General features: G+C 43.5%; 2 protein-coding genes across 2 annotated transcripts; both read right to left on the reverse strand.

Moving 5' to 3' along the window:
* Nucleotides 1-51,191: 51,191 nt before the first annotated feature.
* Nucleotides 51,192-90,974, reverse strand: LOC138096918 (zinc finger protein 665-like). The gene is made up of 7 exons (XM_068993156.1): nt 90,918-90,974; nt 86,126-86,252; nt 77,679-79,877; nt 76,965-77,175; nt 63,494-63,593; nt 52,358-52,420; nt 51,192-51,245 (listed from the first exon to the last, which is right to left on the reverse strand). Exons 1-7 carry the CDS (start codon nt 90,972-90,974, stop codon nt 51,192-51,194), a joined length of 2,811 nt encoding a protein of 936 aa, XP_068849257.1.
* A 22,279-nt stretch (nt 90,975-113,253) lies between these two features.
* On the reverse strand, nt 113,254-121,455 carry LOC138096919 (zinc finger protein 665-like). The gene is given in 3 exon segments (XM_068993157.1): nt 113,254-115,427; nt 120,975-121,101; nt 121,432-121,455. Coding segments are annotated over 3 exon segments (2,325 nt in total).
* Between the last annotated feature and the right edge of the window lie 16,916 nt (nt 121,456-138,371).

Below are 138,371 nucleotides of genomic sequence, written 5' to 3' on the forward strand. Positions count from 1 at the left end.
AGTGGATTTTATTCACATAAGGCAAGGAGAAGTCAACATATAAAAATCAATTAATATGACACACTACATTAACAGATTAAAGGGAAAAAAACCAGGATCATCTAGATGCAGAAAAAAATCAGTTATCTTCCTTCCCACATGACAAAGTTTCATAGGTAAAAATCATAAACATTACAAAAGAAACATGCTATATCAAAAGTGATTCTTTAATAACCACACGAAGGATCACTAAACCAATTAACTCATTATCAAAACTGCCATGGCAATCTTTGTAGAAGTAGGATAAAACATGGTGAAAGTCACATAACTATTGAAAGAGCAAACAGCAAAACTCTTGAAGAAAGATGGAGGTCTTTCTATTTCAAAACCTATTACAAGGTAATCAAGGTGATGTGCTACTGGTATAAAAACAGACAAATAAACCAACTGAACAGAACACAATACTCAGAAATAATTCTTTGTGTATATGTAAGGTATATTCACAAGGATGTAAAGATACACAAAAGGGCAAGGACAGTCTCAATAACCATGATGCTAAGAAAATAGATACCCGACAGCAAAAGAGTGAAGCTGGAATCTTGCTTGCATTCAAGGTTAAAACATCTCTGTGTCAAAGCATTCAATCCACAGAGTGAAAGGACAACCTCTGAAGAATGGAGGTGATGAAACTTACCACCTGCCAGAGACTTAGATTCATTTCACAGTTTAAATCTGATGATAAACTAAAAAACCCTGTATCATTGATGCCTATTTCTGAACTTTCCATTCTATTAACAATAAGGATTTAAAGAGGTTGACCCACATCTTTAGTTTGAACTGCCTTAAAAAAGTCAGAACAAACTGCCCCTAATTGATCTGATTCCCAGATTTTACCAGGTATTGTACATATTAATACCTGACTTCCACGTGCAGTTTCCTTACCCTGGTTGACAGAGAGCAGACAGCGCATCCAGATGGGCCCTAAGCAATCCCTGCTGCCCAACAGCACTGAGACCCTGTCTCCAACCCATAGGTGAGAAGCCCTGCCCGGGACGGTGCCCAGGGGAGCCTCCTCACAAGGGCCAGGTCACCGGGTCATGGCGAGACAGGATCCAAGTGGAGACGACAGGCCCTGAGGGAAGGCCCCAGGTGAGTGTGCGTGTACAAGAGCCAGACAGGATACTCCAGAGTCAGACACGATTAGCAAGTCCAGAGAAGGGCATTTCAGGAAGGACAGACTAAATATGACCTTACCTGACAAAGAGCCATGCCTCACTCCTTTTCTTTCCTCTTCCTCAACTTCAGGGCTTCCTCAGGCAACACAAGTCTTCAGAGGTCTATCATGAAAGTTGAAAACATGCTGTTTAATGCTTAGAGTCAACACATCCCCTTCCTGAGCCCCAACCACCCACATGGGAAGCCCTCACTGTGTGGAACAGACAGTTCCCTGTGGCCACTGTCTCAGGAGGGACTCAGGACAGTCAATTCTGGCACAAAGACCAACATGTGACTTTCCCACACTTTCCCTCAGATCACACTCCCTTCCTGGTGAGGCCTCATGCACACAGCAGCAGGGGCCACCTCCACTGACCCCACGATCCCCTTCAGGTCACACAGCAGGCCCTTGTCCAGCCCCAGTCAGAGCAGAGCACCCCCTCCTCAGCCCAGATCTCTGCCCTCAGGACTGGGAGGACTCAGAGTCCTGATGCTCAGTGAGGGATCCACACTGGAATCAATTGGGACACCTTAAACATTCTCGAGCCGTGGACCAACACAAACTACCTGAAGGGGAATCTCTGGTCAGAGGGTATAAAACATGGGTATGCAAAACGCCTCATCAATGAAACATGAAGCCTGGATTGAGCACCATTCAGAGAAGAAAAGCTCCTGCCAACTCTCTTTCTTTCCCAGCCTTCCTAAGGTGTAACTAACAAAAATGGTATAAACGTACTGTGTACAAAGTAATCATGTGATAGATTCATACACTGAACAATTGTTATAGTCGAATAAGTTACACTTCCACCTATGAGTACACTTTTTTATTTCTCTCTGGGTGAATTTCAAGTATATAGAAACACTACAGGCAGCATGCAGTACCTCAGATCCCCAGAACTTACTTATTTTACAATTGAAAATCTCTGCTCTTTGATCAACAGTGCCTCATTTCCCCTCCACCCAGCTCCTGGTAACAGCCTTATTACTCTATGGTTCTATGAGTTTGACAAGTCTAGTTTCCACATAGTGTCTGTCCTCCTTTGTGAGGCTTATTTAACTTGGCATAATGTTCTCTAGGTTCATTCATTTTGGCATAAATGCAGGATTCTTGATTTTTATATTTATAGATAGAGAAAAAATACTTCATGAATATACAGTATATAATAAATATTTCTATACCACACTTTTGTTACCTATTCTTTTGTCAAGAGACATCTGGTCTGTGTCTATGCCTTGGCTACTGCAAATCCAGTCACACTCATGGGACTGTGGACACTGCCCTGAAAAACTAATCGCTTATTATTTGGATATCTGTCAGAAATGAGTTTGACAGACTGTAGGCCTATTCTATGTTAATTTGTTAAGGAACTTCCATTTTGTTTTCCAACATAGCAGTACCATTTACATTACCACCAACAGTGCACTTAAGATTCTGTGTTTTCTGTACTGTGCCTGTGTGTGTGCTTATTTTGGGAGGGAGAGGGGTGGATAACACAGAACCTAGCACTGGCCAGGCAGCAAGAGAGTTGCAGCTGCATCTTCTAGAGGACAAGCCTCCGGGTAGCAGATCACTGTGCATCGCTGCCCTCTGATTCTCTGAGCCATCTTCCCCTACGTCACAGGACTTTATGACTCTTCTCAGGTTGGGCCCAGAGATCCCTACCGAGCAGGACCACCTTATAACAAGCATTCTGTGATTTTAACCTTAGTGCTTGTAATTTCCCAGCGCGCCTCAAACAAACTTACAAACGTTCATGGTGTCCACAGAGCCCATAGTGAGCCTCTAACCCTCTTACACAAACACAAAGCATTCCAAGCCCTGATAGCTCACGCATGAGGCAAAATACGAAAGAGGACACCCAAGGATCCACAGACACAAGACACCATATTTTCATTTACAGAGAGTGATCCAGGTCCAACATCGAAATCTCCAAAGACTATGAAAAAGAGGGATAATTCCAATGATGCACATGGACCAGTGAGACCTCAGCATCTTCCAAGGAAACACTCTAGATTCTCTTGGTATCTTCCCAAATGCACATGAACCTTTCTGCACCGGCAACTCCAAGTACACAATGATACCAAAGTAGATGCAAAAAATGACCTGAGATTTTCCCTGTTACTCTATGGTGCCTGCCTGCTACAAGAGCCAACAAAAGCCAGGGCGTGGAGTGGATGCTGGGGGCACCTGCTAGAACCAGCCCCTCAAGCCCAAGGCTCCCATCCTCCTGCATCCACAGCTGCCTGTGGGCTCAGCCCAGGCCACATTTCTAACAGTGGAAAAGACTTCTCTTGGCTGAATTCCATGTCCTTCATTGCTGTTCACGTGTGGTCACGAGTTGTCAAATCAAACCTGTGCAGCCAAGTGTCAGCCTCAGCACTGCTGTCCTGGGGAACATGAGCTAAGGCACTGGAACCTCAAACCATTCCATGCGGGCTCTCCAACAAACCTGCTTCCAGGTTCTCCAGCCTGAACTGAGACATTCTCTTCCAACAGATCCACACACCCCTTGTCCCTGCAACTACACTTGGGATGGGCGCACGCTCCATTCACTACGCCCACTTTGATGGCCCCAAGTACTGCCACAAGCCTCCTGCAGACCCCACCAGGCTCTCTCCGCTTTCCCCATTTGTCTACCTCTCCTCCCTGCATGACTGGACTAAGCAAGACTAAAGCACACAGGGGTTTCTTGGCAAAGAGGATCACAAGAGGAGTGCCCACGAGCTACCACCAAAAGGACACCGCACATTCAGTATGAAAATCAAGAGACTGGCCCTCCTAGGAAAGTCTGCCACCACCTGGGGACATTATGGAGTCCAGGTACAAAGGCATTTGAGATGAGGAAGTCTCAAAGCAAGGGTCTCCAGGTCTCACTATCTCCTGTTTTGCCCACCCACACCTACTTGGAAGATATTCTAGCTCTTGAGGGGTGCGGGGGGCAGCGTCTCCTTCCTACCCCATTAGGTTTGGGATTTCTGCTCATCCTCAGCGCAATGAAATCACAATCACTGACACTGAGCACATGAACTCGTAGATGGCAAAGCTACTGTCCACGATGGTGACTGGTCCCTGGATGGACAGAGCTTAGATCTAGGGGCTGCAGTGGACTAAACCCAGCAGACTAAACATGGGGACATCTCAGCCCACTGCTTGAGGACACCAGTTCTGTAGGGCTCTTCAGGACTTCGTTTATTTCGTGGCTCTTCTTTTGAGTAATTAAGTAGTCACATGGGGTAAAGATCAATTACAGCTGAAATGTCCAGAACATGGGAAACATCTTCATCACCTGCCCTGTTCTCTTGGTCTTCCCTGAGGATTATTTCAGCCCAACCCATAGTCCGGTCATCTAAAGACATTTCCAGTAACAGGTACTGCAGCCACGCTGGGAAGAAGAGGAACACTATGAGCCCTAAAAAGAGGGGAACCAGGAAGGACTCAAAATAACCCATGAACAAGAGCATTAATTTCTGCTGATGGCAACTGATACACAGACAATCAACCTGGGTAACAGGAGAGAGACTGTTAGGAGGGCATGGGGAGACCTCTCTGAGCCTAGACTTGAAGGGTGACAAAGGGCCTCAGCCAGGGTGACTTGAAGGTGAGAAACAAAACTAAGATGTCAGACAGAAATGGTTTTGGTATTTGGAAACAGAGAAAAGGTAAATGAGACCAGGACAGGCTGAACCATGAGCAAAGGGTCAACTCCCAGGATGAGGCTGGAGACACTGACAGGCCCTGAGCTTGACAGAGGGCTGTGGAGCCACAGCGAGGAGTCAAGCTTTTGCCCCCGGAAAAGATGAAAGCCAGTGGATGTCTGAACGTCAGGACGTAAAAGAAATCTCCCTTCAGATTTAGCCTTATTCATAGAAGTCATCTAATTCTGAGCCTGTGATCCTGCCTCCATCCTACAGTTTTCCTTTTCATTTTTCATTGAGGGAGGACTGGGATCTATTTAAAATTCTCATTACCACCAGACACTCCCTCCAAACCAGAACTGCCACACACAGACACACAGCCAATTTGGCTAATCATTTCAGGGGTCAGCGTTGCTCACGCTCAGAGTTTCCGGTCTAGTCTCTCATCTCCATGTTACAAGTGGGCTCCCTCAGGCCCAGAGAGAAGCCATTTATGAGAAGGTCTGAGCTGAGTGAAGAGAACTGGGTATAACTGAATAATGAAATGAGAGGCTGAAGGGCAAGGGGGCCAAGTTTGTCCTTATTGCCCATCCCATTTAAGACTAGGAACATCTGCCATGTATCTGAGCAAAAGTAACTTTTCTTTCAAGATTGGGTCAAACTGATACCAAGCAGGTAATTCTTTATTATAAGATTGCAGTAAAATATTTTAAAAATAACAGAATTGCAAATATATATCCACTGGTACAAAAAACATTGTAAGGGGTCAGCTTAGAAATAGGATCTGACCAATCTTGTTCATCATGAATAGAGAGACTCTGTTGGAAGGTTTCAGGTCAGTCCAGCTCATCCTTCCTCATTTGCACAGAAAAGTCACAAAGGGACCTGAGGGAGCATCTTCATATCACCTCACAGCTCACTTTTTTCACTGATCATAGAAAATGGAGAAAACAGACCATTAGACTAACCAGTTAAACTAGGTGTGTTTTTTTTTTCCCTTTTTTTTGAAAGGAAAGAATGAAGCATTTTATTTTGTTGCTTTTATCATGTTAAATGTTCTTTTATTTTCCCATTTCTCAAAGAAATGCCTTTAATTTCACAAGATCTAATGTCATACCTTCGTTATTCTCTGGTAAAGAGCTGAGACCAGAAATATCCATTTGTGTGTGCACACATAAACAAATACACACAATTCATGTCTTTGGAAAAACCACAGCTGAAAATATGTCTGTTTTATTATACGATGTCCCATACATAAAACCCTCCAAGATGTATTTCTCTTTGAATTCAGAGAAAGAGAGGAGAGGTGATCTTTGCTTATTAACTTTTATTTTTTCAGTTTCCTCATTTTTAATTTTTAATTATTTTAATTGGAGGATAATACTTTATAATATTGTGATGGCTTTTGCCATACATCAACATGAATTGGACATGTGTCTCCCCCATCCTGAACCCCCTTCCACCTTCCTCCTCACCAGATCTCTCTGGGTTGTTCCAGAGCTCTGGCTTTGGGTGCCCTGCTTCGTGCATCGAACTTGCACTGATCATTCTATTTTACATATGGTAATATGCATGTTTCAATGCTATTCTCTCAAACCATCCCACCCTCGCCTTCTCCCACTGAGTCCAAAAGTCTGTTCTTTACATCTGTGTCTCCCTTTGTTGCCCTGCATGTAGGATCACTGGTACCATCTTTCTAAATTCCATATATACGCATTAATATACAGTATTTGTCTTTCTCTTTCTTACTTATTTCACTCTGTATAATACGCTCTAGGTTCATCTACCTCATTAGAACTGGTAAACGAAGTGACATTTTTGCTAAGTATGGCACAAAATAGTCCAAGATGATTTACTACTCACCAAAGAAAATTTCAAATGTACGAGATGAAGGGAAGAAAGCACTCAGGCAAGGAATGAATCTGAAAGAAATATGAAAAAAAAATTGTGAATTATTTTTCATCTAAAAATCTGGTGTCAAAGTTTAAAGGAACACTGAGAATAATCATATTTAGAAAAGGATGGTAAGAGTAGAATACTCGAAACTTAAAAAGCTTATTTCTGAAGTTAAAAATGATTACAGAAACGGAATGAATTAAGACCTACTCCAAGCCACAAAAAGCACCATACATAAAGAAAGGAGAAAGTGTGAATCCAGTATAAAAAAAGTGTTCCTTTAAAAATGCTACCCAATAGTGATACAGTGCATGAGAATCTGCCTGATAATGCAGGGGACATGGGTTCTATCCCTCCTTCAGGAAGATCCCACAAGTACAAGCAACTAAGCCTGTGCACAACTACTGAGCCTGTGCTTTAGAACCTGGGAGCCACAATCCCTGAGCGCACAGCACAGCCCAGCAAAAAAAATTCATTAAAAAAAAAAAAAGCTACCACAGAGTGACACCCTACAGTCAGTCATTTCTTGCCCCAGGTCTCTTCTTCCCTGACCTCTATCTCATGATAGGACAAGGGAAGGGGGTCTCTCACAACTCAGTGAATCAAGCCACTGCCCCAGGCTCAACAGGGTTTGCAAATGAAAGTCATCTTCTGCCACAACTAATAAATAAAGACACAAGCCTTATAGACAGGAGTTTTGAAATTCTCATCCTCCTCTGTATAACTAAAAAAATTATCTGTATCCAGATAACTGGCCACACCTGGATCGAGCTTACCCCTCTGTTCCCCTAGCTCCCTATTTCATCTGGGTCTGGTGTCTCTTTTTCTCCCCCTCTGCTCTCCTGCTGCTCCTGTCCTATTTCCTCCCTCACACGTGTCCTGTCTCAGGCGGCTGCAATTCGTTCCCCCTCGAAATGCTCTCTCTCCAACCTTCCTGAGTCTTTCAAAAATCCATACCTAAGTCTGCCTCTTTCTTCCCCCATTTCGGCTCCCTCTCTGCGCTCCAGATTACTCCCCTCGTCTCGCTGTGACTTACCTTCCTCCCCACTCTCTGGCAGGCCATGTGGCTATGCTTCCTTCCAGCTCTTTCTTCCTCTGCTCCTTACCTTTCTCTGCCAGCACCATAAAACCGGCCACCTCAGATTGAGACTTGAACCCTTGTGGCGGGACTCCAACCGAGTGAAAACACAACTCGGGACTCTAACCCAAGAGGCCTGGACTCAAACCCGGCCAAAACCCTGTTAGGGACTCTCCACCTCTGACGTCCCTCATCGCCCTTCGTCTCCCCGCTCCCATCACTGAGACAGAGCAGTTCTCCCTATGCTGTTTTCCAGTCCCTGGAGATCTGGCTTTCTGATTTATTAATACTTCTCTATTTTACTCACTTGGCTATTTTCAAGGCTTAACCTCTTTGACTTGACTATCCCTTTGCAAATCCCTCAGCCATTCTCAGTTTTCCCATTGGTTCTCCCTGATGCTTTTCTCCTCAGCTTCAGTTATTTCTCTCCGTCCTTCTGACTCTGCTTCTCCTGATCCTCCTGCCTCCTGAATTTACTGAGTGGGCGACAGAACGAGACGCCCTCGGACCGGAAGATCACCTTTTCCGACCGAGTTGAACTGGGCATGGGACACACATGGCTGGCCCAGGTCACCTGCCCTGAGGGGTGAGGGGACGGGCTGACAGGAAAGGAGGCTGCTGCGAGGCAGAAGGACCGGCCTTAGGAGACGCGAGGACAGAGGGCTGGGAGGGAGGGGGCTCAGGAGCGGGGCGGCCTCTCCGGAATCCCAGGACCGGGGAGAGGGCGCGCGGCCTATCTGGGCTCTGCCTCCAGCGGTCGAGAAGGCGACGCGGCGGGGCGCGACTCCAACTCGCGAGAGAGAGCTTTACTTGGCGAGGCCAGAGATAAAAAAGGGTTTTAAGCAGGACAATGTCGCCAGAGGCGGTGTCTACGCGCACCGAGGACCGAAACCGCCTCAGAAACACTTAAAACCCAAACGAAAAGATAACTGGGCCGCAAAGGCAGCGGCAGCGGCAGCGTTTATTCGGGGCCGAGCACCGGGTGCCAGGGTTTTCAGGTCGCTGGCAATTCCCACACCATGAGGACGAGTGAGCGGGGGCGGAGGTGGGGACTGGAGGGGTGGCGAGCTCTGCAAACTTACTCTAGAAGGACGCTTAGGCGCCGCTCGGGGACCTCGGCTCCGCGCTCTCCGACTTCCGGCTCTGTGGGGAAGGGCTCTTGGTTTTAGAGCCGCGGCTTCCGACCAGGGGCGGGGCGAGCACCCGCTGTGCGCAGAGTTCGTGGGAGGGGCGGGGCGCGAAGGGGGCGGGGCCTGTTACCTTGACAGCATTAAGTTACCGTCTGTAACACTGCTCAGGTAAAAGCTTCGTTATGTTGGAAGCCAAGATACTTCCTCTTAAGACTAAAAGGGTTTATTCTCAATAAAAAGCTGTTTTTCACAGCATGGTGTGCTTAGATCTGCCAGTGAGGCTGAAGCAATTCAGGGATCTGGGAACTTGGGCAGTTTTAAGAAACAAGAAAGGGACGAGTCTCTATATTACAAACACAAAACTCTACCTGGGTAGAAATGTGCTATTCCTACTGACACCCTGCAAAACAGCAAACTCAAAATAGTGCTCAGTTCAACAAACTCAGGGTCAGTACCTGGGTGTCTGAGATGGAGGACTTAAGGGATGTGATCATTTGGGTCACTAACCACAGCCTTAAAAAGAGCAAGACGCTTTAAATGATTATAAACTGTGTTATTGTTTCTCCTATCCAACGTGTTTTCATTATTTCCCTTTCTAAACCTTATATGCAGAGTACATCATGAGAAACGCTGGGCTGGAAGAAACACAAGCTGTAATCAAGATTGCTGGGAGAAATATCAATAACCTCAGATATGCAGATGACACTACCCTTATGGCAGAAAGTGAAGAGGAACTAAAAAGCCTCTTGATGAAAGTGAAAGAGGAAACCAAAAAAGTTGGTTTAATGTTCAACATTCAGAAAACGAAGATCATGGCATCCAGTCCCATCACTTCATGGGAAATAGATGGGGAAACAGTGGAAACACTATCAGACTTTATTTTTGGGGCTCCAAAATCACTGCAGATGGTGACTGCAACCATGAAATTAAAAGATGCTTACTCCTTGGAAGAAAAGTTATGACCAACCTAGATAGCATATTAAAAAGCAGAGACATTACTTTGCCAACAAAGGTCCATCTAGTCAAGGCTATGGTTTTTCCTGTGGTCATGTATGGATGTGAGAGTTGGACTGTGAAGAAGGCAGAGCACCGAAGAATTGATGCTTTTGAACTGTGGTCTTGGAGAAGACTCTTGAGAGTCCCTTGGACTGCAAGATCAAACCAGTCAATCCTAAGGGAGATCAATCCTGAATATTCACTGGAAGGGTTGATGTTGAAGCTGAAGCGCCAATACTTTGGTCACGTGATATGAAGAGCCAACTCATTAGAAGAGCCCCTGATGCTGGGAAAGATTGAAAGCAGGAGAAGAAGGGAAAGACAAAGAATGAGATGGCTGAATGGCATCATCCACTCAATGGACATGAGTTTCAACAAGCTCTGGGAGATGGTGAAGGACAGGGAAGGCTGGCATGCTGCTGTCCATAGGGTTGCAAAGAGTCGGACATGACTGTCCAAATGAACAACAACAACAACGTTCTCTCAAATGTGTGTAAAAAAGTCTGAAAAATAGTCTTCTGAAGATTTGGGATTTATGGATGAGCACCATACCCCCATCAAATCATGGAATCTAATCAACATTTTCAGAACCTTCAAAAATGGCAGATTACATGTTATTTTCCAAAACACATGTCAAAATATATCAGTCTTAGCAATATCTTCTTAGATGCCCTTCTAGTAGCCAACTCCCACACTTAGGTTTGTTTCAGAGCAGGCTGTTTGATTCGAAATCTCACAGGCATTCTCTTCCTTATTCAGTTCAGTTCACTCACTCAGACGTGTCTGACTCTTTGCGACCCCATGAATCACAGCACGCCAGGCCTCCCTGTCCATCACCAACTCCCGGAGTTCACTCAAACTCATGTCCATCGAGTTGGTGATGCCATCCAACCATCTCATCCTCTGTCGTCCAAACTGAGCTATCAGGGAAGCCCAAATGAAATATTAACTTCTGCATTAAAAAAAAAAAAAATGAAAGAATGCCATTTGCAGCTACATGAATGGAATTAAGAGATTATCATACTAAGTGAATAAGCCAGACAAAGCCAAATTATCACTTATATGTGAAATTTTAAAAGAGATCTAATTGAACTTACATACGAAACAGAAACAGACCCAGAAACACAGAAAACAAACACAGAAGTGACCAAAGCGGAAGGTAGGAGGGATAAATCAGGATTTGGGATTAATACAGACACACTCCTAGGTATAAAACCGATACCCAACAAGGAGCTACTGCACAGTACAGGGAACTATACTTCATAGTTTGCAACAGCCTATAAGGGAAAAGGATGTGTCAAAGAATAGAGATAAATAAAACGGAATCACTTTGCTGCATACCCAAAATTAACTGAACACTGTAAATCAACAACTTCAATAAAAAATTTCTAAGTAATAATACCTACAAATTACATATCATAAAATAAACAGGTAGATTTGTAGAAACATACTATCTAATCCTTAATCATAAAGCCAATGAAAATGTGAACCAAATTATAACTAGAAATATTCAAGCAGTAATTAAAATCCTCAAACTAAGAAAAACCTAGGGTCAGATGCCATCTGTGAAATTATACTAAACCTTTACAAAAGAAGCACCTCTAATCCTGCCAAAAATATTACAAAGAGTTGAAGATGCAACACTGACAAACTCACTGAATGGAGCCAACATGATTCTGAAATCAACCCAAAAAAGATAAAAGAACAAAAAAAGTAAAATCCAATACTCCTTGATGAATATTGATGTAAAATCCTTAACAAAACACCAGCAAACCAACTTCAGCACCACATTAAAAAGATCTGAATTCATGACCAAGTGAATTTTATTCATATAAAGCAAAGAGGACTCAACAAACAAAAATCAATTTATACATCACATTAACAGAATAAAGGGAAAAAACAACAAATGACCACCTCAATTGACACAGAAAAAAAGCATCTTACAAAATTCAACAACCTTTAAATATATATACACAAACTAGAAAAAATAAGGTATCTCAAAGTAAAATATAACCTGTATGAAAAGAGCACAGCTAACATTGTTCTCAATGCTGAAAGACTGAAAACTTTTCCTCTGAGATCAGGAAGAAGGCAAGGACGTGCACTCTGCACCACTGTTCAACAAAGGACTGAAACCCCTAACCAGAGCAATTAGACAAGAAAAAGAAATCAAAGCTTCCCAAAGTGAAAACTTAGGAAGTTACCTTCTCTCTTAGAGGACAAGGTCTTTTATGTATAAACTGTAAAGACTCCACACAAACACAAAAAAAACCCTGCCACATCAAATAACAATTTCAGCACACTGGCAGGATACAAAAGTCAACATGCAAATCAGCTGCATTTCTATACACAATGAACAATGTCAAAAGAAAATCACATAACAATTTTATTTACTATTATATTAAAAATGGCTGAAATATTTAGGAATAATTCACCAAGGAGGTGAAACATATACACTGAAAACTACTTAACCATTTCTAAAAGAAATCCACAATAAACAAATAAATCTAGTAGTCATGGACGGAAATCTCAGCACTAAGTTACCCAAAGTGTTCCACAGATTTAATGAATTCATTATGAAAATTACAATAGAAGTGTTTGCAGAAATATAAAAAAACTTGCCAGAAGTCATAGAGAATCTCAAGGGACCACACACTGCAAAAATACTCTTCAGTAAGTAGAAAGATGTTGAGGTCCTTTAATGGATGGGAACCTGGTGGTCTGGAGACTACCGATAAGAAAGTAAAGGAGAGAGAAAGAGGCTGATATTCCTTGGTTTATGCAGAAAGCCAACAAAGTCCCCGACACGGGGCTTGTTCTGTTCACGGAGGCCTCAGGCACCCTCTCGATGGGCTGAATGCACAGCACACCTCTCTTATTGGAACACAGAATTCCTGACAGATCCAAAACAGCACACAGGAAGCCTCCTGTTAACAGGAAGAAGAAAAATGAAGGCCACCCTTTTTTAAATTTCAAGCCATATCACAATATAATCCAGATGGTATAGTGCTGGCATAAACACAGATTTATACACCAAGGGAACAGAAAAGAACGCTCAGAAATAACTATTTGCATATATTTAAAATCTAATGACAAGGATGCTAAGAAAACCCAGTGGAAAAAAGACAGTTGCCATAACAAAAGGTGAATCTATGGGTAAAACAATGAAGAGGAAACCTCACCTGCATCAAAAGTAAAAACATCTCTGTGCCAAACCACAAAATTAACACAGTGAAAAGACAAAATCTGAAAAATGATGGCAATGAAAGTGAATTTCCAACTCTCAGATTTAGATTCATGCCACAGTTTCAAACAGATGATGGAATAGCACACTCTCTATGACTGATACCTGATTCTGAACTCTCCATCCCATTTCCAATCAAGATTTTGAAGTCAGTGCCTCACTCACTTAGCTTCAACTACCTTAGAACAAATTTCCCGTTTTAGGTCTACTTCCAGATTTTACCAGGTACTATACATGTTAATCAGAGAAGGCAATGGCACCCTACTCCAGTACTTTTGCCTGGAAAATCCCATGTACGGAGGAGCCTCGCAGGCTGCAGTCCATGGGGTCGCTAAGAGTCGGACAGGACTGAGCAACTTCACTTTCACTTTTCACTTTCATGCATTGGAGAAGGAAATGGCAACCCACTCCAGTGTTCTTGCCTGGAGAATCCCAGGGACGGGGGAGCTTGGTGGGCTGCCATCTATGGGGTCGCACAGAGTCGGACACGACTGAAGCGACTTAGCAGCAGCAGCAGTGCATGTTAATACCTGCCTTCCACGCACAGCTTCTTAATCCTAATTGACAGAGAGCAGACTGCACATCCAGAAGGACCCGAGGCAATCCCTGCTGCCCAACAGCACTGAGACCTCTTCTCAAACCTGTGGGTGTAAAGCCCTGCCCAGGATGGTGCCCTCCACACAAGGTCCAGGCCACTGGGTCATGGGAAGACGGGATCTAAGTGGAGACGACAGGCCCTGAGGGAAGTTCCCTGGTGATGTGCACGTACAGGTGTCAGGAAGGATACTTCAGAGTCAGAGATGATTAGTAAGTCCAAAGAAGGGATTTCAGGAAGGACAGACTGAGAATCAACTGAGAATACGATTTTACCTGAGAAAGAGCCATTCCTTTTTTCTTTTTTCCTCCTCTTCCCAGCTTCTTCCTCAGACAATATAAGTTTTTAGAAGTTGATCTGGCAAGTGGAAAACAGGCTGCTTAAGGCTTAGAATCAATATTCCCCCTTCGTCTGCCACAACCAGAAAAACAGGAAGACCTCAGTATGTGGAACCGTCCTTTGGTGTCCACTGCCTCAGGTGCGATGCTGTTTCTGCCCTCCTATTTCTTCCCTCACACCTGTCCTGCCCCCCTCGGCAACTTGTTTCTCCTCTTGCTGCTCTTCTCCCCACCCCCACCCTTCTAATTGTCCTAAACATCTCTACATCTGTCTCTTTCTATCTCCAACTCTGCTCCCTCTCTGCCTTCTAGTCACACCCCTTCTCTCCCTGTTACACGTCCACTCTGGGGCACTCCAGGTGTCTAGGCTTACTTCCTTCTCTTCTCTTCTAGTCAACACCTATCCCTGTTTCTCTCCTAGGATCACCCCTGTCAGCTCTCCTACCACAGACGCGCGGCCCCTGACTCCTTGTCTCCAACTCCTGGAGATCCCACGCCTTTGTCCATTTCTCTTTCACCCACCCGCTACTTTAAGGGAGGGCTAAATCTATTTCATTTTACCATCCCTTTGCAAGTGCCTCAGCCATCCTGGGCCACTCCGTCGGTCCTCTCATTGTTTTCCACTTCTGACTTTGCCTTTCACTCTCAGTCACTGCTTCTTCTGATCCCCCTCGCCCACGTATCTACAGAAATGATGAGTAAATGAAACGCTCACCTATCAAAACAGCACATTTTCCAACGAGACGGACTCGTGACGGAAAAACACTGAGTGTCACACGTCCAGCCCAGGGGTGAGAAAAAGGGACTGACCGGGAAGGGAGGCCTGCGGGGCAAAACGATCGGCCTGAGGAGACGCGAGGGCAAAGAGGGTGGGAGCGAGGGGGTCTCGGGGGCCGGCCGGTCTCTCCAGAATCGCCAGACCGGGGAGAGGACGCGGCTTCTCCGGGAGTGGGGCTGTCGACGCGACCTCCAGGGGTCGACAGGGCGAGGCAGAACCAGCGGAACCCTGAAGATGGGAGTGGCGAGGGCGGGTTGGACGGCTAAGCGCGCAGGACCCCTTTACGCTAAGAGAAAAAAACTCAAGGGCCGCCCGGCGACCTTCTCTCGCGGCCTTCCGCTTCCGCAGGAAACTGCGCACGCGCGGATCACGAGGCGGAGCTTCCGGGTCGGGGGTTAGGCGGATCGCTGCAGGCAAGGGGCGGGGCGAGGAGCGTCCAAGTGTGCAGAGCGAGAGCAAGGCGGGGCAAGGGGCAGGGAGGTGCTTAACAGTCCTATGAAAGTGAAGTAGCTCAGTCGTGTCCGACTCTTTGCGACCACACGGACTGTGGCCTATCAGGCTCCTCCCTCCATGGGATTCTCCAGGCAAGAATACTGGAGTGGGTTGCCACTTCCTTCTCCAGGGGATCTTCCCGACCCAGGGATCGAACCCTTGTCTCCCTCATTGCAGGCAGACGCTTTAACCTCTGAGCCACCAGGGAAACCCCGTAACAATCCTGTGATGTCCCATAAATTACAGACTGTTTTTTTTAATCTGTTGCCTTTAACATCTAAATAGATAGCATATTCTTCTATAATTACAATATGGAAATGTCTATGAACAAAATAAACTTTTTGTCATATGTTGAGGAAAGAACGGTGGTAGTAGTGAAAGTCGCTCAGTCGTGTCCGACTCTGCGACCCCATGGTCTATACAGTCCATGGAATTCTCCAGGCCACAATACTGGAGTGAGTAGTCTTTCCCTTCTGCGTGAGATCTTCCCAAGCCAGGGATCTAAGCCAGGTCTCCCGCATTGCAGGCGGATTCTTTACCAGCTGAGCCACAAGGGAAGCCCCTGTTAGTAAGATTCATCCAGTGTTTTAGCAACAACATCTAAGCAGTCAGTGTTTAGGGACAGATTTAAACATCTGCAATCTGTGCATACCTTTGATTTCTTCTTTTAGTGCCTGTTGGCTACTAGACAGTTCTCTTCTCCTTAAATTCTTCCCATTTAATTTGAATTTTATACATTCCCCCACAGCCTTCTGGAAATTTTGAGGATTTGGGTCACTTTGCACTCCCCCTCGGGATGCGAGGAAAACATGCACTGGGCACAGTGGAGAGGAGGAAGCTGGCGGGTTCCGCGGACCAGAGGCGCTGCTGCAGCGGGGCTCCACGCCTCCGTGCCGGCAGAGGTGGCGGGCTTCCCAGGTCGCTGTGTCACTCCGTTACACTTTTAAGGCAAAAGCTTATAACTTTGTAGGCCAGTTATGTTGGAAACTAGGATATTTCCTCCTAACAAGTAGAAAAGTTTCAACAAAGATTTTATTTTCCTTTTTAAAATTTTTTGAAATGACGAAAGTCTGACAACACATTCACATCAGGCTTTGAAAATAGTTACAGACAATTCCACTGTATATTACAATTTTTTCAGTAGACAAATTAAGATTTTTACTAGGATCTCAATATTAAACTCTCAAAAATTAATAGAATGGACAGGAAAGTAGGTTATAGTAGACCTGAAAAAAATTGTGAACCAATTCAACCTAATTAAGACTTATACAATTTTCACACAAGAGCAGGATACAAATTTTATTCAAGTTCCCATAGTCTATTAACCAGGAGACACTGGAACATGACGTAAAACAAGGTGCAAAAGTTTCATGGCCTAAATAAGGAGTATTGAAATCATATAGGGCCTGCTCTCTTATTGCTGTGAAACTATGTGAGAAATCAATACCATAAGGTATTTGAAAATAACCCACATATTTTCAAGTGCAATAAATAAATAAATGTTTTTGTCAGCAGGTTCTTGCCTGTCCTGCTCCTGGCAATTCAGGGATTGGGAACCTGGGTCTCCAAAGAGTTCCTGAAGGGCCGTAATTGGATGCAGAAAGTTTCCTCCCATTAGAATAATTTAAGCATCTTAAGAAAACAAGAGATTTTTCTGGATTTCTCTCTGTACTGTAAACTAAAATAAGAAATACAAAACTATCCCTGGGGAAAACGTGCCATTTTACAGTGACATCCTGTATCACAACTTTTCCTCTTTGTTCCTCATTCAGCTAGAAGGTCAAACTCCACATGGCTCAGTTCCAGAGACACAAGGCCAAAACCCACAGTCTGAGACTGGAGGACTAAGGTATGTGATAACTAACGTCAGTACCTTTTTTTTTTTTTTTAAACTGACAAATTTTACTAACCATTGATTTAAAAACAGCAATTTTCGTTGATCAGTTGCTAAGCTGAATCTGACTCTTTGCAACTCCATGAACTGCAGCACACCAGGCTTCCTTGTCCTTCACTATCTCCCAGGGTTTTCTCAAACTTGTGTTCATTGAGTGGGTAATGCCATCCAACAATCTCATCCTCTGTCGTCCTCTTCTCCTGCCTGCAGTCTTTCCCAGCGTCAGGGTCTTTTCCATTGAGTCCGCTCTTTCTATCATGTGGCCAAAAAGAGCAATACATCTTTAAAAATTGATGAAAACCGCCTTTTCCTTTAGTACACATTCTAAGATTCTACTGCTCTCCACACAACAGGCCAATAATTGAGAGAAAAGTTATTGGGGCAGGAATAACGACTTTATTCAGAAAGTCAGAAAACCGAAAATATGGTGGACTTGTACCCCCAAAACCATCTTATCCGAGTTATAACTCAGTCCCCTTTTTTATACTTCCTGACATGCATGCAGGTTTCTCAAAAGGCAGGTCACTAGTCTGGTATTCCCATCTCTTTCAGAATTTTCCACAGTTTATTGTGACCCACATAGTCAAAGGCTTTGGCATAGTTAATAAAGCAGATATAGATGTTTTTCTGGAACGCTCTTGCTTTTTTGATGATCCAGTGGATGTTGGCAATTTGGTCTCTGGTTCCTCTGCCTTTTCTAAAACCAGCTTAAACATCTGGAAGTTCACAGTTCACGTATTGCTGAAGCCTGACTTGGAGAATTTTGAGCATTACATTACTAGCGTGTGAGATGAGGGCAATTGTGTGGTAGTTGGAGCATTCTTTGACATTGCTTTTCTTTGGGATTGGAATGAAAACTGACCTTTTCCAGTCCTGTGGCCACTGCTGAGTTTTCCAAATTTGCTGGCATATTGAGTACAGCAGTTTCACAGCATCATCTTTCAGGATTTGCAGAGGAATGGAAGGCCATAAAAGGTCATTGTATAGGGTCACTCCTCAACCCCTCCCCCCCACACACACAATATCAGTAATCTTATTACTGTTTAAATCATTCATGTGCTGAGGTAGAACAAATTTAAGGCAACATAATATATTTAAGATATAATTTCAACTGTTAAAAAGTACAAAGCTTATTTACGAGATGATGTTTTGTAATAAAACCATGGAGTTGCATATCCATACACACATGCATGGACATTTAAATACACAATAGACTGAAATGAAGAGTTGCCTCTTGACACATTTTTAAATCATTTTCTCATTATCACTTTTAGTCATATGTATTTCAGCATTGAAAATGAATCAACTGTACTTAAGTTTCTCAATTTACATTTTTTTAAAGCTTGTTTATTTATTTAGGTTGTGCTGGTCTTTGTTACTTTGTCTGGCTTATTCTAGTTGCACTGAGGGGGAGATACTCTGTAGTTGTGGTGAGTGGGCTTCTCACTGCAATGGCATCTTTTGTTACAGAGAACAGGTTGTAGGTGAACTGCAGGCACAAGGCTTCTGTAGTTGCAACACACGGGGTCTGCAGTTTTGGCTCACAGGCTCTCGAGCATGGGCTCAGTAGTTGTGCTGGATGGGCTTAGTTACTCCCGGGCATGCGGAATCTTCTCAGACAAGGGAGATCAAACCCATATCCCCTGCATTGGCAGGCACATTGTTATCCACTGTAACAACAAGGAAGTCTCAACTCTAATACTATATTAGTTTAAAAAAACAAAAAGTAGTATACGTATAAAAGACATGTATAGAATACTTCAAGTCCAATCTCTATAAAATACCTATATTCAAAAATAATATGAGGGCATCTCTCCTGGTGCAATGGTAAAGAATCAACCTGCAAATGCAGAAGACATAGGTTCTGCTCCAGGATAAGGCCACGTGCGTCGAGGCAACTAAGACCAAGTGACACAACTACTGAGCCTGTGCTGTTACGCCCAACAGCCCAAACTACTAGGCCCACGTCCTGAAACTACTGAAGCCCAAGCATCATACAGCCCACGCTCTGCAACAAGATACGAGAATCCCATGCACCACAACTAGAGAACAGCCCCCACTGCTGGCAATTAGAGAAAAGACCAAGCAGCAACAAAGACACAGAACACACAAATAAATAATTTTTCTAAAAAAATAATGATTTTATCCTTAGTTAATTTTAGTGTGTCAGTTCAGTTCAGTTCAGTCGCTCAGTCATATCCTACTCTTTGCGACCCCATGATTGCAGCACATCAGGCTTCCCTGTCCATCACCAACACCCAGAATTCACCTAAACTCTTGTCCATTGAGTAGGTGATGCCATCCAGCCATCTCATCCTCTGTTGTCCCCTTCTCCTCCTGCCCCCAATCCCTCCCAGCATCAGAGTCTTTTCCAATGAGTCAACTCTTCGCCTGAGGTGGCCAAAGGATTGGAGTTTCAGCTTTAGCATCAGTGCTTGCAAAGAACACTAAGGGCTGATCTCCTTCAGAATGGACTGGTTGGATCTCCTTGCAGTCCAAAGGACCCTCAAGAGTCTTCTCCAACACCACAGTTCAAAAGCATCAATTCCTTGGCGCTCAGCCTTCTTCACAGTCCAACTCTCACATCCATACATGACCACAGGAAAAACCATAGCCTTGACTAGACGGACCTTAGTTGGCAAAGTAATGTCTATGCTTTCGAATATACTATCTACGTTGGTCATAACTTTTCTTCCAAGGAGTAAGCGTCTTTTATTTCATGGCTGCAGTCACCATCTGCAGTGATTTTGGAGCCCGAAAAAATAAAGTCTGACACTGTTTCTACTGTTTCCCCATCTATTTCCCATGAAGTGATGGGACCGGATGCCATCATCTTCGTTTTCTGAATGTTGAGCTTTAAGCCAACTTTTGCGCTCTCCTCTTTCACTTTCATCAAGAGGCTTTTTAGCTCCTCTTCACTTTCTGCCATAAGGGTGGTGTCATCTGCATATCTGAGGTTATTGATATTTCTCCCGGCAATCTTGATTCCAGCTTGTGTTTCTTCCAGTCCAGCGTTTCTCATGATATACTCTACATAGAAGTTAAATAAGCAGAGTGACAATATACAGCCTTGACGTACTCCTTTTCCTATTTGGAACCAGTCTGTTGTTCCATGTCCAGTTCTACCTGTTGCTTCCTGACCTGCATACAGATTTCTCAAGAGGCAGGTCAGGTGGTCTGGTATTCCCATCTCTTTCAGAATTTTCCACAGTTTCTTGTGATCCACACAGTCAAAGGCTTTGGCATAGTCAATAAAGCAGAAATAGATGTGTTTCTGGAACTCTCTTGCTTTTTCCATGATCCAGCGGATGTTGGCAATTTGATCTCTGGTTCCTCTGCCTTTTCTAAAACCAGCTTGAATGTCAGGGAGTACACGGTTCACATATTGCTGAAGCCTGGCTTGGAGAATTTTGAGCATGACTTTACTAGCAAGTGAAATGAGTGCAATTGTGTGGTAGTTTGAGCATTCTTTGGCATTGCCTTTCTTTGGGATTGGAATGAAACTGACCTTTACCAGTCCTGTGGCCACTGCTGAGTTTTCCAAATTTGTTGGCATATTGAGTGAAGCACTTTCACAGCATCATCTTTCAGGATTTGAAATATCCCAACTGGAATTCCATCACCTCCACTAGCTTTGTTCATAGTGATGGTTTCTAAGGCCCACTTGACTTCACATTCCAAGATGTCTGGCTCTAGATGAGTGATCACATCATCATGATTATCTGGGTCATGAAGATCTTTTTTGTACAGTTCTTCTGTGTATTCTTGCCACCTCTTCTTAATATCTTCTGCTTCTGTTAGGTCCAGACCATTTCTGTCCTTTATGGAGCCCATCTTTGCATGAAATGTTCCCTTGGTATCTCTAATTTTCTTGAAGAGATCTCTAGTCTTTCCCATTCTGTTCTTTTCCTCTATTTCTTTGCATTGATCACTGAAGAAGGCTTTCTTATCTCTTCTTGCTATTCTTTGGAACTCTGCATTCAGATGCTTATATCTTTGCTTTTCTCCTTTGCTTTTCACCTCTCTTCTTTTCACAGCTATTTGTAAGGCCTCCCCAGACAGCCATTTTGCTTTTTTGCATTTCTTTTCCATGGGGATGGTCTTGATCCCTGTCTCCTGTACAATGTCACGAACCTCGATCCATAGTTCATCAGGCACTCTATCTATCAGATCTAGACCCTTAAATCTATTTCTCACTTCCACTGTATAATCATAAGAGATATGATTGAAGTCATACCTGAATGGTCTATTGGTTTTCCCTACTTTCTTAAATTTGAGTCTGAATTTGGTAATTAGGAGTTCCTGATCTGAGCCACAGTCAGCTCCTGGTCTTGGTTTTGTTGACACCATAGAGCTTCTCCATCTTTGGCTGCAAAGAATATAATGAATCTGATTTCAGTGTTGACCATCTGGTGATGTCCATGTGTAGAGTGACCACTGGAAAAACCATAGCCTTGGCTAGACGGACCTTTGTTGGACTAGATCGACCTTTGTTGGACCATTAAAGGCAAAGTAATCTCTCTGCCTTTTAATATGCTATCTAGGTGGGTCATAAATTTCCTTCCAAGGAGTAAGTGTCATTTAATTTCATAGCTGCCATCACCATCTGCAGTGATTTTGGAGCCCCCCAAAATAAAATCTGACACTGTTTCCACTGTTTCCCCATCTATTTCCCATGAAGTGATGGGACCAGATTCCATGATCTTCGTTTTCTGAATGTTGAGCTTTAAGCCGACTTTTTCACTCTCCTCTTTCACTTTCATCACAAGGCTTTTTAGTTCCTCTTCACTTTCTGCCATAAGGGTGGTGTCATCTGCATATCTGAGGTTATTGATATTTCTCCCGGCAATCTTGATTCCAGCTTGTAATTCTTCCAGCCCAGAGTTTCTCATGATGTACTCTGCATATAAATTAAATAAGCAGGGTGACAATATACAGCCTTGACACACTTCTTTTCCAATTTGGGACCAGTTTGTTGTTCCATGTCCAGTTCTAACTGTTGCTTCCTGACCTGAATACAGATTTCTCAAGAGGCAGGTTAGGTGGTCTGGTATTCCCATCTCTTTCAGAATTTTCCACAGTTTTTTGTGATCCACACAGTCAAAGGCTTTGGCATAGTCATTAAAGCAGAAATAGATGTGTTTCAGGAACTCTCTTGCTTTTTCCATGAACCAGTGGATGTTGGCAATTTGATCTCTGGTTCCTCTGCCTTTTCTAAAACAAGCTTGAACATCTGGAAGTTCACAGTTCACGTATTGCTGAAGACTGGCTTGGAGAATTTTGAGCATGACTTTACTAGCATATGAGATGCGTGCAATTGTGTGGTAGTTTGAGCATTCTTTGGCAGTGCCTTTCTTTGAGATTGGAATGAAACTGACCTTTACCAGTCCTGTGGCCACTGCTGAGTTTTCCAAATTTGTTGGCGTATTGAGTGCAGCACGTTCACAGCATCATCTTCCAGGATTTGAAATAGCTCCACTGGAATTCCATCACCTCCACTAGCTTTGTTTGTAGTGATGCTTTCTAAGGCCCACTTGACTTCATATTCCAGGATGTCTGGGCTCTAGGTGAGTGATCACATCATCATGATTATTTTTGTCATGAAGATCTTTTTTGTACAGTTCTTCCGTGTATTCTTGCCATCTCTTCTTAATATCTTCTGCTTCTGTTAGGTCCATACTATTTCTGTCCTTTATCGAGCCCATCCTTGCATGAAATGTTCCCTTGGTGTCTCTAATTTTCTTGAAGAAATCTCTAGTCTTTCCCATTCTGTTCTTTTCCTCTATTTCTTTGCATTGATCCCTGAGAAAGGCTTTCTTATCTCTTCTTGCTATTCTTTGGAACTCTGCATTCAGATGCTTATATCTTTCCTTTTCTCCTTTGCTTTTCGCCTCTCTTCTTTTCACAGCTAGTTGTAAGGCCTCCCCAAACAGCCATTTTGCTTTTTTGCATTTCTTTACCATGGGGATGGTCTTGATCCTTGTCTCCTGTACAATGTTATGAACCTCCATCCATAGTTCATCAGGCACTCTATCTATCAGATCTAGACCCTTAAATCTATTTCTCATTTCTACTGTATCATCATAAGGGGTTTGATTTAGGTCATACCTGAATCGACTAGTGGTTTTCCCTACTTTCTACAATTTAAGTCTGAATTTGAGCCACAGTCAGCTCCTGGTCTTGTTTTTGCTGACTTAGAGAGCTTCTCCTTCTTTGGCTGCAAAGAATATAATCAATCTGATTTTGGTGTTGACCATCTGGTGATGTCCATGTGTAGAGTCTTCTCTTGTGTTGTTGGAAGAGGGTGTTTGCTGTGACCAGTGCGTTCTTTTGGCAAAACTATATTAGCCTTTGTCTTACTTCATTACATATTCCAAGGCCAAATTTGCCTGTTACTCCAGGTGTTTCTTGATTTCCTACTTTAGCATTCCAGTCCCCTATAATGAAAAGGACATCTTTTTTGGGTTTAGTTCTAAAAGGTCTTGTAGGTCTTGATAGAACTGTTCAACTTCAGCTTCTTCAGCATTACTGGTTGGGCATTAACTTGGATTACTGTGATAGTGAATGGTTTGCCTTGGAAACAAACAGAGATCATTCTGTCATTTTTGAGACTGCATCCAAGTACTGAGTTTCGGACTCTTTTGTTGACCATGATAGCTACTCCATTACTGAATCTTAAATTCAGACTGTTTTCTAAAAGCCTTGACACATACATTACATCAACATAGCTTCTATGTTTTATAGTATCAATTTTCTCATGAAGCTAAATGGAAACACCTGACAAAAACCTAAATACGATGATTACATTTGTTAGGTCTCTTTCGTATGGATCACCTGATGTCTTTTTAGGCCTGAATGCTACCTGATGCATTTGCCCCACTCATTACATTTGCTTTCTCTGCATTATGAATTCCCTGATGATGTGACTAATGAGACTTGTATTGAAGCACTGGTCACATATTTACATCCTTTCTTTCATGTACTGGTTACCTTATGGTCCCCTTAAGATTTACTGCTCTCTAAATATATGGCTTCTTTCCAGTATGATTTTTTTTCACGATTTGTAAGGTTTGAATGCCTTCTAAGACACTTGTCACAATCACTACATGGGTAAGATCTCAGAATTCATTACATGATGGTCAGTTAGTTCTGAACTCAGAATCCAAAGCTTTGCCACTCCCACCGTTATTTGTGCAGTTTTCCTACAGTTTGACTTTTCTGAAGGTCAAAAGGATGATATACTTTACTGCATTTATTACATCTGTAAGGTTTCACTCCAGTATGGATTCACTGATTATCTGCAAAATGATTCCTGTGACTGAAGGCTTTGATATTTAAATTACATTTATGTGGTTTTGCCTAATGTGCAATGAAAGCTTTGCCACACTAATTATATTTGTATGATTTCTCTCTAGTATGAGTTCTCTGATGAATTAGAAGGCCAGAAATCTGACTAAAGGCTTTGTCACACATGTTACATTTGAAAGGTTTCTCTCCAGTATTATTTCTCTGATGACTTCCAAGGTTTGCATTCTGAGTAAAGCACCAGCCACAAATATCACATTTATATCGTTTCTCTCCAGTATGAATTCTCTGATGAACTGTAAGGTGCGCATTTTGACTAAAGGCTTTGCCACATACATCACATTTATATGGTTTCTCTCCAGCATGAATTCTCCAATGAACCATAAGATAAAACCTGTAACAGAAGTCTTTGCCACATAAATTACATTTATACCATTTCTTTTCTATATGAACTGCTTGATGCTTGTTTGGAGCTGAACGTGCATTGAAATCTTGGTCACACTCATTACATTTGTAAGTTTTCTCTCTAGTATGAATCCTCTGAAGAATTCCAAGGCTGGCATTTTGAGTAAAGCACTGGCCACACACATCACATTTATACGGTTTCTCTCCAGCATGAATTCTCCGATGAACTAGAAGGCTTGCAGTCTGATTACAGGCCTTGCGACATATGTCACATTTATATGGTTTCTCTCCAGTATGAATTCTCTGATGAATTGCAAGCTTGGCATTTGGACTAAAGGCCTTGCAACATACATCACAGTTATAGGGTTTCTTTTCAGCATGAACTCTCTGATGAATTCCAAGGTGTGAATATTGATTAAAGCATTAAAGATGGAAAGAAAAATACTTCACAAATTCATTTAATCTCTGCCTCCTTCTGATGCATAAGGAATAGTACAATTTGAAAATATCTATTACTTTTAAATAATTAATAAACAAAGACCATAGGGGTAGAAAATAGGAAATTGGATATTTCAAAAGGTTGAAATCAGCTTTATAAATACTTAAGCTCAGGAAAACTCCTTGTGTATCATGTAGTGGGCAGATCACCTGAAGAAAGGACAAGTTTAAATTCCTAATGCCCATCATGAAGCTTTTCCTGTCTGAGTCAACAGGGCTTTGACCTCAGTCATGGAAAATGGGCTACTAAGAGGCATAGAGAGAAAATGCAGAGACACACCCCCAGGGCAGATCCCAAACTTCAGAGGCAAGTTATCCTTACCCACAGAGCACATTTCTGAGGGTCTCCAACATCACATCCATGTACAAGGCCCTCTGAACTGGGTTCAGGCATTCCCATTCCTCAGGAGAGAATTTGATGGCCACATCCTTGAAGGTCAACGGTCCCTGAAATGAAAATACATTTCACCAATAGGCCCTGAGCAGTTTTTATTTTCACATTAAAGGAGAAGAGGAAAAAGAGGTAAGGATCATTTCAGTAGAAATAATATTCTGATAAATCCATGGAAAGCTATTTGGAGCAAATTCTTGGTCTCTAATTTCCTACATTAAATATTGTTTCTGAAATAAATAATGAATCAAAATTAGTAAAGTTGGGACTTCCCTGGTGGTCCAGTGGTTAAGACCCTGCATTTCCAGTGCAGGGGTTTTAGGTTCAATTCCTCCTCAGGAACCAATATCCTGCAAGATGCAACTTGCAACCAAGAAGAAAAGAAAAAAAATATCATTAAACTTGATTTCATGGTTTAAATAGAATGGAAAGAATTACAAAAAAAGAAAAAAAAAGGAAACTGAAAAAGAAGAAAAAAGATAAAACAGACAATGATATGAAATACCATCTAGTCCTGAGATCTCTTTCTGAACTTTCCATTCCATTCCCAAACACTAAGAAATTGAAGGAGGTCCTCATATAGTTTTAAATATACTATAAAAAGTCAGAACTGATTTCCCGTTTAGTTGCTTTTCCAGATTTTTCAGGTACTGGGTATGTTAATAACTGACTTCCAGATACAGTTTCTTTACCCTGGTTGACAGAGTGCAGACAGTTCATCCAGATGGGCCCTCAGAAATCCCTGCTGCCCAACAGCACTGAGACCACAGCCCCAACCCATGGGTGTGAAGTCATGCCTAGGACGGTGCCCAGGGGAGCCTCCTCACAAGGTGCAGGTCATCTTTTGAGCTTTTCCCTCATGTATCATGAGTGTTTAGAGGTCTGTCATGCAAGTTGAAAAAATGTTGCTTAATGCTTACAATTAACACATTCCCTTCCTGTGCCGCAGCCACACACACAGGGAAGACCTCACTGTGTGGAACAGACAGTCCTCTACTGCCCACTATCACAGGAGGGACTCAGGACAGTAAACACCCACACTGAAAAAAACGAGTTTGCACATACTTTCTTCAACCATACTTCCTTCCAGATGAGGGCACACACACACAGCAGCACTGGGGACCTCAGCTGACCCAATAATTCCCTTGAGGTCATAGACCAGGCCTTATTACATCCTCATGCAGAGTGGAGCACCTCAGCCTTCAGGAGTGAAGGACTCAAAAGTCCTGATCTCGAGGCTAGATGCACTGGGGCCCCTTAAAAAAAAAAAAATCACTGGGAATCAGCCCCACCCAGACTTTCTGAAGGGAAATCTCTAATCAGGGTGCAAAGGTATTTGCCAAATGCCTCACTGCCATAATTTACAGCATGGATGAGCACCACTCAAGAAATCAAGCCCTGCATACTCCCCACTTTTCCAGTTTTATTGAGGTTGAATTGACTAATGAAAAGGGTATGTGTACATATAACCCACACAATGTGATGATACGACATATGCACACTGTGAAATATTTATCACAATCCAGTAATCAAAATGGGCTTATGTGGTCGCTAAGTAGCAATTTGCCTGCCAGTGCAGGAGTTTCGGGTTCAATCCCTCCTCAAAAACATCTCCTAGAGAAGGAAATGGCAACCATACCATTATTCTTGCCTGGTAAAACCCATGGACAGAGGAGCCGGGCGGGCCACAGTCCACTGGGTTACAAAAGAGTTGCACATGACTTAGCAACTCAAAACACACATCAACTCCCAATTCCCATGTTTGTGTGTGTGTGTGTGTGTGTGTGTGTGTGTGTGTGGTGAGAACACAAGATTTCCTCTCTCGGCAAATTTCAAGCTGTAGTAACAAAGTAGGATTAACTATAGTCAGCAATCTGCACAGAGCTCCCCAGAACATACTCATTTTATGTCTGAAAGTTTCTATCTTTGGACAAAGATCTCCCATATATCTTCACCATGTCCCATTTCCAGATAACCATCATCCTACTGTCTGGTATGACTAAGTGTCACTTCTTCATATTCCACATGTAGGCTAGGACATACGTGTTTTTCTCTGTCTTAATTCACTTAGAATAATGTTCTCTACATTCATCCAAGTTCTCTTTAAGTGACAAAATTCTACATTTTTATGGCTGAGTAATATGTCCATATATATATGTGTGTGTGTGTGTTTGTACATAACCTACCTGGAAACTTGGGGTCTTTAATTAATAGAAATTATAAACAGACCAGAGGACAAGTTCAGGCAAGGCTTTACGGGGGCTCCTGCTGCAGTTTTCCAACAGGTGGGAGTGGGAGGTAGGCGGGTCCCATAAATGGGGTGAGGGTAGGGGGAGATTGGTGGGTTGGGCAGGACGGAAGCTGAGGTGATCTGCCCCTCCACTCCACACCCTTTGGGGCTGTTGTGGGCAGAGATCATGGGCACACCCCTGCTTTTGCTTCTGGAACCTCAGAAATAGCAGCTGGTCTGTGGCCTTTCAATTTCTTATCGGTCAGAATTGCCCTGACTGCGCATGTGCGTGATTATAGTTTCTTTGGTCCCTTCCAGTGTCTTTGTGTTCTGTTGCCCAAGGAGACATTTGTCCAGGAGCAAGCCCTGCAGTAAAGGGCCTCAGGTCCCAGTCTGTCTCATGTGCTGTGTGCTCAGACACTTCAGTCGTGTCCTACTTTTTGTGACGCTATGGACCTTAGCCCACCAGGGTCCTCTGTCCATGGGATTCTCCAGGCAAGAATACTGGAGCGGATTGGCATGCCCTCCCTCAGGGCATCTTCCCAACCCAGGGGTCAAACCTTTGTCTCTTATGTATCCTGTAGGCGCAGGTGGTTCTTTACCAATAGTACTACCTGGGAAGCCTGTCACACACACGTTTTTATAATTGACTTATTTGTCAACAAACATTTAGGTTATTTCTACAACAAATGATTGTTGTGGATAAAGAAATATTGGTTATACAAATGCAGGTAACTCGTTCAAATCACTGACTTTTCACAGGACATTCTGGTGCTCACAGGAATTCCGGTTAAGAATCTGCATTGCAACAAAGAGAACTCGTGTTCAATCCTTCATAAAAGCAGGGCACACCCCTGCTTTTGCTTCTGGAGCCTCAGAAATAGCATGAGGACTTAAGATCCCACAGGAGACGGAGCAACAAAGCCCAGGCACTGCAAAGACAGAGGCTGCATACTCCAGAGCCCCCATGCCACGATGAAACGTCCTGTGTGATGCAATGAAGATCCCATGATCCACAACTAAGACCCACTGCAGTCAAATAAATAGATATTCTTTAAAGTATACTGATTCTGCTTCCTTTGGATACATAATCAGAAGTTGTGAGACTGAGGTCCTATGCATGTTCTATTTGTAACATTTGAGGAACCTCCATACTGCTTCCCATGTACTATTTACATTCCCACCAACCATTCACAAGAGTTCCTGTTTATCTGTATTGTGCAGGTATGTGGCACGTGCACGTGATTTGGAAAGACATGGAGAGAACCCCACTGCCCTGGCAGCAAGAAATAACAGCTGCATCATCTCCAGAATAAGCCTTTGTACTCCAGATTGCTATGGAGCTGATGGTCCTCAGAGTCTATGAATAATCCTTCCCTGTGCCCGTGAGTTAAGTTGCTTCAGTCATGTCTGACTGTTTGGGACCCTATGGACTGTAGTCCACCAGACTCCTCTGCCCATGGAGTAGGTTGCCATGCCCTCCTCCCGACTCAGGGATCAAACCCGTGTCTCTTACTCCTGAACCACCAGGAGTAGAAATTCCCTGGTGGTGCAGTGGTAAATAATCTACCTGCCAATGCACAGGACCCGGGTTTGATCCCTGGTCTGAGAGGATACCATGTGCGTCAGAGCAACTAAGCCTGTGCTACACAAGTACTGAGCCTGTGCTCTAAAGCATGTGCTCTGCAACAAGAGTAGCTACAGCAGTGAGAAGCCTGCACACAAGTAACTAGAAAGTCGCTTCTGCTTGCTGCAACTAGAGAAAGCCCACGTACAGCAAAAAAAAAAAAAAACAAAACAAAAAACAAAAAAAATGCTCAGCACAGCCCAAAAAAACAAAAAAGCATTGAGTCCTCTGTACTGACCCCAAAAAGCATCAAAATGCCAGTCTCCAGCCACACCCCAGCCAAGTTTATGTGGAGAATTCATGGCCCGATTGCTGCAAAAAGAGAAAGAAGCCAGCACAATGAAGACTTCGCATAGCCAAAAATGAAAGATTAAAGAGAGAAAAAAACTTTTAATGAGAAATTCATTCTTCTTTATAAAAGTTTCTGTTCCATGCTTATGATGACAAAACTTCAAATACATATATGAGAAAAAAACTTGTTTACATCATAATATATAATACTTCAAACTATACTTCAGTGTAATGGAATGTCAAATTACTATATGATCACTTGATGGTAATTAGGCAATTTAATTCTTGTTGAAAAATTGTAATATATTTTCCTCTCATTTCTTTGTTGTCTGTTTCTGAAAGATCTGTCAGTTGTGGACAACAAAGCATATTGTAAAATGTAAAGTCTTGAAAAGACACTAGAATTTATTTTCACCAAAATTATCAGCTTGGCACTATTTCTAAATATTTCTATGTGTATTATCTGACTGAACTCAAGTCCTAAAGGAACTGTCTTTCTTTACATTCACAGGGCACCTACTATGTTGTCTGTCATTGTCTACGTGCATTTTAATGTTACAAAAGTCTCAAAATAACCCACTGACTTCTGTATTTGTTAGTGTAAGGCAGGAAAGAAATGTAAATTAAACATTAAATCTGGGTCATAACATGTGGATAGAAAAACTAACGATAAGGAAAAAGTATTTAAAAAAACAAAAGAAATAGGACGGCAGGATTTAAGAGATTAGCACTGAAACATATATATTAGCATAGGTAAAAGAGCCAGTGGGAGTTTGATGTATGAGCGAGTGCTCTGGGCTGATCTGGAGGAATACGGTGGTGAGAGAGGGGGGTTCAGGAGGGAGGGGACATATGTATGCCTATGGTCTATTCATGTTGATGTATAGCAATAACCATCACAGTATTCTAAAAAAAAAAAAAGGTCAAAAATTTCATATATTTTACTGCATTGTCTACACGTGTAAGTTTTCACTGCAATATGGATTCTCAGATGATCTGCAACATCATTCCTTGTGACTGAAGGGTTTGCCACATTAATTTCTCTTCTGTATGAACTGCCTAATGGGCAGTTAATGCTGACTATGCACTAGAAACTCTGCCACATTCATTTCACTTGTATCTTTTCTATGCAGTATGAATTCTCTGAATTATAAGGCCTGAACACTGACTAAAGGCTTTGTCACACTCACGATATTTGCACTAAAATGTTTCTCACAACTGTCACATCTCTAATGCTTCTCTCTAGTATGAATTCTCCAATGGTTTCTAAGTTCGTCATTTCATGTAAAGCACCAGCCATACACATCATATTTATATGGTTTCTCTCCTGTCTGAACTGCCTGATGATGAGTTATGGATGACTCTGCCTAAATGGTTTGTCACAATTTTTATATTTGTAAGGTTCTCTCCAGTATGAACTCTCTGATGAACTGCAAGGTTTGCAATCACACTGAAAGCCCTGCCACATATACCTCATTTATATGGTTTCTCTCCACTATGAACTCTCTGATGAACAGCAAGGCTTGACCTTACACTGAAAGCCTTGCCACATATACCACAATTATATGGTTTCTCTCCAGTAATGAACTCTCCGATGAACAACAAGGCTTCCAGTACGACTAAACACCTTGCCACACACATCACATTTATAAGGTTTCTCTCCAGTATGAATTCTCCGATGAAGTCCAAGTTTTGCAGTCTGATTCAAGGCCTTGCCACATACATCACATTTATATAGTTTCTCTCCAGTATGAATTCTCCGATGAACTTCAAGGCTTGAAGTTTCACTAAAGCCTTTGCCACATACATAACATTTATATGATTTCTCTCCAGTATGAATTCTCCAATGAAATGCAAGGTTTGCAGTTTGACTAAAGGCTCTGCTACATATATCACATTTATATGTTTTCTCTCCCATATGGAATCTCAGATGAACTGCAAGCTTTGCAGCTGCATTAAAGCCCTTGCCACATAAATCACATTTATATTGCTTCTCTCAAATGAACCGCAAGGTGTAAAGTTACTCTGAAAGTCTTGCCACACGGATCACATTTATATGGTTTCACTCCAGTATGAAGACTCTGATGAACAGTAAGTTTTGCAGTATGACTAAACACCTTGTCACATATATTGCATTTGTATGGCTTCTCTCCAGTATGAATTCTCCGATGAAGTGCAAGTCTTGTAGTTTGATTAAAGGCCGTGCCACATACATCACACTTCTATGGTTTCTTTCCAGCATGAACCCTCTGATGAACTGCAAGTCTTGTACTTCTATTAAAGGCCTTGCCACATACATCACATTTATGTGGTTTCTCTCCAGTATGAACTCCCTGATGAACAGCAAGGCTTGAACTTACACTGAAAGCCTTGCCACATATACCAGAATTATATGGTTTCTCTCCAGTATGAACTCTCTGATGAACTGCAAGGCTTCTAGTTATACTAAAGGCCTTGCCACATACATCACATTTATGTGGTCTAAACACCTTGCCACACACATCACATTTATATCATTTCTCTCCAGTATGAATTTTCCGATGAACTGCAAGGCTTGAAGTTTCACCAAAGCCTTGCCACATACATCACATTTACATGGTTTCTCTCCAGTATGAATTTTCTCATGAATTGCAAGGTTTGCAGTTTGAATGAAAGTCTTGCCACATACATCACATTTATATGTTTTCTTTCCAGTATGAAGTCTCTGATGAACTGCATGGCTTGCATTTTGACTAAAAGCTTTTCCAGAAACATCACATTTAGATGGTTTCACTCCAGTATGAGTACTCTGATGATTTTCAAGGTGTGTACTTTGTTTAAAGCAGTGACCACACGCATCACATTTATATCGTTTCTCTCCGGTGTGAATATTCTGATGAACTGCAAGGTTTCCAATTTGAATAAAAGCCTTGTCACCTACATCACATTTATGTGGTTTCTCTCCAGTATGAATTCTCCAGTGAATGGCAAGTTTGGTAGTTTGATCAAAAGCCTTGCTACACACGTCACATTTATATGGATTTCCTCCTGTATGGATTCTTTGATGTCCAGTGAGTTCTGAGTCCTGAAGAAAGGTTATGTCACATTCATTACATTTGTAAGGTCTTTTGTTTTTTGTTTCATGGTCTGGAAACAGTTCTGAAGGATGCATAACAGCATTCTCATCTTTATGACAAAAGCCTTTGCAGACATTATGAGTTCTCTGAGACGATAAACCTGAGGCGCTGACGTTTGTCACAACTTGACTACATTCAAAAATTATCCCTTCAGATTGTACCCTCTGCAATTCATCCTGAAAGGTGGATCCGGGCCTTTCAAAAGGTCTATTTCCTGCATCACTTCTACTATGATGATCTCTTCCATCAGTGAGGTTTTGTTATGGGATGTAGACATTTCCTTGTCATTTCTTTCATCATCTGTCCACAGACAATCAAAGTCATGTATGCTTTCCTGGATCTTCCTGAGGCGAAAATCTTTGATTCAAGGCTTTCAGCTCTTCCAAACATCACTCTTTGAAAAATTTCCCCTTTACTACTGTTTGCTTTTGCCTGTAATTTCTTCATCATATCTATATGAGACATATCTACAAGACATAAAGAACCACAGGTATTTTATTAGTTACAACTCATAAATAAATTTCCTGTTGAACACATGATATTATACCAAAAGTTATATGCATCCTGAACAGAATTATGAATCTTCACAATGATGATCTTCAAACTATAGAAAAATAAATGAATAGAACCCTTTAAAAAACGGTGAAGTAATTCAAATTAATTTTAGCATAGTATAGTTTCAAACACAATCAGAAAACATTCATTTTATGCAAACTCATGTCAGTTCTCAAAGAAAACATATTTTCCCACCATGACCTCAAAGATCACCCTACTTTGTACTAAACACACTGCTGTCTCATAATTGAGGAGAAACTAATGGTATATTGTACACACTTTATGTACACTTATACATATTTACATGGTAAAGAACATACAGGACTAGAGAGGTGACTCAGTGACAAGCTGCCTGCCAATGCAGAAGACACGGCACAGGGGGATACAATCCCTGGGTCGGAAAGATCCCCTGGAAGAAGAAATCTCAACCCAGTGCACTATTCTTGCCTGAGAAAAATTCCGTGGATAGGAAAGCTTGGTGGCCTACAGTCCATGAGATGAGATCACAAAGAGTAAGACAGAACTGAGCAAACAAGCGTCAGACAGGCAATACATTGGAATGGTAAACAATGCAAAAGAAGCATTCTAACGAATAATGTAAAAAATAAATGGCAGTTAGTAACTGTTCAACAAATACTGCCTTGAGAAAATAAAAAATTCCGCAAACTATATATATATATATTTTCCTGGAGCATATGGTTTATGAGATCATAGTTCCGTGACCATGGATTAAATCCAGGCTCACTGCAGTGAAACTACTGAATCCTATCCACTGGACTGTCAGGGAATTCCCTAAATAATTTTAAAAATAAAAAAAATAAACACTTTTCCAAATACCTCTTAGAAATCTATCAGTAGATAGACATATAGGCATTTTATGACATTAACAAGTAGTTCATGTCAGTTATATTGTGTAATACAAAAATACCATCATTTTTAAAAAACAAAAAGTAAGTGAAACATTCTCTACTTACACAATAATCTTTCAATATATCAACTCTCTATGTACATAGTAACCTAAACTTACCCAGTTCATTGGCTCCAAGATATATATAAAGGAACAAGCTTTGGGGCTTCCCTTGTGGCTCAGAGGTGAAGAATCCACCTGCTAGTGCAGGGCACACAGGTTTGATCCCTGATCCAGGAAATTCCCACATGCCTGACAACAACTAAGCCTGTAGGCCACAAGTGATGATTATGTGCTCTAGAGCTGGGGAGTCACAACTACTGTGCAAACACACAGAGACCACACATTGCAACAAGAGAATCCACTAGAATGAGAAGATCATGCACTGCAATTAGAGGGTAGCCCTTGCTCCCTGCAAGTCGAGAAAAGCCCCTGAAGCAACAAAGACCCAGTGCAGCCAAAAACAAACAAATTTAAAATAAATTTTTAACTTACTGTTATGCAGATAAAATAATGTGATTGGAAAACTTAGTTAACTAGAGGCAGAGAAAACTCTCTTGGGAATGAAATGTAAAATAACAACATACAATATGCAATGTAGACAAAGAGACATGTGACAATAAGCATGACAGGAAGTAAATATATCTCTTAAGCAAAAGTAACCTTTGAGGCAAATTCCCTGTGGTCCAGTAGTTAGGACTATGTGCTTCCACTGTAGAGGGCACAGATTCCATCCATGAATGGGGAACTAAGAACCAGACTGCCATGTGTCACAGCAAAAAAAAAAAAAAAAAAAAAGTAACTTCTGATTCTTTCTATAAAACACACAACAGTCAATGCACCTAATAGCACTAATTACCACAGGAGGGGGACAAGGGGAAGTAAATACCTTCGAAATACCTCATCACATGCTACCCAAAGTCAAGCAACAAAATTGACAGGAGTCAAATGACAGATTGTTGCAGAACATATAAAGACCTTGCCTTCTGGAGCCTCTTTTCTTGGAGTCCACTTTCCATGAGATCTCTCTCTTTTTTAAAAAACATCACTTTGTTCATTTAGAAACAGCCGTGTATAAGTCAGAAGTACTTTCCATTTTCCTTAATAAAATGTAATTTTGAGGTAGCAGTTGGATGGGCTGCAGGTTGGACATCTACAATCAGCTACCCTCCTCTTTGCATGCCCTGAGATAAGAGATAGTTCCTCTCTGGTTGAGGAATTTACAGTCAACAAAAACAGGGTAAACAGCCAGTTTGTCTCTTAATTCAAGGGAACAATCATGGCAAGGACAAAGAAAGGAAAAAACTCTGTCTGATGAAGGAGACAGTACATAAGTGCAGAAGGGCGCCTTGGAGTTAAAAGTCAGAGGATCAGTCCAGGCCATAATGAGTTTTGCTCCTCTGAGAAGCCTTTACTTCAAGATCCCCGTGTGCTCCCAAGGGGAGTGTCCTGAGACAAATTAACCAGGGGGGACAAAGCAAGGTGATTGGCCCATATTTCTCATACCTTTCTTACTAAAAACACACGTCTTACTTTCCTTAAGCAACCATGAGCTGTCCATTATATTAGCATTTTGTAGGCTGGTGAGCATTTTGTAGACTAGTGATAATGTCTAAGAATATTTGCTTTCTTATAGAGAACGTCTCAGGGTGGCACCAAACATATTCATTAATAGTCCAAAGTCTCTTTAGTTTGTCTGTAAGAGGAAATGAGTTTTCAGTAATCTGTGTTTCAGAATCTTATTTTATTTGGAAATAACCTAGATATTCAACGAACTTTCATCACTTAGTTTAGCACAACCCTAGAAATTCAGGTTATTCAAATCTGGAGAGACGATTTTAGACAGACATTTCTAAAGTATAATCATTCCTAACAGAGTTTATCTAAAAGCTCCAATTGCATTTGCTGTCTTCCCTTAAAAGTTTCTTCACTTGAGAACTTTAACTGTTGACAAACTTATAAGTATGTACAATAAATGTATGAGACAATGTTGGAGACTCAAGACATCTCTTAATTAGATTAACAAAGAAACATTAATACTAGATATTTAATACTGAATATTTTCCAGTTCACGTGAACTTGAAATTCATTTAGGTTAATTTCTGTTGTAATTGTTTGATTTGTAACTGCTTCCTTTTTTTTTTTTTTTTAACAAACAATTGAATTAGAGCTTGTTTACAAATAAACCTCAGCAATATAATCCAAACACAAAGACACACATTGAGATAAACATAAACGCAGATCGATAGACATGAGAGCTCTCATACTTTCCTACTTGAGATTTAAAATGTCTCTTTCACCTTTTTCTTCCCACCCCCCGCCCTGTGGTTTAAAATTCTAATTTGCCCAAGACTGACATCCCTGGAAAAACGGGTTACGTACTTCAAGGACATGGCAAAGGTGGCATGCTATGCAGGTTCGCTTCGGTCCTGTCCAACCCCCTGCAACCCCATGGACTCTAGCCCACCAGGCTCCTCTGTCCATGATGGGACTCTCCAGGCAAGAATACTGGAGTGGGTTGCCATTCACTCCTCCAGGGGATCTTCCCTACCCAGGGATCAAATCCACGTCTCCTGTGTCTCCCCCGGGGTGGCAGGTTCTTTACCACTAGAGTCATCCGGGAAACCCTGGCAAAGGTTAACTTTCAGCTTTTTTTTCGGCAGGTCTTTTTAACAAGCTTGCTGTTTTTAATTCCACATGTAAAAAGAACCGGTTTTGCACTTTCAAAGAAAAAAAAAATCATATTAACCAGTTTTCTCCAGAGTCTAAACAATATCATGGCCATCCTGTATCAAACAAGTTACCTTTCCCTTCTATAGTCACAGCTTTATGGCTACAATACAGATCGAACAGTGCTCAAATTGACTGTGATAACAGGGACAGAAGGACTGATAAAAACCTTGGAACGTCTCTCCACGGAGATGGGGATCTTTCATCAGAAGAATCTAAAGCGGTAAACAAACTTGCTAGAGTGGGGGAACCTGAGCTCCCCCTCCCCGCTCAGAGGCTGGGGCAGTTAGAAGGGGACCAGCTGATGGAGAGGGAGACAGAGGGGTTGGGAGGGCTGTAAGGCCACAACAGGACAAAGAATGGAGAGAGAAAGGGCTGTTGGGGACACTATTGGAGCTGTGGGATGGCTAAAGAGAATCGACTTAAAAAGTAAAGATTTGATCAGCCAAAATATAATGTGACTTTGTAATATGGGTAATCATCCTCACAAATCACACAATTCTTTGTCCAGTTGTAACTTTTCTTTAGACAGTTTAAAGTTACCTTTATTTACCTCATGGTAAGCTGAGAGGAGGATCTAGGACCAACTTGGATGGTGCTAAGCCTGGGCTTGGTTGGCAAGGGCCCCTGCAATGGCTGAACAATCTCAAGATTTGTCCCCTATCTTATCTATGGTGCTGCAAGACTTGTACTCACAGGAGACAGTCAGGACATTCACACTCAGGCCAGTTTCCATGCACGTTAGAAGCAAGGTCAGCGGAATGCACTGCTTTGTCTTGAAGCCTAAACAAGACTATTTATTTAATTTCCCTAATACCCTGGTGGCTCTCTGGTAAGAATCTGCTTAGTAATGCAGGAGACATGGGCTTGATTCTTGTTCTGGGAAGATTTCACATGTCACGGAGACTAAACTGATGAACCACAGATACTGACCTTGTATGGTAGAACTACTCAAGCCCGTGTGCCTAGGGCCTGGGCTTCACAACAAAAGAAGCCACCACAATGAGTAACAGTGCTTCCCGCAACTAGAGAGTAGCCCTTACTCGTCTCAAATAGACAAAAGTCCAAACAGCAAAAAAGACCCAGTACAGGCCTAAAAAAATGACCTTGCCTTCATCTCTGTGGGTGCTACAGCACCACTCGAGGGTGCTGTACATTTCAGAGGTCAAAGAACACAGCTGTAAGTAAGGGAAAAGAAAAATCTCCTATGAGAGTTCACAAACATTAAACATCTGTTTTCTCACAGAACTCTCCCACTTGGAGAGTTTCCCAAACCCCACTAATGGTGTGGTTTCCTCTCTGTCCTTGTGACAGTTGCCCTGTGATCACACTGTGGATACTTTCCCACTCATCTGGATGTTTGCTATTAGCACCTCATTCTCCACAATCCAGGGGTCTTCTTCCTTGTGCCACAAGAATGGAGATAACGTTCAGATCAGAAACAGAACTTCCTACTCAGAAGTAATGCCATATACTGTGGCTTCTTCCAGAATCCAACCTCTCTCTCTCTTTTTTTAATGTAGCTGTTATTTTTAATACATTGGTGTATTCATTTCTTTTGGCTCAGGTGAGTGTTCGTTGCTGCTTGGTCTTTTCTCCAAGTTCAGCAAGTAGGGGCTACGCTCCAGTTGCAGTGCTCATGCTCCACTTGCTGCGGCTTCTCCTGGGTGCACGGGCTTCAGTACTTGTCCCATGTGGGCTCAGGAGTTGCAGCTTCCAGGCTCTAGAGTGTTGGCTCGTAGTTGAGGCACACAGGTGTAGCTGCTCTGTGACATGTGGGATCTTCCCAGACCAAGGATCCAACCTGTCTCTCCTGCATTGGCAGGTGTAGAATGCAGCTCTTTTGTCAGCCAAGGAGTGAGGACATTACAAACCAACAGAAAAATACTTCTCAAATGAATTTACTCTCTGCCTCCTTCTGAATGCACAGGGAACAGCAGGTATCCAGTTCCCACCTAAGAACTACTGAACCAAGAACACAGGGCTAGAAACAGGCAACTGGAGATTTCACAGTTTGAAATCAGCTTTATAAACACTCGAGCTGTGGAGAAACTCCTTGTGTATCACACAGTGGGCAGGTCACCTGAAGGAAAGACAAGTTTAAATGCCTGATGCCAATCAGGAAGCTTTACATGTGTGAGTCAACAAGGTTTTAAGCTTAGTCAAGAAAAACAGGGGATCTCAAAAGGTACAGAGGGAACATGCAGAGGTACCCCAGGGCAGATCCCTACGTCAGAGGGAAGTGATCCTCACCCACAGACAGCAGGTTCCTGAGGGTCTCCACCATCACGTCCTTGTACAAGGTCCTCTGGGCAGGGTCCAGGCATTCCCACTCCTCAGGAGTGAAATCTAGGAACACATCCCTGAAGCTCAACTGTGCCTCAAATGAAAACACATTTCATCAACGGGCCCTGAGGAGGATTCTTAGTTTCACACAAAATGAGAAGAGGTAAGAGGGGTAAAGCTCAACTCAGTTGAAGTAATATTCTGATAGATCCATTAAAAGCTGCTTGAAGCAAACTGTTGGTCTCTAATCTAATTTGTAATTTCCTCTTTTTCCCTAAGATTATGATATCCTGCAATCAACATAAATTTGTCATGTATGTGGACAAAACATGAAAAATACACAAATTCAAACCAGCACTGGGTTGTCTATGCAGAAGTGTTACATTCAACACAGTGAGTGACCTAGTGTTACTATCTAGATGAGTTACAGCAAGACTGGTGTCTTCAGAGATGACAAAGTCCACAGTGACTTTAAAAGAACACCCATTGTGACGATGACGACACCATCACACTGATGACAGGTGTTTCAGCACGTCCTACACACTAAGCATTACTCTAAAGATTTCACACGGATGAACTTGTCATCAACAAAACAGCAGGTTAGGGAAAGATCTCGTCCACCTTACTGGGGAGAAAAATCTGTCACTCTAAGAAATCGCTCAGATCAAACAGTTAAGAAATGAGGCAACAGCACCTGAGCTCAGGTGGTTGGGAGAGACAACTGAACCTAAAGAATCAATCAGTTAACTAGCAGAGAAGGAAAGGGCATCCACAGAGAGCTCCCTGAGAATACCTGAAACAAGTTCAAGGAAGATGAAATACAATAGAACAGCATAAATGGTCACGATACAGGGTCACACCCTCTCCATGGCAACCCACACAATGTCAATACTCTGACTACAGTTTACATCATTTATGTGATGATGTAGAAAAATCAGTGCCATGAAATACACTTAAGAGACAACTGAAACTGCTACAAAGCATACACCATTATTTATGAGATGATGTTTTTGTAATAAAACCATAGAGTTACATATCCATGCATTCATGCATGGGTGTGTAAACACACAATTGATTGAAATAAGAGTTGTGTTTATTTTTTTTCTTTAATTCTATCAAAATGCATTCAGCGTCAGCTTTGTGCCTCAAACTTGAAATACAGCAGTGAACATGATGGAGCTTACAGTCTAGCACCCAGCCAGCCTATTTCATCCAAATTTTAACGTTACTACTGAAATCAGTGCTCTGACACAGGCCCAGTGCTAAGACATGATTAAACAGAAAGTCTTAACCTACACTGAGAAATCAGACAAGGTCTGTGTGAGGAAGAAACACTTAGGATTGGCAAGGTGGGAAGTAGAAGAGTATTGCAAGCAGAGAGAACAGCCTGCATGCTGGCTCTGGGGAAGGAAGATATTTACTGAACAGAAAGTCAGCCAGTGTGACTGGGACACAGGGAATGTAGATGGGGTGATGCCACATAGAGGCTCATTTATGGAAGATCTATGGATTTAGGACTTGATTCTAAAAGCTATTAAAAGTCACTGAAGAATCTGCAGGAGGAAAGTTAGACACTTAGATTTGTTTTTCAGATCTCAATCTGCTGTGTGTGGAAGTGGTTGTTTACCTGCTTACTCATGCTAGACTCTTTGCAACCCCACTGAGGGCAGCCCGCCAGCTCCTCTATCCATGGAATTCTCCAGGCAAGAATACTGAGTGAGTTCCCATTCTCTTCTTTCATTTTACTTCTTCATTCAGTAACTTTGTCAACATTCTATTTCTTTTTCAAAGCTTATTTATTTTGCTTATGTTGGGTCCTTGCTGTGAGTGGGCTTTCTCTAGTTACAGCTGCAGTGCACAGGCTTCTCATTGCTGTGGCTTCTCTTGTTTTGGAGCACAGGCTCTAAAGTGTGTGGCTTCCATAGAATGGATCCCGGACTGTAGAGCACAGGCTCAGTAGTTGTGGCCCATGGGCTCTGAGACATCTTCCCGGACCTGGAATGGAACCCGCGCACCCTACATTGGGAGGCATATTCTTAGCCACTGTACCACCAGGGAAGTCCTCAACATTATCTTATCCTAGTTCAAAAAAAATAAAAAGTAATACAAGCAGAAAATAACATACAGAAGATTTCCTCCAATCTTTATAAAATACTTGTTTTTAAAAATATGTAGCCCTCCCTACAGGTAAGTGGTAAAGAATCCACTGGGCAAAAGTTAGAACTGATTTCCACTCATTGGCCTCTTCTACAGATTTTACCATGTACTGTACATGTTAATACCTGAGGTCCACATACAGCTTTTTTACCCTGTTTGGCAGAGAGCAGATGGGCCTGGTTGACCGCATCCAGATGGGCCCTAATCAATCCCTGCTGCCCAACAACACTAAGACCCCGTCTCAGACCCGTGGGTGAGAAGCCCTGCCCAGGACGGTGCCCAGGGGAGCCTCCTCACAAGGTCCAGTTCACCGGGTCATGGGGAGATGGGATCTAAGTGGAGACGCCAGGCCCTGAGGGAAGGCCCCGGGTGAGTGTGCATGTACAGGAGTCAGAAAGGACACTCCAGAGTCAAACATGATTAGCGAGTCCTGAGAAGGGCATTTCAGGAAGGCAGTGTGAGAATCCACTGAGAATATGACCCTACCCGAGAAAGAGCCATGCCTGACTCCTGTTATTTCCTCTTCTGGGCCTCTTCGTCACAGTTCTATCACGAAAATTGAAAACATGCTGTTTAATACTTAGAGTCAACACACCCCCTTCCTGAGCCCCAACCACACACACAGGGAAATCTTCACCAAGTGGAACAGACAGTCCTCTGTGGCCACTGTCTCAGGAGGAACTCAGGACAGTCAACTCCCGCAAAGCGTCCAACACGGGACTTTCCCACACTTTCCTTGGATCACACTTCCTCCTGGTGAGACCTCATGCACACCACAGCAGGGGGCACCTCTGCTGACCCCACGATGCCCTTCAGGTCACACAGCAGGCCCTGGTCCAGCCCCACTCAGAGCAGAGCGCCCTCTCCTCCCCCAGGGCCTGATCTCAGTCTCAGAAGTGGAGGCTAAGAGCCCTGGTGCTCGATGCAGGATCCGGATCGGAATCATCTGCGGCTCTGTGCACATTCCCGGGGCGAGGCCCCACATGAGAACCTGAGGAGCCTGTCTGATGGGGGAGAACCGACTAACCAAAGGAGTATGTGTATACATACCATACACCCTATGAGCATGTGACACGTGTACACTGTGAAATATTTATCACAATCCACTAATAAACACATCCATCACCTCCAAATCCCCATCTTCTGTGTGGGGTGAAATCACTGATGACGTACTCTCCTGACAAATTCCCAGCTTGCAGTAACAGAATAGGATTAACTACGGTCAGCATGCTGCGCATGCCTCCCCAGGACACATTCATTTTACAACTCAAAGTCTGTACCTTTTGACCAACATGTCCCCATCTTCCCCACCTCCCAGCCCCAGATGACCACCATCCTACCCTCTGGTACTAGTGAGTTTCATTTTTTTTATATTGCATATAATGGAAGGACGTATAATACCAGTCTTTCCCTGTCTGTCTTAATTCACTTACCATAATATTCTCTACATTCATCCAAGTTGTCCCAAGTGAGACACATCTCCATAATTGTTTCCAAGAAAGTCGCTATTGAATGAACAAATCCCAAGCTACAAAAATAATTAAATGTAAAGCAGAAAGCCAAAAGTAAAACCATCACTGAGATACATGTTTAAAGTTCCTTGAAAAGGCATCATGTAGTAAGAGTCAGTCCGGAGAGGGCAATAGCACCCCACTCCAGTACACTTGCCTGGAAAATCCCATGGACGGGGGAGCCTGGTGGGCTGCAGTCCATGGGGTCGCTAAGAGTCGGACACGACTGAGCGACTTCACTTTCGCTTTTCACTTTCATGCATTGGAGAAGGAAATGGCAACCCACTCCGGTGTTCTTGCCTGGAGAATCCCAGGGATGGGGGAGCCTGGTGGGCTGCCGTCTCTGGGGTCGCACAGAGTCGGACACAACTGAAGCGACTTAGCAGCAGCAGCAGCAACAGCAGTAAGAGTCAGTCAGTTCTTGCCCCATTTCTTCTCTTGCATAACCTCTACTTCCCACCAGGAAAGGGAAGGGGGTGACTCACACCTCAGAGAATCAAGTCACTGCCGCAGGCCCCAGCTCAACAGACTCTACACATGCATTCTCTTTTAATACAAATAATTACAAAATACACATGCCTCACAGACAGAAATTTTGCAATTCTCAATCTTATCTGTATAATTTAAAGAAGCAAGATTTGCTGCTGCTGCTGCTGCTGCTGCTAAATCACTTCAGTAGTGTCCAACTCTGTGTGACCCCATAGATGGCAGCCCAACAGGCTCCCCCGTCCCTGGGATGCTCCAGGCAAGAACACTGGAGTTGGTTGCCATTTCCTTCTCCAATGCGTGAAAGTGAAGTCGCTCAGTCGTGTCGGACTCTTAGCGACCCCATGGACTGCAGCCTACCAGGCTCCTCCGTCCATGGGATTTTCCAAGCAAGAGTACTGGAGTGGGGTGCCATCGTCTTCTCCGAGCAAGATTTGCATTAGATTTTAAAGCCAAAAATCAATGCATAACGACTTAATAATTCTTACCCAACTGACTCAGCACTCTTCCGGATCTAGTCCCCACCGTCACCTGCACACTAGCTGTTTCCACTCCATTTGGTTGATCTGTTTCCCTGCTTCTTTCTCTGTCTCTCTTTCTCTGCTCTCCTGCTGTGCCTGTCCTCCTCTCTACTTCTTCCCTGCCTCCCATCCCGCCTCTCTCTGCCATCTGTTCACCTTCAAGTTGCTTTCACTCCAACCTCCCTGGTGATCCTCAAACTCCTTGTATTTCTGCCTTTCTTCCTCCACCTCTGCCCTCCCTCCCTCCCAACACTCCGGCACTCCCAGGTGGCTATGCTTCCTTTCAGCTCGCTTTTTTTCCTCAGCTCCTCCTATCTCTAGGGGTCCGTTTTGTCTCCCAGCAGGATATTGTTTCTCTGGTCTCAACTCTTGTATCCCCTTTGCGCGCTGTCTGTGTAAACTGCCTCTCCACTGTCGCCCTCTTTGGGACACCTGATTTACAGGCGCTCTCCCTTGAAGGCTATAGAAGGGGGCGGCAGAGGATGAGATGGTTGGATACCATCCCTGGACTCAACGGACATGAATTTGAGAAAACTGGGAGATACAGGGCTCGCAGAGTCGGAAAGAACAGCCACACCTCCCTATGTTGCTCACCCTTAACTCTACGGAGACCCTGCTTTGCTCTGAATTTCTCTCCTTTCCCCACCAGCTCCCTTCAAGGCTCATTCTCTTTCATGAAGCTGTCTCTTCCAAGTTCCTCACAATCCTCTTCACTGCCATCGCTTGTCCCACAGGCTTGTCTCAAATTTTCCATTTCTCTAGGAGTCGCTGTCTCTGCTTCTCCTGATCCCGCCTTCCGCCCACTATTTACAGGGTAGGAGACTGAATAAGAAAGGCCCTCCCGCAAGAGCCAAATTCCAGCGGGTGGTATTTGGGGCCCAAGAACCATGGGCTTCACGTGGCTGGTTCAGGTCACCTCCCCCTACCAGGGATCAAGGAAAAGCTCACTCTGAAGGGCAGAAGGACCGGCCTGAGCAGACGTGAGGACAGAGCGCTGGGAGGGAGGGGGTCTCAGGAGCGGGGCGGGCTCCCCAGAATCCCAGGACCGGGGAGAGAACCCGGTCCCTCCGGGAGCGGGGCGGCCGGCGAGGCCTCCAGGGCCCGAGGAGAGGCTGAAGAACGTGGAGCGAATAAACCACCTCACCTAATAGAATTGTAGTGGTGCAGAAAGGGTAGAGGGGTCAGTGAGGTCAGTAAATGGTTTTAAGCAGGAAAAAGGTGCGAAACGCAGCGTTTCAGTGTTCCAGAAGCAGGAACCGGCTTCAGTGCGGACTTTAAACCAAAAGGCAGGCGCCCCTTCGCCGCTTATGGAGACGTCTCAATTTGCTAGGGGTGGTGGGGCGGGAGCGGGGATTTAGAGTCAGTAGCGACCCTCAGACCAGGGGTATAAAGAAAACGAGACTGCAAGAGTTTGACTCCAAAGACAGAAATTCACGCTGCGCTGGGTCCTCCACTCGCCACTCTCCCCTTCCGCGTGGGTCACGGTGCCGCACGCGCAGACAAATGGAGGCGGGCCCAGGCCTTCAGCGGGTGGTGGAGAGAAGCCAAACCAGCACAGGGCCTTTGAAAGGTGAGGCGGAACCTGGCTGTGCGGCAGGGCGTCGTCTCGGCTCGCGGGGAGGGGCGGGGCGGGGCGACTTGGCACAGCTGGCAGAGGAAACTGTAGTTCAATACTGTAATCACTGCTAAAGGGGACTGCGGCCAGGGGACTGCTCCTTGGAAGTGTTCAGTTCAGTCGCTCAGTTGTGTCCGACTTTCTGTGACCCAACGAATCGCAGCACGCCAGGCCTCCCTGTCCATCACCATCTCCCGGAGTTCACTCAGACTCACGTTCATCGAGTCCCTGATGCCATCTATCCGTCTTATCCTCTGTTGTCCCCTTCTCCTCCTGCCCCCAATCCCTCCCAGCATCAGAGTCTTTTCCAATGAGTTAACTCTCCGCATGAGGTGGCCAAAGTACTGGAGTTTCAGCTTTAGCATCATTCCTTCCAAACAAATCCCAGGGCTGATCTCCTTTAGAAAGGACTGGTTGGATCTCATTACAGTCCAAGGGACTCTCAAGACTCTTCTTCAACACCACAGTTCAAAAGCATCAATTCTTCGGCGCTCAGCTTTCTTCACAGTCCAATTCTAACATCCATACATGACCACAGGAAAAACCATAGCCTTGACTAGACGGACCAGAGTCAGCAAAGTAATGTCTCTGCTTTTGAATATGCTATCTAGGTTGGTCATAACTTTTCTTCCAAGGAGTAAGCGTCTTTTAATTTCATGGATGCAGTCACCATCTGCAGTGGTTTTGGAGCCCAGAAAAATAAAGTCTGACAGTGTTTCCACTGTTTCCCCAGCTATTTCCCATGAAGTGATGGGACCGAATGCCATCATCTTCGTTTTCTGAATGTTGAGCTTTAAGCCAACTTTTTCACTTTCCTCTTTCACTTTCATCAAGAGGCTTTTTAGTTCCTCTTCACTTTCTGCCATAAGGCTGAGTTCATCTGCATATCTGAGGTTATTGATAGTTCTCCCGGCAATCTTGATTCCACCTTGTGTTTCTTCCAGTCCAGCGTTTCTCATGATGTACTCTGCATAGAAGTTAAATAAGCAGGGTGACAATATACAGCCTTGACGTACTCCTTTTCCTATTTGGAACCAGTTTGTTTTCCATGTCGTTCTAACTGTTGCTTCCTGACCTGAATACAGATTTCTCAAGAGGCAGGTTAGGTGGTCTGGTATTCCCATCTCTCAGAATTTTCCAGAGTTTATTGTGATCCACACAGTCAAAGGCTTTGGCATAGTCAATAAAGCAGAAATAGATGTTTTTCTGGAACTCTCTTGCTTTTTCCATGATCCAGCAGATGTTGGCAATTTGATCTCTGGTTCCTCTGCCTTTTCTAAAACCAGCTTGAACATCAGGGATTTCACGGTTCATGTATTGCTGAAGTCTGGCTTGGAGAATTTTGAGCATGACTTTACAAGCATGTGAAATGAGTGCAATTGTGTGGTAGTCTGAGCATTCTTTGGTATTGCCTTTCTTTGGATTTGGAATGAAAACTGACCTTTTCCAGTCCTGTGGCCACTGCTGAGTTTTCCATATTTGCTGGCATATTGAGTGCAGCACTTTCACAGCATCATCTTTCAGGATTTGAAATAGCTCAACTGGAATGCCATCACCTCCACTAGCTTTGTTCATAGTGATGCTTTCTAAGGCCCACTTGACTTCACATTCCAGGATGTCTGGCTCTAGATTAGTGATCACATCATCATGATTATCTGGGTCATGAAGATCTCTTTTGTAGAGTTCTTCTGTGTATTCTTGCCACCTCTTCTTAATATCTTCTGCTTCTGTTAGGTCCAGACCATTTCTGTCTTATATCGAGCCCATCTTTGCACGAAATGTTCCCTTGGTATCTCTAATTTTCTTGAAGAGATCTCTAGTCTTTCCCATTCTGTTCTTTTCCTCTATTTCTTTGCATTGATCGCTGAAGAAGGCTTTCTTATCTCTTCTTGCTGTTCTCTGGAACTCTGCACTCAGATGCTTATATCTTTCCTTTTCTCCTTTGCTTTTCACCTCTCTTCTTTTCACAGCTATTTGTAAGGCCTCTCCAGACAGCCATTTTGCTTTCTGCATTTCTTTTCCATGGGGATGGTCTTGATCCCTGTCTCCTGGACAATGTCACGAACCTCATTCCATAGTTCATCAGGCACTCTATCTATCAGATCTAGACCCTTAAATCTATTTCTCACTTCCACTGTATAATCATAAGGGATTTGATTTAGGTCATACCTGAATGGTCTAGCAGTTTTCCCTACTTTCTTCAATTTGAGTCTGAATTTGGTAATAAGGAGTTCATGATCTGAGCCACAGTCAGCTCCTGGTCTTTTTTTGTTGACAGCATACAGCTTCTCCATCTTTGGCTGCAAAGAATATAATCAATCTGATTTCGGTGTTGACCATCTGGTGATGTCCACGTGTAGAGTCTTCTCTTGTGTTGTTGGAAGAGGGTGTTTGCTATGACCAGTGCATTTTCTTGGCAAAACTCTATTAGTCTTTGCCTTGCTTCATTCTGCATTCCAAGGCCAAATTTGCCTGTTACTCTAGGTGTTTCTTGACTTCCTCCTTTTGCATTCCAGTCCTCTATAATGAAAAGGACATCTTTTTTGGGTGTTAGTTCTAAAAGGTCTTGTAAGGCTTCATAAAACCGTTCAACTTCAGCTTCTTCAGCGTTACTGGTTGGGGCATAGACTTGGATAACTGTTATATTGAATGTTTTGCCTTGGAGACGAACAGACATCATTCTGTTGTTATTGAGATTGCATCCAAGTACTGCACTTCGGACTCTTTTGTTGACCATGATGGCTACTCCATTTCTTCTGAGGGATTTCTGCCTGCAGTAGTAGATATAATGGTCATCTGAGTTAAATTGACCCATTCCAGTCCATTTTAGTTCGCTGATTCCTAGAATGTCGACGTTCACCCTTGCCATCTCTTGTTTGACCACATCCAATTTGCCTTGATTCATGGACCTGACATTCCAGGTTCCTATGCAATATTGCTCTTTACAGCATCAGTTCTTGCTTCTATCACCAGTCACATCCACAAATGGGTATTGTTTTTGTTTTGGCTCCATCCCTTCCTTCTTTCTGGAGTTATTTTTCCACTGATCTCCAGTAGCATATTGGGCACCTAATGACCTGGGGAGTTCCTCTTTTGGTATCCTATCATTTTGCCTTTTCATACTGTTCATGGGGTTCTCAAGGCAAGAATACTTAAGTGGCTTGCCATTCCCTTCTCCAGTGGACCACATTCTGTCAGACCTCTCCACCATGACCCACCCATCTTGGGCTGCCCCGCAGGCATGGCTTGGTTTCACTGAGTTAGACAAGGCTGTGGCCCTAGTGTGATTAGATTGACTAGTTTTCTGTGAGTATGGTTTCAGTGTGTCTGCCCTCTGATGCCCTCTTGCAACACCTACCATCTTCCTTGGGTTGCTCTTACCTTGGGCGTGGGGTATCTCTTCACAGCTGCTCCAGCAAAGCACAGTCGCTGCTCCTTACCTTGGACGAGGGGTATCTCCCTATTGCCGCTGTTCCTGACCTTCAACATGGGATAGCTCCTCTAGGCCCTCCTGCGCCTGTGCAGCCACCGCTCCTCGGGTTGCTCCTCCTGGCCACTGGCCCTGGCCTCGGGCTCGGGGTGGCTCCTCAGGGTCACCGCCCCTGGCCTCGGGCGCGAGGTGGTTTCTCCCGGCCACCCCTGACCTCGGACGTGGGGTGTCTCCTCCCGGCCGCCATCCCTTACCTTGGACGCGGGGGTAGCTCCTCCCGGCCGCCGCCCCTGACCTCGGGCGTAGGGTAGCTCCCCTTGGCCATGCTTAGTGCGTGAAGTGTTAGGCAGGTAGAACAGGGAAAAGGAGTCCAAAATGGCGGTGGCTACAGACAAGGAAGGGAAAAGCCCGCGAAAAGGAAACAAAAGAAGGTCTGAGGATCGGAGTGAGGACCTCAGGTAAAACAAACAACACTCCTGGCTGGCCCAATTTACACAGGACAGGCCCAGGGAGAGATAAACATATAAATAGAAGAACCAAAGCTAGCTGGCTCACTCTCTCTCCCACATGCTGGGGCGCTCTTCTCCTCGTGTCTTTAGATCGATGTGCCCTCACGCCTTGAAGATGGATTTTCCTGCTATCTTCTAAATAAAATAGAGCTGTAACACTGAGCTGTAACATTGATTTGTCTAAGAACTATAACATGGTTCATTCGAGACCTGAGAGCTATAACACGGTCTATCCAAGACCTGAGAGCTGTGACAGCCGAGGGGGCTTTAATGTCCATCACTCCAAATCTTTGTTGTGATGAGACAAAGAATCGAGGAACATACACTCGTGTGACAGAAGCAACGTTATGATAGAACTAGATGGTGTATTAAAAAGCAAAGGAATCACGTTGCCAACAAAGGGCCCTATAGACAAACTATGGTTTTTCCAGCAGTCAGCTAGGGATGTGAGTAAAAAAGGGATGTGAGTGTTGGTCCATAAAGAAGAGTGAGCATAGAGAAATCGATGCTTTTGGATTGTGGTGCTGGAGCTCAGCCTTGAGAGTCCCTTGGAGAGCAAGGAGATCAAACCAGTGAATCCGAAAGGAGACCAACCGTGAATATTCATTGGAAGGACTGATGCTGAAGCTGAGGCTCCAATAGTTTGGCCACATGATGCAAATTTTGGACTCATTGGAAAAGACCTTGAGGCTGGGAAAGACTGAAGGCAGGAGGAGAATGGAATGATAGAGGATGAGACCATTAGATGGCACCACCAACTCGATGTACATGAGTTTGAGCAAACTCCAGGAGATTGTGAAAGACAGGGAAGCCCGGCATGCTGCAGCCCATGACGTTGCAATGACTGAGCGGCTAAACAACAACACATCACTGATAGGGCATAGACCGGGAATTTGTGGAGTGTGTGTCTGGTTTTTTTCCCAGGGAAACAGGGGGCCTAGTGGGGTCTTAAATCAGTGATAATGGGGAAGGGTGGCTCTTGGCAGTAAGCCTTTTCCTGGAAGTGATGTGGGAGAATTCTTTAATCTTTGCTCTTTTCCATAATTACAGGATCTGAAGTAAGCTTCAACTCTGTCACCGTAAGCTATAAGACCAAGAAAAGTCAAAGAAGATAAATACATATGTAATAGTTAAAAATGGAACCTTAGGAATATTAACCCAATAATAATAAAAACAACAAGGCCTGAAAACCTTAGTGTATGTACCTTTGAACGTCGGTGAGGGGCCTTGTGTATTCCTTTGGGCTGTAATGTGTCTGGTCCTTTCACATCTTAGAGACATCAGTACGTGTTGAAAGATGTTCCTCTGAATCAACAAGTCAGAGGTCTGAGTTGAACCAGAACCCAGAGGTTATATTGATGCCAAAATCTTGGCTCTCTGTGAAGAAATGCCAAACCGAAATATCTGAAATACAAACAAAGAGACAGAGTTATGGAGGATAAACAGTGGCTTTATATATGTGTGAGGCTAAAAGGGAACACTTTAGGCCCCCTCCCTGGTGAGTAAGGAGATGTTCTATCATCCGCTAGGGATATATGCTGGAGAAGGCAATGGCACCCCACTTCAGTACTCGCCTGGAAAACCCCATGGACGGAGGAGACTGGTAGGCTGTAGTCCATGGGGTCGCAAAGAGTTGGCATGACTGAGCAGCTTCACTTTCACTTTTCACTTTCATGCCTTGGGGAAGGAAATGGCAACCCACTCCAGTGTTCTTGCCTGGAGAATCCCAGGGACAGGGGAGCCTGGTGGGCTGCTGTCTATGGGGTCGCACAGAGTCAGGCATGACTGAAGAGACTTAGCAGCAGCAGCAGCAGGGATATATGCTAAGGATCAAGGCAGTAACAGTCTTGTATTCTTGTTTCCTCTGCAAAGTTGTAAAAGGATGGGGTTGGTGACAAGATTAAGTTGTGTGCAGCGTCTTAGGTGTTCTGGTCTCCTAATCAGTGCAGTGGTTGCATGTTCGATTCCTGGGTAGGGAAGATCCCCTGGAGGAAGAAATGGCAACCTATTTTGTGTCCATTGGGTTACAGAAGAGTTGGACACAATTGTCCCGTCGTGAGCATCCTTCGTTGATTAGTAACTGTTCTGCCCTTTGGAACTCATACAAATTTATGGAGGCTGCAGGTCTGTCTTTAAGAAATGGGAACTCAAAATGCCTCTGTGCCTGGGAGCCCCACAGAACCCTGCCCTGCAGCCTCAATACTAGGAAAAATATTTTCCATTTTGCCATTTCTCTAGTGATCACAGAAAAAAAGTCTTTGCACAGTATCCTGGATATTATGTGTATGATTAGACAGTAATGAAATATCATACAGCTGTAACTAAATTATCCCCTCATCTCCTCTTTGACCAGCTGTGCTCTGGTGAAGAAATAGCCAGTGAGAATAAGCCTTTCTTCATTAATAAAGTGAAAAAGCAGTCAGTTGTTTTCTGTGCTCTGAGAAAAAAGCTGCATGTGAATTGTCCACGTTCCACATGCAGACAAAAAACTCGGATGTGGATAGATGTGGTCTTACCTTAAAATGGTTTCGCCCAGACACCTGGGGGAAAGTCTTCACGGAATTCCAAGAGTAGATGTACTGAGGATTTAGCACATATGAGGCAGTAAACACAAACTGAATGGAATTATCCAAGAAAAGCACAACATTGTTGGGAAAACAAAACTAAACACCAAAGTGAATGGCCTGGAAATTATCATACTGAGAGGGTAACACGCAGGAAGGTCAGGGGTCCCCACATGGAGGATATAGGCTGCAATGTCAACATTTGTCTTTCTGAAGATTTATTTATTCCTCAATGAATTCTCTCTTCTGTGATCTGCTGTAAGAACTGTCATATAAGACGGCCAAATTCATTACAATTGTAAGGATTCCCTCCAATATGAATTTGGGGGGGGGGGATTTTGAGGAAATATTGTTTTCTTAAAGATGTTTCCAAATTCAGTATAGTGTACAGTTTCTGACACGCAGGAATCACTTCATTATGCCCATGGTGTGAATATTTCATGGAACAAACTACACAATATTCATTACCTGTCCAAGTTTGCTTTCCATATATATCCTCTCACGTTCCACAGTTTAGATCTTTGAGTTAAAGCTCCAGTGTGCACATTACTTTTGTGTGGTTTCTCGGAAAGACATATATTCTGAAGTCTACACCCCACTCCAGTACTCTTGCCTGGAAAATCCATGGACGGAGGAGCCTGGGGGGCTGCAGTCCATGGGGTTGCTAAGAGTCAGACACGACTGAGCAACTTCACTTTCACTTTTCACTTTCATGCATTAGATAAGGAAATGGCAACGCACTCCAGTGTTCTTGCCTGGAGAATCCCAGGGACGGGGAGGCCTGGTGAGTTGTCATCTATGGGGTTGCACAGAGTCGGACACAAATGAAGCGACTTAGCAGCAGGAGCAGCAGTGTACTCTGAACCCTCCAGAAAGCCCTTGCCCGTCCATTTCCAAGACTCCTCTTCACTATGGAATCTTGTCTAACACTTCAACTCAAGGTGAAATTTTTCCCACTCCCATTGCATTTGAGCATTGCTCCAGAATGTTCCTGAATTTGGATGTTTGGTAAAATACTTCCCACAAATATTACATTTGTCTGGTTTAACTCCAGGATATATATTCTTACACACCTAAAGAGTGAGCAGTAATTATGAAAACTTCCATAAAACATAAAATAAAGTATAAAACTGCCAAAGTATAAATTATTTAGTGATTCCTGAGTTTAAGCCACTACCTAAAGGTCCTGCCATATTTGTACACTGGTAAGGTTCTCTCTAGTATGGATCATCTGATGACTAGTGCAACGTGAGCCCCAAGTAAAGGTTTTACACACTCATGTCACTTGTAAGCTTTCTCTCCAGAATGACTTCTTTACTGAATTCTGAGTTAGGATTGTTGTCTAAAAGCCCTGACACACTCATTACACTGATATAGTTTCTATCCATTGTGAATATTCTCAAGAAGCCTTTTGACCCTCAGAAAAGTCAAACTAGAGGAAACCTCACGAATGTGGTAGGTGGGGCAAAGCTTTGGTTCTGTGTTCAGACGTGACTAACCATCACGTAATTAATTCTGAATGGAAATCTTACCCACATAGGCATGTGGTGTCTTTTGGAAGGCATTCAGTATTTACAAAACGTGAGAAAATTCATACTGAGAATTCATACTGAGAATCCATACATTTGGAGCACAGTCCGTCCCTCCAATCTTAAGATTGGAGGAAATCATGTAAATATAATGTGTGTGGCCGGGGCTTCAATAACAGGTCTCACCTTCCCCATCAGCAGAGAATTCGTAATGTAGAGACACAAATGTAAGAGTGTGGCAAATCCTTCAGGTGGCATTCAGGCCTCAAGAGACATCAGGTGACGGACTGGAGAGACCATCCAAATGCAGTCAGTGTGTCCAGGCTTTTGTCAGGTGTGTTTACACCTTAGGCTTCTTGAGAATATTCAGACTGGATAGAAACTATATCAATGTAATGAGTGTGTCAGGGCTTTTAGACAACAATCCTAAGTCAGGATTCAGTAAAGGAGTCATTCTGGAGAGAAAGCTTACAAGTGACATGAGTGTGTAAAACCTTTACTTGAGGCTCACATTGCACTAGTCATCAGATGATCCATACTAGAGAGAACCTTACCAGTGTACAGAATATGGCACGACCTTTAGGTGGTGTCTTAAACTGAGGATTCACTAAGTAATTTATACTTTGGCAGTTTTATACTTATTTTAGAGGACTTCCCTGGTGGCTCAGATGGTAAATTGTCTGTCTACAATGCGAGAGACCTCGCTTCGATCCCTGGGTTGGGAAATGCCCTGGAGAAGGAAATGGCAACCCACTCCAGTACTCTTGCCTTGAAAATTCCACTTATGTGGTTTCCCTCCTGTATGACCTGCCCAACAGTCAGCTGAGGCTGAACATGCACTAGAAGCTTTACCATATTTCTTTCATTTGTATGGTTTCTGCTGCTGCTGCTGCTGCTAAGTCGCTTCAGTCATGTCCGACTCTGTGCGACCCCATACACAGCAGCCCAACAGGCTCCCCCGTCCCTGGGATTCTCCAAGCAAGAACACTGGAGTGGGTTGCCATTTCCTTCTCCAGTGTATGCTTTCTATACAGTATGAATTCTTTGATTAATTATAAGGCCTGAACTCTGACTAAAGGCTTTGCTACACTCATTACCTCTGCACTAAAATGTTTCTCATAATTGCTGTATTTGTAACATTTTTCTCTACTATGAATTATCTGATTTCTTAGATGGTCATTTCAAGCACTGCCCACAGACATCACATCTCTATGCTGTCTCTCCTGTATGAACTGCGTGATGGTGAGGCTAACTGTGCAGTAAAACTTTTGTCAGAATGGTTACATTTGTAAGGTTTCTCTCCAGTATGAATTCTCCAAGGAACTGCAAGGTTTGCATTTAAAGGCCTTACCACTGAGATCACATTTATATGGTTTCTCCCCAGTATGAATTCTCTGATGAATTCCAAGCTGTGGGTTTCCAGTAAAGCATCAGCCACACACAGCACATCTTCACAGTTTCTCTCCAGTATGAATTCTCCGATGAAATGCAAGGTTTACTGTTTGACTAAGGGCCTTGCCACATACATCATTATTTATATGGTTTCTCTCCAATATGCTTCCAATGAACTGCAAAGACCTGCAACTGAAGACTTTGCCACATAAATTACCTTTCTACACTTTTCCTCCTGTATGAACTGCCTGATGGCAATTTAACGATGACTGTGCACTAAAATGTTTGTCCTAATTGTTATACTTGTAAGGTTTCTCTCCACTATGAATTCTGTGATGAATTACAAGGATTGAATTTCGGCTAACGGCCTGTCCATATACATCACATTTACATGGTTTCTCTCCAGTATGAACTCTCTGATGAACTACAAGCCGTGAATTTAGACTAAATGCCTTGTCACATAGAACACATTTATATGGATTTTCTCCAGTATGAAATCTCCAATGAATTACAAGTATTGACTTTCGAGTATAGCCACATACATCACATTTATATGGTATGAATTCTCCTGTGAATTAAAAATATTGACTTTTGAGTATAGCCACGGCCACATTCTTCAGATGTATATGGTTTCTCTCCAGTATGAAGGGTCTGATGAACTGTATGCCTTGCTTTTCGACTAAAGGCCTTTCCACACACATCACATTTATATGGTTTCTCTCCAGTATGATTTCTCTGATGAATTATAAGGGTCAATTTATCATTAAACGCCTTACAACATATGTTACATTTATATGCTTTTCTTCCTGTATGGATTCTTTGATGTCTAGTGAGTTCTGAGTCCTGAAGAAAACTTATGTTACAGTCATTTGTGCTTCCTGATCTGGTACCAGTTCTGAGAGATGTATAACAGCACTCTCTTGTTTATGAGAATTGTCTTTACAGACACTACAAGTTCTCTGAGGTGGTAAACCTGAGGTGCTACTGTTGATATCAGAAACTCAAAAGATGCAAATGCTAGTTGAGACAATGGTTGCTGCCTTTAGAAAGGGAAATGAAGGATGCTTTACATGTGGAGATAAAAACCATTTAAAAAGGGACTGCCCTAAGAAGGCTAATAGAAAACTTTGAAGAATCTGCCCTCTCTGCCTTAGAGGAATGCACTGGGCCAAAGACTGTAAATCTAAATTTGATATTGATGAAAAATCTATTCCAGGAAACTCCAAACAGGGGACCCCCCCAACCAGGTCCCCTACAACAAAAACCGGGGCAAATTCTATCTTTTCCCTCAAACCCTCAACATCCGGCAGTGCTGCCATCAACATACCAGCCCTAAATGATTTTTCGCTTTACCCTCAAGCAGTCTCTTCTAGAGTACCTACTGGACTTTTTGGACCCCTGCCCCCACAAACCTGCGGTCTCTTGCTTGGCCAATCTAGTTTGACTTCTAAAGGAATTACTGTTCAACCCTGGAGTAATTGATTCAGATTATAAAGGAGAGATTCAAATTATGATGTCATCTCAGATTCTATGGCAATTCAAAAAGGAAAACAAAATTTCTCAATTACTTCTTTTGCCTTACATTTCTATTAACTCCTCTAATAATGTATGGACAAGCAGATTCGGCAGTACAGAACAAAACCAATCCTTATGGACATCATTGGTATCTCTATGTGCCCAACGAAATATAAATATCAAAATTAATGGTACAAGATTTTCTGGTCTCCTCGACACTGGATCTGATATTACTATTATTTCCAAACACTTATGGCCCAAATAAAATCCTGGCCTATACAAAAGGTCTCTTGACAAATTGTGGGAATTTTTCAAACTAAGGTACAAGAAGTCTATCAAAGTGTTCAGATACACCCATGTGAGGGACCAGAAGGCCAGCCTGCAACATTAAGAGCTTATATGATAGATGCACCCCTTAATCTAATAGGAAGGGACTTACTTATGCAATGGCAAACTCAGATATACATTCCACATTTTTCCTAGGGGCCACTGCTCATTTAACAAACAAAACAATTATTAAAATAACTTGGAAGAATGACAAGCCTAGCTGGACAAAGCAATGACCTCTTACAAAAGAAAAATTACAGGCTGCTAAAGAACTTATAGACACACAATTTGAATTGAAACATATTGAGGCATCTTGCTCTCCTTGGAACTTTCCTATTTTTGTTATAAAAAAGAAATTTAACAAATGGTGCCTTTTAACAGACCTTAGAAAAGTTAATGCATCTATGAAACCTATGGGTGCATTACAACCAGGAATTCCATCACCTATTGCTGCTGCTGCTAAGTCGCTTCAGTCGTGTCTGACTCTGTGCGACCCCATAGACGGCAGCCCATCATCCCTGGGATTCTCCAGGCAAGAACACTGGAGTGGGTTGCCATTTCCTTCTCCAATGCATGAAAGTGAAAAGTGAAAGTGAAGTCGCTCAGTTGTGTCCCACTCTTAGCGACCCCATGGACTGCAGCCTACCAGGCTCCTCCGTCCATGGGATTTTCGAGGCAAGAGTGCTGGAGTGGGGTGCCATTGCCTTCTCCCATCGCCTACTACTATTCCTCAAAATTGGCATATTATTATTATTATTGATTTACAAATTGCTTTTTAAATATACCTTTACACCCTTTAGACCAAAAGAGATTCACTTTGTCTCTCCCTTTTCCTAATCACACTGGGCCTCATAAACGATTTCAGTAGAATATGTTACCTCAAGGTATGCTTAGCAGTCCTACTATTTGTCAAAATTTTGTAGTCAAGGCTTTACATCCAATGTGACAGCATTTCTTTCATGCATATATCGTGAATATATTGTAACTACAAAAAGGAGAAATGATATTTTTGACACTGAATGGCCAGGATATTCTTTAGACTCTAGAGAATACTGATTAAAATAAACTCTTTTGAAATTGCAAAACCGGTCTTCTTACACATGCAGTTAGGAAAAGGTTAACTTGTTAAAATACTTTTTTGGAGCTCCAGTTCTGCCTGGGAAACAAAAACAGGCCTGAAAAAAACCCTAAACTTAACTCTTATCATGTCCTTGGGATACACAGACCACTCTATCTAGGACTCCAGCCGTAAACAAACTGGTGAAACTCAAAAATAATAATAATACGACACAAAGATATTTTAAATTTCAAGCAGAAAACTATGCCTATCTATCTAAAATTATCTATGTCTCAATATATGTCTTTGTTTTTGGATAATATGAAGTTAATGACCTCTATTTAATTCAACTTCACGTGAACTGAAAAATATACAATATTAAAAATAGTTTATTTAAATATAAATAAAATTTAAATATAATTGCTTGCTAATCTAATTAAGACACGTCTTAAGTCATCAACATTGTATGATACTTTTATTATGCCTAGGTTTGAGGTAAACTAAATTTGTCAGCAAAAATGTAACTTTATATATATATAAATAAATATATAATGACATAATATAATAAATATATTCACCAATCTATAAAATGCTAACATACAATACACTTCATAACTGCTAAAGAAAAATAAAATATATGCTTTTAATAAAAAGATATGAGAGATGGCAAATAAAATGATAAATATAAAAATATAAAAAGGTTTATGATAAATAAAAAAGAATTTTATGACAAATAGATATAACTCATTGCCCTGAACTTTCTTCCTCTTCCTTCTTATATGTCTGAATCAATACAAATTCTTTTATAGGGGCCACACCTCTCTGGAACGAAACTACACGACATGTTATAAACCACCTATTACCTTACTTTCCAATAACACCTAATTCGATAAAGACAGACAATGGCCCTGCCTATATTTCTAAACAATTCAAACAATTTTTAAATTCATTCTCTCTTAAACAGATTACAAACATTCCTTATAATCCACAAACACAAGACATAATTAAACTAACACATTATACACTAAAACTACAAATACAAAATTAAATAAGGGGATCTACACAGGAACACTTTTATCTTCCTTATCCAGAGCAGACTTTACTAGATTCTAATGCAATATATTCTTTAAGCCTATAACTATTTTTTTGTTGTTGTTATTTTATTTATTTATTTGGCTGCTCTGGGTCTTAGTTGTAGCATGTGGGATCTAGCTCCCTGACCAGGGATCGAACCTGGGCCCCCTGCACTGGGAGCTCAGAGTCTTAGCCACTGGACCACCAGGGAAGTCCCTAGCCTATAACTATTGTTAATATAGCTTAATTTCTATTTCCAGTCTGTAAGATTCTTAAAACAAAATAAGATCAACTTCAATGCCTGTTTCACAATACAAAACAAAAACAAAATAAAAAAGACACCATTTGGGAAATAAGTTATTTGTTCTTAAGAGTATCAAAAATGCAAACTATTCACCTTCTTTTCAGGTCTGTCTTGAAACTATAATCATCTTCCTTAACACACTGAACAGAGAGATTCAACAGCTGCCAGGCTACGTTTCTTTTCTAGGAAAAGGTCAGGTATTTGGATGTGAGCAGCGTTTCATTTATCAAGTTGTTCTCCATCCGCTTTTCAATAATTTCACTTAGGAAAAAATGTTTGACTGTTTGCTCCTAATCCTTTGCCGCAAATAACACAAACCACTTAAAACAGTCAGATCCCATTTCTTTTTATATCAGAAAAAAATGTATGTACGGAATGAGGAAGAAATCAACCCATTAATTCAAAACCACAGTCAAATACCAGTCCCCAAACAGATCTCTAGATCATTTTTTTTAGACTGAAATATTTCCTAGGAATGTTTTCATCATTATCGCTTTCCTTTCTTTCTATAGCTATTGTCAATATAACTTTATTTGTTTTAAATTTTTTAAACTTACCTCAAGGAGATATCTTGACAAGAGCAGAAAAACATTTCAAGGAATTGAAGGACTCTTTTCTTCCTCTGCCCAGTTGGTACCAGGACGGGTTGAATAAACAATGGAAATCTGGGGAATTAATCTTACAGGGAAAAGGGTATGCTTGTATTTCACCAGATGGATCCAACAAACTCAAACGGCTTCCTCTTCGGAAGATCCGACCCAAGGGGTCCCCCAGCCTTTGAGATAGAGACTAAAGAACAAAAGTGCCAGGAGGAAGAAATTCCAATACAGGCCATGGCGGCTCTAAAGATCTCCAGAAAACACCACCCTCGGCGGCATCAACCTTTTTATCTCCCCTCTTGGGGACAAATAAAAACCCTTATTAATAAAGCTGAAAATCTGATTTCTCAACAGAGAATACCTTGGAGTTCTGAAAACCTTCTTATTGCTATGCTTGCTCTGCTTGCTTGCCCCTCCCCAGCTCAAGCTGAACCAATTACTCACACTTAACGGGCTTTCATACCCAACCCCGCTTTACTTCAGGTCATAGAATGGACGGAGAGAGGACCAATCGTATTAACTAATAACTCCATACATATGCCTTCTCCATGGAGAATTAAAGGGAGAAGGCAATGGCACCCCACTCCAGTACTCTGGCCTGGAAAATCCCATGGACGGAGGAGCCTGGTAGGCTGCAGTCCATGGGGTCGCTAACAGTGGGACACGACTGAGCGACTTCACTTTCACTTTTCACTTTCATGCATTGGAGAAGGAAACGGCAACCCACTCCAGTGTTCTTGCCTGGAGAATCCCAGGGACGGGGGAGCCTGGTGGGCTGCTGTCTATGGGGTCACACAGAGTCGGACACGACTGAAGCGACTTAGCAGTAGCAGTAGCAGCACACCCTGAAGAAGAAGGGAAACTAATGTCTCTCTAGGTTATGAAGTCCTTCCTTTGTGTATGGGCCCAGCAGAATTATGCATAAACGTTAATTGACAAACTTCGGCTTTCGTCCTGCCTCCAAAAGAAGGCTTTCGGACACTGCTTCAATGATATTTACTGCCCTTTCTTTGCCTGTGAACCATGTTTATACTACTGAAACTTACGGAAAGAATTAGGGAAAAAACAAAGAACACTATGCAAAGGGTTAACTAATAAGAACTTAAAATATATTCCTGTTCATTGGGACAAATGTCAGGCCAAATAAGGAAAATTAATATTTGCGGCTTATCATACAATTGACGATTGGGTATCCCATGGTATGTGGTTATCTAACTGCTCAGATGATGTTAAGAGCACTGTGTCTAATTATGCTGCACAAGTATAGCCAGGACAGTTACTAATACTACAATGGAGCGTTACCATGACAGAGGACTTCTTGGATGGCTTGACTCTCTTGGCGGGCTTGGAATGACCCACTCTCTTCCTCCAATAGTCCTTGATAAACAGATTGGGCCTGAACAATGCGACATCTAGAAACTTGCTGCAAGCACCAAGGAACTTGGGACTTGGACCAGACATTTTACAGGGACCAGTTGTAGCCATAGCAATTATTTCTTTTGCTATAATCAATCATAGTTTCTACAAGCCTGTGTTCCCCTTCCTTTTGTTGTAGCTATAGGAACTTACAATTCAATAAGAACTTAACTTCTCTAACTTGTATAAATTGTAAATTATATACCTGTCTTAACTCCTCTATTTCCTCCAGAGATTCCCTACTTCTTTCTCCGTCTCCCTTTCTCTTCCCCTCTGCTCTCCTGCTCTGCTTGTCCTCCTCTCTACCTCTTCCCTGACTCCCATTTGGCCTCTCGCTGCCACCTGTTCCCTGCAAAATGCTTCTAACCCAACCTCCTTGATGATCCTAAATCTTCATGAATTTCTGCCTTTTTCCTCCTCTCTGCCCTCCCTTTCCCCCAACTCTCTGGCACCCCCAAGTGGCTATGCTTCCTTTCACCTTGCTTGCTTTCTCAGCTCCTCCAATTACTGGATGTGAGTGAGTCGCTCAGTCCTGATGACTCTTGCGAACCCATGGCTGTAGTCCGTGGCATTCTCCAGGTCAGAATACTGGAGTGGGTAGCTGTTCCCTTCTCCAGGGGATCTTCCCAACCCAGGGATCGAACCCAGGTCTCCCGCATTGCCAGCGGGTTCTTTACTAGCTGAGCCACGAGGGAAGCCCGATCACTAGGAGTCCCCTTTCTCTCCCAGCAAGGATATTGTTCTGTAAGCCAAGGTTCCAACTCTCATATCCCCTTTGCGGGCTCTCTGTGTGAATGGCTCTCCACTGTCGTCCTCTTTGGGCCCCTGATACACACGCCTCTACTTGAAGGCTATGGTGATAGACAGGGAGGCCTGGCGTGCCGCGATTCATGAGGTCGCAGAGTCAGACACGACTGAGCGACTGAACTGAACTTGAAGGCTATATATAGAAGGGGTCGGCAGAGGATCAGATGGTTAGACAGCATCCCTGGACTCAATGAAGATGAATTTGAGCAGACTCTGAGATACAGGGGTCGCCCAGACTCGGACTGAACACCTTCCTGTTTTGCTCACCTTTAACTCTCCGGAGATCCTGCTTTTTTCTAAACTTCTGTCCTTGCCTACCCGCAACCTTCAAGACTTCCTCTTTCATGTTGCTCTCTCTTCGCAGGTTCCTCACTAATCCTCTTCATTGTCATCGGTTCTTCCTCAGGCTTTTTTCAGTTTTCTGTTTCTCTCGAAATCGACGTCTTTGCCTCTCATGACAGTCCCCTCCCCACCCTCCACACCCCCCCTCCATTTATGGGAATGGCAGCTGAATAAGAAGGCCTCCTCCTGCAAGAGCCAAATTCCAGCTGGTGGAAATTGGGATGGAAGAACCAGGGGGGTCAAGTGGCTGGCCCAGGTCACCCACCTCGACACAGGGTCATTATGAAGACAAGGCGCCAGGAGATATGGGCGCTGGGAGGGAGTGGGTCTCTGGAGCAGGGCGCACTCCCCAGAAGCCTAGGACTTGGGAGAGGACGTGGCCTCCAGGGGCCGAGACGGAGAGGCTGAGGACCGCGGAGCATAAATACCCACCTCGTAGAAGAGAATTTTATGCGCTGCAGGAAGTGCAGAGGGGACAGTAAATGGTTTTAAGACGGAAGGAGGTGCAAAACGCAGCGTTTCCGAGCTCCAAAAGCAGGAACCAGCTTCAGTGCAGACTTTAAACCAAAAGGGAGGCGCCCCTTCGCGGCTTACGGAGGCGTCTGAATTTGCTGGGGTTGGTGGGGCGGGCGCGGGGATTTAGAGTCAGCAGAGACCCTCAGACCCGGGGTACCGAAGGAAGCCGAGTGAGAGTGGCATGTGTGACTAAGAAAGAGAGAAACTCACGCTGCGCTGCTGAGACAGCTGCACCGCCGGCTCTCCGCTTCCGGATGTAGGAAGCTGCGCGGGCCGGCAGGGAAACGGCGGGGCGGCCTCGGGAAGCGGGCTAAAGGGAGACAAGCTGTCAGGGTGCGGATCAAGGAAGGAAGCTCAGTCTGCAATGCACCATGGGAAGGGGAGGCCGGCGGGGCCTCGGGACGCGGCAGGCAGGGCAGAACAATTCAATAGTGTAATCTCTGAGAAAGCTGACTGCACGAGATTAAAAGACCTCTGCTTCCTGGAAGGGAAGTTAAAAAGCAAGGCATAACATTGACAACTGCCGGGGTCCAGCCCCCACAGGATCCAGGGCAACCTGAAGGAAAAACGGCGTTGACGGATGATTTAGAAAGAGATAAGGAAAGAATATTGTAGACAAGAAAATAGAGGAAAGAAAGAGGCTGATATTCCTTGGTTTACATAGAAAGCCAATAAAACTTCGAGACAAGAAGTTTGCCCTGCTCACGGAGGCCACAGGTGCCTTCCAGTCTCCCGAGGGAGTGAAGACGCAGACCATCTTCCCGTTCAGGTCTTAGAAACCCCAGCAGATAAGTGAACGCAGGGAGCCTCTATGCTCCAAGCGATCAGCCTGAAAAAGAGGGAGGGAGGGAGAGAGGGAAAATGATTGATAGGAGGAGACCAAGCTGCTTCAGTAAAGGAGGCCCATTGTTTTTATTTTCAAAAGGGTCTTTTATACCTTTACTTGTACATAGAGGGAAACGAAAGATGCAAAGTCATAGAGAGTCAGCCCAAACATTACATCTGTTTTGTCTTTATCGAAACCAGGATTTTTTTCTGCAAATCTTTCCCATAGACAATGTTGTGTACATTATCTTCTGGTCTTGGAGGCCTGTGAACATTTTATGACCCTCTGGATAAAGGCTGTTCAACCAGAAAACTTATTTTCCCTCAAAGTGTTTTTTCTTATATTTCTAATCTATGTCAGCCTCAGAAAGTATTAAACAAGTTACATTTCTCACGGAGCAAAGGTACAGTGAGTTACAAGAAAGAACCAATTAGCTCAAAAGTCTGATGTGGTTAATTTCAAGGCTACACTTGTTTTTCTTACTTTCCAGCTATGTTAACTAATGCACTCCCAGGTGCACAGTGGATTAGAGATATGGGAACTTAGCAACAAGCATTGACCCAATAATGAAATCCTATACCAGCACTACTCTAATAACTTTTAACTCTTTAAAAGGCTCTATGTTTTAGGCTTCCCATGCCTCTCACAGTTGGGAGGCTGTAAATAATCACATGTGTAGCTGCAAGTCGGGATATACCTGCCAAGCAAGCTAGAATGCTAACAGAGGGGTTTTGATTTGAAATATTCCTCTCATGTCCAAGAGACTTATTAACTATAGCCCTAAGTTAATTTTCTCCGGAGAAAGGTGGTCAGGAATGGCCTCCTGTTAATGTCAGAGGAGTTGGTGAAAGTCATGAAATAGTAAAACAGACAGATTCTAATTTTGGTGTAGATGCTCGAGAAAGCCTAGGGAGCCCGTTGAGTTCTGAAGCCTTGCTTAACAGTTCTCTTCTGCATGACCTTGTCATGGGTGGGATCTCCCATGGTGGCTCCCGGCAGACAACAAAGGTCTTTATACTCAAAATAATGTAAAGTTAGTTGCTCAGTCGTGACCGGCTCTTTGCGACCCCATGGAGTCGGACTCCTCTGTCTGCCAGGCTCCTCTGTCCTGGGAATTCTCCAGGCAAGAATACTGGAAGTGAAGTCGCTCAGTCATGTCTGACTCTTTGCGACCCCACAGACTGTAGCCTACCGGGCTCCTCCGTCCATGGGAATTTCCAGGCAAGATTACTGGAGTGGGTTGCCATTTCCTTCTCCAGGGGAACTTCCCGACCCAGGAATTGAACCCATGTCTCCCACATTGCAGGCAGATGCTTTAGCGTCTGAGCCACAAAGGAAGAAAGAATACTGGAGTGGGTGGCTATTTCCTTCTGCAGGGGATCTTCCTCACCCACGGATCAAACCATGTCTCCTCTAACGCAGGCACATTCTTTACTATCTGAGCCACCAGAGAAGTCCAGATATAATGTAAGTGCTATGGAAATAGTTGAGATGAGTGGCAAATTCAACTTGTGTTTTTTGGAATATCATGGAATTTTTTTCCCAAATATTTTCTATGCTTCAATTGAATTCATGGTTATGCAGATACAAAGGGTCGACTGTATTTTCTTCTCTCCAAATATCAAATTCCTAAAATATGTAATATCATATACATTTTCAAATTAAATTCACGGGTTTTCTGATTTTGCTTTAACCTGTCACGTAACATACTGCCATTGAGTCTGGATGTGGCATCTAACCAAAAACAGTGCATATGGTAACCACTGTATGAGAGGTGTAAATAGGTAAGGAGACATTTTTGTGGAGTATCTTTAAAACATGCTAAATGGCACTATCACATTACTCATGATTTAAATATTATGTATACATTGCAGATCATCTCAACAATTATGTAAGGGGAACAGTAGAAAATAAAAATTTTATCATGTTCTTATGCAGTGCTTAAGCAACTGAATGTTTTATCTGAAGAGCCTATGATATAAAAATTAGAATCAAAGTTTTGCTTTTTGAATGCTGGTCCATCAAAAAGGCTGAACACAGACAAATTCATTCTTTTGGATTGTGGTGCTGGAGCAGATTCTTGTACAGCAAGATGAGTCCCTTAAGACCATCAGTCTTTTGGGGCTGCTTTGAGGAGGGCAGGAGGAACTCCACCTTGAGGCCTGTCAGCCATCTTTAAGACAGCAGGTGAACTGGGCCTTGACTATGCCCAAGAATGAGGAAACTATCTTTAAAGTAAAACCAAGTCTCCTTGGAGACCTCCCTCCCCACAGATAGCACAGATTGGAGTTAAGGTCAGGCTGCCCAGGTTAGATTAACAATGAAGATATCCCCCATGAAGTATAATTACTGTTCCCCTTTAACCTCGTTAGTTCTCCCTACACCTACATGTTGTAAAAATAAATCATATACATCAAAAAAAGTTGCGAACATGTAAACAGTCACTTAGTGAGGGTATAAAACCGAGTCTCTCAAAAATGTCAGGGTCCTTGTTTGAAAGCGATTCCCCTTGGACCTGCTAGGGTAATAAACTGTACTCCACAGTCTTGAGTGTCTTCCAAGGTGTGCTTTGCGACACTGGATTCTCATTTTTCCATAACAAATCCTAAAGGAAATCAACCTTGAATATTCACTGGAAGGACTGATGCTGAAGCTCGAATTCTTTGGTTAACTGATGTGAAGAGCCAACTCACTGGAAAAGACCCTGATGCTGGGAAAGATGGAAGGCAGGCAGAACAGAGGATGAGATGGCTGGATGTCATCACCGACTGGATAGACAGGAGTTTGAGCAAGTTTCGGAGACGGTGAAGGGCAGGGAACCCTGCCTACTGGCATAGCGTTGCCAAGAGTCCGACAGGACTGAGCGACGTAACAAAGACCCACTCCACTATTCTTGCCTGGGAAATCCCAGGGACGCAGGAGCCTGGCAGGCTACAGTCCCTGGGGATCTCAAAGAGATCTGACTGAGCACTGCGACCATTTTATCTTTCTCTTTGATTCTAATGCTCATACAAGTAACCAGCATCACTGAAACTAATCTCCTAAAATGAAGAGTCTTTGCAGTCAATTTACTACCATGCTCATATCAATCAAAAAAGCACAGTAATACTCTTCCCTATCACTCGAGAAAGAACTTCAGCTCAAGCACCGGTCCCAAAGCTGAAATTCTAAACTAGTTCCCGAACACGGGATTTGATCCTTATAAAATTATCAAGTGCCACATCATAATTAAAATGACTTTTTCCTTATGAAATACTACGTATTTCGTGCACTGTATGTGTTACCTCAGGATTTTACATCCAAAGGAAATCAGAACCTGGGCCTCTCACAGCAACGACTTAATTTACTTGGGCTGGAGGAAGGGGTCAAGGAATAGCGAGGTGCGAAGTGACAGGAGACCACGGATAGGGAGGAGAGGGGACGCGACAGGCGCAGCTTAACAACAACAAAAATGAACAAACAAAAAAGTACCTCAGGTTTCCAGTGGTCGGCTGCACCCACCAAGTCTCCATTTGCGGAATTGGCTGTAGAATCGCTTGCGACAAAGCAGAGACTGGAGACTCCTCAGCCATTGGTATCAGAAGAATGCCTCAGCGAGGGGCGGGGCGTAAGGCACACTCCTGCCCCTGGATGAGTGAGGGGCGCAGGGTGGGACACATGCCTGCGCCTGGGCATGTGAGGGGCGGAGCCGAGCAGGGACAAGCAGGGCCAAGGGGAGCCGAGGGGGGCCGATCAGGAACAAACTTGTCAGGGTTTACAAGTATATGAGGGTTTTTCCCGTCTTGTGTTGCATCATTGATTGCTCATAACTTTAACAGTTTTAAGTAAAAACTTAAAATTCTGTGGGATAATTGAGTTGGAAAGAAAGGTTTCCTCTTAACAGGATTCCTGCTGATGAAGCTGAAGCAGTTCAGTATGGGAACTGAAACCTGGTGTGGTGGCCGGGCTGGGGATGGGAGGGGGTTGAAGTGGGGTAGTGGCTGGACCCAGAATTATTCCTGCAATTAGAATTAATTTAAGCAGTTTAAATAAACAAGAACTGGCTCTGTGTAGGGATGACAAGCTGGAATGTGAAACACACAGCTCTTAGTAACAGCTCAGATAACACCTCTAAGGAGAAAAATATCTTGGCATTCCACTTCTTCAGAGATCAAGCTTATTACTCACTGCAGCAGCCCAACGACAATGCACCGAGGGGAATGCAGGCTGGAGCAAAACAGGTACCATTCTGAGCTTCTGACATAGTAGCCTTGGTAAATCACGAACAGCCTCTTGGGCCCATCGTCCTCAGGAAGTCCAGGTAAGTTTAGGGAAGTCTCTCCTGGTTTTCAGATCTCCCAGTTATGGGGTGATGACCCCAAATTTTATTTGGCAGGGTATTAGCAGTTAAAAGACACAGGAGGATCCTGGTTGAAAGTTACTGGGATTTGCTCAGTTGAAAGCCACTCACTGCCACTTCCCTGGTGGTCCAGTGGTAAAGAATCCACCTGCCAATGCATGGGACACAGGTTTGATCCCTGGTCTGGGAGGATACCACGTGCCTTGGAGCAACAGAGCCCGAGCAACACAAGTACTGAGCCTGTGCTCCAAAGCGTGTGCTCTGCAGCAAGAGCAGCTCCAGCAGTGAGGAGCCAGCACAGCGATTAGAGCAGTTCCTGCTTGCTGCACCCAGAGAAAGCCCACGCGCGGCAAAAAAGGCTCAGCACAGCCAAGGAAAAAGACATCGAGGGATCTGGACTGACCAAAAAAGGAGACTCAGAATGCCAGTCTCCAACCAACCAGCCATGTTGATGTATTTTATCTACAGAATGTATAGCCCCTGCTCGCCACAAGGAGACAAAAGCCAGGAGCACAGTGAAGACCCAGAACAGCCAAAAATAAAATTTAAAGTTATTAAACGAGAGAAAAAATTTCCTGTCATGAGAACTGCATTCTTCTTTATAGAAACTGTTTGTGTTCCATGCTTATGATGACATAGCTTCAAATACTTTTGAGAAAAACTTGTTTACATCATAATATATAATACGTAAGTGAATACTTCCTCAACGTAACCGAATGTCAACAATTACTAGATGATCATTTGACGGTAATCAGGCAGTTTTAATTTTTCTTCTCTCTTTGCTTTGCTGTTTCCAAAAGCTCTGTCAGATATGGACAACAAAGCAGACTACAAAACAACATCTTGAGAAGACACTACAATTTAGTTTCACCAAAATTATCACCAACTTTGCACTATTTATAAATATTTCTGTGTGTATTAACTGCCTGAACTCAAGTCCTAAAGGAACTGTCTTCATGTTTATAGGGTAGCTACTATGTTCCCTGTCATTGTCTTATGTGCATTTCCACATTGCAAAAGTCTCAAAATAACCCCCGACTTATGTATGAGTTAGTGTAAGGCAGAAAAAAAATGTAAATTAAACTTTAAATCTCAGTCACAACATCTGGACAGACAAAATAATGCTAAGGAAAAACTTGAAAAAACAAAAGAAATAGGGCAGCATGATTTGAGAGAATCACATTGAAACATATATGTATTACCATATGTAAAATAGATAGCCAGTGGGAGTTTGATGTATGACTGAGCACCCAGAGCCACTGCTCAGTGACAACTTGGAGGGATAGGGTGGGGAAGGAGGGAGGGGACATATGAATGCCTATGGCTGATTCATGTTGAGGAATGGCAAAACCCATCACAGTATTAAAAAAAAAAAACTCAAGTAAAAGGAAATTCTACTACAGCTGACAATGAAATATGGAGCATATTTATTAATTCTATAATGTTACATCAACATTTCAATATGCTTTCGAAAACTAGACTTCTATTTAGTATTTATTAATATTAAATATTTCTAAACATTACTGTTAGGCTAGTATAAAAATATCTTAGGTAATAGATAGTAAATAGTAACTTTTCTGTTTAGTAAAACAGATAAATAGTAATTTACTACCATCTTCAACAGCCAGATAGAATAATGGAACATATCTGTACAGCAGGAAAAGGAATATAACAAATTCATAGCATGAGTAAACATTCAGTGTTTTGTTAAACAGTCTCACTGTGGTTTCTCCGATGTTTGACTACTGATACCTCTAGACTTTAAAAACAACCGCTTCCTCTGCTGCCTGTCTGGGCAGGCTGAGAAATTCCCATCAGATTGGAAGTCTATAGTGCTCCAACTAGAAAGCTTCATCAGTTAACAAACATTCTCATAACATATCATCTGTCCCAGTATCCAAACCAAACTTTGGGTTTGGTTCCATCTTCTGCGTTCAGTGACTTCAAAGTAACAAGAACAAAAAAGTTGGGATTCAATCTATGAAATTTCTAGTTTATCAAACAAAAAAACAAAAATGCCACCATGTAGTGTGCATTCTCAATGATTTCCGGACTTCCGTGGTGACTCAGGGATAAGGAATCGGCCTGCCAATGCAGGAGACGAGGGGTCAATGCCTGGTCCAGGAAATTCCCACATGCTGTGGAGCCACTAAGCCCCTGAGCCACAACTGTTCAGCCAATAATAAATAAATAATCAAAAACAAATTGCTTACGAATTCTCCAAGGTCAAAAAGAGATACCACTTTTAACCTTAGTTCTGAAGTTTATTTCCTAATAGTTTACATGTTTATTTTTCTATATTCACTTCATGTAAATCAGGTGCATCAGTTCAGTTCAGTTCAGTCGCTCAGTCGTGTCCGACTCTTTGCGACCCCACGAATCGCAGCATGCCAGGCCTCCCTGTCCATCACCGACTCCCGGAGTTCACTCAGACTCAGGTCCATTAAGTCCGTGATGCCATCCAGCCATCTCATCCTCTGTCGTCCCCTTCCCCTCCTGCCCCCAATCCCTCCCAGTACCAGTCTTTTCCAATGACTCAACTCTTCGCATGAGGTGGCCAAAGTACTGGAGTTTCAGCTTTAGCACCATTCCTTCCAAAGAAATCCCAGGGATGATCTCCTTCAGAATGCACTGGTTGGATCTCCTTGCAGTCCAAGGGACTCTCAAGACTCTTCTCCAACACCACAGTTCAAAAGCATCAATTCTTAGGCGCCCAGCCTTCTTCACAGTCCAAATCTCAAATCGATCCATGACTACTGGACAAACCATAGCCTTGACCAGATGGACCTTAGTCAGCAAAGTAATATCTCTGCTTTTCAATATGCTAACTAGGTTGGTCATAACTTTCCTTCCAAAGAGTAAGCGTCTTTTAATTTCATGGCTGCAGTCACCATCTGCAGTGATTTTGGATCCCAGAAAAATAAAGTCTGATACTGTTTCCACTGTTTCTGCATCTATTTGCCATGAAGTGATGGGACCGCATGCCATGATCTTCGTTTTCTGAATGTTGAGCTTTAAGCCAACTTTTTCACTCTCCTTTCACTTTGATCAAGAGGCTTTTTAGTTCCTCTTCAGTTTCTGCCAGAAGGGTGGTGTCATCTGCATATCTGAGGTTATTGATATTTCTCCTGGCAATTTGATTCCAGCTTGTGTTTCTTCCAGTCCAGCGTTTCTCACGATGTACTCTGCATAGAAGCTAAATAAGCAGGGTGACAATATACAACCTTGACGTACTCCTTTTCCTATTTGGAACCAGTCTGTTATTCCATGTCCAGTTCTAACTGTTGCTTCCTGACCTGTATATAGGTTTCTCAAGAGGTAGGTAAAGTGGTCTGGTATTCCCATCTCTCTCGGAATTTTCCACAGTTTATTGTGATCCACACAGTCAAAGGCTTTGGCATAGTCAATAAAGCAGAAATAGATGTTTTTCTGGAACTCTATTGCTTTTTTGGATGATCCAGCGGATATTGGCAGTTTGATCTCTGGTTCCTCTGCCTTTTCTAAAACTAGCTTGAACATCTGGAAGTTCACGGTTCACATATTGCTGAAGCCTGGCTTGGAGAATTTTGAGCATATGACAGTAATCCAGCCTATACTCCAACCAGTAATGCTGAAGAAGCTGTATGGTTTTATGAAGACCTACAAGACCTTTTAGAATCAACACCCAAAAAAGATGTCCTTTTCATTATAGGGGACTGGAATGCAAAAGTAGGAAGTCAAGAAAAACCTGGGATAACAGGCAAATTTGGCCTTGGAAGATGAAATGAAGCAGGGCAAAGGCTAATAGAGTTTTGCCAAGACAATGCACTGGTCATAGCAAACACCCTCTTCCAACAACACAAGAGAAGACTCTACACATGGACATCACCAGATGGTCAACACCGAAATCAGATTTATTATATTCTTTTCAGCCAAAGATGGAGAAGCTCTACACAGTCAACAAAAACAAGACCGGGAGCTGACTGTGGCTCAGATCATGAACTCCTGATTGCCAAATTCAGACTGAAATTGAAGAAAGTAGGGAAAACCGCTAGACCATTCAGGTATGACCTAAATCAAATCCCTTATGATTATACAGTAGAAGTGAGAAATAGATTTAAGGGACTAGATCTCATAGATAGAGTGCCTGATGAACTATGGACGGAGGTTTGGGACATTGTACAGGAGACAGGGATCAAGACCATCCTCACAGAAAAGAAATGCAAAAAACCAAAATGGCTCCTTGGGGAGGCCTTACAAACAGCTGTGAAAAGAAGAGAGGCGAAAAGCAAAGGAGAAAAGGAAGGATATAAGCATCTGAATGGAGAGTTCCAAAGAATAGCAGGGAGAGATAAGAAAGCTTTCCTCAGCGATCAATGCAAAGAAATAGAGGAAAACAACAGAATGGGAAAGACTAGAGATCTCTTCAAGAAAATTAGAGATACCAAGGGATCATTTCATGCAAAGATGGGCTCCATAAAGGACAGAAATGGTATGGCTCTAACAGAAGCAGAAGATATTAAGAAGAGGTGGCAAGAATACACACAAGAACTGTACAAAAAAGATCTTCACGACCAATATAATCACCATGGTGTGATCACTCACCTAGAGCCAGACATCCTGGAATGTAAGTCAAGTGGGCCTTAGAAAGTATCACTACAAACAAAGCTAGTGGAGGTGATGGAATTCCAGTTGAGCTGTTTCAAATCCTGAAAGATGATGCCGTGAACGTGCTGCACTCAATATGTCAGCAAGTTTGGAAAACTCAGCAGTGGCCACAGGACTGGAAAACGTCAGTTTTCATTCCAATCTCAAAGAAAGGCAATACCAAAGAATGCTCAAACTACTGCACAACTGCATTCAACTCACATGCTAGTAAAGTAATGCTCAAAATTCTCCAAGCCAGTCTTCAGCATACGTGAACTTCCAGATGTTCAAGCTGGTTTTAGAAAAGCCAGAGGAACCAGAGATCAAACTGCCAACATCTGCTGGATCATCCAAAAAGCAAGAGAGTCCCAGGAAAACATCTATTTCTGCTTTATTGACTATGCCAAAGCCTTTGACTGTGTGGATCACAATCAACTGTGGAAAATTCTGAAAGTGATGGGAATACTAGACCACCTGACCTGCCTCTTGAGAAATCTGTATGCAGGTCAGGAAGTAACAGTTAGAGCTGGACATGGAACAACAGACTGGTTCCAAATAGGAAAAGGAGTACGTCAAGGCTGTATATTCTCATCTTGCTTATTTAACTTATATGCAGAGTACATTATGAGAAATGCTGGGCTGGAAAAAGCACAAGCTGGAATTAATATTGCCAAGAGAAATATCAATAACCTCAGATATGCAGATGACACCACCCTTATGGCAGAAAGTGAAGAGGAACTAAACAGCCTCTTGATCAAAGTGAAAGAGGAGACTGAAAAAGTTGGCTTAAAGCTCAACATTCAGAAAACAAAGATCATGGCATCCGGTCCCATCACTTCATGGCAAATAGATGGGGAAACAGTGGAAACAGTGGCTGACTTTACTTTTCCGGGATCCAAAATCACTGTAGATGGTGACTGCAGCCATGAAATTAAAAGATGCTTACTCCATTGAGGGAAAGTTATGACCGACCTAGGTAGCGTATTCAAAAGCATAGACATTACTTTGCCAACAAAGGTCCGTCTAGTCAAGGCTATGATTTTTCCACTGGTCACGTATGGGTGTGAGAGTTGGACTGTGAAGAAAGCTAAGCACTGAAGAATTGATGCTTTTGAAATGTGGTGTTAGAGAAGACTCTTGAGTCCCTTGGACTGCAAGGACATCTAACCAGTCCATTCTAAAGGAGATCAGTCCTGGGTGTTCATTGGAAAGACTAATGCTAAAACTGAAACTCCAGTACTTTGGCCACCTCATGCATAGAGTTGACTTATTGGAATAAACTCTGATGCTGGGAGACATTGGGGGCAGGAGGACAAGGGGACAACAGAGGATGAGATGGATGGATGGCATCACTGAGTCAATGGACATGAGTTTAAGTGAACTCCGGGAGTTGGTGATGGACAGGGAGGCCTGGGGTGCTGGGATTCATTGGGTCGTAAGGAGGCGTACACGACTGAGTGACAGAACTAACTGAACTGACAAGACAGAATGTGAAACACACAACTCTTAAAAAGGGCTACTTCATACTAACACTTCCAAGGAGAAAAATGTCTTGACATTCCACTTCTTCAAGGATCAAACTTATTAGTCACTGCAGTGGCCCAGCGAAAGTGCACTCTAAGGGAATGCTGGATTGAGAAAAGCAGGCACCATACTATGCTTTGGACATTCTGGCCTTGGTATTTCAGGATGGGTCTTTTGGATACATCCACGTCTTCAGCAAGTCTAGAGAAGTTTGGGGGAGTCTCTCCTGGTTTCAGATTTCCCAGTTATTGGTTGATGACCCGAATTTTGTTTGGCAGTGTATTAACATACATAGTGCCCAGTTAAAAGACAATGAGTAGCACTTTCCTGGTGGTCCAGTGGTAAATAATCTACCTGCCAATGTATAGGACCCAGGTATGATCCCTGGTCTGAGAGGATGCCACATGCCTCGGAGCAACTAAGCCCGTGCAACACAAGTACTGAGCCTGTGCTCTAAAGCCTGTGCTCTGCAACAACAGTAACTCCAGTAATAAGAAGCCTGTACACAAGTAACTAGAAAGTCACTTCTGCTTGCTGCAACTAGAGAAATCCCGCGTACAGTAAAAAAAAAAAAAAGGCTCAGTACAGCCAAAAAACCAAAGAGACATTGAGTCTTCTGGACTGACCAAAAGAAGCCTCAAAATGCCAGTCTCCAACCATACCCCAGCCAAGTTTATGTGGAGAATTCATAGCCTGATTGCTGTAAAAAGAGAAAGAAGCCAGCAAATGAAGACTTAGCATAGCCAAGAATGAATTTTAAAGATTATTAAAGAGAGAAAAAAACTTTTAATGAGAAATACATACTTCTTTATAAAACTTTCTGTTCCATGCTTAGGATGACAAAGCTTCAAATACTTATATGAGAAAAAGTTGTTTACATCAGAATATATAATACTTAAGCGAATACTTTAATGTAATGGAATGTCAAATTACTATATGATCACTTGACGGTAATTAGGCAACTTACTTCTTGTTGAAAAATTGTAATATATTTTCTCTCATTTCTTTGTTTTCTGTTTCTGAAAAATATGTCAGTTTTGGACAACACAGCACATTGTAAAATATACAGTCTTAAGAAGAGACTAGAATTTTTTTCACCAAAATTATCAACTTGGCACTATTTGTAAATGTTTCTATGTGTATTATCTGACTGAACTCAAGTCCTAAAGGAACTGTCTTTCTTTACATTTACAGGGCACCTACTATGTACCCTGTCATCGTCTACGTGCATTTTAATGTTACTAAAGTCTCAAAATAACCCACTGACTTATGTATTTATTAGTGTAAAGCAGGAAAGAAACGTAAACTAAACATTAAAACTGGGTCATAACATGTGGATAGAAAAGCAACGCTAAGGAAAACCTATTAAAAAAAAAAAACAAGAAATAGGATGGCAGAACTTAAGAGATTAGCAATGAAACATATATATTACCATATGCAAAAGAGCCAGTGGGAGTTTGATGTCCGAGTGCTCTCGGACAATCTGGAGGGATACGGTCAGGAGAGAGGTGGGTTCAGGCGGGTGGGCACATATGTATGCCTATGGCCTATTCATGTTGATGTACACCAAAAACCATCACAATCTTGTAAAAAAAGAAAAAAAATTAACGGATGGTGTGTTAGGATGAACAGATAATCAAAGCTTTCCCACACCTAACACATGTACGTAGTTTTCCTCCAGTTTGAATTTTCTGAGGGTCAAAAATTTGATATATTTTACTGCTTTCTCTACATGTGTAAGCTTTCCCTGCAGAACGGATTCTCAGATGATCTGCAATGTCATTTCTTGTGACTGAAGGGTTTGCCACATAAATAACATTTATGTGGTTTCTCTTATGTATGAACTGCCTAATGGGCAGTTAATCCTGAACATGCACTAGAAACTCTGACACATTCATTTCACTTGTATGTTTTCTATACACTATGAATTCTCTGATGAATTATAAGGCCTGGCCACTTGACCTAAAGGCTTTGTCACACTCACGACATTTACACTAAAATGTTTCTCACAACTATCAGATTTCTAATGCTTCTCTCTAGTATGAATTCTCCAACGGTTTCTAAGTTCATCATTTCAAGTAACGCACCGGTCATATACATCATATTTATATGGTTTCTCTCCTATCTGAACTGCCTGATGATGAGTTATGGATGACTCTGCCTAAATGGTTTGTCACAATTTTTATATTTGTAATGTTCTCTCCAGTATGAATTCTCTGATGAACTGCAAGGTTTGCATTCACACTGAAAGCCCTGCCACATAACCTCATTTATAACATTTCTCTCCAGTATGAACTCTCTGATGAACAGCAAGGCTTGAACTTACACTGAAAGCCTTGCCACATATACCATAATTACATGGTTACTCTCTAGTATGAACTCTCTGATGAACAGCAAGGGTTCCATTACGACTAAACGCCTTGCCACACACATCACATTTGTATGGTTTCTCTCCAGTATGAACTCTCTGATGAAGTCCAAGTTTTGCAGTCTGATTAAAGGCCTTGCCACACACATCACATTTATATGGTTTCTCTCCAGTATGAACACGCTGATGAACAGCAAGGTTTGAACTTACTCTGAAAGCCTTGCCACATATATCACATTTATATGGTTTCTCTCCAGTATGAACTCTCCGATGAACAGTAAGGTTGGCAGTATAACAAAATACCTTGTCACATACATTGCATTTGTATGGCTTCTCTCCAGTATGAATTCTCTGATGAAGTTCAAGTCTTGTAGTGTGATTAAAGGCCTTGCCACAGACATCACATTTATATGGTTTGTCTTTAGTATGAATTCTCTGATGAACTGCAAGGCCTGCAGCTTGATAAAGGCCTTGCCACACACATCACATTTGTATGGTTTCTCTCCAGTATGAACTCTCCGATGAACAGCAAGGTTTGAGCTTACTCTGAAAGCCTTGCCACATATATCTCATTTATATGGTTTCTCTCCAGTATGAACTCTCTGATGAACAGCAAGGCTTGAACTTACACTGAAAGCCTTGGCATATATACCATAATTACATGGTTACTCTCTAGTATGAACTCTCCGATGAACAGCAAGGGTTCCATTACGACTAAACGCCTTGCCACACGCATCACATTTGTATGGTTTCTCTCCAGTATGAACTCTCCGATGAACAGCAAGGGTTCCATTACGACTAAACGCCTTGCCACACACATCACATTTATATGGTTTCTCTCCAGTATGAACTCTCCGATGAACAGCAAGGTTTCCAGTATGACTAAACGCCTTGCCACACACATCACATTTATATGGTTTCTCTCCAGTATGAACACTCTGATGAACAGTAAGGTTTGAACTTACTCTGAAAGCCTTGCCACATATATCACATTTATATGGTTTCTCTCCAGTATGAACTCTCCGATGAACAGTAAGGTTGGCAGTGTGACTAAATACCTTGTCACATACATTGCATTTGTACGGCTTCTCTCCAGTATGAATTCTCTGATGAAGTTCAAGTCTTGTAGTGTGATTAAAGGCCTTGCCACATACATCACATTTATATGGTTTGTCTTCAGTATGAATTCTCTGATGAACTGCAAGGCCTGCAGCTTGACTAAAGGCCTTGCCACACACGTCACATTTATACGGTTTCTCTCCAGTATGAACTCTCCGATGAACAGCAAGGTTTGAGCTTACTCTGAAAGCCTTGCCACATATATCGCATTTATATGGTTTCTCTCCAGTATGAACTCTCCGATGAACAGCAAGGTTTCCAGGACGACTAAACGCCTTGCCACACACATCACATTTATAAGATTTCTCTCCAGTATGAATTTTCCAATGAAGGCCAAGTTTTGCATTCTGATTAAAAGCCTTGCCACATACATCACATTTATATGGTTTCTCTCCAGTATGAACTCTCCGATGAACAGCAAGGGTTCCAGCATGACTAAATGCCTTGCCACACACATCACATTTATATGGTTTCTCTCCAGTATGAATTCTCTGATGACGTCCAAGTTTTGCAGTCTGATTAAAGGCCTTGCCACATACATCACATTTATATGGTTTCTCTCCAGAATGAATTAGCCGATGAACTGAAAGATTTGCAGTTTGACTAAAGGCTCTGCCACATATATCGCATTTATATGGTTTCTCTCCCGAATGGAATCTCTGATGAACTGCAAGCTTTGCAGCTTCATTAAAGGCCATGCCACATATTTCACATTTATATGGTTTCACTCCAGTATGAAGTCTCCGATGAACACTGAGGTTTGCAGTATGACTAAACGCCCTGTCACATACGTTGCATTTGTATGGCTTCTCTCCCGTATGAGTTCTCTGATGAACTGCAAGTTGTGAGTTTTGAGTAAAGCATCGGCCACATACATCACATTTATATGGTTTCTCTCCAGTATGAACTCTCTGATGAACAGTAAGGTTTGCAGTATGACTAAATGCCTTGCCACATGCATTGCATTTGTATGGCTTCTCTCCAGTATGAATTCTCTGATGAACTGCCAGGTTCGCAGTTTGACTAAAGGCCTTGCCACATACATCACATTTATATCGTTTCTCTCTCATATGATATCTCCAATGAATTACAAATTTTGCAGCTTGCTTAAAGGCCTTGCCACACACATCACATTTATGTGGTTTCTCTCCAGTATGAATTCTCCAATGAACTGCAAGTTTTCTAGTTTGATTAAAAGCCTTGCCACACACAGCACATTTATATGGTTTTCCTCCTGTATGGATTCTTTGATGTCTGATGAGTTCTGAGTCCTGAAGAAAGGTTATGCCACACTCATTACATCTGTAAGGTCTTTTATTTTGTGTTTCATGGTCTGGTAACAGTTCTGAAGGATGCATAACAGCATTCTCATCTTTATGACAAAAGCCTTTGGAGACATTACAAGTTTTCTGAGATGATAAACCTGAGGCGCTGACGTTTGTCACAACTTGACTACATTCAAAAATTATCCCTTCAGATTGCATCATCTGCAATTCATCCTGAAAGCTTGATCCGTGCCTTTCAGAAGTTCCATTTTCTGCATCACTTCTACTGTGATGATCTCTTCCATCAGTGAGGTTTTTGTTATGGGATGTAGACAATCCTTTGTCATTTCTTTCATCATCTGTCCAGAGACAATCAAAATCATCCATATTTTCCTGGATCTTCCTGAGGTGAAAATCTTTGCTTTCAAGGCTTTCAGCTCTTCCAAACATCACTCTTTGAAAAATTTCCCCTTTCCCACTGTCTGCTTTTGCCTGTAATTCCTTGATCATATCTATATGAGACATATCTACAAGACATAGAGAACCACAGACATTCTATTAGTTACAATTCATAAATAAATTATTTCTTGTCAAACACATGACTTTTATACCAAAAGTCATATTCATCCTGAACAGAATTATGAACCTTCGCAAAGATGATCTTCAAACTATAGAACACTAAAGGAATAGAACTCTTTAAAACAGAATGATCATATGTAATTCAATTAATTTTAGGGTAGTGTAGTTTCAAACACAATCAGAAAACATTCATTTTATGCAAACTCATGTCAGTTCTCAAAGAAAACATATTTTCCCTTCATGACCTCAAAACTCATCCTACTTTGTACTAAACACACTGCTGTCTCATAATTGAGAAGAAACTAACGGTATATTGTACACACTTTATGCATATTTATATATATTTAAATGGTAAAGAACATACAGGACTAGAGAGGTGACTCAGTGGTAAACAAGCTGCCTGCCAATGCAGAAGACACGGCACAGGGGGATACAATCCCTGGGTCGGAAAGATCCCCTGGAACAGGAAATCCCAACCAAGTGCACTATTCTTGCCTTAAAAAAATTCCATGGATAGGAAAGCTTGGTAACCTACAGTCCATGAGATCACAAAGAGTCAGGACTGAGCAACTGAGCAAACAAGCATCAAACAGGCAATACGTTGGAATGGTAAACAATGCAAAAGAAGCATTCTAATGAATAATGTGAAAAATAAATTGCAGTTAGTAACTGTTCAACAAATAATGCATTGAGAAAATAAAGAATTCTGTAAACAATATATATATATATATATATATATATATTTTTTTTTTTTTTTTGCTTCTGAGAACTTGGTTCCCTGACCATGGATTAAATCCAGGTTAGCTGCAGTGAAACTACTGAATCCTATCCACTGGACTCTCAGGGAATTCCCTAAAATAATTTTAAAAATAAAAAAATAAACACTTTTCCAAAGACCTCTTAGAAATCTATCAGTAGATAGACATATAGGCATCTTATGACATTAACAAGTGGTTCATGTCAATTATATTGTAAGTGAAAAATTCTCTACTCACACAATAATCATTCAGTACATCAACTCCCTATCTACACAGTAACCTAAACTCACCCAGTTCATTGGCTCCAAGATATATGAGAAGGAACAAGCTTTGGGGTTTCCCTTGTGGCTCAGAGGTAATGAATCCCCCTGCTAGTGCAGGGCACACAGGTTTGATCCCTGATCCGGGAAACTCCCACGTGCCTGACAACAACTAAGCCTGTAGGCCACACATGATGATTCTGCACTGTAGAGCTGGGGAGTCACAACTACTGAGCAAACACAGAGACCACGCATTGCAACAAGAGAACCCACTAGAATGACAAGTTTATGCACTGTAACTACAGGGTAGCCCTTGCTCACTGCAAGTTAAGAAAATCCCGTGAAGCAACAACAAAGACCTGAAGCAACAAAGCCAAAAACAAATAAATTTTATTTAATTTTTTTTTTTTTTTTTAGTGCCACCTAACAGCACTAATTACCACAGGAGGGGGACAAGGGGAAGTAAATACCTTTGAAATACATCATCACATGCTACTCAAAGTCAAGCAACAAAATTGACAGGAGTCAAATGACAGATTGTTGCAGAACATATAAAGACCTTGCCTTTTGGGATCTCTTTTCTTGGAGTCCAGTTTCCATGAAACTTCTCTTTTAAAAAAAAAAAACAAAATCACTTTGTTCATTTAGAAACAGCCATCTGTAAGTCAGAAGTACTTTCCATTTTCCTTAATAAAATGTAATTTTGAGGAAGGAGTTGGATAGGCTGCAGGTTGGACATCTACAATCAGCTACCCTCCTCTTTGCATGCCCTGAGATAAGAGATAGGTGGGCTCAGGTTGAGGAACTTACAGCCAAAAAAAACAGGTAAACAGCTGGTTTGTCTCTTAATTCAAGGGAATAATCATAGCAAGGACAAAGAAAGGAAAACACCCTGTCTTGATACAGGAGACAATACAGAAGTGCAGAAAGGCACCTTGGAGTTAAAAGTCAGAGGTCAGTCCAGGCCATAATGAGTTTTGCTCCTCTGAGAAGCCTTTACTTCAAGATCCAGGGTGTGCCTGTGTACCCAAGGGGAGGGTCCTGAGACAAATTAACCAGGGGGGACAAAGCAAGGTGATTGGCCCACATTTCTCATACCTTTCTTACTAAAAACACACGTCTTACTTTCCTTAAGCAACCATGAGCTATCAGATATTTTAGCATTTTGTAGACTGGTGAACATAAATACCAGTGATAATGTCTAAGAATATCTGCTTTCTTATAGAGAATGTCTCAGGGTGGCACCAAACGTATTCATTAATAGTCCAAAATCTCTTTAGTTTGTCTGTAAGAGGAAATAAGTTTTCAGTAATCTGTGTTTCAGAATCTTATTTTATTTGGAAATGACCTATTCAATGAACTTTCATTACTTAGTTTAGCACAACCCTAGGAGTTCAGGTTGAAGAAGGCAATGGCACCCCACTCCAGTACTCTTGCCTGGAAAATCCCATGGACGGAGGAGTCTGGTAGGCTGCAGTCCATGAGATCGCTAGGACTTGGACACAACTGAATGACTTCACTTTGACTTTTCACTTTCATGCATTGGATAAGGAAATGGTACCCACTCCAGTATTCTTGCCTGGAGAATCCCAGGGACAGGGGAGCCTGGTAGGCTGAAGTCCATGAGATCGCTAGGACTTGGACACAACTGAATGACTTCACTTTGACTTTTCACTTTCATGCATTGGAGAAGGAAATGGTACCCACTCCAGTATTCTTGCCTGGAGAATCCCAGGGACGGGGGAGCCTGGTGGGCTGCCGTCTGTGGGATCGTACAGAGTTGGACACGACTGAAGTGACTTAGCAGCAGCAGCAGGAGTTCAGGTTATTCAAACCTGGAGAGACTATTTTAGACAGACATTTCAAAGTATAATCATTTTTTTTTTTTTAGTATAATCATTCTTTTTTTTTTTTAGTATAATCAATCTTAACAGAGTTTATTTAAAAGCTCCAATTGCATTTGCATTCTTTCCTTAAAAATTTCCTCACTCAAGTTACTTTAACTGTTGACAAACTTGCTTAATATTAAACCTAGGTACAATAAAAGTATTAGACAATGTTGAAGACACAAGACATATCTTTATTAGATTAGCAAACAAACGTTAATACTAGATATTTAATATTGAATATTTCCCAATTCATGTGAACCTGAAATTCATTTAGGTTAATTTCTGTTGTAATTGTTTGATTTGAAAGTGCTTACTTTAAAAAAAAAAAACAATTGAATTAGAGCTCATTTACAAATTAACCTCAGCAATATTATTCAAACACAAAGACACACGTTGAGACAAACATAAATGCAGATCGACAGACATGAGAGTTCTCATACTTTCCTACTTGAGATTTAAAGTCTCTTTCACCTTTTTCTTCCCACCCCCTGCCCCATGGTTTAAAATTCTAATTTGCCCAAGACTGAAATCTCTGGAAAAATGGGTTACGTATTTCAAGGACATGCAAAAGTGGCATGCTATGCAAGTTCGCATCAGTCCTGTCCAAACCCCTGCAACCCCATGGACTCTAGCCCACCAGGCTCCTCTGTCCATGATGGGACTCTCCAGGCAAGAATACTGGAGTGGGTTGCCATTCACTCCTCAGGGGATCTTCCCTACCCAGGGATGAAATCCACGTCTCCTGTGTCTCCCCAGGGGCTGGCAGGTTCTTTACCACTAGAGTCATCTGGGAAGCTCTGGCAAAGGTTAACTTTCAGCTTTTTTTTCGGAAGGTCTTTTTAACAAGCTTGCTGTTTTTAATTCCGCATGTAAAAAGAACTGGTTTTGCACTTTCAAAAGAAAAAAAAAAATCATATTAACCAGTTTTCTCCAGAGTCTAAACAACATCATGGCCATCCTGTATCAAACAAGTTATCTTTCCTTTCTATAGTCACAGCTTTATGGCTACAATACAGATTGAACAGTACTCAAATTGACTGTGATAACAGGGACAGAAGGACTGATAAAAATCTTGGAACGTCTCTCCAGGATGATGGGGGTCTTTGATCACAAGTATCTAAAGGGGTTAACAAACTTGCCTGAGTGGGGGAACCTGAGCTCCCCCTCCCCGCTCAGGGACTGGGGCCGTTAGAAGGGGACCAGCTGATGGAGAGGGAGACAGAGGGGTTGGGAGGGCTGTAAGGCCACAACAGGACAAAGAATGGAGAGAGAAAGGGCAGTATGGGGACACTATTGGAGCTGGCTAAAGAGAGTCGACTTAAAAAGTGAAGATTTGATCAGCGAAATATAATACGACATTGTAATATGGATAATCATCCTCACAAATCGCATAGTTCTTTTTGCAGTTCTAAGTTACCTTTATTTACCTCACGGTAGGCAGAGAGAATTGGAGAAGGCAATGGCAACCCACTCCACAGTTCTTGCCTGGAGAATCCCAGGGACGGGGGAGCCTGGTGGGCTGCCGTCTATGGGTTCACACAGAGTCGGACACGACTGAAGCGACTTAGCAGCAGCAGGCAGAAAGAAGGATCCAGGAGCCAACTTGGATGGTGCTAAGCCTGGGGCTTGGTTGGCAAGGGCCTCTGTATAGACTGAACAATCTCAAGATTTGTCCTTTATCTTATCTATGGTGCTGCAAGACTTGTACTCACAGGAGACAGTCAGGACGTTCAGACTCAAGGCAGTTTCCATGCAGGTTAGAAGCAAGGTCAGAGGAATGCACTGCTTTGTCTTGAAGCCAAAACACGACTATTTATTTAATTTCCCTAACACCCTGGTGGCTCCCTGGTAAGAATTCGCTTAGTAATGGAGGAGATATGGGTTTGATGCTTGTTCTGGGAAGATCTCAGATGTCACGGAGACTAAGTTGATGATCCACAGATACTGAGCTTGTGTGGTAAAACTACTCAAGCCCGTGTGCCTAGGGCCTGTGCTTCACAACAAAAGAAGCCACCACAATGAGTAACCAGCTTCCCGCTCTAGAGAGTAGCCCTCTCTCGTCTCAAATAGACAAAAGACCACATAGCAAAAAAGACCCAGTACAGGCCAAAAAAAATATATATATCTTGCTTTCATCTCCGTGGGTGCTATAGCACCCCTCGAGAGTGCTGTACATTTCACATGTCAAAGAACAGAGCTGTAAGTTAGGGAGAAGAAAAATCTCCTGTGAGAGTTCACAAACATTAAACATCTGTTTTCTCACAGAACTCTCCCACTTAGAGAGTTTCCCAAACCCCATGAACGGTGTGGCTTCCTCCCTGTGCTTGTGACAGTTGCCCTGTGATCACACTGTGGATACTTTCCCACTCATCTGGATGTTTGCTATTAGTACCTCATTCTCCACAATCCAGGGGTCTTCTTCCTTGTGCCACAAGAATGGAGATAACGTTCAGATCAGAAACAGAACTTCCTACTCGGAAGTAATGCCATATACTGTGGCTTCTTCCAGGATCCAACCTCTCTCTCTCTCTTTTTTTTTTTTTCTCTCTCTCTTTTTTAAATAAATACATCTGTTATTTTTCATACATTGGTGTATTCATTTCTTTTGGCTCAGGTGAGTGTTCATTGCTGTTTGGTCTTTTGTCCAAGTTCAGCAAGTAGGGGCTACGTTCCAGTCGCAGTGCTCGGGCTCCACTTGCTGCGGCTTCTCCTGGGTGCACGGGCTTCAGTAGTTGTCCCATGTGGGCTCAGGAGTTGCAGCTTCCAGGCTCTAGAGTGCTGGCTCGTAGTTGAGGCACACAGGCATAGCTGCTCTGTGACATGTGGGATCTTCCCAGACCAAGGATCCAACCTGTCTCTCCTGCATTGGCAGGTGTAGAATGCAACTCTTTTGTCAGCCAAGGAGTGAGGACATTACAAACGGACAGAAAAATACTTCTCAAATGAATTTACTCTCTGCCGCCTTCTGAATGCACAGGGAACAGCAGGTATCTAGTTCCTGCCTAAGAACTACTGAACCAAGAACACAGGGCTAGAAAGCAGGCAACTGGAGATTTCAACGTTTGAAATCAGCTTTATAAACACTCGAGCTGCGGAGAAACTCCTTGTGCATCACACAGTGGGCAGGTCACCTGAAGGAAAGTCAAGTTTAAACTCCTGATGCTAATCAGCAAGCTTTACATGTGTGAGTCAGAAAGGTCAAGAAAAACAGGAGATCTCAAAAGGTAAAGAGGGAACATGCAGAGGTACCCCAGGGCAGATCCCCACTTCAGAGGGAAGTAATCCTCACCCACAGACAGCAGGTTGCTGAGGGTCTCCACCATCACATCCTGGTACAAGGTCCTCTGGGCAGGGTCTAGGCATTCCCACTCCTCAGGAGTGAAATCTATGAACACATCCTTGAAGCTCAACTGTGCCTGAAATGAAAACACATTTCACCAATGGGCCCCGAGGAGGATTCTTAGTTTCACACAAAATGAGAAGAGGTGAGAGGGGTAAAGCTCAATTCAGATGAAGTAATACTCTGATAGATACTTTAAAAGCTGCTTGAAGCAAACTGTTGGTCTGCAATCTAATTTATAATTTCCTCTTTTTCCTAAGATTATAATATCCTGCAATCAACATGAATTTGTCATGTATGTGGACAATACATGAAAAATACAGAAATTAAAACCAATCCTGGGCAGTCTATGCAGAAGTGTTAACATTCAACACACTGAGTGGCATTCACTATCTAGATGACTTACAGCAAGACTGGTGTCTTCAGACATGACAACGTCCACAGTGACTTTATTTATTTTTTAATTAGTTAATTAATTTTACTTTGGCTTCCCTGGTGGATCAGATGGTAAAGCGTCTGTCTTCAATGAAGGACGGGTTTGATCCCTGAGTTGGGAAAGTCCACTGGAGAAGGAAATGGCAGCCCACTCCAGTATTTTTGCCTGGAAAATCCCATGGACAGCGGAGCATGCTAGGCTACCGTCCGTGGGGTCGCAAAGAGTCGGACACGACTGAGTGGCATTCACTATCTAGATGACTTACAGCATGACTGGTGTCTTCAGAGATGACAAAGTCCACAGTGACTTTATTTATTTTTTAATTAATTTTACTTTTCAATATTGTATTGGTTTTGCCATACACTGACTTGAATCCACCATGAGCATACATGTGTTCCCCATTCTGAACCCCCCCTCCCCCTCCCTCCCCATCCCATCCCTCTGGGTCATCCCAGTGCACCACCCCCAAAAACCCAGTATCATGCATCAAACCTGGACTGGTGATCTGTCTCACATATGATATTTTACATTTCAATGCCATTCTCCCATATCATCCTGTCCTTACTCTCTCCCACAGAGTCCAGAAGACTGTTCAATAGATCTGTGTCTCTTTTGCTGTCTCACATACAGGGTTAGCATCACCTTCTTTCTAAATTCCATATATATATATGTTAGTACACTGTTTTGGTGTTTTTCTTTCTGGCTTCCTTCACTCTGTATAATAGGCTCCAGTTTGATCCACCTCATTAGAACTGATTCAAAAGGATTCTTTTTAATGGATGAGTAATAATCCATTGTGTAAATGTACCACAGCTTTCTCATCCATTCATCTGCTGATGGACATCTAGGTTGCTTCCATGTCCTGGCTATTATAAATAGTGCTGCGATGAACATGAAAACACACTGACTTTTAAAAAACACACATTGTGAATATGATGACATCATCACACTGACGACAGGTGTTTCACCAATTCCTACACACTAAGCATTATCTTAAAGACTTTACACAGATGAACTTGTCATCAATAGAACAGCATGTTAGAGAAAGATCTGTGTCCACCTTCAGTTCAGCTCAGTTCAGTCGTGTCCAACTCTTTGTGACCCCATGAATCGCAGCACGCCAGGCCTCCCTATCCATCACCAACTCCCAGAGTTCACTCAGACTCATGTCCATCGAGTCAGTGATGCCATCCAGCCATCTCATCCTCTGTTGTCCCCTTCTCCTCCTGCCCCCAATCCCTCCCAGCATCAGAGTCTTTTCCAATGAGTCAACTCTTCACATGTGGTGGCCAAAATACTGGAGTTTCAGCTTTAGCATCATTCCTTCCAAACAAATCCCAGGGCTGATCTCCTTCAGAATGGACTGGTTGGATCTCCTTGCAGTCCCAAGGGACTCTCAAGAGTCATCTCCAACACCACACTTCAAAAGCATCAATTCTTCGGCGCTCAGCTTTCTTCACAGTTCAACTCTCACAACCATACATGACCACTGGAAAAACCATAGCCTTGACTAGATGGACCTTTGTTGGCAAAGTAATGTCTCTGCTTTTCAACATGCTATCTAGGTTGGTCATAACTTTTCTTCCAAGGGGTAAGCGTCTTTTAATTTCATGGCTGCAGTCACCCTGGGGAGTAAATTCTGTCACTCTAACAAATCGCTCAGATCCCACCATTAAGAAATGAGCCAACAGCACCTGAGCTCACATGGTTGGGAGTGACAACTGAACCTAAAGAATCAACCAGTTAATTACCAGAGAAGCAGAGAGTTTCCTGAAAATACCTGAAACAAGTTCAAGGAAGCTGAAATACAACAGAACAGCATAAATGGTCACGATACAGGGTCACACCCTCTCCCATCGCAACCCTCACAATGTCAATAATCTTACTACAATTTACATCATTCATGTGATGATGCAGAAAAAACTTAACACCATGAAATACACTTAAGATACAACTGAAACTGCTACAAAGCATACACCATTATTTATGAGAGGATGTTTTAGTAATAAAACCACGGAGTTACATATCCATGCATTCATGCATGCATGTGTAAACACACAATTGATTGAAATAAGAAGAGTTGTCTTCATTTTTTTCTTTCATTCTATCAAAATTCATTCAGCGTCAGCTTTGTGCCTCAAACTTGAAATATAGCAGTGAACATGATGGAGCTTACAGTCTAGCAGCCAATTTCATCATCTGGCAGACAGCCAGCCGATTTCATCCACAATTTTAACGTTACTACTGAAATAAGTCTTCTGATACAGGCCTGGTGCTAAAACAAGATTAAACAGAAAGTCTAAGCTACACTGAAAAATCAGACAAGGTCTCTGTGAGGAAGAAACACTTAGAACTGGCAAGGTGGGAAACAGAAGAGTGTTGCAAGCAGAAAGAACAGCCTGAGTGTCAGCTCTGAGGCAGGAAGATATTCACTGAACAGAAAGTCAGCCAGTGTGACTGGAACATGGGGAATGTACTTGGGGTGATGCCAGACAGAGGCTAATTTATGCAAGATCTATGGATTTTGGAATTTATTTCAAAAGCTACTGAAGTCACTGGAGAATCTGCAGGAGGAAAGCTAGACACTTAAGATTTGTTTTTCAGAGCTCAATCTGCTGTGTGTGGAAGTGGTTGTTTTCCTGCTTACTCATGCCAGACTCTGCAATCCCGCTGACAGCAGCCCACCAGCTCCTCTATCCATGGAATTCTCCAGGCAAGAATACTGGAGTGGGTTCCCACTCTTTTCTTTATTTTACTTCTTCATTCAGTAACTCTGTCAACATTCTATTTCTTTTTCAAAGCTTATTTATTTTGCTTATGTTGGGTGGTCATTGCTGTGAGTCGGCTTTCTGGAGTTACAGCTGCAGTGCACGGGCTTTAGATTGCAGTGGCTTCTCTTGTTTTGGAGCATAGGCTCTAGAGAGTGCAGGCTTCCATAGTTATGGGTTCCGGGCTCTAGGGTACAGGTTCAATCATTGTGGCCCATGGACTTAGTTGCTCTGAGGCATTTTCCCAGATGTAGGATGGAACCCACAGACCCTACATTGGCAGGCGTATTGTTAGCCACTGTACCACCAGGGAATTCAGCAACATTATCTTATTCTAGTTCAAAAACAATAAAAAGTAATACAAGCAGAAAATAATATACAGAAGATTTCTTCCAATCTTTATAAAATACCTGTATTTTAAAATATGTGGCCCTCGCTATGGTATACGGTAAAGAATCCACTAGACAATGCAAGGCATGTGGCTTTTTGCCTGGTCTGAGATCCCACATGCTGAGAGGCAACTAAGATGATGAGTCTCAATTCCGGAGCCAGAGTTGTAGAGCCCAGGAGGTCAAACTACTAAAGCTGGCGTGCTCTAGAGCCTAGGCTGCAAGACAAGAGAAGCGACTGCAATGAGAAGCGTGTACATGCAACCAGAGAGTGGCCACCACTCGCCAGAACTAGGGAAAAGACACTGAAGCAATGAAGATACTGTACAGGAAATAAATAAGTTTCTAAAATAATACTGTGATTTCTATCATTAATTTTAGGTATGTACTGATTAACAAACTCCAAACTTTATTATTTTATTCCACTAAGAAAATACTGAATCAAGATTAGTGAAGTTGGAGGATTCCCTCATGGTCCAGTAGTTAAGATTTCTCACTTCCACTGCAGGGTTTCATGTTCGATCCCTACTCAGTGAACTAAGACCTTGGAAGCTGAATCATGTGGTCAAAAAAGAAAGAAAAAAAAATTAGTAAGCCTGATTTCACAGTTTAAATTAGATGGTGTAACGAAACACTCCCTAGCCCTGACATCTATTTCTGAACGTTCCATTCCATTCCCAAACACTTAAGTTTTCAAGGAGGTGCTCATTTGGTTTTAAATGTACTATAAAAAGTCAGCACTTATTTCCCCTCAGTGGCCTCTTTGGCAGATTTTACCATGTACTGTACATGTTAATACGTGAGGTCCACCTACAGCTTCTTTATCCTGATTGACTGAGAGCAGACACCACATCCACATGGGCCTGAAGCAACCTATGCTGCCCAACAGCATGAGACCCCATCTCCAACCCATGGGTGAGAAGCCCTGGCCAGGACGGTGCCCAAGGGAACCTCCTCACAAGGGCCAGGTCACCGGGTCATGGGGAGACAGGATCTAAGTGGAGATGCCAGGCCCTGAGGGAAGGCCCCGGGTGAGTGTGCATGTACTGGAGTCAGACAGGATACTTCAGAGTCAGACACAATTAGCGAGTCCAGAGAAGGGCATTTCAGGAAGGCAGTGTGAGAATCCACTGAGAATATGACCTTACCGGAGAAAGAGCCATGCCTGACTCCTGTTCTTTCCTCTTCTGCGCTCCTTCATCCATGAGTCTTCACAGTTGTATCATGAAAGTAGAAAACATGCTGTTTAATGCTTAGGGTCAACACATCCCCTTCATGAGCCCCAACCACACACACAGGGAAGCCCTCACCATGAGGCAGAGACAGCCCCCTGTGGCCACTGTCTGAGGAGGGACTCAGAACGGTCAACTCCCACAGAGAGACCAACACAAGACTTTCCCACACTTTCCCTCGGATCACACTCCCCTCCTGGTGAGGCCTCATGCACACAGCAGCAGGGGGCACCTCCGCTCACCCCACACTGCCGTGCAGGTCACACAGCAGGCCCTGGTCCAGCCCCACTCACAGCAGAGCGCCCTCCCCTCTCCCAGGGCCTGATCTCAGTCTCAGAAGTGGAGGCTAAGAGCCCTGGTGCTCAATGCAGGATCCAGATGGGAATCATCCGTGGCCTGTGCACATTCCTGGGGCCCCGAATGAGAACCTGAGGAGCGTGTCTGTGGGGGAGGGGTACAAGACACGCCCAGGCAAAATGCCTCATGATCTCATGTGAAGCCTGGGTTGAGCACTAGTGAAGGATGAAGCCCAGGCCACCTTCCAGCTTTACTAAGACTAACGAGAAGGGTTCTGTGTACATATATCATACATCATGTTATCATGTGACAAGTGTACACTGTGGAATATTTATCACAATCCACGAACCAACACATCCATCACCTCCAAATGCCCATGTTCTGTGTGTGGTGAAAACACTGACAACGTACTCTCCTGACAAATTCCCAGCATGCAGTAACAGAATAGGATAACAACAGTAAGCGTGCTGCACACACATCCCCAGGACGCACTCATTTTACAACTCAAAGTCTGTACCTTTCAACCAACATCTCCCCAACCTCCTCACCTCCCAACCCCAGATTACCACCATCCCACTGTCGGGTACTAGTGAGTTTCACATTTTTACATTCTACAGATAAGCGAGCACAGAGAATATCAGTCTTACCTTGTCTGTCCTAATTCAGTTAGCATAACATTCTCTACATTCACCCAAGCTTTCCTAAGTGACCTAAATCTCCATCTACACGGGAAAGGATAAGAAACCCTTCCTCAGCGATCAATGTAAAGAAATAGAGGAAAACAACAGAATGGCAAACCAAGACCTCTCTTCAAGAAAATTAGAGATACCAAGGGAACATTTTATGCAAAGATGGGCACAATAAAGGACAGAAACGGTATGGACCTAACAGAAGCAGAAGATATTAAGAAGACGTGGCAAGAATACACAGGAGAACTCTACAAAATAGATATACATGATCCAGATAACCAAGATGGTGTGATCACTTACCGAGAGCAAGACATCCTGGAATGCAACATCAAGTCAGGCTAAGGAGCATCACTATGAATAAAGCTAGCAGAGGTGATGGAATTCCACGTGAGCTATTTCAAATCCTAAAAGATGATGCTGTGGAAGAGCTGCAATCAATTCGACAGCAAACCTGCAAAACTTAGCAGTGGCCACAGGACTGGGAAAGGTCAGTTTTCATTCCAATCTCAAAGGAAGGCAATGCCAAAGAATGTTCAAATTAGTGCACAATTGCACTCAGTTCAAATGCTAGCAAAGTAATGCTAAAAGTTCCCCAAGACAGGCTTCAACAGTATGTGAATTGTGAACTTCCAGATGCTCAAGCTGGATTCAGAAAAGGCAGAGAAACCAGAGATCAAATTGCCAACATCCACTGCATCATCAAAAAGTAAGAGAGTTCCACAAAACATCTACTTCTGCTTCATTGAATATGCCAAACCCTTTGACTATGTGGATCACAACAAACTGTGGGAAAATCTTAAAGAGATGGGAATACCAGACCACCTGACCTGCCTCCTGAGAAATCTGTCTGCAGGTCAAGAGGCAACAGTTAGAACTGGACATGGAATAACAGACTGGTTCCAAATTGGGAAAGGAGTTCATCAAGGCTGTATACTATTACCCTGCTTACTTAACGTACATGCAGAGCCCATCATGCGCAATGCTGGGGTGGATGAAGCACAAGCTGGAATCAAGATTGCCAGGAGAAATATCAATAACCTAAGATATGCAGATGACACCACCCTTATGGCAGAAAGTGAAGAAGAACTAAAGAGCATCTTGATGAAAGTGAGAGAGTTAAAAAAGTTGGCTTAAAACTCAACATTCAGAAAACTAAGATCATGGCATCCAGTCCCATCACTTCATGGCAAAAAGCTGGGGAAACAGTGGAAACAGTGTCAGACTTTATTTTGGGGGGCTCCAAGATCACTGCATATGATGACTGCACCAATGAAATTAAAAGACACTTGCTCCTTGGAAGAAAAGCTATGTGTATGACCAACCTAGACAGCATATTAAAAACTAGAGACATTACTTTTCTAACAAAGGTCCATTTACTCAAAGCTATGGTTTTTCCAGTAGTCATCTATGGATGTAAGAGTTGGAGTATAAAGAAAGCTGAATGCGGAAGAACTGATGGTTTTGCACTCTGGTGCTGGAGAAGACTCTTGAGAGTCCCTTGGACAGCAAGGAAATCCAACCAGTCAATCCTAAAGGAAATTATTCTTGATTATTCATTAGAATTATTGATGCCGAAGCTGAAACTCCAATACTTTGGCCATCTGATGCAAAGAACTGAGTCACTGACAAAAACCCTGATGCTGGGAAAGACTGAAGTGGGAGAAGGGATGACAGAGGATGAGATAGTTGGATGGCATCACTGATGCAGTGGACATAAATTTGAGTAAGTTCTGGCAGATGGTGATGGACAGGGAACCCTGGAGTGCTACAGTCCATGAGCTGGCCAAGAGGCAGACATGCCTGAGCAACTAAACTGAACTGAGTATTTTGTTACAAATATGTGTGTATATGTGCCTGGGTAACCAGTGAGTACTTCCCTGGGAGCTCAGAAGGTAAAGAATCTGCCAGCAAGGCATAAGAGACAGATTTGATCCCTTGGTTGGAAGGATTCCCTGGAGAAGGGAATGGCAACCCACTCCAGTATTCTTGCCTAGAGAATTCCATGGACAGAGGAGCCTGGCAGGGTACAGTCCCTGGGGTCGCAAAGAGTGTGACATGACTGAGTGACTAACACTTACACTTACATGTTTTCAACCTGGATCCTGGGGCTCTGTAATCAATAGAAATAGTTATGAGACCAGAGGGGAATTTCAAGAAAGGCTTTATTGGGACTCTTGCTGCAGTAAGGAGAGATAGAAAAAAAAAGTGTGTGCCCCTGCTCCTCCCAAAAAGTGGGGTGAGCTGATCCCTTTGGTTATGGCTGGAAGGAAGCTGAGGTGATCTGCCCCACCTCAGGCTCCCGGGAGGTGCTGTGAGCAGGAATCATGGGAAGTGACCTGCTTTTGCTTCTGGAGCCTCAGAAATCAAGCTTGGTTTGTGGTCCTTTTACTTATTATTCAGAATTGCTGTCCGCTCATGAGTGTAGGTTTAGTTTCTTTGTTCAATTACACTTTCTTTGGGGCCTGATACCCGAGAAGAGGTTCATCCAGGTGGAGAACTGCAGTAAAAGGTCCCAGGACCCATCCTGTCTCATACACACATCACAGTTTCATCATCCACTCGGTTGAGAACAGACATTCAGGTTGTTTCTACAACACATAGCTGTTGTGAATCATACAGTATGGGTTAAGGGAGTGCAGGTTACTCCTGCAAAATACTGATTTTTGCACAGGACTTCCCTGGTGGCCCAGTGGTGAAGAACCTGCCTAGCTCTCGGGGGGATGCGGGTTCAATCGCCAGTGGGGGAACTAGGATCCCACAGGCGGCGGAGCAACTAAGCCCGAGCACCACACTAGAAAGTCGGTGCACTGAAACCTAAGATCCTGCAGGACGCAGGCAAAGCCAAATACATGAACAGTTTTTAAAATTTTCCTTTTCTTAGCTATATGATTAGAAGTGAGATTGCGCGATCCTATGCATGTTCTATTTTTAATCTTTCGGTAACTCCATACTGTATTCCATGTACCATTTACATTGCCTTCAACCGTTTACAACCATTAACTGTACTGTGCACGGACGTGGCAGACGCCCGAGATCTGTAAAGACGATGAGAAAACAGTAGAGGAATCCACTGCGCTGGCAGCAACAAGAAGCAGCTGCGTCATCTCCAGAATAAGCCTCTTTACTACAGGTTGCTGTGGAGCTAATAATCCTCAGATTCTAAGAACAAGCCTTCACTGCATCAGGTGAAACTTCTGCCATCAAAGCTGAGGACCAACCATTCCCTTTGAGGCTGAAAGAAACTTCCAAACCTGCATCTGGGCCAACACACTCCCCAGAGACCTACTAATAATCTACCCATCCTGCTATGCAATCCCCAGAAGGTTTCAAGCCTTAACAACTCCTGTTTTAATGATGGAATAATACACATGAAGACACCCAAACACCAACCAGACTCAAGACATCGTATCAGTAACAGTGACCCCAGCAGCCCCAAACTGTCATCACCAAAATCTAATAATACAAGACAGATGTGTAGGCTGATGCACACGCCCCAGTGCCACTTCAACATCTTCCAAAGAATACGCCAACTTCTCTTTTTTTACCTTGCATCTCAAATCTTCTTCATTAGTAACTCAAACTAAAAGAAAAACTATAGGTAATCCACAAAGTGATCTCCCGAATTTTAACGACACTTATTCTATGGGTCTGATTCTTGCCCTCCCTAAAGACACCAGAAAATCCACTGTGTGGAGGGGGTGCTGTGGGGCACTCCTGGATCCCGTCCCCCTTCTCTGGGACCACTGTGCCCATCCTCCTGCACCCAGACCTCCCTGTGGACTAAGCTTAGGCCTTGATTCTAACACACTGCAGGGTAACAGTCCTCAACCCACTTCCTTCCTTCCTCCACAGGTGTGATCATGTGTTTCACAAAGAAACCCAGTCATGCAACCCTCAGTCACAGCATCTGGGTCCCAGGGAAACTGAGCTAAGACACTATGGCACACCCACCATTCTACGCAGCCCACAATTGGCCATGACCCCACATCCAGGTCCTCCAGGTAGAACTGAGAACACCTTTGTCAACAGTTCCACACACCACGTGATCCCACAAGTATGAATGCCTCTCTCTTTCTCTCTCTCACACACACATACACACACACCCCCATTCGCTGGGTTCATCCAGAGCCCTACTCTTGCTGCCACAGCCCTCCTGGAGACTCTGACAAGCTCCCCTTTACTTTCCCCCAGTTTTCTACCTCTTCATGCATGGTTGAACAAGAGGGATAAACAGCAGAGACCAAGGGCATGAGCATTGCAACAGAGTTGCGCACAGGCTACAAATCCAAGGACACTTGGCACTCAGTACAGAGACCAAGGAGCTGGCCCTCCTGGGAAAACCTGCCAGCAACTTGGGACATCAGAAAATTTTACAGGCCCTTGAGATTTGGTTGGATTGAGCTCAGTAAAGAATTAACAAAGATAGAGAGACCCTAGTCTCACTGACCCCTGTTCGAACTCCCCAGTGAGAGCTAACTGGAAGATGTCCCTGATCTTTAAGGAGGTGGGACTCTCTCATATCCCCTTGGATTCCACACCTTCTGGCCACTCTAACCACAGTAAACTCAGCATCCCCTGCTCTGAGCAGATAAACTGCTGGAAGGCACAGCTGCTGTCTAAGATGGCAACCGGTCCCTGGGTGGACAGAGCTTAGAAGACTTGGGGGCTGCAGTGAGCAGTGACACAGCAGACTAAAACATGGGGACACCTCAAGACACTAGATCTATCGGGCTCATTAGGACTCCTTGTATCTTTTTGCTTTCCAGTGATTAAGTGTCCACATGGGGTAAGGATCAATTAGAGTTGAAATGTTCAGAACAGATACAGGAACCATCATCACCTACCTTGTCCCCTCTGTCTCCCCTGAGAATTCTTCAGCCCAACCCACATTCCCAGTCCTCACCCCCAGAGTGAGACGCTGTGAGCATCCAGGGAGGAAGAGGAACACGGTGCATCCTTCAGTGGAGGGAAAAGAGGAAAGACTCCAACAGTCAAAGGACAAGGGCATTTCTGATGAAGGTGATTAATACAGAGGCAGGAAACCTGGTTAATGTGACAGAGAATATGAGAAGGAGACGGGGAGACCTCGCTGGCCTAGACCTGAAGGAAGAGAAAGAGCAAGGGCCACGGTGATTAATGACCAAAGGCAGACATAGAAACTAAGATCCCAGACAGAGAAGGTTTTGATGTCTATGAACAAGGACTAAGTGAATGTGACCAGGACACACTGACCATAAGAACGGGGTCAGCTCCCAGGATGAGGCTGGAGACACTGGCAGTGACCTGAGGGTGACAAAGGGCTGCAGAGACACATGAGGAGTCAGGATGCTGCCCCGAGGACACGGGGAAGCCAGTGGAGGTGGAAGGCCTCCCTGCAGATTGACCCTTATTCATAGAAGACATCTGCTGATAATCTATCTCACTCTAAGCATATGTCCCCACCTCCATCCTACTGTTGTCCTTTCTCATTTTTCAAAACTGAGACCCATTTCAAATTCTAGTAACAACTGGGCTCTCCCTCCAAGAATTGCCACACACAGTCACACACCCAATTTGGCCAATCATTTCAGAGGTCACTGTTGCTCAGATTCTGGACCCGAGGGAAACATCATCAGATCACCTCATTGCTCACTAGTTACCCGATCACATAAAAGAGAGGAAAATGGAGTATCAGATGAACTGCTTAAATTAGGTCGTGACTCTTAATATGAAAGATCACTGACATTCTTCCTAAGTACTCATCAAAACAGTCTACATCGCTTTACTAGTTACCAGAAAAATGCTTCGAAAATATAACATCAAGAAGAAACAGCAAATGGGACTCAAATAAACATGAAACAAGCCTAATGTGAATCAGCTTGTTAATTTTTCCACTGAAGAATTATGGTGTCAGGTGAAAAAAAAAACTTTTGAGAACACAGCATACTTAGAAAACAATGACTTGAATTAACTACAGGAGGGCAACAAATCTTATTTCAGAAGCAAATAATTCTTTACTTCGGTATTGAATGATCTATTCCAAGCTACAAAAAGAATGAAATGTAAAGAAAGGAGAAAGCAAAAAAGGAAAATGATCACAAAGAACATATTTAATGTTCCTGGAAAAGGCACCATGTAGTAAGAGAGTCAGTCAGTTTTGCACATGGATGTTATCTTTTAATACAAATAATTATGAAAGGCACAAGCCTTACAGACAGAAGTTTTGCAATTCTCATCTGTATAAAGTAAAGAAACAAGTTTTAAATTTATTAGATCCTAAAGCCAAAAATCAATGTGGTGGTTTTGTCACTAAGTCGTGTCAGACTCTTGCGATCCCATGGACTGTAGCCCGCCAGGCTCTTCTGTCCATGGGATTCTCCAGGCAACAACACTGGAGTGGGTTGCCATTTCCTTCTCCAGAGGATCTTCCCCACCCAGAAATTGAACTCGGGTCTCCTGCATTGCAGGCAGATTCTTTACCGACTGAACTATGAGGTAAGTCAAAAATCAATGCATCACGACTTCATAATCCTTATCCAACCAATTCAGCACTCTCCTGGATCCAGTCCCCTCCCCCACCTGCATGCTACTTGTTTCCAATTCATTTAGTTCATCTGCTTCCCTACTTCTTTCTCCGTCTCCCTTTCTCTTCCCCTCTGCTCTCCAGCTGTGCCTGTCTACTCTTTACTTCTTCCCTGACTCCCATCCAGCCTCTCTCTGCCATCTGTTCCCTGCAAAATGCTTCTACTCCAACCTCCTTGATGATCCTAAATCTCCACGAATTTCTGCCTTTCATCCTCCATCTCCGCCCTCCCTTCCTCCCAACACTCTGGCACCCCCAAGTGGCTATGCTTCCTTTCAGCTTGCTTGCTTTCTCAGCTCCTCCAATTACTGGATGTGAGTGAAAGTCCCTCAGTCCTGTCTGACTCTTTGCGACCCCGTAGCTGTAGTCCATGGAATTCTCCAGGTCAGAATACTGGAGTGGGTAGCTGTTCCCTTCTCCAGGGGATCTTCCCAACCTGGGGATCTTCCCAACCCAGGGATCGAACCCAGGTCTCCCGCATTGCCAGCGGATTCTTTACTAGCTGAGCCACGAGGGAAGCCCAATCACTAGGAGTCCCCTTTCTCTCCCAGCAGGCTATTGTTCTGTAAGCCAAGGTTCCAACTCTTGTATCTCCTTTGCGGGCTCTCTGTGTGAACCGCCTCTCCACTGTCGCCCTCTTTGGGACCCCTGATTTACAGCCCCTCTACTTGAAGGCTATGGAAGGGGTCGGCAGAGGATCAGATACTTAGATAGCATCCCTGGACTCAATGAACATGAATTTCAGGAAATTATGAGATACAGGGGTCGCAAAGACTCGGACTGAACACCACCTTCCTAATTTGCTCGCCTTTAACTCTCCGGAGATCCTGCTTTTCTCTAAACTTCTGTCCTTGCCTAACCCGCAACCTTCAAGACTTCCTCTCTTTCATGTACCCAGCTCTTCGCAAGTTCCTCACCAATTCTCTTGTCATCGATTCTTCCTCGGGCTTTTCAGTTTTCTATTTCTCTCAAAGTCGATGTCTTTGCTTCTCATGACACCACACCACACCACACCACACCCCACCCCACCCCACGCCCACTATTTAAGGGAATGGCGGCTGAATAAGAAGCCCTCCTCCTGTAAGAGCCAAATTTGGGATGGAAGAACCACGAGGGTCAAGTGGCTGCCCCAGGTCACCCACCACAACACAGGGTCAGGGGATAGGTCATTATGAAGACAAGGCCAAGGAGATATGGGCGCTGGGAGGGAGTGGGTCTAACAATCGGGTGCGCTCCGCAGAATCCCAGGACCTGGGCGAGGACGTGGCCTCCAGGGGCCGAGACGGAGAGGCTGAGGACTGCGGAGCGTAAATGCCCCCCTCATGGAAGAGAATTTTATGGGGTGCAGGAAGTGCAGAGGGGACAGTAAATGGTTTTAAGACGGAAGCAAGTGCGAAAAGCAGCGTTTCCGAGTTCCAAAAGCAGGAACCGGCTGCAGTGCGGTTTAAACCAAAAGGGAGATACACCTTCGTCGCTCACGGAGACGTCTGAATTTGCTGGGGTTGGTAGCTCGGGCGCGGGATTTAGAGTCAGCAGAGACACTCAGACCCGGGATACCGAAGGAAGCCGAATGAGAGCGGCACCTGTGTCTAAGAAACAGAGAAACTCACGCCGCGCTGCTGAGACAGCTGCACAACCGGCTCTCCGCTTCCGGATGTGGAAAGCTGCGCGGGCCGGCAGGGAAACGGCGGGGGCGGCCTGGGGAAGCGGCCTTAAGGGACACAAGCTGTCACGGTGCGGGTCACAGAAGGAAGCCGGTCGGTGAGATGGGCGGGGCCTCGGGGAGCAAGGGGCAGGGCGGAACAATTTAATAGTGTAATCTCGGAGGAAGGTGACTGCAGGAAATTAAAAGACCTCTGCTTCCTGGAAAGGAAGTTAAAAAGCAACAGCATCACATTGACAACAAAGGTCCCTATACTCAAAATAATGTAATGTTAGTTGCTCAGTCGTGACCGGCTCTTTGCGACTCCATTGAGTCGGACGACTCTGTCTGCCAGGCTCCTCTGTCCCGGGAATTCTCCAGGCAAGAATCCTGGAAGTGAACTCGCTCAGTCATGTCTGACTCTTTGCGACCCCACGGACTGTAGCCTACCGGGCTCCTCTGTCCATGGGGAATTACAGGCAAGAATACTGGAATGGATTCCCATTTCCTTCTCCAGAGGAATTTCCCGACCCAGGGAGCGAACCCGGTCTCCCGCATTGCAGGCAGACGCTTTACCGTCTGAGCCACAAGGGAAGCAAGAATACTGGAGTGGGTGGCTATTTTCTTCTCCAGGGGATCTCCCTCACCCACTGATCAAACCATGTCTCCTGCAATGCAGGCACATTCTTTACTATCTGAGCCACCAGGGAAGCCCAGATATAACGTTAAGTGCGATGGAAATAGTTGAGATGAGTGGCAAATTCAAGCTGTGCTTTTTGGAATATCATGGAATTTTTTTCCCAAATATTTTCCAAAGGGTCGACTCTATTTTCTTCTCTCCAAATATCAAATTCCTAGCAATGGCAACCCACTCCAGTGAGAATCCCAGGGATGGGGGAGCCTGGTGGGCTGCCGTCTATGGGGTTGCACAGAGTTGGACATGACTAAAGCGACTTAGCAGCAGCAGCAGCAAATATTTAATATCATATACAGTTTCGAATTAAATTCATGGGTTTTTTTGATTTTGCTTTAACCTGTCACCTAAAGTGAAAGTGAAGTCGCTCAGTCGTGTCCGACTCTTTGCGACCCCATGGACTGTAACCTATCAGGCTCCTCCATCCATGGGATTTTCCAGGCAAGAGTGCTGGAGTGGATTGCCATTTCCTTCTCCAGAGGATCTTCCCGACCCAGGAATCGAAGCCGGGTCCTCCGCCTTTCGGGCAGACGCTTTACCGTCTGAGGCACCAGAAAAGTCCCGAACATACTGCCACTGGGTCTTTGGATGTGGTATCTAGCCAAGAACAGCTGCATATGGTAACCCTCTGTATGAGAGGTGTAAATAGGAAAGCAGACATTTTTGTGGACTATTTTTAAAACATGATAAATGGCGTTATGAACATTATTCATGATCTAAATATTATATATACATTGCAGATCATCTCCATTTCAACAATTATATAAGGGGAACAGTAGAAAATAAAAATTTTATCATGTTCTTATGCAGTGCTTAAGCAACTGAATGTTTTATCTGAAGAGCCTATGATATAAAAATTAGAATCAAAGTTTTGCTTTTTGAATGCTGGTCCATAAAAAAGGCTGAACATAGACAAATTCATTCTTTTGGATTGTGGTGCTGGAGCAGATTCTTGTACAGCAAGATGAGTCCCTTAAGACCATCAGTCTGTTGGAGCTGCTTTGAGGAGGGCAGGAGGAACTCCATCTTGAGGCCTGTCAGCCATCTTAAGACAGCAGGTGAACTGGGCCTTGACTTTGCCCAAGAATGAGGAAACTATCTTTAAAGTAAAACCAAGTCTCCTTGGAGACCTCCCTCCCCACAGATAGCAAAGACGGGAGTTAAGGTCAGGCTGCCCAGGTTAGATTAACAATGAAGATATCCCCCATGAAGTGTAATTACTGTTCCCCTTTAACCTTAATTGTTAGTTCTCCCTACACCTACATGTTGTAAAAATAAATCATATACATCAAAATAAGGTGCGAACATGTAAACAGTCACTTAGTGAGGGTATAAAACCGAGTCTCTCAAAAATGTCAGGGTCCTTGTTCAGAACCGATTCCCCTTGGACCTCCTAGGGTAATAAACTGTACTCCACAGTCTTGAGTGTCCTCCGAGGTGTGCTTTGAGACACTGGATTCTCATTTTTCCAAAACAAATCCTACAGGAAATCAACCTTGAATATTCACTGGAAGGACTGATGCTGAAGCTCGAATTCTTTGGTTAACTGATGTGAAGAGCCAACTCACTGGAAAAGACCCTGATGCTGGGAAAGATGGAAGGCAGGCAGAACAGAGGATGAGATGGCTGGATGTCATCACCGACTGGATAGACAGGAGTTTGAGCAAGTTTCAGAGACGGTGAAGGGCAGGGAACCCTGCCTACTGGCATAGCGTTGCCAAGAGTCCGACAGGACTGAGCGACGTAACAAAGACCCACTCCACTATTCTTGCCTGGGAAATCCCAGGGACGCAGGAGCCTGGCAGGCTACAGTCCCTGGGGATCTCAAAGAGATCTGACTGAGCACTGCGACCATTTTATCTTTCTCTTTGATTCTAATGCTCATACAAGTAACCAGCATCACTGAAACTAATCTCCTAAAATGAAGAGTCTTTGCGGTCAATTTACTACCATGCTCATATAAATCAAAAAAGCACAGTAATACTCTTCCCTATCACTCGAGAAAGAACTTCAGCTCAAGCACCGGTCCCAAAGCTGAAATTCTAAACTAGTTTCCGAACACGGGATTTGATCCTTATAAAATTATCAAGTGCCACATCATAATTAAAATGACTTTTTCCTTATGAAATACTACGTATATCGTGCACTGTATGTATTACCTCAGGATTTTACTTCGAAAGGAAATCAGAACCTGGGCCTCTCACAACGACTGAATTTATTTGGGCTGGAGGAAAGGGTCGGGGAATAGCGAGGTGCGAAGTGACTGGAGGTCACGGAGAGGGAGGAGAGGGGACCCCACAGGCGCAGCTTAACAACAACAAAAACAAACAAAACAAGTACCTCCCGTTTGCAATGGTCGGCCGCACCTACCAAGTCTCCGCTTCGGGAATTGGCTGTAGAATCGCTTGCGTCAAAGCGGAGACTGGAGACTCCTCAGCCATTGGTATCAGAAGAATGCCTCAGCGAGGGGCGGGGCGTAGGGCACTCTCCCGCGCCTGGGCGTGTGAAGGGCGGAGCCGAAAGGGGCCGAGGGCGGCCGAGGGGGGTCGAAAGGGGACGAGGGGGGCCGAGCGGGGTCGAGCTGGGCCGAGCGGAACCGAGGGGGGCCGAGCAGGGCCGAGCGAGGCCGAGCGGGGCCGAGCGGGGCCGAGCGGGGCCGAGCGAGACCGAGCGGGGCCGACGGGGGCCAAGCGGGGCGAGAGGACACCTTCTGTGTTCTTCCTTTTGGTTCCCAGGTCTTGTCAGGGTTTAGAAGTACATGAGGGTCTTTCCCGTCTTGTGTTGCATCATTCATTGCTCATAACTGTAACAGTTTTAAAGTAAAAACTTAAAATTCTATGGGATAATTCCGTTGGAAAGAAAGGTTTCCTCTTAACAGGATTCCTGCTGATGAGGCTGAAGCAGTTCAGTATGGGAACTGAAACACGGTGTGGTGGCCGGGCTGGGGGTGGGTAGGGGTGACTGGGGGTTGATGTGCGGTGGTGGCTGGACCCAGAAATATTCCTGCAATTAGAATTAATTTAAGCAGTTTAAGTAAACAAGAACTGGCTTTGTGTAGGGATGACAAGCTGGAATGTGAAACACACAGCTCTTAGTAACAGCTCAGGTAACACCTCTAAGGAGAAAAATACCTTGACATTCCACTTCTTCAGAGATCAAGCTTATTTGTCACTGCAGCAGCCCAACGACAATGCACCCTGAGGGGAATGCAGGCTGGAGCAAAACAGGTACCATTCTGAGCTTCTGACATAGTAGCCTTGGTAAATCAGGAACAGCCTCTTGGGCCCATACTACGCCTCAGGAAGTCCAGTTAAGTTTTGGGGTGTCTCTCCTGGTTTTCAGATCTCCCAGTTATGGGGTGATGACCCCAAATTTTATTTGGCAGGGTATTAACAGTTAAAAGACACAGGAGGATCCTGGTTGAAAGATACTGGAATTTGCTCAGTTGAAAGCCACTCACTGACACTTCCCTGGTGGTCCAGTGATAAAGAATCCACCTGCCAATGCATGGGACACAGGTTTGATCCCTGGTCTGGGAGGATACCACGTGCCTTGGAGCAACTAAGCCCGAGCAACACAAGTACCGAGCCTGTGCTCCAAAGCGTGTGCTCTGCAGCAAGAGCAGCTCCAGCAGTGAGGAGGCAGCACAGCAATTAGAGCAGTTCCTGCTTGCTGCGCCCAGAGAAAGCCCATGCGCGGCAAAAAAAGGCTCAGCACAGCCGAAGGAAAGAGACATCGAGGGATCTGGGCTGACCCAACAAGGAGACTCAGAATGCCAGTCTCCAACCAACCAGCCACGTTGATGTATTTTATGTACAGAATGTATAGCCCCTGCTCGCCGCAAGGAGACAAAAGCCAGGGCACAGTGAAGACCCAGCACGGCCAAAAATAAAATTTAAAGTTATTAAACAAGAGAGAAAAAACTTCCTGTCATGAGAACTGCATTCTTCTTTATAGAAACTGTTTGTGTTCCATGCTTATGATGACAAAGCTTCAAATACTTTTGAGAAAAACTTGTTTACATCATAATATATAATACATAAGTGAATACTTCCTCAATGTAACGGAATGTCAACAGTTACTAGATGATCATTTGACGGTAATCAGACAGTTTTAATTTTTGTTCTCTCTTTGCTGTGCTGTTTCCAAAAGCTCTGTCAGATATGGACAACAAAGCAGACTACAAAACATCTTGAGAAGACATTACAATTTATTTTCACCAAAATATCACCAACTTTGCACTATTTATAAATGTTTCTGTGTGTATTAACTGCCTGAATTCAAGTCCTAAAGGAACTTTCTTCATGTTTATAGGGCAGCTACTATGTTCCCTGTCATTGTCTTCTGGGCATTTTCAGATTACAAGTGTCAAAATAACCCACCGACTTATGTATTTGTTAGTGTAAGGCAGAGAAGAAATGTTAATTAAACTTTAAATCTCAGTCACAACATGTGGACAGAGAAAATAACGCTAAGGAAAAACTTGAAAAAACAAAAGAAATAGGGCAGCATGATTTGAGAGAATCACATTGAAACATATATACTCAGTTCAGTTCAGTTCAGTTCAGTTCAGTCGCTCAGTCGTGTCCACCTCCTTGAGACCCCAAGAATCGCAGCACGCCAGGCCCACCATATAAAATAGATAGCCAGTGGGAGTTTGATATATGACTGGGCATCCAGAGCCACTGCTCAGTGACAACTTGGAGGGATAGGCTGGGGAAGGAGGGAGGGGACACATGAATGCCTATGGCCGATTCATGTTGAGGAATGGCAAAAACCATCACAGTATTTAAAAAAAAAAAAAAAACTCAAGAAAAAGGAAATTCTACTAGAGCTGACAATGACCTATGGAGCGTAGTTATTAATTATATAATATTACATCAACATTTTAATATGCTTTGGAAAACTAGACTTCTATTTAGTATTTATTAATATTAAATATTTCTAAACATTACTGTTCATTAGGCTAGTGTAAAAAGTCTTAGGCAATAGATAGTAAATAGTAATTTTTCTGTTTAATAAAACAGATAAATAGTAATTTACTACCATCTTCAACAGCCAGATAGAATGGAACATATCTGTATAGCAGGAAAAGGAATATAACGAATTCATAGCATAAGTAAACCTTCAGTGTTTTGTTAAACAGTCTCACTGTGGTTTCTCCGATGTCTGACTACTGATACCTCTAGACTTTAAAACCAACCGCTTCCTATGCTGCCTATCTGGGCAGGCTGAGAAAGTCCCATCAGATTGGAAGTCTATAGTGCTCCTACTAGAAAGCTGCATCAGTTAACAAACATTCTCATAACATACCATCTGTCCCAGTATCCAAACCAAACTTTGGGTTTGGTTTATTCTTGTGCTTTCAGTGACTTCAAAGTAACAAGAACAAAAAGTTGGGATTGAATCGATGAAATTTCGAGTTTATCAAACAAACCAAAAATGCCACCATGTAGTGTGCATTCTCAATGATTTCTGGACTTCCCTGGTGACTCAGGGATAAGGAATCGGCCTGCCAATGCAGGAGACGAGGAGTCAATGCCTGGTCCAGGAAATTCCCACATGCTGTGGAGCCACTAAGCCCCTGAGCCACAACTCTTCAGCCAATAATAAATAAATAATCAAAAACAAATTGCTTACAAATTCTCCAAGGTCAAAAAGGGTTACCACTTTTAACCTTAGTTCCTGAAGTTTATTTCCTAATAGTTTACATGTTTATTTTTCTATTTTCACTTCATGTAAACCAGGTGCATCAGATCACTTCAGTTCAGTTGCTCAGCGGTGTCTGACTCTGTGCGACCTCATGAATCGCAGCATGCCAACCCTCCATGTCCATCACCAAGTCCCAGAGTTCAGACTCATGTCCATCCAGTCAATGCTGCCATCCAGCCATGTCATCCTCTGTCGTCCCCTTCTCCTCCTGCCCCCAATCCCTCACAGCACCAGAGTCTTTTCCAATGACTCAACTCTTCGCATAAGGTGGCCAAAATACTGGAGTTTCAGCTTTAGCATCATTCCTTCCAAACAAATCCCAGGGCTGATCTCCTTCAGAATGGACTGGTTGGATCTCCCTGCAGTCCAAGGGACTCTCAAGAGTCTTCTCCAACACCACAGTTCAAAAGCATCAATTCTTCGGCATTCACCTTTCTGCACAGTCCAACTCTCACATCCATACATAACCACAGGAAAAACCATAGCGTTGACTAGACGGACCTTTGTTGGCAAAGTAATGTCTCTGCTTTTCAATATGCTATCTAGGTTGGTCATAACTTTTCTTCCAAGGAGTAAGCGTCTTTTAATTTCATGGCTGCAGTCACCATCTGCACTGATTTTCGAGCCAAAAAATAAAGTCTGACACTGTTTCCACATCTATTTCCCATGAAGTGATGGGATCAGATGCCATGATTTCGTTTTCTGAATGCTGAGCTTTAAGCCAACTTTTTCACTATCCTCTTTCACCTTTATCAAGAGGCTTTTTAGTTCCTCTTCACTTTCTGCCATAAGGGTGGTCTCATCTGCATATCTGAGGTTATTGGTATTTCGCCCGGCAATCTTGATTCCAGCTTATGCTTCTTCCAGCCCAGCATTTTTTATGATGTACTCTGCATATAAGTTGAATAAGCAGGGTGACAAGATACAGCCATGATGTACTCCTTTTCCTCTTTGGAAACAGTCTGTGGTTCTATGTCCAGTTGTAACTGTTGCTTCCTGACTTGCATACAAATTTCTCAAGAGGCAGGTTAGGTGGTGTGGTATTCCCATCCCTTTCAGAATTTTCCACAGTTTATTGTGATCCACACAGTCAAAGGCTTTGGCATAGTCAATAAAGCAGAAATAGATGTTTTTCTGGAACTCTCTTGGTTTTCCCATGACCCAGCGGATGTTCCAATTGGTGTCTGGTTCCTCTGCCTTTTCTAAAACCAGCTTGAACATCTGGAAGTTCACAGTTCACGTATTGCTGAAGCCTGGCTTGGAGAATTTTGAGCATTACTTTACTATCATGTGATATGAGCACAGTTGTGCGGTAGGAATGTAGCATGAGTTACAATATAATCACACATTAAGTACAGTAAATCTGGGTGGGGGAAACTAAAAACCGCTGGCCTAATGCTTTTGTCAAAGTATAAAACAGAACTTGAAGCTTGAAATGAACATGTAGCCTCATAATATGATTCAGAGACTAATCACCATCGTCTGCCGGTGTGAGAAGAGTGAGAGTGAAGTCACTCAGTCATGTCTGATTCTGCGACCCCATGGGCCGTAGCCTACAAGGCTCCTCTGTCCATGAAATTTTCCAGGCAAGAGTACTGGAGTGGGTTACCATTTCCTTGTCCAGGGGATCTTCCCGACCCAGGGATCAAACCCAGGTCTCCCGCACTGAGGCAGACGCTTTACCGTCTGAGCTACTGAGTCAGATTTATCTCCTAAAATGAACAGTCCCTGTAGTCAATTTATTACCCTGGTCATATAAACCAGAAAAAGACAGTAATACACCTCCCTAACACTCGAGAAAGAATTCCAGCTCCACCACCAGTTGCAAAGATGAAATTCTAAGCTAGTTTCTGAACAAGTGTTTTGGTATATTTACAAAATTCTAAGTGCCATGTCTCAATTATAATGACTTTCCCCCTATAAATTACTATATATTTCGTGCACGATATATGTTACCTCAGGATTTTACACTGAAAGGAAATTAGACCTCGGGCCTCTCAAGGAACAACTGAATTTACTTGGGGAGGAAAGGCTGGGGGATTAGGAAGGTCCTAAGCGACCCAAGACCGCAGATATGGAGTAGAGGGGACGCTACATGTGGAGCTTAACAGACTAAAAAGCAAAAAACAGTACCTCACTATTCCCGGGGCAACCGCACCTACCAAGACTCAGCTTCAGGAATTGCTCTAAACTCACATTCTTCGAGTAGAGAAACCAGCAACTCCCGAGCAGAAGTTTCTAGCGGAAAGGGACAATGAGGGGCGGAGCCTAGGACACCTGTCTGCCTCGGGACTTATGAGAGGCGGGGTCGGGTGAGCCCAGCTGAGCATACACCTACCTGCTTGTTCCTCCGTTTGGTTCCAGAGGTATCTTGTCAGGGTGAAGTAGTACTTGAGGATCTCTCACGTCTTGTGTTGCACCACTGATTGCTCATTAGTTTAAATAACTGCAACACTTTTAATAAAACCTTAAAATTCTGTGGGATAATCACAATAGAAGGAAGGGTTTTGGCATAACGTTTGGAGTCCTGCAGGTCCAACAGAGGTTGACATGGTTGGATGGCATCACTGACTCAATGCACATGAGTTTGGGTGAACTCCAGGAGTTGGTGATGGACAGGGAGGCCTGGGGTGCTGGGATTCATCGGGTTGCAAGGAGGCGGACACGACTGAGCGACAGAACTAACTGAACTGACAAGACAGAATGTGAAACACACAACTCTTAAAAAGGGCTACTTCATACTAACACTTCCAAGGAGAAAAATGTCTTGACATTCCACTTCTTCAAGGATCAAACTTATTAGTCACTGCAGTGGCCCAGCGAAAGTGCACCCTGAGGGAATGCAGGATTGAGAAAAGCAGGCACCATACTGTGCTTTGGACATTCTGGCCTTGGTATTTCAGAACCCGTCTTTTGGATACATCCACCTCTTCAGCAAGTCTAGAGAAGTTTGGGGGTCTCTCCTGGTTTCAGATCTCCCAGTTATTGACTGATGATCCCAATTTTGTTTTGCAGTGTATTAACACACATCAGTTCAGTTCAGTTCAGTCGCTCAGTGGTGTCCGACATTTTGCGACCCCATGAATTGCAGCACACCAGACTCCCTGTTCATCACCATCTCCCGGAGTTCACTCAGACTCACGTCCATCGAGTCCGTGATGCCATGGAGCCATCTCATCCTGGGTCGTCCCCTTCTCATGCCCCCAATCCCTCCCAGCATCAGAGTCTTTTCCAATGACTCAACTCTTCGCATGAGGTGGCCAAAGTACTGGAGTTTCAGCTTTAGCATCATTCCTTCCAAACAAATCCCAGGGTTGATCTTCAGAATGGACTGGTTGGATCTCCTTGCAGTCCAAGGGACTCTCAAGAGTCTTCTCCAGCACCACAGTTCAAAAGCATCAATTCTTTGGCGCTCAGCCTTCTTCACAGTCCAACTCTCACATCCATACATGGCCACAGGAAAAAACAAAGCCTTGACTAGACGGACCTTAGTCGGCAAAGTAACGTCTCTCCTTTTGAATATGCTATCTAGGTTGGTCATAACTTTTCTTCCAAGGAGTAAGCGTCTTTTAATTTCATGGCTGCAGTAACCATATGCAGTGATTTCGGATCCCAGAAAAATAGTCTGACACTTTCCACTGTTTCCCCAGCTATTTCCAATGAAGTGATGGGACCGGATGCCATGATCTTCGTTTTCTGAATGCTGAGCGTTAGGCCAACTTTTTCGCTCTCCTCTTTCACTTTCATCAAGAAGCTTTTTAGATCCTCTTCACTTTCTGCCCTAAGAGTGGTGTCATCTGCATATCTGAGGTTATTGATATTTCTCCCGGCAATCTTGATTCCACTTTGTGTTTCTTCCAGTCCAGTGTTTCTCATGATGTATTCTGCATAGAAGGTAAATAAGCAGGGTAACAATATACAGCCTTGACGTACTTCTTTTCCTATTTGGAACCAGTCTGTTGTTCCATGTCCAGTTCTACCTGTTGCTTCCTGACCTGCATACAGATTTCTCAAGAGGCAGGTCAGGTCATCTGGCATTCCCATCTCTTTCAGAATTTTCCAACCTTTATTGTGATCCACACAGTCGAAGGCTTTGGCATAGTCAATAAAGCAGAAATAGATGTTTTTCTGGAACTCTCTTGCTTTTTCCATGATCCAGCAGATGTTGGCAATTTGATCTCTGGTTCCTCTGCCTTTTCTAAAACCAGCTTGAACGTCAGGGAGTCCATGGTTCACGTATTGCTGAAGCCTGGCTTGGAGAATTTTGAGCATTACTTTGCTAGTGTGTGAGATGAGTTCAATTGTGTGGTAATCTGAGCATTCTTTGGCATTACCTTTCTTAGGGACTAGAATGAAAACTGACCTTTTCCAGTCCTGTGGCCACTGCTGAGTTTTCCAAATTTGCTGGCATATTGAATGCAGCACTTTCACAGCATCATCTTTCAGGATTTGAAACAGCTTAATTGGAATTCCATCACCTCCACTAGCTTTGTTCGTAGTGATGCTTTCTAAGGCCCACGTGACTTCACGTTCCAAGATGTCTGGCTCTAGTTTAGTGATCACACCATGGTGACTATCTTGGTCTTGAGGATATTTTATGTACAGTTCTTCCATGTATTCTTGCCGTCTCTTCCTAATATCTTCTGCTTCTGTTAGGTCCATACCATTTCTGGCCTTATATAGTGCACAGTTAAAAGACAATGAGCAGAACTTTCCTGGTGGTCCAGTTGTAAATAATCTACCTGCCAATGCATAGGACCTGGGTTTGATCCCTGGTCTGAGAGGATACCACATGCCTCGGAGCAACTAAGCCCGTGCGACACAAGTACTGAGCCTGTGCGCTAAAGCCTGTGCTCTGCAACAGTAACTCCAGTAATGAGAAGCCTGTACACAAGTAACTAGAAAGTCACTTCTGCTTGCTGCAACTAGAGAAATCCCGCGTACAGTAAAAAAAAAAAAAAGGCTCAGTACAGCCAAAAAAACAGACATTGAGTCCTCTGGACTGACCAAAAGAAGCCTCAAAATGCCAGTCTCCAACCATACCCCAGCCAAGTTTATGTGGAGAATTCATAGCCTGATTGCTGTAAAAAGAGAAAGAAGCCAGCAAATGAAGACTTAGCATAGCCAAAAATGAATTTTAAAGATTATTAAAGAGAGAAAAACTTTTAATGAGAAATACATACTTCTTTATAAAACTTTCTGTTCCATGCTTAGGATGACAAAGCTTCAAATACTTATATGAGAAAAAGTTGTTTACATCAGAATATATAATACTTAAGCGAATACTTTAATGTAATGGAATGTCAAATTACTATATGATCACTTGACAGTAATTAGGCAATTTACTTCTTGTTGAAAAATTGTAATATATTTTCTCTCATTTCTTTGTTGTCTGTTTCTGAAAGATCTGTCAGTTGTGGACAAGAAAGCTCATTGTAAAACAAAGTCTTAAGAAGAGACTAGAACTTTTTTCACCAATATTATCAACTTGGCACTATTTGTAAATGTTTCTATGTGTATTATCTGACTGAACTCAAGTCCTAAAGGAAATGTCTTTCTTTACATTTACAGGGCACCTACTATGTACCCTGTCATCGTCTACGTGCATTTTAATGTTACAAAAGTCTCAAAATAACCCACTGAGTTATGTATTTATTAGTGTAAAGCAGGAAAGAAATGTAAACTAAACATTAAAACTGGGTCATAACGTGGATAGAAAAAGCAACGCTAAGGAAAACCTATTGAAAAAAAAAAAAGAAATAGGATGGCAGGATTTAAGAGATTAGCACTGAAACATATATATTACCATATGTAAAAGAGCCCGTGAAAGTTTGATGTACCAGCGAGTGCTCTCCAACAATCTGGAGGGATATGGTGGGGAGAGAGGTAGGTTCAGGTGGGAGGGCACATATGTACACCTATGGCCTATTCATGTTGATGTACATGAAAACCATCGCAATCTTGTAAAAAAAGAAAAAAAAATTAGGCTGAACAGATAATCAAAACTTTCCCACACCTAACACATGTGTGTAGTTTTCCTACAGTTTGAATTTTCTGAGGGTCAAAAACTTGATATATTTTACTGCTTTCTCTACATGTGTAAGCTTTCCCTGCAGAACGGATTCTCAGATGATCTGCAATGTCATTTCTTGTGACTGAAGGGTTTGCCACATAAATAACATTTATGTGGTTTCTCTTATGTATGAACTGCCTAATGGGCAGTTAATCCTGAACATGCACTAGAAATTCTGACACATTCATTTCACTTGTATGTTTTTTTGTTGTGGTTGTTGTTGTTGTATGTTTTTAATTCACTATGAATTCTCTGATGAATTATAAGGCCTGCACACTTGACTAAAGGCTCTGTCACACTCACGACTTTTACACTAATATGGTTCTCACAACTGTCACATATCTAATGTTTCTCTCTATTATGAATTCTCCAATGGTTTCTAAGTTCATCATTTCAAGTAACGCACCGGGCATGTACATCAAATTTATATGCTTTCTCTCCTGTCTGAACTGCATGATGATGAGTTATGGATGACTGCCTAAATGGTTTGTCAGAATTTTTATATTTGTAAGGTTCTCTCCAGTATGAATTCTCTGATGAACTGCAAGGTTTGCATTCACACTGAAAGCCCTGCCACATAACCTCATTTATAACGTTTCTCTCCAGTATGAACTCTCTGATGAACAGCAAGGCTTGACCTTACACTGAAAGCCTTGGCACATATACCATAATTACATGGTTACTCTCCAGTATGAACTCTCCGATGAACAGCAAGGTTTCCAGTATGACTAAATGCCTTGCCACACACATCACATTTGTATGGTTTCTCTCCAGTATGAACTCTCCGATGAACAGCAAGGTTTCCAGTATGACTAAACGCCTTGCCACACACATCACATTTATATGGTTTCTCTCCAGTATGAACACTCTGATGAACAGCAAGGTTTGAACTTACTCTGAAAGCCTTGCCACATATACCACATTTATATGGTTTCTCTCCAGTATGAAGTCTCTGATGAACAGTAAGGTTGGCAGTACGACTAAATGCCTTGTCACATACATTGCATTTGTATGGCTTCTCTCCAGTATGAATTCTCTGATGAAGTTCAAGTCTTGTAGTGTGATTAAAGGCCTTGCCACATGCATCACATTTATATGGTTTCTCTCCAGTATGAATTCTCTGATGAACTGCAAGGCCTGTAGCTTGAGTAAAGGCCTTGCCACACACATCACATTTATACGGTTTCTCTCCAGTATGAACTCTCCGATGAACAGCAAGGTTTGAGCTTACTCTGAAAGCCTTGCCACACACATCACATTTATATGATTTCTCTCCAGTATGAACTCTCCGATGAACAGCACGGTTTCCATTACGACTAAATGCCTTGCCACACACATCACATTTATATGGTTTCTCTCCAGTATGAACTCTCCGATGAAGTCCAAGTTTTGCAGTCTGATTAAAGGCCTTGCCACATACATCACATTTATATGGTTTCTCTCCAGTATGAATTCTCCGATGAACTGCAAGTTTTGCAGTTTGACTAAAGGCTCTGCCACATATATCACATTTATATGGTTTCTCGCCCGAATGGAATCTCTGATGAACTGCAACCTTTGCAGCTTCATTAAAGGCCATGCCACATATACCACATTTATATGGTTTCACTCCAGTATGAATTCTCCGATGAACACTGAGGTTTGCAGTATGACTAAAAGCCTTGCCACATACATTGCATTTGTATGGCTTCTCTCCAGTATGAATTCTCTGATGAAGTTGAAGTCTTGTAGTGTGATTAAAGGCTTTGCCACATACATCACATTTATATGGTTTCTCTCCAGTATGAACTCTCTGATGAACAGCAAGATTTGAGCTTACTCTGAAAGCCTTGCCACATATATCACATTTATATGGTTTCTCTCCAGTATGAAGTCTCTGATGAACAGTACGGTTGGCCGTATGACTAAATGCCTTGTCACATACATTGCATTTGTATGGCTTCTCTCCAGTATGAATTCTCTGATGAACTGCAAGGCCTGTAGCTTGAGTAAAGGCCTTGCCACACACATCACATTTATATCGTTTCTCTCTCATATGATATCTCCAATGAATTACAAATTTTGCAGCTTGCTTAAAGGCCTTGCCACACACATCACATTTATGTGGTTTCTCTCCAGTATGAATTCTCCAATGAACTGCAAGTTTTCTAGTTTGATTAAAAGCCTTGCCACACACAGCACATTTATATGGATTTCCTCCTGTATGGATTCGTTGATGTCTAATGAGTTCTGAGTCCTGAAGAAAGGTTATGCCACACTCATTACATCTGTAAGGTCTTTTATTTTGTGTTTCATGGTCTGGTAACAGTTCTGAAGGATGCATAACAGCATTCTCATCTTTATGACAAAAGCCTTTGGAGACATTACGAGTTTTCTGAGATGATAAACCTGAGGAGCTGACATTTGTCACAACTTGACTACATTCAAAAATTATCCCTTCAGACTGCATCATCTGCAATTCATCCTGAAAGCTTGATCCGTGACTTTCAGAAGTTCCATTTTCTGCATCACTTCTACTATGATGATCTCTTCCATCAGTGAGGTTTTTGTTATGGGATGTAGACAATCCTTTGTCATTTCTTTCATCATCTGTCCACAAACAATCAAAGTCATCTATATTTTCCAGGATCTTCCTGAGGTGAAAATCTTTGCTTTCAAGGCTTTCAGCTCTTCCAAACATCACTCTTTGAAAAATTTCCCCTTTACTACTGTCTGCTTTTGCCTGCAATTTCTTGATCATCTCTATATGAGACATATCTACAAGACATAAAGAACCACAGATATTCTATTAGTTACAATTCATAAATAATTTCTTGTCAAACACATGACTTTTATACCAAAAGTCATATCCATCCTAACAGAATTACGAATCTTTGCAAAGATGATCTTCAAACTATAGAACACTAAAGGAATAGAACTCTTTAAAACAGAATGATCATATGTAATTCAATTAATTTTAGGGTAGTGTAGTTTCAAACACAATCAGAAAACATTCATTTTATGCAAACTCATGTCAGTTCTCAAAGAAAACATATTTTCCCACCATGACCTCAAAACTCATCCTACTTTGTACTAAACACACTGCTGTCTCATAATTGAGGAGAAACTAACGGTATATTGTACACACTTTATGCATATTTATACATATTTAAATGGTAAAGAACATACAGGACTAGAGAGGTGACTCAGTGGTAAACAAGCTGCCAGCCAATGCAGAAGACACAGCACAGGGGGATACAATCCCTGGGTCGGAAAGATCCCCGGGAACAGGAAATCCCAACCAAGTGCACTATTCTTGCCTTAATAAAAATTCCATGGATAGGAAAGTTTGGTAGCCTACAGTCCATGAGATCACAAAGAGTCAGACAGGACTGAGCAACTGAGCAAACCAAGCATCAAACAGGCAATACGTTGGAATGGTAAACAATGCAAAAGAAGCATTCTAATGAATAATGTAAACAATAAATGGCAGTTAGTAACTGTTCAACAAATACTGCCTTGAGAAAATAAAAAATTCTGTAAACTCTCTCTCTCTATCTATCTATCTATCTATATATATATATATAGCTGTTTTTTGGGGTTTTTTTGCTGGACCATGTGGCTTCTGAGAACTTGGTTCCCTGACCATGGATTAAATCCAGGCTAGCTGCAGTGAAACTAATGAATCCTATATACTGGACTCTCAGGGAATTCCCTGAAGTAATCTAAAAAATAAAAAAAATAAGCACTTTTCCAAAAAGTGTTCATGCAACTGTAACATGACAAGTTCATGCACTGTAACTACAAGGTAGCCCTTGCTCACTGCAAGTCGACAAAATCCCGTGAAGCAACAAAGACCTGAAGCAACAAAGACAAAAACAAATGAATTTTATATTTTCTTGCTGTTTTTTTTTTTTTTTTTTAGTGCCACCTTACAGCACTAATTACCACAGTAGGGGGACAAGGAGAAGTAGATACCTTTGAAATACCTCATCACGTGCTACCCAAAGTCAAGCAACAAAATTGACAGGAGTCAAATGACAGATTGTTGCAGAACATATAAAGACCTTGCCTTCTGGGATCTCTTTTCTTGGAGTCCAGTTTCCATGAAACCTCTTTTCTTTTTTTAAATCACTTTGTTCATTTAGAAACAGCCATCTATCTGTAAGTCAGAAGTACTTTCCATTTTCCTTAATAAAATGTAATTTTCAGGTAGCAGTTGGATGGACTGCAGGTTGGACATCTACAATCAGCTACCCTCCTCTTTGCATGCCCTGAGATAAGAGATAGTTCCTCTCTGGTTGAGGAATTTACAGTCAACAAAAACAGGGTAAACAGCCAGTTTGTCTCTTAATTCAAGGGAATAATCATAGCAAGGACAAAGAAAGGAAAACACCCAGTCTGATACAAGAGACAACACAGAAGTGCAGAAAGGCACCTTGGAGTTAAAAGTCAGAGGTCAGTCCAGGCCATAATGAGTATTGCTCCTCTGAAAAGCCTTTACTTCAAGATCCAGGATGTGCCTGTGTACCCAAGGGGAGGGTCCTGAGACAAATTAACCAGGGGGGACAAAGCAAGGTGATTGGCCCACATTTCTCATACCTTTCTTACTAAAAACACACGTCTTACTTTCCTTAAGCAACCATGAGCTATCAGATATATTAGCATTTTGTAGACTGGTGAACATAAATACCAGTGATAATGTCTAAGAATATCTGCTTTCTTATAGAGAACGTTTCACGGTGGCACCAAACGTATTCATTAACAGTCCAAAATCTCTTTAGTTTGTCTGTAAGAGGAAATGAGTTTTCAGTAATCTGTGTTTCAGAATCTTATTTCATTTGGAAATGACCTAGATATTCAGTGAACTTTCATTACTTAGTTTAGCACAACCCTAGGAGTGCAGGTTGGAGAAGGCAATGGCACCCCACTCCAGTACTCTTGCCTGGAAAATCCCATGGACGGAGGAGTCTAGTAGGCTGCAGTCCATGAGGTGGCTAGGAGTCGGACACAACTGAGCGACTTCACTTTGACTTTTCACTTTCAGGCATTGGAGAAAGAAATGGCACCCATTCCAGTATTCTTGCCTGGAGAATCCCAGGGATGGGGGAGCCTGGTGGGCTGCCATCTGTGGGGTCGCACAGATTCGGACACGACTGAAGTGACTTAGCAGCAGCAGCAGGAGTTCAGGTTATTCAAACCTGGAGAGGCTATTTTAGACAGACATTTCTAAACTATAATCATTCTTAACAGAATTTATCTAAAAGCTCCAATTCCATTTGCATTCTTTCCTTAAAACTTTCTTCACTCAAGTTACTTTAACTATTGACAAACTTGCTTAACATTAAACCTAGGTACAATAAAAGTATTGGACAATGTCGAAGACTCAAGACATGTCTTAATCAGATTAGCAAACAAACGTTAATACTAGATATTTAATATTGAATATTTCCCAAATCACGTGAACCTGAAATTCATTTAGGTTAATTTGTCTTGTAATTATTTGATTTGAAAGTACTTTTTTTTTTTTACAAACAATTGAATTAGAGCTCATGTACAAATTAACCTCAGTAATATTATCCAAACACAAAGACACACATTGAGACAAACATAAATGCAGATCGACAGACATGAGAACTCTCATACTTTTCAGCCTGAGATTTAAAATGTCTCTTTCACCTTTTTCTCCCCACCACCCCCCACCTCCCACCCCCGCCCCCCGCTCCGTGGTTTAAAATTCTAATTAGCCCAAGACTGAAATCCCTGAAACAATGGGTTATGTACTTCAAGGACATGGCATAGGTTGCATGCTATGCAGGGTCGCTTCAGTCCTGTCCAACCCCCTGCAACCCCGTGGACTCTAGCCGACCAAGCTCCTCTGTCCATGATGGGACTCTCCAGGCAAGAATCCTGGAGTGGGTTCCATTCACTCCTCCAGGGGATCTTCCCTACCCAAGGATCAAATCCACGTCTGCTGTGTCTCCCCCAGGGGCTGGCAGGTTCTTTACTACTAGAGTCATCTGGGAAGCTCTGGCAAAGATTAACTTTTAGCTTTTTTGGGGGACGCTTTTTTTAACAAACTTGCTCTGTTTAATTCCACATGTAAAAACAACCGATTTTGCACTTTCAAAGGAAAAAAAAACATCTTAACCAGTTTTCTCCAGAGTCTAAACAACATCATGGCCATCCTGTATCAAACAACTTATCTTTCCTTTCTATAGTCACAGCTTTATGGCTACAATACAGATTGAACAGTGCTCAAATTGACTGTGATAACAGGGACAGAAGGACTGATAAAAATCTTGGAACGTCTCTCCAGGATGATGGGGGTCTTTGATCAGAAGAATCTAAAGGTGTTAACAAACTTGCTAGAGTCGGGGAACCTGGGCTCGCCCTGCCCCTCAGAGACAGGGGCAGTTAGAAGGGGACCAGCTGATGGAGAGGGAGACAGAGGGGTTGGGAGGGCTGTAAGGCCACAACAGGACAAAGAATGGAGAGAGAAAGGGCAGTATGGGGACACTATTGGAGCTGTGGGTTGGCTAAAGAGTCGACTTAAAAACTGAAGACTTGATCAGCCAAATATAATGTGACATTGTAATATCGATAATCATCCTCACAAATCACACAGTTCTTTTTGCAGTTTTAAGTTACCTTTAATTACCTCATGGTAGGCATAGAGAATTGGAGAAGGCAATGGCAACCCACTACATTGTTCTTGCCTGGAGAATCCCAGGGACGGAGGAGCCTGGTGGGCTGCCGTCTATGTGTTCACACAGAGTCAGACAGGACTGAAGTGACTTAGCAGCAGCAGGCAGAGAGAAGGATCCAGGAGCCAACTTGGATGGTGCTAAGCCTGGGGTTTGTTGGCAAGGGCCCCTGCAAAGGCTGAACAATCTCAAGATTTGTCCTCTATCTCATCTATGGTGCTGCAAGACTTGTACTCACAGGAGACAGTCAGGACGTTCAGACTCAGGGCAGTTTCCATGCAGGTTAGAAGCAAGGTCAGAGGAATGCACTGCTTTGTCTTGAAGCCGAAACACGACTATTTATTTAATTTCCCTAACACCCTGGTGGCTCCATGGTAAAAATTTGCTTAGTAATGCAGGAGACATGGGTTTGATTCTTATTCTGGGAAGATCTCAAAGGTCACAGAGACTAAGTTGATGAGCCACAGATACTGAGCTTGTGTGGTAAAACTACTCAAGCCCGTGTGCCTAGGGTCTGTGCTTCACAATAAAAGAAGCCACCACAATGAGTAACCGTGCTCCGCGCAACTGGAGAGTAGCCCTCACACATCTCAAATAGACAAAAGTCCACACAGCAAAAAAGACACAGTACAGGTCAAAAAAATATATATATCTTGCTCTCATCTCTGTGGGTGCTACAGCACCACTCGAGGGTGCTGTACATTTCACAAGTCAAAGAACAGAGCAGTAAGTTAAGGAAAAGAAAAATCTCCTGTGAGAGTTCACAAACATTAAACATCTGTTTTCTCACAGAACTCTCCCACTTAGAGAGTTTCCCAAACCCCATGGACGGTGTGGCTTCCTCTCTGTCCCTGTGACAGTTGCCCTGTGATCACACTGTGGATACTTTCCCACTCATCTGGATGTTTGCTATTAGTACCTCATTCCAACAATCCAGGGGTCTTCTTCCTTGTGCCACAAGAATGGAGATAACATTCAGATCAGAAACAGAACTTCCTACTCGGAAGGAATGCCATATACTGTGGCTTCTTCCAGAATCCAACCTCTCTCTCTTTTTTTAATAAATGTACCTGTTATTTTTAATACATTGGTGTATTCATTTCTTTTCGCTTGGGTGAGTGTTCGTTGCTGCTTGGTCTTTTCTCCAAGTTCAGCAAGTAGGGGCTACGCTCCAGTTGCAGTGCTCGTGCTCCTCACTTGCTGCGGCTTCTCCTGGGCGCACAGGCTTCAGTACTTGTCCCATGTGGGCTCAGCAGTTGTAGCTTCCAGGCTCTAGAGTGCTAGCTCATAGTTGAGGCACACAGGTATAGCTGCTCTGTGACATGTAGGATCTTCCCAGACCAAGGATCGAACCCTTGTCTCCTGCATTGCCAAGTTGTAAAATGCAACTCTTTTGTCAGCCAAGGAGTGAGGACATTATGAAACGACAGAAAAATACTTCTCAAATTAATTTACTCAATGCCTCCTTCTGAATGCACAGGCAACAGGAAGCTTTACATGTGTGAGTCAGAAAGGTTTTGAGCTTAAGTCAAGAAAAACAGGAGGTCTCGAAAGGTAAAGAGGGAACATGCAGAGGTACCCCAGGGCAGATCCTACTTCAGAGGGAAGTAATCCTCACCCACAGACAGCAGGTTCCTGAGGGTCTCCTCCATCACATCCTGGTACAAGGTCCTCTGGGCAGGGTCCAGGCATTCCCACTCCTCAGGAGTGAAATCTATGAACACATCCTTGAAGCTCAACTGTGCCTGAAATGAAAACACATTTCACCAATGGGCCCTGAGGAAGATTCTTAGTTTCACACAAAATGAGAAGAGGTGAGAGGGGTAAAGCTCAACTCAGATAAAGTAATACTCTGATAGATACTTTAAAAGCTGCTTGAAGCAAACTGTTGGTCTGCAATCTAATTTATAATTTCCTCTTTTTCCTAAGATTATGATATCCTGCCATCAACATGAATTTGTCATGTATGTGGACAATACATGAAAAATACAGAAATTAAAACCAATCCTGGGCAGTCTATGCAGAAGTGTTAACATTCAACACACTGAGTGGCATTCACTATCTAGATGACTTACAGCAAGACTGGTGTCTTCAGACATGACAACGTCCACAGTGACTTTATTTATTTTTTAATTAGTTAATTAATTTTACTTTGGCTTCCCTGGTGGATCAGATGGTAAAGCGTCTGTCTTCAATGAAGGACGGGTTTGAACCCTGAGTTGGGAAAGTCCACTGGAGAAGAAAATGGCAGCCCACTCCAGTATTCTTGCCTGGAAAATCCCATGGACAGCAGAGCATGCTAGGCTACCGTCCGTGGGGTCGCAAAGAGTCGGACACGACTGAGTGGCATTCACTATCTAGATGACTTACAGGAAGACTGGTGTCCTCAGAGATGACAAAGTCCAGTTTTTATTTTTTAATTAATTAATTTTACTTTACAATATTGCATTGGTTTTGTGATACATTGACTTTAATCCGCCATGAGCCTGCATGCGTTCCCCATCCTGAACCCCCCCTTCCCCCTCCCTCCCCATCCCGTCCCTCTGGGTCATCCCAGTACACCACCCCCGAGCACCCTGTATCATGCATCAAACCTGGACTGGTGATCTGTCTCACATATGATATTTTACATTTCAATGCCATTCTCCCATATCATCCTGCCCTCACCCTCTCCCACAGAGTCCAGAAGACTGTTCAATACATCTGTGTCTCTTTTGCTGTCTCACATAGAGGGTTAGCGTTACCTTCTTTCTAAATTCCATATATAAATGTTAGTATACTGTTTTGGTGTTTTTCTTTCTGGCTTACTTCACTCTGTATAATAGGCTCCAGTTTGATCCACCTCATTAGAACTGATTCAAATGTATTCTTTTAATGGATGAGTAATAATCCACTGTGTAAATGTACCACAGTTTTCTCATCCATTCATCTGCTGATGGACATCTAGGTTGCTTCAATATCCTGGCTACTATAAATAGTGCTGCGATGAACATGAAAACACACTGACTTTTAAAGCACACACATTGTGATGATGATGACAATTCCTACACACTAAGCATTATCTTAAAGACTTTACACAGATGAACTTGTCATCAATAGAACAGCATGTTAGAGAAAGATCTGTGTCCACCTTCAGTTCAGTTCAGTTAAGTTGTGTCTGACTCTTTCCGACCCCACGAATCGCAGCACACCAGGCCTCCCTGTCCATAACCAACTCCCAGAGTTCACTCAGACACACGTCCATCGAGTCCGTGATGCCATCCATCTATCTCATCCTGTCGTACCCTTCTCCTCCTGCCCCCAATCCCCCGCAGTATCAGATCTTTTCCAATAAGTGAACTCTCACATGAGGTGGCCAAAGTACTGGAGTTTCAGCTTTAGCATCATTCCTTCCAAACAAATCCCAGGGCTGATCTCCTTCAGAATGGACTGGTTGGATCTCCCTGCTGTCCAAGGGACTCTCAAGAGTCATCTCCAACACCACAGTTCAAAAGCATCAATTCTTCAGTGCTCAGCTTTCTTCACAGTTCAACTCTCACATCCATACATGACCACTGGAAAAACCATAGCCTTGACTAGATGGACCTTTGTTGGCAAAGTAATGTCTCTGCTTTTCAACATGCTATCTAGGTTGGTCATAACTTTTCTTCCAAGGGGTAAGCGTCTTTTAATTTTATGACTGCAGTCACCCTGGAGAGTAAATTCTGTCACTCTAACAAATCGCTCAGATCCCACCGTTAAGAAATGAGCCAACAGCACCTGAGCTTAGGTGGTTAGGAGTGACAACTGAACCTAAAGAATCAACCAGTTAACTACCAGAGAAGCAGAGAGTTTCCTGAAAATACCTGAAACAAGTTCAAGGAAGCTGAAATACAACAGAACAGCATAAATGGTCACGATACAGGGTCACACCCTCTCCCATCGCAACCCTCACAATGTCAATAATCTTACTACAATTTACGTCATTCATGTGATGATGCAGAAAAAACTTAACACCATGAAATACACTTAAGATACAACTGAAACTGCTACAAAGCATACACCATTATTTATGAGAGGATGTTTTAGTAATAAAACCACGGAGTTACATATCCATGCATTCATGCATGCATGTGTAAACACACAATTGATTGAAATAAGAAGAGTTGTCTTTATTTTTTTCTTTCATTCTATCAAAATTCATTCAGCGTCAGCTTTGTGCCTCAAACTTGAAATATAGCAGTGAACATGATGGAGCTTACAGTCTAGCAGCCAATTTCATCATCTAGCAGCCAGCCAACCGATTTCATCCACAATTTTAACGTTACTACTGAAATAAGTCCTCTGAAACAGGCCTGGTGCTAAGACAAGATTAAACAGAAAGTCTAAGCTACATTGAGAAATCAGACAAGGTCTCTGTGAGGAAGAAACACTTAGGATTGGCAAGGTGTTGCAAGCACAGAGAACAGGCTGAGTGTCAGCTCTGAGGCAGGAAGATATTCACTGAACAGAAAGTCAGCCAGTGTGACTGAGACACAGGGAATGTACATGGGGTGATGCCAGACAGAGGCTAATTTATGCAAGATCTATGGATTTTGGAATTTATTCCAAACGCTACTGAAGTCACTGAAGAACCCACAGGAGGAAAGCTAGACACTTAAGATTTGTTTTTCAGAGCTCAATCTGCTGTGTGTGGAAGTGGTTGTTTTCCTGCTTACTCATGCCAGACTCTTTGCAACCCCGCTGACGGCAGCCCACCAGCTCCTCTATCCATGGAATTCTCCAGGCAAGAATACTGGAGTGGATTCCCACTCTTTTCTTTATTTTACTTCTTCATTCAGTAACTCTGTCAACATTCTATTTCTTTTTCAAAGCTTATTTATTTTGCTTATGTTGGGTGGTCATTGCTGTGAGTCGGCTTTCTGGAGTTACAGCTGCAGTGCACGGGCTTTAGATTGCAGTGGCTTCTCTTGTTTTGGAGCACAGGCTCTAGAGAGTGCAGGCTTCCGTAGTTATGGGTTCCGGGCTCTAGGGTACAGGTTCAATCATTGTGGCCCATGGGCTTAGTTGCTCTGAGGCATCTTCCCGGATGTAGGATGGAACCCACGCACCCTACACTGGCAGGCGTATTGTTAGCCACTGCACCACCGGGGAATTCAGCAACATTATCCTATTCTAGTTCAAAAACAATAAAAAGTAATACAAGCAGAAAATAACATACAGAAGATTTCTTCCAATCTTTATAAAATACCTGTATTTTAAAATATGTGGCCCTCCCTACAGTATGTGGTAAAGAATCCACTGGACAATGCAAGGGATGTGGGTTTTTGCCTGGTCTGAGATCCCACATGCTGAGAGGTAACTAAGACGATGAGTCTCAATTCCTGAGCCAGAGCTGTAGAGCCCAGGAGGTCAAACTACTGAAGCCGGAGCGCTCTAGAGCCTGGGCTGCAAGACAAGAGAAGCGACTGCAATGAGAAGCGTGTGCAGTGCAACCAGAGAGTGGCCACCACTCGCCAGAACTAGGGAAAAGACACTGAAGCAATGAAGATACAGTACAGGAAATAAATAATTTCTAAACTAATACTGTGATTTGTATCATTAATTTTAGGTATGTACTGATTAACAAACTCCAAAATTTATTATTTTATTCCACTAAGAAAATACTGAATCAAGATTAGTGAAGTTGGAGGATTCCCTCATGGTCCAGTTTTTAAGATTCCTCACTTCCACTGCAGGGTTTCAGGTTCGATCCCTACTCAGCAAACTAAGACCTTGGAAGCCGCATCATGTGTTGAAAAAAGAAAGATAAAAAAATTAGTAGCCCTGATTTCACAGTTTAAATTAGATGGTTGTAACGAAACACTCCCTAGCCCTGACATCTATTTCTGAACGTTCCATTCCATTCCCAAACACTTAAGTTTTCAAGGAGTTGCTCGTTTGGTTTTAAATATACTATAAAAAGTCAGAACTTATTTCCCCTCAGTGGCCTCTTTGGCAGATTTTACCATGTACTGTACATGTTAATACGTGAGGTCCACCTACAGCTTCTTTATCCTGATTGACTGAGAGCAGACACCACATCCACATGGGCCTGAAGCAACCCATGCTGCCCAACAACATGAGACCCCATCTCCAACCCATGGGTGAGAAGCCCTGCCCAGGACAGTGCCCAAGGGAACCTCCTCACAAGGGCCAGGTCACCGGGTCATGGGGAGACAGGATCTAAGTGGAGATGCCAGGCCGTGAGGGAAGGCCCCGGGTGAGTGTGCATGTACTGGAGTCAGACAGGATACTTCAGAGTCAGACACAATTAGCAAGTCCAGAGAAGGGCATTTCAGGAAGGCAGTGTGAGAATCCACTGAGAATATGACCTTACCAGAGAAAGAGCCATGCCTGACTCCTGTTCTTTCCTCTTCTGGGCTCCTCCGTCCATGAGTCTTCACAGTTCTACCATGAAAGGGGAAAACATGCTGTTTAATGCTTAGGGTCAACACATCCCCTTCCTGAGCCCCAACCATACACACAGGGAAGCCCTCACCATGAGGAGCAGACAGTGCTTTGTGGCCACTGTCTGAGGAGGGACTCAGGACGGTCAACTACCGCAGAGAGACCAACACAGGACTTTCCCACACTTTCCCTCGGATCACACTCCCCTCCTGGTGAGGCCTCACGCACACAGCAGCAGGGGGCACCTCTGCTCACCCCACGATCCCCTTCAGGTCACACAGCAGGCCCTGGTCGAGCCCCACTCACAGCAGAGTGCCCTCCCCTCCCCCAGGGCCTGATCTCAGTCTCAGAAGTGGAGGCTAAGAGCCCTGGTGCTCAATGCAGGATCCAGATGGGAATCATCCGTGGCCTGTGCACATTCCTGGGGCCCCGAATGAGAACCTGAGGAGCGTGTCTGTGGGGGAGGGGTACAAGACACACCCAGGCAAAATGCCTCATGATCTCATGTGAAGCATGGGTTGAGCACTAGTGAAGGATGAAGCCCAGGCCACCTTCCAGCTTTACTAAGACTAACGAGAAGGGTTCTGTGTACATATATCATAGACCATGTGATCATGTGACAAGTGTACACTGTGGAATATTTATCACAATCCACAAACCAACACATCCATCACCTCCAAATGCCCATGTTCTGTGTGTGGTGAAAACACTGACAACGTACTCTCCTGACAAATTCCCAGCATGCAGTAACAGAATAGGATAACAACAGTAAGCGTGCTGCACACACATCCCCAGGAGGCACTCATTTTACAACTCAAAGTCTGTACCTTTCAACCAACATCTCCCCAACCTCCTCACCTCCCAACCCCAGATTACCACCATCCCACTGTCGGGTACTAGTGAGTTTCACATTTTTACATTCTACAGATAAGCGAGCACAGAGAATATCAGTCTTACCCTGTCTGTCCTAATTCAGTTAGCATAACATTCTCTACATTCACCCAGTCTGTCCCAAGTGATCTAAATCTCCATCTACACGGGAAAGGATAAGAAACCCTTCCTCAGCGATCAATGCAAAGAAATAGAGGAAAACAACAGAATGGCAAAGCAAGACCTCTCTTCAAGAAAATTAGAGATACCAAGGGAACATTTTATGCAAAGATGGGCACAATAAAGGACAGAAACGGTATGGACCTAACAGAAGCAGAAGATATTAAGAAGACGTGGCAAGAATACACAGGAGAACTCTACAAAAAAGATCTTCATGACCCAGATAACCAAGATGGTGTGATCACTTACCCAGAGCAAGACATCCTGGAATGCAACATCAAGTCAGGCTAAGGAGCATCACTATGAATAAAGCTAGCAGAGGTGATGGAATTCCACGTGAGCTATTTCAAATCCTAAAAGATGATGCTGTGGAAGAGCTGCAATCAATTTGACAGCAAACCTGCAAAACTTAGCATTGGCCACAGGACTGGGAAAGGTCAGTTTTCATTCCAATCTCAAAGGAAGGCAATGCCATAGAATGTTCCTACTGCCACACAATTGCACTCAGCTCACATGCTAGCAAAGTAATGCTAAAAGTTCCCCAAGCTAGGCTTCAACAGTATGTGAATTGTGAACTTTCAGGTGTTCAAGCTGGATTTAGAAAAGGCAGAGGAACCAGAGATCAAATTGCCAACATCCACTACATCATCGAAAAACCAAGAGAGTTCCACAAAAACATCTACTTGTGCTTTATTCAAAGCCTTTGACTGTGTGGATCACAACAAACTGTGGGAAAATCTTAAAGAGATGGGAATACCAGACCACCTGACCTGCCTCCTGAGAAATCTGTCTGCAGGTCAAGAGGCAACAGTTAGAACTGGACATGGAATAACAGACTGGTTCCAAATTGGGAAAGGAGTTCATCAAGGCTGTATACTATTACCCTGCTTACTTAACATACATGCAGAGCCCATCATGCGCAATGCTGGGGTGGATGAAGCACAAGCTGGAATCAAGATTGCCAGGAGAAATATCAATAACCTAAGATATGCAGATGACACCACCCTTATGGCAGAAAGTGAAGAAGAGCTAAAGAGCATCTTGATGAAAGTGAGAGAGTTAAAAAAGTTGGCTTAAAACTCAACATTCAGAAAACTAAGATCATGGCATCCAGGCCCATCACTTCATGGCAAAAAGCTGGGGAAACAGTGTCAGACTTTATTTTGGGGGGCTCCAAGATCACTGCATATGATGACTGCACCCATGAAATTAAAAGACACTTGCTCCTTGGAAGAAAAGCTATGTGTATGACCAACCTAGACAGCATATTAAAAACTAGAGACATTACTTTACTAACAAAGGTCCATCTATTCAAAGCTATGGTTTTTCCAGTAGTCACCTATGGATGTGAGAGTTGGAATATAAACAAAGCTGAATGCCGAAGAACTGATGGTTTCGCACTCTGGTGTTGGAGAAGACTCTTGAGAGTCCTTTGGACAGCAAGGAAATCCAACCAGTCAATCCTAAAGGAAATCATTCCTGACTATTCATTAGAATTATTGATGCTGAAGCTGAAACTCCAATACTTTGGCCATCTGATGCAAAGAACCGAGTCACTGACAAAAACCCTGATGCTGGGATAGACTGAAGGTGGGAGAAGGGGATGACAGAGGATGAGATGGTTGGATGGCATCACTGATGCAATGGACATGAATTTGAGTAAGTTCTGGCAGATGGTGATGGACAGGGAAGCCTGGAGTGCTGCAGTCCATGAGCTGACCAAGAGACAGACATGCCTGAGCAACTAAACTGAACCGAAGATGCCATTAGAAATATGTGTGTATATGTGCCTCGGTTACCAATGAGGACTTCCCTGGGAGCTCAGAAGGTAAAGAATCTGCCAGCAAGGCATAAGAGACAGATTTGATCCCTTGGTTGGAAGGATTCCCTGGAGAAGGGAATGGCAACCCACTCCAGTATTCTTGCCTAGAGAATTCCATGGACAGAGGAGCCTGGCAGGGTACAGTCCCTGGGGTCGCAAAGAGTGTGACATGACTGAGTGACTAACACTTACACTTACATGTTTTCAACCTGGATCCTGGGGCTCTGTAATCAATAGAAATAGTTATGAGACCAGAGGGGAATTTCAAGAAAGGCTTTATTGGGACTCTTGCTGCAGTAAGGAGAGACAGAAAAAAAAGTGTGTGCCCCTGCTCCTCCCAAAAAGGGGGGTGAGCTGATCCCTTTGGTTATGGCTGGAAGGAAACTGAGATGATCTGCCCTGCCTAAGGCCCCTCTCCCCGGAGGTGCTGTGAGCAGGGATCACGGGAAGTGACCTGCTTTTGCTTCTGGAGCCTCAGAAATCAAGCTTAGTTTGTGGTCTTTTTACTTATTGTTCAGAATTGCTGTCCGCTCATGAATGTCGATATAGTTTCTTTGTTCAATTACACTTTCTTTGAGGTCTGTTGCCCGAGAAGAGGTTCGTCCAGGTGCAAGAACTGCAGTGAAAGGTCCCAGGACCCATCCTGTCTCATACACACATCACGGTTTCATCATCCACTCGGCTGAGACCAGACATTCAGGTTGTTTTTACAACACATGGCTGTTGTGAATCAAACAGTATGGGTTAAGGGAGTGCAGGTTACTCCTGCAAAATACTGATTTTTGCACAGGACTTCCCTGGTGGCCCAGTGGTGAAGAACCTGCCTAGCTCTGTGGGGGATGTGGGTGCAATCGCTGGCGGGGGAACTAAGATCCCACAGGCGGCGGAGCAACTAAGCCCGAGCACCACACTAGAAAGTCGGTGCACCGAAACCAAAGATCCTGCAGGACGCAGGCAAAGCCAAATACATAAACAGTTTTTAAAATTTTCCTTTTCTTAGCTATATGATTAGAAGTGAGATTGCGCGATCCTATGCATGTTCTATTTTTAATCTTTCGGTAACTCCATACTGTTTTCCATGTACCATTTACAGTGCCTTCAGCCATTTACAACCATTAATTGTACTGTGCATGTACATGGCAGATGTCCGATTTCTGTAAAGACGATGAGAGAACAGTAGAGGAATCCACTGCGCTGGCAGCAACAAGTAGCAGCTGCGTCATCTCCAGAATAAGCCTCTTTACTACAGGTTGCTGTGGAGCTGATAATCCTCAGATTCTAAGAACAAGCCTTCACTGCATCATGTGAAACTTCTGCCATCAAAGCTGAGGACCAACCATTACCCTCTCAGGCTGAAAGAAACTTCCAAACCTGCATCTGGGCCAACACACTCCCCAGAGACCTACTAATAATCTACCCATCCTGCTATGCAATCCCCAGAAGGTTCCAAGCCTTAACAACTCCTGTGTTAATGATGGAATAATATACACGAAGACGCCCAAACACCAACCAGACTCAAGCCATCTTATCAGTAAATGGGACCCCAGCAGCTCCAAACTGTCATTACCAAAATCTAATAATACAAGACAGATGTGTAGGCTGATGCACACGCCCCAGTGCCACTTCAACATCTTCCAAGGAATACGCCAACTTCTCTTTTTTTACCTTCCATCTCAAATCTTCTTCATTAGTAACTCAAACTAAAAGAAAAACTATAGGTAATCCACAAAGTGATCTCCCGAATTTTAACAACAGTTATTCTATGGGTCTGATTCTTGCCCTCCCTAAAGACACCAGAAAATTCACTGTGTGGAGGGGGTGCTTTGTGGCACCTCCTGGATCCCGTCCCCCTTCTCTGGGACCACTGTGCCTATCCTCCTGGAACCAGACCTCCCTGTGGACTAAGCTTAGGCCTTGATTCTAACACGCAGCAGGGTAATAGGCCTCTTCCCAATTCCACTTCCTTCCTTCCTTCCTTCCTTCAGAGGTGTGATCATGTGTTTCACAAAGAAACTCAGTCATGCAAACCTCAGTCACAGGATCTGTGTCCAACGGAAACTGAGCTAAGACACTATAGCACACCCACAATTCCATGCAGCCCACAACTGCCCGTGAGCCCACATCCAGGTCAAGATAGAACTAAGCCCACCTTTGTCAACAGTTCCACACACCCTGAGATCCCAGAAGTATGAATGTCTCTCTCTCTCTCACACACACACACATACACACCACCACCCCAATTCACTGGGTTCATCTAGAGGCCTACTCTTCCTCCCAAAACCCTCCTGGAGACTCTGGCAAGCTCCCCTTCACTTCCCCCCAGTTTTCTACCTCTTTATGCATGGCTGAACAAGAGGGCTAAACAGCAGAGACCAAGGGCATGAGCATCGCAACAGACGTGCGCAGAAGCTGCAAATCCAAGGACACTCGGCACTCAGTACAGAGACCAAGGAGCTGGCCTCCTGGGAAAACCTGCCAGCAACTTGGGACATCAGAAAATTTTACAGGCCCTTGAGATTTGGTTGGATTGAGCTCAATGGAGAATTAACACAGGTAGAAAGACCCCAGTCTCACTGACCCCTGTTCTCCCCAGTGAGAGCTAACTGGAAGATGTCCCTGATTTTTAAGGAGTGGGGGACTCCTTCATATCCCCTTGGATTCCAAACCTTCTGGCCACTCTAACCACAGTAAACCCAGCATCCCCTGCTCTGAGCAGAGGAACTGACTGCTGTCCAAGATGGCAACCAGTCCCTGGGTGGACAGAGCTTAGAAGACTTGGGGGCTGCAGTGAGCAGTGACACAGCAGACTAAAACATGGGGACACCTCAAGACACTAGATCTATCGGGCTCATTAGGACTCCCCACATCTTTTTCCTTTTCAGTGATTAAGTGTCCACATGGGGTAAGGATCAATTAGAGTTGAAATGTCCAGAACAGATACAGGAACCATCATCACCTATCCTGTCCCCTCTGTCTCCCCTGAGAATTCTTCAGCCCAACCCACATTCCCAGTCCTCACCTCTAGAATGAGATGCTGTGAGCATCCAGTGAGGAAGAGGAACAGAGTACATCCTTCACTGAAGGGAAAAGAGGAAAGACTCCAACAGTCAAAGGACAAGGCCATTTCTGATGAAGGTGATTAATATATAGCAGCAAACCTGGTTAATATGGGAAGGAGATGGAGAGACTTCACTGGCCTAGACCTGAAAGAACAGAAAGAGCAAGGGCCACAGTGATTTAATGACCAAAGGCAGGCAGAGAAACTAAGATCCGAGACGGAGAAGGTTTTGGTGTCTATGAACAAGGACTAAGTGAATGTGACCAGGACTGACTGACCATGAGAACGGGGTCAGCTCCCAGGATGAGGCTGGAGACACTGGCAGCGACCTGAGGGTGACAAAGGGCTGTGGAGCCACCTGAGGAGTCAGGATGCTGCCCTGAGGACACGGGGAAGCCAGTGGAGGTGGGAGGCCTCCCTGCAGATTGACCCTTATTCATAGAAGACATCTGCTGATAATCTATCTCACTCTAAGCATATGTTCCCGCCTCCATCCTACTGTTGTCCTTTTTCATTTTTCAAAACTGGGACCCATTTCAAATTCTAGTAACAACTGGGCCCTCCCTCCAAGAAGAACTGCCACACACAGTCACACACCCAATTTGGCCAATCATTTCAGAGGTCACTGTTGCTCAGATTCTGGACCCGAGGGAAACATCATCAGATCACCTCACTGCTCACTAGTTACCCGATCACATAAAAGAGAGGAAAATGGAATATAGACTAATTGCTTAAATTAGGTCGTCACTCTTAATATAAAAGATCACTGGCATTCTTCCTAAGTACTCATCAAAACAGTCTACATCTATTTACTAGTTACCAAACAAAATGCTTTGAAAATATAACATCAAGAAGAAACAGCAAATAGGCCTCAAATAAACATGAAACAAATCTAAAGTGAATCAGCTTGTTAAAAATTTTTCCACTGAAGAATTATGGTGCCAAGTGAAAAAAAAATTGACAATATAGCATACTTAGAAAACAATGACATGAATTAACTACAGGAGGGCAACAAATCTTATTTCAGAAGCGAATAATTCTTTACAAGAAAGTCAGTATTGAATGACCTAATCTATACCAAGCTACAAAAAGAATTAAATGTAAAGAAAGCAGAAAGCAAAAAGGAAAATGATTACAAAGAACATATTTAACGTTCCTGGAAAAGGCACCATGTAGTAAGAGAGTCAGTCAGTTCTGCACATGGATGTTATCTTTTAATACAAATAATTATGAAAGGCATAAGCCTTACAGACAGAAGTTTTGCAATTCTCATCTCTATAATGTAAAGAAACAAGTTTTAAATTTATTAGATCCTAAAGCCAAAAATCAGTGTGGTGGTTTTGTCACTAAGTCGTGTCAGACTCTTGCGATCCCATGGACTGTAGCCCGCCAGACTCTTCTGTCCATGGGATTCTCCAGGCAACAACACTGGAGTGGGTTGCCATTTCCTTCTCCAGAGGATCTTCCCGAACCTGAAATTAATTCGGGTCTCTTGCATTGCAGGCAGATTCTTTATCGACTGAGCTATGAGGTAAGTCAAAAATCAATGCATCAGGACTTCATAATCCTTATCCAACCAATTCAACAGTCTCCTGCATCTAGTCCCCTCCCCCACCTGCACACTACTTGTTTCCAATTCATTTAGTTCATCTGCTTCCCTACTTCTTTCTCCGTCTCCCCTTCTCTTCCCCTCTGCTCTCCGGCTGTCCTCCTCTCTACTTCTTCCCTGACTCCCATCCGGCCTCTCGCTGCCATCTGTTCCCTGTAAAGTGCTTCTACTCCAACCTCCTTGAGGATCCTAAATCTCCCATGAATTTCTGCCTTTCATCCTCCATCTCCGCCCTCCCTTCCTCCCAACTCTCTGGCACCCCCAAGTGGCTATGCTTCCTTTCACCTCGCTTGCTTTCTCAGCTCCTGCAATTACTGGACGTGAGTGAAAGTCCCTCAGTCCTGTCTCACTCTTTGCGACCCCGAAGCTGTAGTCCATGGAATTCTCCAGGTCAGAATACTGGAGTAGGTAGCTGTTCCCTTCTCCAGGGGATCTTCCCAACCGAGGGATCGAACCCAGGTCTTCCGCATTGCCAGCTGATTCTTTACTAGCTGAGCCACGAGGGAAGCCCAATCACTAGGAGTCCCCTTTCTCTCCCAGCAGGATATTCTGTAAGTCAAGGTTCCAACTCTTGTATCCCCTTTGCGGGGTCTCTGTGAACCGCCTCTCCACTGTCGCCCTCTTTGGGACCCCTGATTTACAGCCCCTCTACTTGAAGGCTATGGAAGGGGTCGGCAGAGGATCAGATACTTAGATAGCATCCCTGGACTCAATGAACATGAATTTCAGGAAACTCTGAGAGATACAGGGGTCGCCAAGACTCGGACTGGACACCACCTTCCTATTTTGCTCGCCTTTAACTCTCCGGAGATCCTGCTTTTCTCTAAACTTCTGTCCTTGCCTAACCCGCAACCTTCAAGACTTCCTCTCTTTCATGTTGACATCTCTTCGCAAGTTCCTCACCAATTCTCTTGTCATCGATTCTTCCTCAGGCTTTTTTCAGTTTTCTATTTCTCTCGAAGTCGATGTCTCTGCTTCTCATGACACCACCCTCCACCCCCCCACCCCCCTCCCACTCCCCCCTCCTCCTGCAAGGGCCAAATTCCAGTTGGTGGAATTTTGGATGGAAGAACCACGGGGGTCAAGTTCCTGGCCCAGGTCACCCACCACGACACAGGGTCAGGGGAAAGGTCATTATGAGGACAGGCCGAGGAGATATGGGCGCTGGGAGGGAGTGGGTCTAAGGATCGGGGTGCGCTCCGCAGAATCCCAGGACCTGGGCGAGGACGTGGCCTCCAGGGGCCGAGACCGAGGACCAGGGAGCGAAAATGCCCACCTCGTGGAAGAGAATTTTATGCGGTGCAGGAAGTGCAGAGGGGACAGTAAATGGTTTTAAGACAGAAGTGATGTGAAGTGAAGTCGCTCAGTCGTGCCCGTCTCTTTGCGGACCCTATGGACTATAGCCTACCAGGCTCCTCCCTCCATGAGATTCTCCAGGCAAGAGTACTGGAGTGGGTTGCCATTTCCTTCTCCAGGGATCTTCCCGACTCAGGGATCGAATCTGGGTCTCCAACATTCCAGGCAGATGCTTTAACCTCTGAGCCACCAAGGAAGCCGGAAGGAGGTGCGAAAAGCAGCGTTTCCGAGTTCCAAAAGCAGGAACAGGCTGCAGTGCGGTTTAAACCAAAAGGGAGGCCCCCCTGCGCCGCTCACGAAGACGTCTGAATTTGCTGGGATTGGTAGGGCGGGCGCGGGGATTTAGAGTCAGCAGAGACCCTCCGATCCGGGGTACCGAAGGAAGCCGAATGAGAGCGGCACCTGTGTCTAAGAAACAGAGAAACTCACGCCGTGTTACTGAGACAGCTGCACCGCCGGCTCTCCGCTTCCGGATGTGGGAAGGTGCTCGTGAAACGGCGGGGGCGGCCTGGGGAAGCGGCCTAAAGGGAGACAAGCTGTCACGGCGCGGGTCACGGAAGGAAGCCGGTCTGCCCTTCACCTTGGGAAAGTGAGAGGGGCGGGGCCTCGGGGCGCGGTGGGCAGGGCGGAACAATTCAATTGTGTAATCTCTGAGGAAGGTGACTGCAGGAAATTAAAAGACCTCTGCTTCCTGGAAGGGAAGTTAAAAAGCAACAGCATCACATTGACAACAAAGGTCCCTATACTCAAAATAATGTAAAGTTAGTTGTTCAGTCGTGACCGGCTCTTTGCGACTCCATTGAGTCGGACGACTCTGTCTGCCAGGCTCCTCTGTCCCGGGAATTCTCCAGGCAAGAATCCTGGACGTGAACTCGCTCAGTCATGTCCGACTCTTTGCGACCCCACGGACTGTAGCCTACCGGGCTCCTCTGTCCATGGGGAATTACAGGCAAGAACACTAGAGTGGGTTGCCATTTCCTTCTCCACCGGAACTTCGCGACCCAGGGATGGAACCCCGGTCTCCCGCATTGTAGGCAGACGCTTTACCGTCTGAGCCACAAGGAAAGCAAGAATACTGGAGTGGGTGGCTATTTCCTTCTCCAGGGGATCTTCCTCACCCACGGATCAAACCATGTCTCCTGCAATGCAGGCACATTCTTTACTATCTGAGCCACCAGGGAAGCCCAGATATAACGTTAAGTGCGATGGAAATAGTTGAGATGAGTGGCAAATTCAAGTTGTGTTTTTGGAATATCATGGAATAGCACTGTGTGTGTTACCTCGGGATTTTACTTCGAAAGGAAATCAGAACCTGGGCCTCTCACAACGACTGAGTTTATTTGGGCTGGAGGAAGGGGTCGGGGAATAGTGAGGTGCGAAGTGACTGGAGATCACGGAGAGGGAGAAGAGGGGACCCCACAGGCGCAGCTTAACAACAACAACAAAAACAAACAAAACAAGTACCTCCCGTTTGCAATGGTCGGCCGCACCTACCAAGTCTCCGCTTCGGGAACTGGGTGTAGAATCGCTTGCGACGAAGCAGAGACTGGAGACTCTTCAGCCATTGGTATCAGAAGAATGCCTCAGCGAGGGGCGGGGCGTAGGGCACTCTCCCGCGCCTGGGCGTGTGAAGGGCGGAGCCGAAAGGGGCCGAGGGCGGCCGAGGGGGGCCGAGCGGGGTCGAGCGGGGCCGAGGGCGGCCGAGCGGGGTCGAGCGGGAACGAGCGGGGACGAGCGGGGCCGAGCGGACCGAATTGGGCCGAGGGGGGCCGAGCGGGGACAAGAGGACACCTGCTGTGTTCTTCCTTTTGGTTCCCAGGTATCTTGTCAGGGTTTAGGAGTTCATGAGGGTCTTTCCTGTCTTGTGTTGCATCGTTGATTGCTCATAACTGCAACAGTTTTAAAGTAAAAACTTAAAATTCTGTGGGATAATTGAGTTGGAAAGAAATGTTTCCTCTTAACAGGATTCCTGCTGATGAGGCTGAAGCAGTTCAGTATGGGAACTGAAACCTGGTGTGGTGGCCAGGCTGGGGGTGGGTAGGGGTGGGTGGGGGTTGATGTGGGGTGGTGGCTGGACCCAGAAATATTCCTGCAATTAGAGTTAATTTAAGCAATTTAAGTAAACAAGAACTGGCTCTGTGTAGGGGTGACAAGCTGGAATGTGAAACACACAGCTCTTAGTAACAGCTCAGGTAACACCTCTAAGGAGAAAAATGCCTTCACATTCCACTTCTTCAGAGATCAAGCTCATTACTCACTGCAGCAGCCCAAGGACAATGCACCCTGAGGGGAATGCAGGCTGGAGCAAAACAGGTACCATTCTGAGCTTCCGACATAGTAGCCTTGGTAAATCAGGAAAAGCCTCTTGGGCCCATACTGCGCCTCAGGAAGTCCAGTTAAGTTTTGGGGTGTCTCTCCTGGTTTTCAGATCTCCCAGTTATGGGGTGATGACCCCAAATTTTATTTGGCAGGGTATTAGCAGTTAAAAGACACAGGAGGATCCTGGTTGAAAGTTACTGGGATTTGCTCAGTTGAAAGCCACTCACTGACACTTCCCTGGTGGTCCAGTGATAAAGAATCCACCTGCCAATGCATGGGACACAGGTTTGATCCCTGGTCTGGGAGGATACCACGTGCCTTGGAACAACTAAGCCCGAGCAACACAAGTACCGAGCCTGTGCTCCAAAGCGTGTGCTCTGCAGCAAGAGCAGCTCCAGCAGTGAGGAGCCAGCACAGCGATTAGAGCAGTTCCTGCTTGCTGCGCCCAGAGAAAGCCCACGCGCGGCAAAAAAGGCTCAGCACAGCCAAGGAAAAAGACATCGAGGGATCTGGACTGACCAAAAAAGGAGACTCAGAATGCCAGTCTCCAACCAACCAGCCACGTTGATGTATTTTATGTACAGAATGTATAGCCCCTGCTCGCCGCAAGGAGAGAAAAGCCAGGGCACAGTGAAGACCCAGCACGGCCAAAAATAAAATTTAAAGTTATTAAAGAAGAGAGAAAAAATTTCCTGTCATGAGAACTGCATTCTTCTTTATAGAAACTGTTTGTGTTCCATGCTTATGATGACAAAGCTTCAAATACTTTTGAGAAAAACTTGTTTACATCATAATATATAATACATAAGTGAATACTTCCTCAACGTAACCGAATGTCAACAATTACTAGATGATCATTTGACGGTAATCAGGCAGTTTTAATTTTTCTTCTCTCTGCTTTGCTGTTTCCAAAAGCTCTGTCAGATATGGACAACAAAGCAGACTACAAAACAGCATCTTGAGAAGACATTACAATTTATTTTCACCAAAATTATCACCAACTTTGCACTATTTATAAATATTTCTGTATTAATTGACTGAACTCAAGTCCTAAAGGAACTTTCTTCATGTTTATAGGGCAGCTACAATGTTCCCTGTAATTGTCTTATGTGCATTTTCAGATTACAAAAGTGTCAAAATAACCCACCGACTTATGTATTTGTTAGTGTAAGGCAGAAAAAAATGTAAATTAAACTTTAAATCTCGGTCACAACATGTGGACAGAGAAAATAACGCTAAGGAAAAACTTGAAAAAACTAAATAGGGTAGCATTATTTGAGAGAATCACATTGAAACATATATATATTGCCATATTTAAAATAGATAGCCAGTGGGAGTTTGATATATGACTGGGCATCCAGAGCCACTGCTC

The sequence above is a fragment of the Capricornis sumatraensis genome, chromosome 20 (genome assembly GCF_032405125.1).
Source record: "Capricornis sumatraensis isolate serow.1 chromosome 20, serow.2, whole genome shotgun sequence".
Classification (NCBI taxonomy): domain Eukaryota; kingdom Metazoa; phylum Chordata; class Mammalia; order Artiodactyla; family Bovidae; genus Capricornis; species Capricornis sumatraensis.

Bases quoted from the DNA above. Each gene is read 5' to 3' on its own strand.
- LOC138096918 (XM_068993156.1), bottom strand. From the start codon at position 90,974: ATGGATGAAGGAGCGCAGAAGAGGAAAGAACAGGAGTCAGGCATGGCT. The intron at 77,176-77,678 runs GTAATGGAACCC...AGGCTTTCAGAG, and splicing joins GTGTGGCAAGGCGTTTAGTC to TAAGTTCAAACCTTGCTGTT. The intron at 63,594-76,964 runs GTAACCATGTAA...GTCTCCCTTTAG, and splicing joins CAGAGAGTTCATACTAGAGA to CCCGCTTCCCGAGGCCGCCC.